Source organism: Microchirus variegatus, assembly GCF_963457635.1.
Source record: "Microchirus variegatus genome assembly, chromosome: 1".
NCBI lineage: Eukaryota > Metazoa > Chordata > Actinopteri > Pleuronectiformes > Soleidae > Microchirus > Microchirus variegatus.
This window is the reverse complement of record NC_139802.1, coordinates 4,707,437-4,819,785: the sequence shown is the minus strand read 5'-3', so window position 1 is coordinate 4,819,785 and position 112,349 is coordinate 4,707,437. Positions and strand designations below refer to the sequence as shown.

Below are 112,349 nucleotides of genomic sequence, written 5' to 3'. Positions count from 1 at the left end.
TGACGTCTACGCACACACACACACAGAGGCGATTCTAGAGTCTGTAGGGGCCCTAAGCAAAAAATTCCCAGGGGGCTCTTCCAACCAGTGTTCATCACCATTATGTTATAAATAATCTGACATCATCGAAAAATGTAAAAATGTTCAGCATATTTTTTTTTTTTTTTTCAAAATGAATGAAATAACATGGAAAAACATTGTAATTAAAAAGTATGTGAAAATATAAATGTAAAGAACAATAAAATACTGTAAATAGCTTTTTTAAAAACTATATAAACTTAGTAAAAATAAATACATTGCACTGTAAAGAACCCACATTATAAAACAATATAAATATAGAACAAATAAAATACTGTAAATAACTGACGATGGGGCCCATTTAGGGAGGTTACCTACTGAGATGTCATTGCAAATCGACCATTGTTGTTTAAGGGGGACGGGGAGGCGGCTGGTCACTGCACATTTAAGTAAAAACAGCCCTCAGGCTCCGAATGTCGGGGGAAATTACTAAAAATGTGCACAATCTTTGGGGGGTATTCAAAATATACTCATGTAATACAAAGATTTGACTTTTATATGTAAAAAAACCCCCACAGCATTAAATAAAATAAACAAATAAATATCAAACAAATACTTTAATAATAATGTAAATCAACAGAGGCACCCGGAACAAGGCAATGGAAATGGTTTATAAATCAAATATAAATCACATCTGACATCTATGTAAAAAAGCTTTGGGGAGAAATATTCAGGCATTTTTAGTTAATTGCTCTTGGGGGCCCTCTAGTGGTCAAGAGGCCCTAAGCAGCGGCTTAGTTCGCTTATGCCTTGGGCCGGCCCTGTGCTCAAGCATGTCTTGAATAAACCTGCCGTAATAGACATTTTTTTTTTACAGCAGATCTTTCTTTAAATAAAATAGTAGGACAAACACAGGATTTACCAGTAACATTAATGAAGGTTCCACTCCAGTATTAACAGAGTTGTGTTATTGTTCAAGTGTAAGGGGAGATCACGCTAAATACTTGACACCTGTAGGATGTTTTTTATTTTTTTCTGAAAAATGCCTTAAAAAATAAATAAATAAATAAATAAATAAAATGCATACATGTTTTCTGGATGTGTTCCAGTAAAGTGAAATATAAATAAATATCCTCTATTGTCTTTATAGCATTGCCTGAGATTTCTGCACAGTACTGTACATCTTGAGACTTTGTATTTTGCTGACATTGTCTTAAAACTCCTGATTTATTCTGGTATTGCCTTCTTAATTACAGTTTCAATTAAATTTATGACCCTCTTTCAAATTGTTTTCCAAAATTGCATCAGCTACTGTTTGATAACCAAGCTTTTTCCTCTGGAGCAAATGTCACACTATACTCTGCTGATTGTGTGTCGTAAACCACCTTCACAGTCTTGGATGTTGTTGAATATATGACGTTCTCAGGCTATGACCAGGATGCCATTCAAACTAGTTTATGGTCACAATAAGTTCAAAGTATTTAAAAATACTCATGCTGTTTTCCTCGGTCTCTCGATTTATATATAATCATACTTTTTTTGTCCCATAAGTTCTGTTGTTAATCTCTCTGAGTTTATTTATTATTTCATTTTCACTTATAATTTTCTTACCTTCACTCATGTTTATGTTCATTTTTCTTCGAGCTTCATGTGTGCAGTTGTCCCTAAATCTGTTTTTTCTATGATGAAAATGAGACTTCATTTAGCTGAAGGTTTGATGAGCGCTGTTCAAAGGTGACTGATAAGTCTGTCAGCATGAGAACGGCACATTTGAAAGGCAGAAAAGGCACGTGTTGCTCTCAAATACATCAACTCTCCCACACTAACACTTTACCACATCCTACAGATGAGTCACACTGAGACTAACCATGGCTTCCTGGAGGGGAGAGGTCATAGACATCTGTCCTGTGACATGATGGATAGATAGATAGATAGATAGATAGATAGATAGATAGATAGATAGATAGATAGATAGATAGATAGATAGATAGATAGATAGATAGATAGATAGATAGATAGATAGATAGATAGATAGATAGATAGATAGATAGATAGATAGATAGATAGATAGATATGGATGGATGGCTGGATAGATAGATAGATAGATAGATAGATAGATAGATAGATAGATAGATAGATAGATAGATAGATAGATAGATAGATAGATAGATAGATGGATGGATGGATGGATGGATGGATGGATGGATGGATGGATGGATGGATGGATAGATAGATAGATAGATAGATAGATAGATAGATAGATAGATAGATAGATAGATAGATAGATAGATAGATAGATAGATAGATAGATAGATAGATAGATAGATAGATAGATAGATAGATAGATAGATAGATAGATAGATAGATAAAGAAAAACTACACATAACATAATAATATAAAAAAATCAATATAAAAACGAGTTTGATTGGTTAACAGAGGGTTTAATAATTGAGTGCAAATAACAACAACTTTAATGGTAAAACAACAGCAGCAAAAAAAAAACACCACAAAAAACAAAACAAACAAACAATGGCAATTGACAAATATATCAATAAAGAAATAAAATGACTTATCACCAAACATTACAACAAATAATAATTAAAAAAAACCCACTATGGAAAATCACGAAATACAACCACAATCGACAAAACATAACAACAAATAAGAAAATACACATCTCAAAGCTGTATTAGCCCACGTTATCTGAATCAAACATCTCTTTGTTTTGCCTGTTAAAATCATGTCAAGGGTCAACACCACCCATGAAACATGATTTTATTAGACTTTGTGTCTGTCTCGACGTGACTTATCTGATTTATGAGGGCAATATTTCACAGATTACAGTCCACGCAGTCATTTTCACCTCTTCAAACTATGGCAATGACCACTGAATTGAGTACATTTGTCACGAGGTAAAATAACGCAGTCATGTGAGTCACTGTTTGAAGATTAAAGTTGCTTCTTCACAGGGCAACAGCCTTCAGACATTGTAGCTGTGTGTTATACAACCTTGTTGGTAGCTTAAAAGGATAGAAGTTGAAGTCACTTTTTTTTATAGTATATGACATTTACTGTACTTGGCAGCTCAGTGGTTAGTGGTAGGGCGTGTTGTCTTTCAACTGGAAGGTTGTGGGTTCAATTCCTGGCTCTGCTGGTCTATGATGTGCCCTTGAGCAAGACACTTAACCCCATGTTGCAGCGTGTGAATGGGTGAATGGAAAAAGTTCATTGAGACGAGAAAAGCCCTAGTAAGTACACAGTTTATTTAGCAAAGTAAAAGTTGCTAGAAATCTAAATAACAAAGGAAAGTACAGATAGATGAATATTGTACTTAAGCACAGTACAACACTGTGTAAATACAGTACATACATAAATGTAACACCACATCTCAGGTGTCTGAGGTGCTCATGTGTTCAGACTGGCCTCCACCTCCATTCAGCTGTGGTGAGGGAAGGAGTGACGAGTAAAGACAGTAAACTGTGCATCAATATCTTTTTTTTTTTTTTTAGTGAACCTGCTGTTTCATTTCAGGCCAGTAGGTGGTGCTCCACTCCTTCAAGATGTTTCATTTTGCGACCAATTGCATGATCAGAGGCTGCACATTCAGGAAAAGATGTATTAAAAAAAAAAATACTTATTCCACCAAACATTAATGTGTCTCAATAATTACAGCTTTAAAGGTTAATCTATAGGCCAGTGTGTAATATTTGGGTGAAATTATTTTCATCTAGCAGAAATTAAAGATAAAAAAAAGTAATTATTTGTGTGAATGACACTTTTACATGTATATATATTTATATATATTTTTTATAAGGAGCCATGTCACTTCTGTGGAGACAACCAATTTGAATCACCACTCTCATCACATCTGGAATAATTGACACTGATTTATAATTATGTGTACATTTTCTTTGAGATGGAGATGATGGACCAGCAGGATGACAGAGACGATTTTTGAATGGGCGTATATTGGGGCCAGACTTATTGGAACCTGCCCCTGGCGGCCATCAGTGGTGATGCACTTAAAGGTTCTTTCCGGTTTTGGCCTCAGAGATTAGATTTGACGTCCATATTCTGGTCATTAAAAACAGAGAATCATTTACTAAATAAGATTCATTTAATAATTCGACATTCAATAATTTGATTTGTTAATAATATTCAAAGAGTCACAGGCAACAACAAGTTAAGGTTGCCATTTATTTTGAAATTTCCAACAGGAAGTTCGTAAAAAAAAACACCTTATCGTGTCTACCTTGACACATGTCGGTGTCTGTGTCCCCCGCCTCAGCTGAGCAGCAGCGTGGGCTCCTCTCTACCTGTGTGTCGGGGACAATATTGCTGCTACTGACCCGGTGTGGAGGCAGCGGAGGAGGCCGACCGCAGCCACCGACACGAGCCGGGAATGGCGTCGCTCAGCGTGGGTCTGCATGTCATCCGAAAGCGGGGAATAGGCAGGAGCGCCGCGGTGGAGAGGAGGAACCTGCTGACGGTGTGCAGGTGGGGTTTCCTCACACTGATGAAACACAGGCTGTATATGAATCACCGAGAGCTCGTTTGATGATGTAGATTTATTTCAGCATTTTGTTGCAGAAGCTGACGATGACTTCATCCTTTATTGTGCGTCATGATGTCACCATGTCGGAGTTCTAGGTTAGAGTGAGATGTGACTTAATAACCGGGATTATCGGAGGAAAATCACAGCATCATGTATATTTAGAATATTACAAATATTACAAACACTCGCATAAACACCTCAAGCCTCCACAGTGAGTCATCAGGGCTGTGTCGAAACATTGTGGGGCCCCGTGGTAAAAAAAAAAAAAAAAGTACCAAAGGGGCCCAGCATCACTGTGAACCAAAGTAAGCTAGTGGCATTGTGTTTATTCAGCAAGTCTATTATTATTTTGACAGGAATTGTGATGGCAATAGATTTGCCGTATCAGAGTAAATGGTGATTTTTGCATTATGATTCTCATTTTCAATAGAAATGATCCCTATGTGATATTTGTGCAGATCTGTGAGAAACAAAGATGTAATCTTCAGTCTGTAGAATAAGATGTGTATAGATCAAGACAATAATTAATCTATTATGATTATGTATATATATATACATATATATATATATATATGTATATATATATGTATATATATATATATATACATATATATATGTATATATATATATATATATGTATATATGTATATATATATGTATATATATATATATATACATATATATATGTATATATATATATATATATGTATATATGTATATATATATGTATATATATATATATATACATATATATATGTATATATATATATATATATGTATATATGTATATATATGTATATATATGTATGTATATATACATACATATATATGTATATATATATATATGTATATATATATATATGTATATATATATATGTATATACATACGCACATATATATCTATATATACGCACACACATATCATATATGTCAAGCCCCCTCTCCTGTCTTGAGTATTGATTTGTGTCCCTGTCAGTGCTGCTTCTGGCAGATGTCACTAATTGTCTGACGGTCCCTGTGGTGCGTGTGCAACAGATCAGTAGCAAAAAAAAGACACAGACGTGTACAGTATTTATTTCTTAGCAGGAACGTGGTGTTAACAGATCATAACACCGACTGATAAAACCTCATGTGCTTAGGCTTTGGGAGGGTCAGGTGTGACTTCGCGTGGCTTGTCCTCCTCAGTTGACATCTCTTAAAACAGAGGTTGTGGGGGAAGTGTTTGGACACAGAAGTCTGACTCTTTCACTGCTCCCCCTGCCTCTGCCTCCTTTCTCACATATTTCAGTGACCTAGTTCAGTATTCACTGTGTTAAAGATTTAAAACCCTCGAAAAATATTAAGGAGGCCTACTATACTCTAATGCAAGGATGAGAACTTTGACTGTTTTCTAATGTGAAATTGTTTCTCACATTTATCTGATGCATTCTTGCAATTGGAATAGAATATAAAACAAAGTTTTCCCCCGTCCCTATAACATTATTGTCTTCCTCTTATCTTTCATTCGCCTCTTCACTTCCTCCTCCTTTTGAGCCGAATAATGAATCTTCACAGTGACATGACAACTGAGGGCCTCACTCATGAAAATAAGTGTAAATTTCACGGGAAGGAACACACACACACACACACACACACACACACACGCGCGCACACAGAGTGGTCATCCTGCTGCTAAGCAACGGGATGGCGGCGAGATATCAAGTCAGATTACGTAGTGGACTGAAAGAGCTGCACACAGTCATGATAGAATTTACAGGGCACGCACACGTGTGTGTGTGTGTGTGTGTGTGTGCAGACGCAGATGGACATCACAGCCTCCTCCATTAACTCTCCTCCTGTCTAATAAGTTGAAACCAGATTAGGCCGAGTAGGTTGATGCACATTATTGCCACACTGAGCCGCTCATCAAGACTGCTTTCATTGCAGGGGAACAATCAGAGGCTCATTAAAATCCATAGAGACCAGGTGTGTTTTGTTTCAGTTTATATCGTCATCGCTGACAGAAAGAAATTGAAAAATGGTGATCGATCTCGTACACATTTGAAACTGATTTATTGATGCACTTCACGTCCGAGGCTACCACATGCTGACATGTATCTGGATATGAAAAGAGAATTCCTTTCCCCCCCAATAATAATTGTATCCCTGTTTCTTATGAAAACCCGGTGACATCATCCACTACATTCTGTGTGTGTAAAATTGGTGCAGTTGCCCTTTAAGCGTAAGATTTTAACACCAGTCTATATGTCATCTTTTGTGTCCAGGTTTTCAGTGAAGACTCTGCTCGACCGCTCCTGTTTTGAGACGATAGATGACTCATTTCCCGAATTCATCAACTTCGTGTCCATCCTTGAGCACATATTCAATCATCGACTCAAAGGTAAAAAAAAAAAAAAAAGTACAGAGGTATATGTTGCTTTTCTGTCTTTATTTGATCATTGATAGGAAATTGACAGGAAGCATGGAGGGGAGAGGTAAAGGGTCAACGAGAGGGAAGGAAAAAAGCAGGGGATGTTATAACAAGAAATGCAGACATCACTTTCAATGAGCTGTCGGTCACACTGAGTCAAGCTTTATCATCTAGTTTCCTCAAAACTGGAACATTCATTACACACACATGCACATGGGAGAACATGCAAACTCCAAAAACACAGATCATGGAACACAGAAAGGCCCGGGCAGGGAAGTGAACCAGCAACCTTCTTGCTGTCAGGCAACCAAACACCCATTGAGGGTGTATGTCCTTAAAATGATAATCAAAGTCCTCCCTTGACAATTTGTATTCAAACTGTCGTCTTCATCACGATGTTAAAACATTGAGATTGTTTGTTGTGGTATTGTCACCACTGTTGTTAGCTATCGTTTGAGATAAATAAATGACCATTGCATCCTTCTACTTAAATGCCCTGCTTTCATGCTAGAATATCACTGAAGCATGAACTTTTCATTGGGATGCTCTTGTCGATTATCCCTACCTGTTTGTGAGAAGTGTATAAGTCCTAATCGAAAGCTATGAAAACCAAACAGTTTTTATTTAAAACAATTATACACTTATCTGAACATATTTGTGTAGTATATGACCTTTTTTCACAATAGACCATGGACCATTAAAAATAGTAATAGTTTGAACCACTGATCATAAGAAACAAATATATTAGTATGATGAAAATAATGCATTCTGTGGGTAACGGGGGCGGGACTAGATAAGCTCTTGCTTCTCCCGATTTCCATTTTGGTGTGTGATGATGATTTGTCTAACAGACATGCCCGAAATAAATAAACAAATAAACAAATTAATAAAAATCTTCCAATTTGAAAAGTGAAGTATGACAGAACTAGCAGTAATCCACCAGGGGGCGACTCTGCTGGTCACAAAAAATAACTTTGACTGGAAGTCTACAGGAAAATGAGTCTGTTTCTCTCTTTGATTTACAACATCACTAAATGTTTTCCTTAGTTTATGGTCTGGTCTCAATCGCTAGTTTCAGGTTTTCATCAATAGCATGTGATGTCAATTTTGTCAAATTATGTTCCCTTTTGAAGAATATAGATGTTAAAGCCATGTCCACACCAGTGTGATTGACAGCTAGTATTCTTCTGACTGTGTGTCTGTGTCACATTGTTTGTTTTGCAACCAGATGTCTATGTGCATTTTATTTTATACATGTGTATGGTATGAACGCACACACACACACACACACACACACACACACACACACACACACACACACACACACACACACACACACACACACACACACACACACACACACACACACATTCTTGTACTTGCTGCATACTGAGGACCAGCATTTCCACTTTATAAATCAACACAATTACACATATCTACTTCATGAATGACATCTACAAAGAACTACTGGTTGCAGTATCATAACATGTCTGCAGGTGGAGCCCCAGAGCAAAAAGGGCTGGAAAACTTTTTCGATTATTTTTTTTTACTATTATTTTTGGTCCTGCTTCTTAAACGTCATACTATATTATGTTGTAGTATGACGTTTGTGTCAAATTTTTGACCAAAGATTTTGGGTCAACTTTTAAAAAAAAAATTTGTCGACATGGTATAAGTATGACGTTTTTTGTAAAATTTTGTGTGTTCTCACTTTGTTTTCATTGAAATCACTTCCTTAGGTTGTAAACATGCTATACTCAATTTGTCAAAAAAAAATAAATAATAATTTTGGATGAAATAGTATAGTATGACGTTTTTGTCAAATTTTGGGTCAAAAATTTTGGCTCAAATTTTTTTTTTCAAATTTTGGACGACATAGTATAGTGTGATGTTTTAGTAAAATTTTGGACCAAACATTTTTGGTCAATTTTTTTTAAATTTTGGTCGACATAGTATACTATGATGTTTTTGTCAAATTTTGGGTCAAAAAATTTTGGTCCAAAATTTTGGTTCAAATTTTTTTTTTATACATGTGTATGGTATGAAATTTTACTAAAACATCACACTATACTATGTCGTCCAAAATTTGAAAAAAAAAATTTGAGCCAAAATTTTTGACCCAAAATTTGACAAAAACGTCATACTATACTATTTCATCCAAACTTATTATTATTTTTTTTTTGACAAATTGAGTATAGCATGTTTACAACCTAAGGAAGTGATTTCAATGAAAACAAAGTGAGAACACACACACACACACACACACACACACACACACACACACACACACACACACACACACACACACACACACACACACACACGTACAGTATATATACATTCTCCTGTCTCCTTCTCTTAGGTCAGACAACTTGGTTTGGCTATGAGAGTCCTCGCAGCTTCTGGGATTACATAAAAGCAGCCTGCAGTAAAGTCCCTCACAATTGCACCCGGAGCATTGAGAGCATGGAAAATGTGCGATCATCAAGAGCAAAGGTGAAGCTAAAGCCTTCACTGGCTGTTTAGATGAAGCCTAAGGTCCCATTTATTTGCCTTGGGCAGCAGGGCGCAAAAGAGACAAGGACCTTGAAAGATTACTCTTGATAAATGCAACTGTATTTGTAAAGTCTTGCAGTCTAGTGTCGCAGATAAACAACATTGGTTTTATACAAGCAGCACTAAATCGTGTGCTTTCAGTCCAGCTTTGATGCTTTAAGTGCCACAACTTAAAAACTAATATGTATTCCATAGTATAATTTTATTCTCCATCGCATCGTATCATATCGTATCACAATGCATTGCATTATGTTAAAATTAAATCGTATCGCACTGTATCGTAATAGGTGGAAGAATTGTATCGTAACGTATCGCTGGTAATTTTCATGAATCATTAATGTATCGAATATTTGCCAGTGTATCGAGATGCGTATCGCATCGCTTTCGATGATGAAGATTCCCAACCCTAATATCCAGGCAAAACTCAAATTGTGATTGAAATGTCCCCAATTGAAGGAAATTGTAAATGGAACCCTTGTGACAAGAACAGATGGAGAGATATCGTCATTTATGCTCTTGAGGACATTTCTAGCCATGTTGGTAATGAATGTATGATTTGTTGGTTGATTGGTATACGTCACAATGTGATGTAGTGGGTTGTTTGTGTTCTGTCTGAAGTATGTTTTCCTCTTGTGTGTGTGCAGGGCAGGGCGTGGATCAGAGTGGTGCTGATGGAGAAAAGACTCTCAGAATACCTCTCATCTGCTCTGAGGGACTTCAAAACCACCAGGTCTTAATGTGGTGCTCAAAAACACACGATTATCTCCTTCACCGCAGTTACACAAGTTGACCTCTCGCCACCATTAGTGTGCGGCAGTTTAAATTAATCCGATACATGTATCTGCCCCTTAGTTAAAGGGGACAAATTATGCAAAATATAGTTTTTAATCATTTAAATCCTTATATTTGGGACTCTGGAGGCCCTATCAGTTGGTTGTGAAAAAAGATGACTCACTCATGTTTTTGTGGTCCTCCTCAGTCTAAGTACAGGAGATAAAACACGCCATGTTGACTTCCGCGCTCATTGGGACGTCACAATGCGCTAAATTCCTGGAATTGTTGTCTTGCGGAGCTCCGCTTTCTCCGTAAAACACGCGAGAGTGCTGGTGAGGGCAACGGTATCCAGAAGTCCGCGAAAAGTTCTATTCTTGGCTCCACAGTGCAGCACAGAGTTCTACACAAACTTCCAGCCTCAGAGGATTTATCTGTCCAGCAGATACATGTTATATATGACGGCAAAGTGCCTGCTAGAGCCTGCAAATGATCACTTTTCCAAATGCTAACTGCTGTTAGCTCCCAGTAGCCTCTGTGGCTGATGTCATTTCCTGTCCCTTAAGTTTAGCGGTGGGCGTTTAAGGTGGACCTAAATAGAAACTACTAAACAGAGCGTTCTGAACAGGGCTGTTTTGGCAGGGTGATTGAACTGCTGTGGTGCTTCATCCTTATGCTATTTTGACTAAAGCATGTCACAGACATGTTCATTAGGACACCAGGAAACTAGTTTAACTTGGAGAAATAGGGTATAATATGGGAACTTTAAATATATGGTTTGACATTAAAGCTTTTACGGTCATGTTCCGTACAAACACTGATGAGTTTTAAACTTGAGTTAGAGCGACATTCACCTGCATCGTATAAAAAACACGACCAAATATATCCAACACCTGATGCATGAAATAAATCACTACACTTCTTGTAAAAGTCACTACGAGTCTCCGTGAAGGACCTGCTCAATGAAGTAGCCGACTGTGGAGGCTCTGTAGTTGGAGTAAAAGGTCAGGGAGAGGTGATTGTTGCCCAATCTGCTCCAATCCAATAGTTGAGATTGTGATGAGGACATCCCTGCTTCTTATGCTTGACCTCAAGCAGTTCACACATCGTACTGAGTGCTGTCATGCAATGTCATGTTGACTCTAGGCGGTGTTACGAGGAAGGCGCAGTCATGCTGGGAGAAGAGGCGGGGCTCTTAGCAGACACGCTAATCGGACTCAACACTGTCGACTTCAGGTACCGATAATGTCCCCCCCCCCCTGTTTCTTGCTTGGTCAGTCCTGTTTCCTCCTCCTGTTTTCAGTGCGTAACTTTTTCTGCATCAAACACATTTTTGGAAAAAAGTGTTGTCAAGCAAAAAGCAATCCGTTTAATCATTTTGAGTGTGGGCTTTCATCCACGTTCATAGAGCCGCAATCACAGTGCCTCAGTGTCTGCCAGCTCACAAGTAGAAATACATCATGGCTTAAATAATAAACTAAACTAAACTAGACTAAAGACGACCTGTGAATTTTCAGTGGAGCCCCTTTGTCCTCTTTTTATTTGCAGGTTTTGACTTCTCCATGTGATATGATTCACATATCAGTCATTCAGGAAATTGACCTTAAGTAAATAACAGATGCAGATGGATAATGTTCTGGTTGTTGCAGAAGTATGTGACAGAGCAAGGTGGAAGTTACTATTTCATCATCATTGAATTTAAACAAATTCCCGTATACAGCAGGACGTTAATCCCATCTTAGGTTAAATGCTGAATTAAAAAAAAATATAAAACATGTTTGCAGTCTTCCTCCTATTCATTCCTTTCTTAAAACATAAACTAAGATGAGAAAAGCGAATATAAAAGTTCTTGGATAAGCCATATGTAAGAATGTGGCCAAAAACGGTTACTACATTCAAATTCAAAATACCAAGGTCTTTTAGGTTTTGTGACTGGCAACCCGTGGTTGCTCGGCAGCTGAGACTCTACTGACTGCAATGATGCCAAAACATGATTTCAAAACATAAACATGATTTGAAGATTTTTTTAATGCAAATATTTTGTCTGTACTGTTGTTGTTGGTGAGTTCAGTTTGTTATATGAACATTATTCCTGAGTCTCTGTGACATATTAGGAGGATTTTATGGCCAGTTGCTTTAGAATTATTACATAATGCACCATTAATTAGTGTATTAATGTTGCCTCATTTGGACACTGACGCACTGATGCAGATCAGGCATATCTGTGAAAAGTCAGGAGATGATGTAAAAACAATCTATCATTTGTGCAGCACAGCAAAGCTTTAAAAACCTTACAGACGCACATTGTTGAAGTGTGCTTTTACTTCCCCCGTTATCTTCTTTTTCAAGCTTCTGTCTGAAAGGTGAAGGTCTGGACAGCAGCAGCCCCACTGTCATCGACTACACGCCGTACCTCAAGTTCACTCAGAGGTATGTCGTATCAAAGAACGGCAACAGTACCTTCACATTTCTATATTTAAACATGACCTTAACTTTGAAACGGTTATATAATAATATGTGAGGTTTATAGATGTATAGAGTGTATTTCTGGTTAATTTAATGTTATATTCATTGAAAAAAGGTGATTTTCCTTCAAAAATAAGGACATTTCTAAGTGACGAGACTAATCCATGTTTCTATTTAAGGTAATGAACCATTTCATTTTGATCACCTTATGTTATCCTCTTTGCTCGTCTCCGCTCTAAATTCTGAGGGAAAATATTTGGTACTACTAGTTAGCCAGTGTGGTAATTGATTGTGTGTATTTGACACTAATGGAACACGACTACTCATTGCCAAGTACTGTGTGTTCTGCCGCCCAGAGCTCTCCCTGTAAAGTGCAGATGCACAGGGGAACCAAACGAGACGACATGAGAGCTATTACCCAGGATCCCCTGCGGCTTTCTCAGTCTTTTGTTATTGTCTGCAGTGGATGTCAAAAACCTTGCTCACATATTGTCTCTGTAAAATTGGTTTAGGGCTCGCATTGCTGGTGACTTAAGACTTATATCTAATTATCAACTCTGTAGCGCCCCCTTTCCACCTACAGTCTGTTACAAATTATGCCAAACGTCTGGGAACAGAATAACCTGTGTTATTGGACACACTTTCACACTGACCTCTGTGCTTTGTGTGGTTCATACGAGATATTTCTGCATCATGTTCATTGTGTTTTACATTGTTTTTATATTACATACATGTATTCTATGTGCGTTAATATGAGTCAAACTGTGGTTCCCCGTGCAGCGCAGACAGCATCAGCAGTGATGAGGAGGAGATGAGGACTCTGGGGAGCAGCGGCAGCGAGAGCAGCTCCCCGGACAAAACAGCCACCGCTGCCTCCATCTTCACTGAGCAGAGCAACCTGGTCAACAAGTGTAAACGATTTGAGCAGAAGTATCGAATGGCGCTGGAGCAGAAGGTATCGTATACGTACACGTGTGGTGTTTCCTGATAATTACATTTGATGCTGTTGTGTGACAGTGTGTCATTTTTCTTCACGTCTGCACATAAATCAGAGGCTTTAATTTGTCAAAGGGTTAGAAGAAGTGCTGGGAATAGTAATACACACACATATACACTACCGTTCAAAAGTTTGGGGTCCTTACTTTTGAAGGAAAAGCACTTTTCTTTTCAATGAATATAACATTAAAGGTGCCATATGTAAGAATGTGGCCAAAAACGGTTACTACATTCAAATTCAAAATACCGAGGTCTTTTAGGTTTCATTTTCTGACGTAACTGGCAACCCGTGGTTGCTCGGCAGCTGAGACTCTACTGACTGCAATGATTGGTAGACAGCGGTAGTTGGCGCCACATGCCAAAACATGATTTCAAAACATAAACATGATTTGCAGTCTGCAAAAGATTTTTTTAAATGCGAATATTTTGTCTGTACTGTTGTTGTTGGTGAGTTCAGTTTGTTATATGAACATTATTCCTGAGTCTCTGTGACATATTAGGAGGATTTTACGATCAGTTGCTTTAGATTTATTACATAATGCACCTTTAAATGAATAATAAATACACTCTATACATTGTTAATGTGGTAAACGACTATTCTAGCTGCAAACGTCTGGTTTTTAATAGAATATGTACATAAGTGTATAGAGGTCCATTTCCAGTGTTCTAGTGGTACATTGTGTTTGCTAATCGCATTAGAAAACCCTTGAAAACCCTTGTGCAATTATGTTTTGCTGGTTCGTTGACGAAAGCAACAATTTGGCAACTCTTTTGATGAATAAAAGTGTGGCTTTTAATGGAAAACACAACAAATTGTATAGGTGACCCCAAACTTTTCGGTTAGACTACATTCTTCGTCTTCTTCCATCTAAAACATGCATGGTGTGCATTTCCTCTCTGGCTTCTTCAGCTGTGTCATTTGCTTTGAGCAAAAACAAATGATTTAGTTCGCAGTGCGCAGTGTGTTTACATCTAAGTAAGTGGCAAATTAGAGTGTATATGTGTTTGTTTTGCCTCAGGGTTACCTGGAAGAGCTGGTGCGTCTACGGGAAGCCCAGCTGTCGGGGGCCATGTCTCATAACAAAGCTCTTCAGCAGAACCTAGCAGACGCACACCTCTCACACAGACTGGAGAAGGAGCAGCTCGAGTACATCATACTGGAACTGCAGGACCAGCTGTGAGTTCATGCTCTTCACTGTGTTTGTTTGTTTGTCAGGGGGCAGTGAGAGGTCACTGAAGTTGAGGCGAAGGGGAATTGACCGACCGAGAATTTGATGTTTCGGACACAGTGAGGTGGCTGGAGGTTATAGGTGGTTAATTGTGTCAATCCATCAAAGGGATAGATCAGTTTTCTTCAGTGTGGTACTGACTCTACACTGACTTCCCAGAGAGCATTGCCATGTTTGTGAAACAGCCCAGGACCCTCACACTCACTGATAACATGACTGCCAGCAGGGACAGAGGAAACAACAGATTTTAGCCTGACCTCGAAATTTTGTTGTGCAATTTCGGTTGTAAAGTTTCCAAAGTCCAAACAGAAAATCAGCAGGTTTGGCTAATGGGGACACAAGAGCTGCTGGTCTGCTGCTGTCGCCTCGTTTTCACAGATTTGATGATGATAAAACTGGTGATTTTCTCGACTTATTACTTATTTATTAGGATAGCCGTTTGTCCTACCCCTGTGGGCAGCCATGTTATCACTTACAGCAATAGTGGTGTGCTTGGTAAATACGCAGTTCAAATAGCACTTCATAAGTCCCTTTAATGTTGTCAGTAGTGTCAGCAAAATCAACTCTTAATCATTTAAATCCTTATATTTGTGACTCTGGAGGCCCTATCAGTTGGCAAAGTGTGAAAAAAGATGACTCACTCATGTTTTTGTGGTCCTCATCAGTCTAAGTACAGGAGATAAAACACGATGTTGACTTCCGCACTCAATTGGAACGTCACAATGCGCTCCACTTTGTCCGTAAAACACGCGAGAGTGCTGGCGAGGGCAACATTATCCGAAAACTGGAAGTCAGAATTCAATAAAACATATGTACTGTCAGACAGAAATAGTAGTGGAGAGCGTCTTTTGAGAGTCAGGTTTACTCACAGTACCAGTGTGCTAAGGGAAACTTCCCGAGTCGAGATAATCTGCTAAGATTATTAAAAGCAGCAATATTTTAGACCAATCAGATAAGCCAGTGTGACTGTTGACCATCTAGTGGTGTTGCATCTTCAGGAAAAGTGTGAATGGAGATTCTTATTTTGTGAATTCAAACTTGAGCGATTCAATAATTCATTCTCCGCCCTCATGTTTTTGAACTGATGAAGGTGGACTTTTGTTTTTAGGACGGTGATGAAGAACAACGATTTGCGCTCCAGACAGGAGTTGACAGCCCATCTGACCAATCAGTGGCCGTCTCCTGATGCCCTGGATGCCAACGCTGTTGCCTTGGACACGCTGCTGTACAGGAAAAGCACCGGACAGTGGGAGGAGTATGTAGACGACATCACATGGCCCAGCTTCTGTGTTTAGTTTTAGGAGCTGATGATTTCAACTCCATTACTAAAATGAATCTGAGATTGTTTTTAGCTTTTGCTTATTAAATGACTCCAATCAATAAATCAATGATAAAAATTACAGTTGATCATTTTGTCTTTGAGCCATAAACATAATTCATCTTCTGCGCAGGAAGAGTTTCCAGAGTCTGGAGCAGATGTCTGCAGACATGAGCCTCTCCCAGAATTCTCTCGAACCATCACACACACTGAGTGTGGAGGCCAGGACCGTCGGCACACAGTGGCGCCGCCGGGGTACGTCGCCGTTTGCAAGCACACACTGATAACTCCGATTTGAGTACTAACAATATGTCACATCTCATTCAGATAAAGAGGAGACTCCGTCTTTAAGAGGCCTGTGTGGGTCACTGACCTCCGTCACCAGCTACAAGTCTCTGGCCAGCCTGAAGTCCAGCGAGTGTTTGGCCAGTCCTGCAACAGAAATCAGTAGCCCAGGAATCACCCCTTCATGAGGAATGAAGAGCTAAAAAAAAACAACAACAACACAGTTTACCAATGGGGCCAGACAACACAGGGACTTTCTAATTGTAGTTGATATTGATATTTCTATTCTGTATGTGGAGGCCAGAGCTTTAGTAGTCGGACGTCAGGTTCTCAAGATGACGATCTGGTGTAACGTGATCTTTGAAGTGAGGTGAAAGCAGCTCCATTACACCAAATAATGTCTTACAAAAGTACCTCTGAGCTTTAACACTGCTCACTTGGTACAGAAGATGTAATAAGTGTCTTCAGACTGTGTGCGTTGATGTGTTTTGTTTTGTTCTGTGTGTGTTTTATCTGTGGAGCATAGTTTGTTTCTTGAATTATACAATTGTACAGTTTGTGTATGGCAGTTTGGCTATTTGCCGTGTCACTTTACAGTATTGAGACGACGTCGATGAGCTTCTGTGTCTTTCCTTCTCTCCAGGGTTTCACTGCATGCTTAAAATACAGACTGCCTCGGATCCGCATTAAGGAGAAAAGATAAAACCGTGCGATCTTGTTTCTCACTACAACACATTTTCCTTTAGTTTCTTATCCTCTGTTCTGTTACTGCTGCTACTTGACTTCTTTTCACTTATGTCATAACGTCATCAAGATTGTTTTATTTATATTATCTAATGTCACATTCAGTTCTTGGGTGTGAATATCATTGTTGTCAAATGTTGAAAGTAATGCAGCATCACATGGTTTGTTCTCAGGAAATGACCATTATGATTTATACCCCCTCTCATTTTTGGGTTTAGCTTTATTTATTATTCCCATTACTTGACTTACTTTACTTGAATTGCAGTATTTTAGTTTAATGTCTAGTTTTCACAGATAAATCATTCCCTAAACTTCAAATCATATAATCCAACAAGTCTCAGAAATAAAAAAAACAAAAAAACAGATACAAGTGTGTACAATATCGGCATAATGTATATATTAATAAAATATTGTCACTGGCTGAGTACCTCAACAGTGACCTCATGACTTTGCATTTAGCTCATTTCAGCAGTCATTTGCACAGACACAGATGTGTAAAGAGAAATGCTCTTTTTAAGTCATCATTTTCAATAAACTCCAATTGCTGAAACAAATAATGTTCTATTGAACACAATAAGCTGTGATGAATGAATGAATGAATGAATGAATGAATGAATGAAAGGAATTTCCTAAGAAACGTTTTTGTTTGGTTTCAGACTTTTATTTCCCTCACAAACACATACTTTAGAAGCCGAGTCGGGGTTTCTGGCACAAATGCACCTTTTGTTCCAGGTGAATTAGAAAGGAGACACAGGTTCGAGGTCAAAACTCCAGCAACACTTGTTTATGAGTTTATGGAAAACGAACCTGGATGAGGCTTGATCTCACCACATTTATCCACATTTGAAAGCAATGTAATCACAGTGTTATAGGCATTTGTAACTCGATACAGTTATTATTATTTGTCTGCTTAAATTAAGGCAATGTGAAGCTAATAATGTAGGAAGGGGAGAAATCTGAATTACTGAATCTGGAAGGAATGCATTATTTTGACATAAAACAAAAAGTGTAATTTAAACAACCACGTTCACATCTAGTTTGGATTTGTAAACAAACAAAAAAGTGCCCATTTTTATGTTCAGCCTTTGAGAAAAAAAAAAGTTTTTTGTTGAAAACCCCAACATATACCACTATACATCAGTTCTAGTGATATTGAGACTTTAATTTCTACCATCTTAATCGAAGTCTTTGTAGATGAAATGATAAAAAGTGTCAGTCCGACAGAAAATGTTGTCCTATGAACTGCAAGTGTTGATGGGAGTTTTGACGTCTACGAACATTCACATTTAAGTTCAAGTATAGAAACATGGAAAAACTTCCTTGCTGGTGGGAGAAATATTGACACTGGCATTCAAAAATCACACTAATTCATCTAATCTGAGGACCTCACAACAGGATGTGGGAATTGGGAAATGACAGATTATTTACAAACTTGTGGCTGCCGTCTCATAAAATGCTGCCTACAATGAGATTAATTGGAAAACGTTTTCAGTTGTGTGCGTACTGCACAGCATAGAGCAGTAATGTATTGTATGATTATAAATACTATGATAAAAAAGCTTTCATATAAAGTTGAATTATATAACAATACTATGTGATGCAGAAATGTGCCAGGCAATTTTTTATTTTCAATTCTGCTTCTTTTTTTTTTTTTCTTCATTTGGCAAATTAGCTTCTTCTAGCAATAGTCATTTGAGTAAGTGAGTGGAAAACCTTCAGGTGTTAGTGGTCTGTAGCAGACTGAGCGTCTTCTCTTGGTTGTGCTTGCGGAAGAAGGCCTTTCCAAACTCATAAGTGCTGATCATAATAGCACAGGCCGGGGCCACTTTGATCAACCTGGGGAAAAAACCTGGCACAGCGACAGCACGTATGAGACGAGGCAAAAACATCGGTCAGTAAAAAATATAGGATTATAACAGTCAACGCATTTAGATTGGGCCGTAATAAATGTGTCACAGAATTCAGGAGTTACCTGCTAACAGTCTGCTAAAGCCTTCCTGTGTCGCAATCCTTCTCATCAAACTGAAGGTGCTGGTTGAGGCCTTACATGACACTGGCAAAAGAAACACACTCATCAGTGATACATTAAGACACAATAGGATTTAGTTTCAGTGATATAGAGCAGTGGTTCTTAAATGTTTATATCTGATTGGTTGGTTAATCGCTGACCACCACGTTGCGCATTATTTGTTTCAAAGTTCACCATGTCGTGCATTCAGAAATGGTCTCCTGCTCCTCTGACCTTTAACACAACAAGGAATTTTCTCCAGGTGAACTGCTGGTCACTGGACCATTCTCTTTAAACCCTAAATATGGTTTTGTATGGAAACACCTGTCTGTCTTAGCCAAGCTTCCCCCAGGAATTGCAGAAGTGCCCATGTGTACACATTACTCTGCTTGAGAATCAGTGATGAAGAACACTTTTAGCTGTCAGAATCATTCAACAATAAAGATTTAATGCCATAGTTACAATTCTTTGCTTGTAGCTCTCCAAGCTCCACCTGCCTTCTTGTTTTCACCACATCAAACGGTAATGTTACGATGGACGCAATCTGCAAGAAATTTTAGAAAGACTTGACAAACAGTAAATGACAGTATTTCTTGACTGTTTACTCATAAACAGACACACTTTCTGTTAATCAGTTTTTGCTGATTAACTGCACTCACTGAGCCAGCCACTGCTCCAGATATGAAGGTGATGGCGACTGTGGGTTCTCTGGCGTTTTGTCGACCACACAGCCACTTCTTGCCCTTTTCGTAGCTGTACCAGTAAATGGCTGAGAAGGGCACGTCTCGGAGCAGCGTGGGTCCCAAACCTCTCCACAGCGACAGCCAGCCCTCGGTCGCCACTGCCGAGCGTATGCAGGCGGTCAGCTCCCTGTACGACTGTTTCTGAGACTGCAGCTTAGTGCGTATCAGCTCCAGAGGGCTGATCATTGTTGCTGCTCCAACTGAAACAAACCGAAGAGACAAAGCACAGATGAAATAGTGTGGACCTATTTTTTCTTTTTTTTAAATTATGGTTTTAGCTTTATACAATTAACACAAAGGCTGCTACAGCAATTACAGTAAAGGTGGTTCCCCTTTAAAAATTAATGATGTGTATCTGACTTTACAGCCAACTTTTCAGTCCATATAGTGTTGTTAAACACAGATTTTTCAGTCTGTGAACATCAATGTGTATTTGTCGTGTCGCCCATTTTGTGCCATAGCTTACATCTCGCAGTAGGTCCTGCCAGGAGAGGAGCCTCGTCAGCATAGGTGCCCATCCTCACCCTGAGTGCTGCACACAGCTGGTCGTAACATGTGAAGTAGATCACTGTAGCTGGGACAGCCATGACACTAGAGACAAGAAACGCAACATGATTTTCAGACACATTGTTACTGTTGGAAAGAATTTAACAAAAAATAAAAAAATAAATAACGGCAACAAACATTATTTATTAAATTCAAAAAATTTCAGTTATAATCAAAAAAACATACATTTTGGTTAATGAACAACACAAAATGCATTAACCTCAAGCTGAATGACAATAGGCAGGATGTCTTTATTGAGTAATTGCCCCATAATTACTTTTCAGCATAACGAAAATAAAACGATCCGAGCCTAATCTACACTTCTGCAACTACAATAGACGGTGTTTACAGCCTCACAACTCGACCTGAGGCATGACAAGTGGCAGTTTAGAGCAGGCACACCTATTCATTATATCTACAATGTCAGGCAACAACTGCCTATGCTGCAAATAAACCTAAAACATTAGTGTAAAAGATCCCATTGTCTTTAAACAAAAAAAACAAACATGATTTATTGTGTTTAATAAACACAATAAAACAAAAAAAAGGCAAACAAAGTGTAAACACAGAGAAAAACAAACATTCAAGACTTAACACTTACAGGGTTGGAGGTAGACCACTCCATAGTGACTTTATTCCTTCGTGGCGTATAATGTTAACGAAAGCATCCTGCACGGATAAAATACAGAGTGAAGAGTCACAGGCACGGGCTCTATCACTCACTAAAGCAAATGTGAAACGTCATAACACATTATCACAAACAGTTGGCTTTATCTTGCTTACCAGGGTGCCACTGAAGTGACCGGGAGCTTTGTACCAGGCCTTTGAGTTTCCATTTACACACACACATATGTGGTCCATCAGTCCGTTGCAGTAGACGAAGCATTTGCCTAAATATTGCACATATAACACATACGGTAAATGACCATTTTGTAGTTAGTAACACTGGATCATATAAATCATAATATTAAGCCAATTTAATGTGTGCCCGTTATACCTTTGGGGAAGGGGTTCTTCTGAGCTTGAAGTCTGATCTTCACAACATCCAAAGGTGTGACTGAAAAATAGAAAAATAAAGTAAACAGAAAATAAACATCAATGAGACTTTCAAGTACATCTGTTAAACTGCAATCTCACCATTTCCATCACAATCCCAAAATACTATCAAAAAATGCCCAAAAAAGTTGAAGTAAAAAAGAACTATTTGAATTAACATGTCTCCACCAGGTATTGTTGCTCCCCTACAATAAGTCATACCATCATCAAGTGGAAATTCAGTGTCACAAATGTGGCCATTATAGTTTGTGCTGCATTCAGAAATAATAATAATAATAATAATAATAAAAAACGCACAAAAGTTTTGATTTATTGTTTGATTAAATTGTGAAAGCCACAATTCCACAACGCCATGCTGCAAAACTAGTCGACACTCGTGTCCTGTTATTTAAAGGATCATCACAATGTCTGACACATTCCTCACCAAACAGTGAAGTGAGGATGGCTCCAGAGCAGGACGACACCATCTGCTGAAGAGGAGCTATGTCATCGCTGGATGCAGGGGCAGATCTCTGGCCATTCATGATGTCTTCATAAAACACACACAATATATACATTAGCTGTCAGGTATGCGAAATGTCACGTTACCCCATCGAGCCAATCAATCGGTTAGGCTAACGTGCGTTAGCCAATTAGCTTAGCCAACGTCCTACCTGCTAAAACTTCTTGTCATCCACGATGTGTTCCATGAAAACATACAGTCATTCTTCTCGAGCTTGTGAGTTAGTGTAGAGTCCAGACGTGAATGAGAGACAACCACGTGTACGTATGTGTGTGCTCTGTAACCCTCGATTTCACCGTTTACACAACAAACACATGATATTGACGTTTGTTGCGTCATATTGGTTTAAGTGAAGCAGATTCTTCCCTTTTTAAAATTTTAGATTAAATACAATACATCTAAAACACATGCGCACACCATGAAATACCTTTGTAAATAATAATAAAAAAAAAACAGATTTTTTTAACGAATTAAATTAAGGTATTTTGTTTTACATTATTGAGGAAACTGCACATTCAAACAAAAAGGGGCGTTTACTTAGTAAGAGTGTTGCCAGGTTTTGTAAGGTTCCGTAAACATGAGACGTCTCGTGTTTTTTCAGAAGATATGTCTGATAACGTCAGTTTAACCGAGGAAAGAAAACGGCTTTTTAATAAGTAAATAAATTAAAAAATATTCTGCTTTTTTCCTCCCAGTTCTCAGATAAGTGGGGTGTTTTTGAAAGTGATAATGATCAGGTGACCGGAAAGTGTCAAACATGGCAACGTACGCTCACTCCACCATTGTATTTAAAGCGGGAACGAGACGTAATGTCGATCGAAAAAAGTTTCCTCCAGCTGCACAAATATAATGAAAAGTAGCTGGTCAACGGACGTTGTGTGATAGCAAACATGCCACGACAACTCGGGAGACTTTCTTGTTGGCTTAAACCTGCGAAATGTTGAGGCGAACTCGAAACAGGAAACCAACGAGCCTGTGGAAACATTGGACCTACTGAAGTTGAATCAGTGTCGGTTACAACAGCCTGTACCTCTTCTCAGCTGTTATTGTTTTGCCAGACGCCTGTTTTTGTTTCACCTTTCAGTGTAAATAATTTTTGTAGTTTGTTACAACAACGGAACAAAACGGAGGACTTCCTGTGACATGTTGACTCAAGACCGAGGGGCGAGAAAAACATTTATCTTTCAATGAAAGAGTAAAATGAAGCCAAAACGCATTCAAAGGCCTCGAGGACCCAATTGGCAAGGTAAAATTATAGTTTATTATTTTATTGTAGTGTCTTTTCAGTCTGTTTCACGTATCGTCGTAGTACAACATCGCTAATTATTTTAAAAGGATTAATACTAATTTATCAGCAAATGGTGTCTAAAATGAATCCATCTTCAATTGAAATCCATCCAAGATAATAACCAAGTACGTTATTACACAGCACTGACTACACAATATCATCAGCTCACACGCGATTTGAATAAAGTAAAGGAAACATATCCAAGTTTATTGAATTACTTTATATTTTTGAACGAAACTGTAACGAAAATAGAATGCTGTACAAATGACATAAACATGATGATGATGATAGAACGATGTGATAGATGCTCAGATGATAAAAGGATGTTACAGGTGGAGTCCAAAATCAATCAAGTGTAATACTGCCACAGTGGAGTTGGAAAACTAGAGATCTGGTTCAATAGTTTCACAATTTTCACTCCCATTTGAAAGAATGAAGCAGACAAATCAGTTATTCAATAGTCCATGCTTATATTTTGACAATTGGTAGGATATTTAACATTTATACACAGAATGATGATGGTCTTCCTTGTTGCAGTATATGAGATAATATCATACAGTATCATATAGTCTACCAGAACTAGCACCAATATTTACATCTTGACTCTTTTTTTTACCCTGGAGGAGCACGTAGTGGGTTCAAATCAAAGCCACACCAATTAATATAATACAATTTTATATTAGGACAGGGCGAGACACAGTGGTGTCTGTCCCAAGTCCAAGAAGTTAAAAGTAGAACATGTGTTGAGCAGCTGACGGTGAAGGTGCTGACAAACAGTGGTCACGATGCGTAAAGTCAAATTGATTCAGTTGTTGGGGATCAGCTGACTGAGTAGTATCTATTGATGCTCTCAGGTGAGATTAAGTTGTGGAACTGATCTTTTTTCCTGCTTTATTCTTTCCATTGTCTTTTAGGAAAGCCTGGGGACACAATTACACTGAGCCAAGCCAAGCCAACATCACATGTTTCCTCTTCCACTCACAACAAACCTTTTGCTGGGAGAGTGTTTTACCTTGACCTGCCATCAAACAGGACCACAGAGATACTGGAGAGTGACATCAAACAACTGGGAGGGGTGAGCGATGATCACATTTACTTCCAGTTTTAATTAGCTTTAAATGTCTCTTTTGGCAGCATTCGATTCTACTTCATTTGTATTGTGCTAGCAAGCATACATTTTACAGGGTAAGAGGGAGACCTTGCAATATTGCTTCTACGTTAGGACTGCAGCTTAATAGAAGCAGGCTTCAGCTATCATTTCATCTCTTGTGCAACAAGCTTCAAATTAAGTTTCAGTGTAAAACCATCTTAATAATCAGTTGTTTTTTTTATTGATGACCGCTGACATGCCAGTGTGTGAAGGATACTTTAAACTTCCTGCTCTCACTTCCCTGTCTTCATGATATATCATAGATCAATCTTAACTTAATTTATTGATGATTGTATAACACACAATGTCCTTTTTTGGCTAATTTACCTCCTTATCTTTGTGCGCCAACTGGCTGCTATTTATTTTTATTGACTGACAAAATCGTTCTTAAACTGTGGTGATGTTTTCATTAGAATTATTCAAGGAAAAGGCATGCTATGTCTTTAATTAATTAATTTAATTTGATGCTATTTTAAAAGGGTAGCATTTTGGTAACAAAACAAAACAACTGAATTTACCTTGCTTTGATAAAACACACTGAAATGATCAAAATGGATGTATGAGGCCCTACCAGTTGCCAAAGTGTGAAAAAAGATGATTCACTCATGTTTTTGTGGTCCTCCTCAGTCTAAGTACAGGAGATAAAACATGCGATGTTGACTTCCGCGCTTTGGGACGTCACAAGATGCTAAATTCCTGGAAATGTTGTCTCGCGGAGCTCCGCTTTGTCCGTAAAACACGCAAGAGTGCTGGCGAGGGCAACTGTATCTGAAAACCGGAAGTCTGCGAAAATTTATATCCTTGGCTCCACAGTGCAGCACAGAGTCCTACACAAACTTCCAGCTTCAGATGATTTATCTTTCCAGTGGATACATGTTACACATGCTAGAGCCTGCAAATGCTAACTGCTGTTAGCTCCCAATACCCTCTGTGAATGATGTCATTTCCTGTCCCTTATGTTTCGTTGTGTTTTTTTAAAGAGAGATACTACTAAACAGGGCTGTTTTGGCAGTGTGATTGAACTGCTGTGTCACAGACGTGTTCATTAGGGCACCAGGGAACTAGTTTAACTTGGAGAAATAGGATATAATATGGGACCTTTAAATCAGAAAAATGTATTGTATTGTGTTTCTCTACTCGCTTAATTGTGGACTCTTATAAGTTGCTATTACCATAGTTGGATTATGCATAGGTGGATACCCAGCCCTGTGATGCTTTCAATATGCTCTGTGAAATGCTGTTGTCAATCTTTAAGAATTCCTCAAAAACATCTGTTTGTATCTTGTCTGTCAGACCGTCGAGAAGTTCTTCAGTAAGGACATTAAATATCTGGTCTCCAACAAGAGGGAAGCCCAGTATGTGCAGTGCCTCAGGCAGGACTCGCCCGTGCCCAGCCCAGACTCTGGACCAAGTTCACCTCACCCTTGCTCAAATCCGCACCGGCCAGGCAGCCATGGGGACAACCTCAAGAGCAGGTCTCAGGGTCAAATAGAGACAGTGAGATCACTTTTATTCACGTTATTTACATGTTTTTTTACTCTTTAACTTAACTTTTTTCCACTTACTTTAAATACATATATAGCATTATATTCTTTCACATTCAACCTCAAAAATTAAAACGTTCTGTTGATATTTCACAGTTTGTCGCGAGTCGAGGGAAATCTTTGGTGGAAAAAGTGGTGAAAGAGCAGGTTTGTTAAGTCAATATTAATAAATCAACAAAAGACCTTTAGTTTTTTGTGCTAATAGACAATCTGATGTGTGATGTGTTTAGGAGAGGGCACAAATCAGCAAGATTCTGTCAAATGCTCTGGAGTGGGGTGTGAAAATCCTCTATATCAAAGGTATGTCCCTAATGTTATTTCAGTTAATGTTACGTTACACTTTATTATATTATGTGAATTGTTGCGGTGCATGAAATTGTAACTAATGTTGCTTTAAAAAAATCACAGATGTAATGGCGTATGTACAGAAGAGGAAAAAGGTTCTTAGCAGCCAGTGTCCTGCGACTTCTGCTGTGAAAACAAATGTAAGTGTATGGGTTTAAACTCACTCGTGCCTTTGCTGTGAACATGGATTACATGAATACTTTCATTTAAAGTTCTTTCTCTGTCTGTCTTCATAGGTCAAACCGGAGTCGACAGCAAAACAAGGATTTCAGAAATGCAAAGGTTTGATTTTCTTTTGCATTGTTTTATATCTTTAGCTCAAAATGCAGTGTCGCTTTTTGATGCTCTGTAAATACATACTCGAATTGAAATGGACTATTTATGATGTTTTTTTCAGCTGGAAGAATCACTAAACCATTCGTTAAGGTTGAGGATTCAAGCAGGTAAAAAAAAACAGGACAGTAAATGAAGCTGACCTCAATCTTCTGTCTTTAACTTGTTTGCACCTGCCAACTATTTAATGTTTCTTTGCTCTACCTTAGACACTACCGTCCAATCTACCTCACAATGCCAAACATGCCAGAGTTCAAACAGAAGTCTCTTCCTCCTTGTAGTCCCTTCTGTGTCGAGGACAAATATTCACCTGGTAACAAACAGGATGGGAAAAGGTTTGGTCATTTCCTTTTCTGCTTTGCTCTTAGCTAATGTATCATTATGTGGACAGTGCAACATGTTACATGTTCAGAAAACTTCTTCTCATTCCCGCTCTCATTTGAATTAATTAAAATAGAAATTACACTGTCATCATGTCATAGATCAGCTTTAAGTTGATTTATCAATGGTTGAATCCTCATTTACCTCATTTATTAACAGACAAAATAGTCTTCAAACTGCTGATGTTTTTATTATTATAATTATTCAAGGAAAAGGCATATGCCTCGTCCTTGCATAATAAAATGTGTAGTGTGTGATGACTTCATCTTTCTATCTCTTTTTAAAGTTGCACTGTTTGTTGATGTCCTGTCCTTGTTTTTTAACCATGCATGGATAAAACAAATTTCCAACAAAGTTACTAACCAGTTATCTGTCTAACCAACTATCTCCAAAATACTGTCCACCGAATAATGTATTTGATGTCTTTTGGGCTCTTACTAAAAAAATTAACATTCTTTAGGTGTCTGTCTGCACGTTTTAATCGGCGTTACTCGATCGCTTGCACAACAAGACTGCATGGACATTAATCATTTAAATTAGTCAAAAATGAACAATTTTATCTTGCTATTATTCTATTTGTTCAACCCCTGGGGTCTTTGGTTACAGAGGTGTGAAAGCCTCAGGCAGTGAGGACAAAGCTCACGGTCGAAAGAAGAACAGAGACAAGAAACGAGGCGGCTACTGCGAGTGCTGTGTGGTCAAATATGAAAAACTCACAACGGTAAGTCTTCACATTTGTTCAGAAATTGCCATTTTATTATTTTTAATTCTTTAAAAATGGGTAGCTTTATAATGTATACTACTAACTTTATAATGTATACTATTAACAATTCATTACAGCTTATCTTGAATTAGTAGTTATTAGGGTTAGAGTGCACAAATTGTGAAGGACTTGTACTTCTAATGATTGGACTTGTTTAAATCGTTGCATTTAAAAAAGAAAAGATAAAAAAAAGGCAACGAGCGCTTCAGTCAGTTGTATCTTCATTTTGTTACGAGCTAGACCTGAAAACTGATCATCACTCCCCACAGTAATTGTTCTCATTTAGTTTAATGTAATCTTCAGGGTCTTCAGGTCTTACCTTTTATTCTGTGTGATTTATTGTGAGGCAGAAGCTTACACCAGATTTTCACTGCAATTGTTTCCGAGTAGCCCCTCAATGGAGAGAGCTGTGTTTATCAATAATTTAACAGCCATCTATTTTGTTCAGCATCTGCAGAGTGAACGTCATAAGGCTTTCTCCAAGAGTGATAAATACTTGGTGGTGGACAGGCAGATTTCATCACTGCACTGCAACTTCATCCACATCAATGCTAAAGCAAAGAGGTAATGCTTCTGTATTCCATTACATATTACATCAACATTAATATTTACAAAAATATGTCTTTATTCTTTACTATTTTCATTAAACTATATTTCTATTCCCTTTAGACCAAAGTGCAGTGTTTCCTCTGTCCTGGTAGCTACTGGATCATGTGGGAAAACGGAGCAAAGGCAAAGGGCAGAGCTCGATACCACACAGACTATTAAACAGGAGCACAATCAGACTTTAAGTGTGGAATCTAATCCAGGATGTGCTGTGAAAATCAGATCACTCCCTGTGTCTGTGCCTCTGATGCACAAGGACAGGATGAGCACATCTCTTGCACGTAAACGGCAGTGCAGACAATATTCCTTGACAACTTGCTCTCGAAATGCTCAGGATGTTGAAAGTCCTCAGCTTACAAAGGAAACTGCCTCCTCTAGAGGTGAATGTCATGTACCGCTTCTTTCCTTAGCTGCTCAGATTGACTCAGTGGACCAAATACTTCACAAAGACACAAACGGCTCGCCCTCACCTCTTCATATCAATGCACAGAATGACTCTTCAAACAGGATAAATGTTATTACAAAGCAACAAGAGGAGCAGGATATGACAAAGGATTTGTTATGGTTTGAGGCTTTGGAGAATGGAAATGCATCACCAGACAACAAGATCGTAACGGACCTTCCAGAAAACGCACAAGTTCTTTCACAAAACTTTTCTCCAGTACGGAAAATACAGAGAAGGATCCGAGTTTATAAACGCAAAAGACGGAAAGCAGACCCACACATTGAACATTCGAAGCCAAGCGAGGTGCCTGACGACTCCATGCTGAAGCTTCGGGAGCTTTTCCAGTCAAGTGATGACATGGATGTAGAGTTTCATGGATTTGAGGATGACGACAATGAATGAGCCGGACCGATTACCTGGACTGTTATTGCTGTTTTCAATTCTATAACCATATCAATTTTTGTGCCATGGATTATCAGTGCAATGATGAAATATCCACAATGTGTCACATTCTTTAAAGCATTCCATAGCAAACTGCCACTTGAAGATTGATGAAAAAAAAAATCATATTTATTTTTAGTAAGTGAATGTATTTCTTAGGACTAAATACTGAAGCGTCAGTATTAATATTTTAATACAATAATCCAGAGAAAGAAAACATGGCTCTTTCCAAATGGAATAGATTGTGTAATAAAATACAAGGTGAATGACCCGTCTGTTGAATGTGTGGTACTTGGAGACAGGTGACATTTAAGGATTTTTTTATAAGTGCACTTTTCATGACTTGCCTTCATGTGGTTTTTCTAATGCATTAGCTCAGCTTCTCTCATTTTCCTGCATTTGCTACATTAGCGTAGTGCCTTTTGTCCTCCATCACTGCTCTTAAATGGATGCTCTGGGTCAAATGGGAGTCGCTTTGCCGCTGACATTAAGAAAAACACATGAGAACAGTGTGTTCTGAGGTATAAGCACAGCATCATTGCAAATAAAGGCGATGTTGAATGCAGACCATGTCATTTTATTAAAACCTGCTCCCAGTGTACTTTTTGATTATAGTGAAATGACAATATGATACATGTTCTGCATCTTTCTTAGACTAAGCATGCACATGGTAATGATTTATCACTGTGAGACTGGAATCTACATCCTGTATTGAACAACTCTTTGCTAAGTGTACACACACATTTGCAGTACAGATAATGTGCTTAAGTTCTTGCATAACTCTTAACAGGTGAAGGATGTAATGCAGATGCACAGACCTCACACATTATTTAAATTCTTCCCAATGGAAGAGAGGCTCCAGGATGTATTAAATTTAACATTGTGTCAGATTGTGTGTTAACTCTCGCCCCAGAACCACAGCAACTCCCTGAGTGAACAGTGACTGAGACTACGCAGACTGGTGTGGCCTTCCAACATTGCTTTCACTGCAACAGGTAATGTGATGACGCCAGCAGTTTCAGTAGTTCATGTACAATATAACGTATTCACTAATGTAAAAAAAATTACAGAATGAGTCCAGAGGTGCACCCAAGCCCTGCCTATAGTCACCTGCATGGGGCTATACACCTCCAGGACAACCCCTTGCCCCTATAAAGAGCCCCTTACTACTTTTCAATAGTTTTGTCTTTATGCACATGTCCTAAGAAGTTGATTTGGCCTGTTTTTACATCCACAAGGAGACCGCCAAGAGATCTGCCACAGGCAAATTCATACACCGAATAAGGCCAGGTCCTCACGGGTCAGCTGAATGGTTGGAACAAGAAGATCCAAGCCATCAATACCGACGCCCTGCTCGAAATCAGATTCCATATATGGCCAAGGGAACACTTCCCAGTCGAGAGAGCTCCTCACCACACATGGAGGGTTTCACCCTAAGTCCAGCACCTGAAGCTGTTCACTAAGCAGGAGGAAGGAGGCCGAGGACAGTATCCAGGATGAAGCAACTAACATCCAAGAGTACATGTGGAAGATGGCCGCCAGTGATGAACTGCGAAGTGAACGCCACAGGCAGCTGAAACCCCAGCAGTGAGTAGGAGTCAGTGGGACAAACCTGGGGGGACAAGCGTCTACATGGCATGTTCCACTTACAAATTTAAGAAGGGTTTGAAATTGAAAAAACCATATCAATGGCTGGAGAAAGCTGGACTGACAGACAGCACCTCATGGGGTCTACAGCACCAGGTGTAGTGAGACAGTGCAGCACATCACAGCAGGAAGATACTGGCTGGGAAGGCTTGAATAATGTACAGGAACATCTGTGCCGTTTATAGGCTGGGTCAAGGATCAAGATGGAGGACGCCTACAAAGGTGGTCAAGAGTAACGCAGTGGTAATTGAAAGCAACAAAACAAAGGGCAGTGTTCATAGATGTGGCAATCCCATGTGATGACCACATCAAGAACAAGGAACACAAGAAGCCTGAGCGTTACCAAGGGCTGAAATAGGTGCTTAAGAAGATGTGGAACGTGAAGGCAACTACGGTCCCAGTATTAGTAGGAGCACTAACTCGGGGCTGTTAACCATCATATTTAAACTTAAATAAGATGACTGTAAAGATGCAGATATTTTCCCACTTTCCCTATTATGGGAATAATGCAAATTTACCACCATCAAATTATCACAAGTGGTTTTTATTAAGATGTGCGCCTGCATATCATCCCAGTTTTTCAAAATATGTTATTGTTGTGGTAAAACGGTGAATACCACAAAAAAAAAGATGACGTTCTTGTGAAACGGCACAAATACTCGGTTGATGGAGTGAATCATGCATGACGGGCAGGTTTGGGCAGGACAAGGACTCCCGCTGAGATTTAAAGGTACAGTGTGTAGACTTTAGCAACCTCTGGTGGTTGCTTAGTTCCATGTTACAGCTGAATATCTCTCACCCCCATCCCTCCATACCAAGCATACCAAGAACCTATGATCAAAACTTAAAATGGTGTTCAGTTTGTCCAAAAACATCGTTGTCAAACATATTTTATTTGGTGATGATGAAAACGATTCATAAATCAAGGTGATTTTTATGCAATTTTGTTCTATATACTGTTTTTGCCTGATGTAAACAACTCGGCTTACATCTCACACACTGGACCTTTATCATGGAGGGCGGTGGATGTGGAGCTGGTGGTGTTTTTTTGGTAACCCTCCCAGTGGGGGAAAGGCCGGGCCCGTAGCTCCTTTCCACCCTGTGTCCGCTCATATTTATGCATTAGGCGTTTCTGCAGTGAGTCGCTGGATATTGATGTGTTGTAAGGAGGTGTTCCCAGTCCTCCCTCCCTCTCCCTCTCCCTCTCCCTCTGCTCCCTCCGTGCTGCTCATCCGCGGGGTCTCTGTGCGCTCAGACGCGTTTGGCGTTCGCACTCGTAAGAACCCCCCAATGGCCCCCCTGCACCGACGGGACTGCGCTAACCAGACGACCAGCCCCGGCTCCGAGTGCTCCTAGCGAAGGCAGGACCCAGAGCCCGGGAGCCTGCTCCTGGAATACCGCATTGTTTTGTCATTTTCCAGCCAGAGAGAGAGAGAGAGAGAAAGGTGAAGATGCTGATGATGAGCCCGCGATGGTGGATTTCCCTTTTGTGCGTCTGTGGACTGATGCACATCGGTCACCAGAGCAGCACAAATGCACGAAATGGTAACTGATATCTCTCCTGTTCTCCTTAGCGCGAAACGATAAATGTCAATATATCAATTATGGCAGATCGACGACTTCACGATCTGCATCTAGAATAACACGCACTGCTTGTTTTGTGTTGAGCGTGATCAAATCATCCAGGGACGCATGAAACACCTCGGATGGCCATGTTTGTGATTGTTATGTCTGTGTTTCCCTCTCCGCGCAGGAGACGCCTTGCTGAACATGAAGGCTCTTCGTGATGCGGGCAGGTTCGTGGGGAAGGAGGACACGGTGCCTCTCCGCCTGCTCTTCAGCAGGCACAACCTCAGCCAGATCACGCAGGATGAGCTCAGCACCAGGGTCAAAGCGAGCCCCGGCTCCACGCAGGTACATGGAGGTGTTTCATTGTACTGTTGTCAGGATGGAGAGAGAGAGAGAGAGAGAGACAGAGAGGAGGCTGTGTGATGATGATGATGATGATGATGCCTTAAGGAGACATCCCTGTCCTCTGTCTCCAGTCTGTTTTCTGTTTGATTCATCTCCTCCTCAGCTCCACTCACAGGTAGCACACATAATAAGTCAATCACTAACAAAGGAAAAAGCTTCAGGAAGTCTGTGGGTGATTTATGGGTCATCACCACTGCCTTCACAAGCAAAATGCAAACATACTATAATATAAAGTGAGTAATTCGACTATTTGAGTGTTATCTTGTGAGTGTAGCTGCGTTGGCATGGTCACAGCAGCTGTTCACTTTTTTAATGAGTAAATGTGTGGATGATGTACATTAGGGATGGAAGGATATTATATATAATTTTACTGTTTATCGGAACAAGAAGAAGCACTCACAGTTAGTTGACCGTGGTGAATTTCCATTATTGGGATGATTGCATTGGGAAAATCGTTAATATTTCACGAGTGACTTGAGATGCTGTCTAGCTCATCAGCATGCAGTCTTAGAGATTTGGTCTGAAGCGCCACCAGGGGGAGCCTGCATCTTTGCAGTCATTCCAACACTGGCCTTAATTAAAATTCTTGTTTTTCACTTTAAAACATTCACTATTCTATGTGTCCTTATGGTACAACTTATGGTTTTTGTATCATTAGTGATATGAATTCATCTGTTTTCTCTGTATCTATAATACAGACAAATGTTTGTATTCAAATCTCTAAGCTTATTTAAGTCCATATTTTTTAAAGCGTGTGCATACAAACTATATGAAGGTAGAATAAGGACATAAATATGCTCGCTATTAAAGAATATTTTCACACTTCATATCACAATATTATTAAGAACTGAAATAATTGTGACAGGAGATTTAATATCATACCTAATATACTGTATGATTTATATGATGTGTACATTAAGCTGACATTGCAGATACTGTATATTCTTATTGTTGGTTGATATGTATGAAAAACAGTTATATAGATTGACTACCAGAGAGCATTGGCAGTCACATTTTTTCTTTTTATAATCTATCATGATCAATCTCGGGACCAATCCTCACAATAATTCATGAATTTAAATTACATTAAAACAAATACAGCTGAATAACACTATTCTGTTGCCAGTGATGTGTCGGCAGAGCCTTAATGTAGCCACTCAAAATCTCTAGACTCGTGGACAAAGTGGGCTCTACATGGGTTTAACTCAATTTTTGCAGTGTGTGTGGTTTGGACATGATTACCAACAATATAAAATCAATCATGATAAAGTTATGCAGAAAGCTGCTGTTAGTCATCTGATCCCCATGGGCCCAACAAGGTTGTTTAGCAAGGGAACTTACCAGAGCCCTTTGGACTTGTCTGTCGTTACATTTACAGTGTAGTAATACTTGTAATCACTGTTACTGTGTTACTTAAAACCACCATGTATTTTTAATTCAAACCCTTCTGGAGCTGATGATAACCATAGGCTGTATAGTGAAGTCACTCAGGAAATAACAATATATTGAATAGCCACCAGGCGGCGACTCCACCGGTTACAAAAGAACTTTGTTTGAATGCAACTATATGGGAAGACGTCTCACTTAATTTACAACATCACTAAACGTTTTTTTCCTGAAGACTGAATGATCTCAAATGATCACAATTTTCAAGTCTTACAATGTCATTTTTTGTAAATTATGTTCCCATAAGATAAAGTATGACACATGTGTGAAGATCTGTGCGATTGACAGCTGGTATTAGCCAATAGGAGCCTGGTTGCAGCCTCTTTGCAGTCTCTCTGCAGAACTTTTGCTTTCAAAACATCAAGATGGCTTAAGCCAAATCAGGAGTTCAGATTCTAATGGGTGACGTCACGACTGGTTGCTGGTCTTGATGCTTAAAGGTGCCATATGTAAGAATGTGGCCAAAAGCGGTTACTACATTCAAATTCAAAATACCGAGGTCTTTTAGGTTTCGTTTTCTGACGTAACTGGCAACCCGTGGTTGCTCGGCAGCTGAGACTATTGACTGCAGTGATTGGTACACTGCGGTAGGTGGCGCCACATGCCAAAACATGATTTCAAAACATAAACATGATTTGCAGTCTGCAAAAGATTTTTTTTAATGCAAATATTTTGTCTGTACTGTTGTTGTTGGTGAGTTCAGTTTGTTATATGAACATTATTCCTGAGTCTCTATTATTATTAGGAGGATTTTATGGTCAGTTGCTTTAGATTTATTACATAATGCACCTTTAAGTTTTATGATGATCTCAGACCTAAATTCTTATATTTGCGTTAGTTTGTTTCAGCACAGGAAAATCATTAACTTTACCATGTCTGAAAAATGTATTCTGTTAACTTATGGTTACAAAAATAACGCTTACTCGATTGCCGTTTAAACATTTTAAATGAAGCTATAAAATATACATTTCAAATGTAAAATAGATTCAGAGAGGAGGAGGTGGATGTTAACATCTTTGTTTTTTTTTTGTGTTATTGTCTGAGTCCCATATTCTCTGGAGAGATAACGTTTGTGATGTCACGTGCGCTAAGTTTGATCAGTTATCGGCTGTTTTTAGCTCAATAGCCTTGAAACAAATCCGTCAGATGGGTCAGAAAATGTGCAACACACAGGAAGTTATTTATAGACTTCTGTTGCTTTGCCTATTTTCAGTCTCTGGCACAAACCTCACTGAATGAGCAGCGGGGACTTCAGCTACGTGTTCATAGCACTCTGTTGTTTTGGTAGAAAATACAATTTTTCAAGTTGAATTAGTCTGAGCACGTGTGTTGTTGGTTTTTACCCTGCCTCTCCTCCTGTGGTGTGTGTGCGTGTGTGTGTGCACGCACACTGCTCTGACAGCACTCACACGCATACTTCAACTGTCATGAGTGGAAAGCCAGTCTCGCTGTAACTGAGAAATCAATGTAAAAAGAGTCAGTTGTAGTCTCCGAATATTGGTCAGGCCCAGTCGAGCCCAGGATATGCTTTCATTCAACACAATTACTGGTACCTTCTCCCATCATGGATCCAATCTGCCAGATTAGATTTCAGAGATGTGCCATGGAAAGGGATTGCCTTTTGCACACACACACACACACACACACACACACACACACACACACACACACACACACACACACACACACACACACACACACACACACACACACACACACACACACACACACACACACGCACACACGCGCTCTTAGCCGCTCATATATGCATTGACCACGCACTGACACTCTGAACAATAGAGTCTGTGGTCACTGGGGACCTCATGGGCTGCGTTTGTTCTTGGGTGAGCACAAGGGTACCCTCTCAAACGGAAACGCACACACACACACACACACACCCCCCTTGATGCCATGCAGCGGCTGGTCTGTACCAAAGGTCACTCGTGGGCTGGGCTGTGGAGGGGGAAGGGGGCAGTGGTGCTGTAGCTGAGCTCTGGGACTCCCCCCTGGACCTGCGCAGGAATGATTGTTGGGAGTTCTCGTTGACCCGAGGGTGTGTAATGAAGGCTGTGCCATATGTGCTCAGCACTGCGGATGATTCAGACTTTCCTCGGGGCCAAATCGATGGACTTGGAAGAAAGGGCGTGCAATTCTGCCTGTATATAAAACGCAATGCATCATCGCTTATGGTCATCTGATTCTCGTGGGCCCAGGGAGGTTGTTTAACACGGCCGTTTGGCCTTGTCTATAGTTACAGTTACAATGCAGTAGTAATCATAATCTTTGTTCAGAATGAGCTCCCGCTACACACCAGGCTGGTTTTTAAATCTCGTTTAAAAACATGTTTATTTTTGTTGGCTTTTAACCCAGAGTGAGTTGTGTCTTATATGTGTTTTAGCTTATTTTCTTTTTTCTTTTGTATTATTGTTTGCATAATGCGTCTTTTTGGTTTTTGTGTGTGTCTTTAAGCCCTCGTATTGTTGATTTTTATTGTAATGTACTATTGTGTTCACAGACTCAGTTCAGTGAAGCATCAGTGGGTTCATTTTGAAGGGATGAGTCAGTTAGCATTGTGCAATCCTATCATGTGTTATTAATGTGTCTCTGTATTGTGTAGATTAGTCTGTTCAGAGTTTGAGAGAGTGGAGAGTCATCCATCAATGTAGATGAGGATCGACTGTTTCCGGTGAGCCGTCAGTCAACGATGCAGAGATGTTCTACAGTCTGTGTGTCTGCAGAAGTTACCAAGAGTGTTTAGCAGATTATAGAATTGAGCAGGGGCTGTGTCACCTCACTGCACGTTTGAACTTCTACACTTCTACACTTCTACTACTAAACTACTGAATCACAATGTGAAAGTTTACAATCTATATGGGACATTTTGCTAACATTGCCTTAAAAAGTCCAAGTTTCCCCATAGTGACAACTGCCTGGAGTTAAAGGAAGTTTGCTTATATTTGAGCAGAAGTTGTTAGTAAAATACTGATCTGTGCATATGATAACGAACTGAACTGTGAATGTAATAATGGCTGCCTTTAGAAACGGTAAGTAACCTGCCCTCTCTACCTTTTTAGGTGAACCATGTGGCCCAGGCGACCTTTAAAGTCGAGGCCTTTGGGAAAGAATTCATCTTGGACGTGGAGCTGAATCAGTGAGTATTACATTATTAAACATCTTAATTCGTCTGTCTGACTGGTTGAGTATGTGTTTGGTTTAGCTCTATTTGGTTATCTCTCTCTCTCTCTCTCTGGCTGCATCTTTGCCGTCTCGGAGTCTAGTTTGTCTCGATCCATCATTCTTATTAACCTTTTTCAAATGATATTCATTATTTTACAAACATGTTTATGGTTTTATGTAGATGAAGATGGCTTCTTCTCATCTTTGTTTGAGCCATTGTATGAATGAATGCACAGTGTGTGTTTACGTGTGTGTTTGCAGAATGTCAGTGATTGTGTGTGTGTGACTTAGAGGTTCCATCATAATGGGAAGTGATTTATGGTAAAGGCTGGAGCACTGCACTGTCAGACCCAGATATTGATCACATCACTGCTGATGGAAAGCAAGCAACTCTCTATCAGTCTCTCCCACTCTTACTTAGTTCCTCTACCTTTTCTCCTCCACCTCCTTTTTATAATCAACCTCTTTCTCATGTTTCATTATAAACCCTTTTTTCTTTTCTGTCTTTTTTGTTCATTCGTCAGACCATGGCAGGTTTGTCTCATTTTGCCCACACGCTGGTCACTTTGTTTAACACAGGCATTCACACTTTAGTAGCTGTTTCTCTCTACAGCTGTAAATCTATAACACAACCAAGAAAAGTATTACATAGTAATAGTAGTATGCACAAGAAGTCAGTCACACAAGAACTAGGTTTATTGGTCATTATTCATCTGTATAAGCAGACAAGCAGACAAACTTTATATTTTTATTCTCCACCATGTGCCAACAAGTTTAACCCTTTAAGTCTGTTTGGACTTTCTTTTTTTGCTTATTTTAACCATAAAAGGGCCAGAAAATGTCCTGCGAGTAAGGGCTTTTGGCCATTTTTCCAGAATAAACTTCAATATCCAGCTGTGATTTTAGTCTCTCCATCCATTATCTACCGCTTTATCCTCCACCAGAGGGTGGCGGGGGGTGCTGTGCCTATCTCAGCTGTCATAGGAGCGATAGGCGGGGTACACCCTGGACAGTTAGCCAGTCCATCGCAGGGCTATTTTGGTTTACTGCATGTTAAAATAGTGTATTGACAATCTCAAATGAAGAAAAAGAGTTTTATTGAGAAAAAAAACACTGTGGCTTTACATGAACACCAGATTTGTGTTTTAAATTTGAAACAGGATAAAACACATTTATTTTGTCTCTATATGGAAACTATGTATAGGCGTTTTTTCAACTCTTTCCTCTCTGGTGACAAAGCCGCTGATTCGCCAGCTTCCTGCAACAGTGAGAGCGAAATGACAGTAATAACCACATGTCGGCTTTGACTTTTGGACAGTTGGAATTTTTTCCGATAGCACAAACCGCTGCGTAACTGCAGTAATGCAAAGTGTGGTTGCGCAAAACGCGTTTTCGGCGATACGCTCTGTGTTAAAGGGTTAAAATGATTTAAATGAATTCAGTGATCGTAAGAATAAAAAATTGCACTGGGACAGTTATGTCTGTTTATGTGTGTATAGTGTCTTGTTTTCATTTGGGATTGCGGTTAGTTTTATTGCTCTTATGTATGTTACATATTGTTGTTTGCCTCTGCCTTCTAAGGCAGCAATAAATAAGATTTACTGTTATTGTTCGTGTACTTTGGTGCCTTAAATGTGTTTGCTTTTTTGTTGATGATCTTGGCTCTGCATAACTTTCTCCCAGTCCCACTTACCTTCCCTCATGAGTGTAGATCTACAGTTTCCCCTCGAGTCTGTATTAGTACACCTCTGCTGTCCTCCTCTCTCCTCCTCACCGTCTTTAACCAAACTCCTCTGTGAACTGATCCCTTGCTTGACAGCAATATCGCTTTTGTTTATAGATAGATTTTATGCCAGACAGAATAAACCCAGTTGACATGTGTGTGGGTGCAGGAGTGGGAGATATTCTAGCTGAATGGGTCAACAATGTTTTTTTTTGACGTCCACTAATCTCATTTTGATCAATGAGTGACTCCGATGCTGTGCGTATACGTTTAATTGCGGCACAAGCATAAAAAGGATGGTGTGTTTTTCAGCTTTAGCTGCCAACTGTGTCTCTAGTGTAGTAGTACAGTAAGCTTCATACAGTATCATGTATTTTATTAAGTCGAGTTGGTGTGTGGCCATGTGCTGTGAATAAGGAGTGTAGGTGGTTTTTTTAGTTTTTTTTTATTATTATTATTATTATTATTATCATTATTTAATTTTAAGTTTCATGTGTTTCTGGGCACATCTTTTTGTCAGGTGCTCTTCTGATGAAGTTGGATTCTGTAATTCCTACAAACCTTTACCAGCTACTGTAGCATGAACTACCACAAAAGTACTCAGTAATAAGTGATAGTACTGTAATAAGTAGTGACAACTTGTTGTTTTTGTCGTAATCTGTTATTGATTGGAATGTCAGCATCCCGATGTGTGTTATTACAGCTGGTGTGTTTCTACTACAACATGGTCTTTAGTCACCCACGTTAGCTGCTCGGCTCAGTGGATGTGTCGGTTGGTCTGGTGATTGATCGACCGCTCTAATCCCTCGTCTGAAACGACATATTTTAGAAAAGACAATGATTTTCCCCCGAGAATTAATTCTTATAACTTTAATGATCTTGGATTTTCATGAAGAGCCAGATGTTTTGCTTTTTGGAATTGAATTTCCTAAATGGTTGACAGATTTTCATAACATCATAACAAAGTCATTTGTGGTCACCAGACCATCTTTGATTCCTGGTACTATTGCGTTAAAAGACCCCATGCCATGGCTCTCGAGGCGCTAGTCCGCTCCAGCATGTTTGTGTATAACGATGACTCACCTTGTACTCGGGGGGGAGTACACTCGTTCCCATCCAATCGAGCGGTTTGATGCTGCCCAATGCGACCCAACATACCATTCAGATGCATCAACTCTATTGCCGGGCTGAGCCTGCATTTCTCCAGTCTCTTCCTCCTGCAGCAACACTGGCATCACTTATTGGTTCAAACATTCGTGGCCTCACTCCAGAAATGTCCCCCTCATCCTCTTCTCCCACAGAAACATCATGCTCAACTTCCTCTATGGTTAACACCGCAGATATAGGCGACACTAGTGGTGTAGAGTAGGCTGTATTCCATGTTTATACATGCTGTCATGCTGTGCTGTAGCTGCAGTGGCAACATTCATTAATTCCTTCATTCATTCATTTCAATCATTGTCTACCACTTTATCCTCCACATGAGGGTCACGTGGTGAACCCTGGACAGGTCACTATTCCATCACAGGGTCAACATATAGAGATGTACAAGTATTCACTCACACCTATGGGCAATTTAGAGTGTTATGTTAACATCTACATGTTTTTGGACATATACATGGACATTTGTAAAAAAAAATATTTTGTAACTGAACACAATTTAGCTTAAGCTTTAGTAAAAAGCAGCAGTTGTCTCTGTTAAATGAATATACTGTCATTATTACTCTCATTACCATTAAGATAAAGTGAATATACTTGATTTTTTCTCAAGTGTACCTGATTTGTATGAGATGTTATATATCAGGACCATGGTCAGCTCTACAGAGGCCATGTTTTTGGACCACCATCTTTTTAACGATAACCCACAAAGGGCTAAACATCATTTGAGTTTTGAAGGCAACAAAGGTTCTCCAACACACTAATATGCTAGATTACTAACATGCTTGACAAACATTGACAATGGTACAGTTTTGTAAGTGTCCTTTCGTCCATCCATCCATCTAGGTTGCTATTCTATCGCAGACCTTATTTGGATAAGAAACTAGCCCAAAATTGAGAGAATAACAGGCTCCATTGATGTGTGTGCTGTAGTAATCAGTGCTTTCGTCATCAGTAATATGCCATGTCGACTGAAGCTGCCTATCTGAAGTGTGGCAGAGGAAGTCAGAGGGGGTTGCTGGGTCACAGGGTCTTAATTCCTCCTCGCCGTCTTTGTCCTCCCCTCACTCCTCCACCTCAGCAGCCGCCTGCAATTTACCATTAATGGGACTGGAAAGTGTGCTCTGGGTTGGGGGTTGCCTGTTTTTTCATCATCCCCAATTCCAACCCTTACAAAAATCACACACACTCGCACTCTCTCTCTCTCTCGCACACTTCCTCACCCATGATTACCCCCCTCCCTTCACACCCTCTCTCCATTCAACCCCTAGTCCCATTTACCCCACCTGCTTTTGCTGAATAATAAATGTTGCTGTGAGATTAAAGGAGTGTACATATATGTGTATGTATATATATATATATTATATGTATATATATATGTATTTATATAATATGTATATATATTATATGTATATGTATGCATTTATATAATATATATATATTATATGTATATGTATGTAAACAAAGTGTGTATATATGTATATATATGTGTGTATATATTATATATGTGTGTATATATATATGTATATGTGTATGTATATATATATGTGTATATATATATGTATATATGTATATATGTATATATATATGTGTATATATATATATGTATATATGTATATATGTATATATATATGTGTATATATGTATATGTATATATGTATATGTTTCTCTACCATGTTCATCATTTGGTAAAAGGGATATAAACACACGTAAGCATGCAGCATCTTACTATCAATTGGTCAAATGAATCACTCAAACTCAAAAGTGTTATTTCAGTTATTTATTATTATTATTTTAGTTATATTCAACATATTTTCAGAGATATTCAACAGAAATGTTGACATGCATTCATGATTTGTGGTCATTTGTGGGTATGGACGGAGGGAAAAACAGGTGCAGATCCAATCCTGGACAGTTTCATAATCTCACTGTTATGGAATAATTTGCTGCGACGGCATAAAGTGAAAAGAGGGCTCCTCTCTCATTTTATGTTGACGTCCACGCTCATGGAAACTCTGTATTATGTTTACTACTGTGTTGTGCCAGCTTTCCTAGCATACAGACACGTTGTTAATGTTAATGCTCAGGGTCAATTACTTTCAACACTAAATGCATTATTCATCTTTCTGAAGGGAACATGTGAGTGGGGAGGGGGATGCTGCAGATAGAGCACTGATGTATCCGTGGAGGCTTCCTGTTTTGGAAAAGAAACTCACCAAACATCCCATGGTTCGGTGGTTTGATGAATGTGTCTGTATGTTTCGGTGTATGGGCGTGTGTGTGATTTTACCATTTCATTTGTTTATATGATGTGAACCCTGAAAATCCACTGCTGTTGGGTGTTCCTGTCATGGGGTTGGGCCCCAGCTGCAGGAGAGACGTGTAAAGTCTTAATTAAAGGTAACAAGAATGGATTGAAGGAAATGAAGCTCAGATGGAAAGCGTGATGATCAATAGTTAGAGGGGGATGAAGCGCGTTGGACAAACGCAGAAAGAGCCTTGTGTCTTTGTTATGCAATATTGGATTTTAAACTCAATTTGCATTCATTTTAATCATTTCAATTTTCCAGCAAATGCTGGAGTAAATGTGGATGTTTCTTTAAAGACACACTGTTAGTATGTAGAGGACAAAGTCCTCAGTGTATACAAATACACAAAAGGAAAAATCCATGAATTGAATCTATGAATAGCCCTAATGCTTTTCTGTGATATAAGCTAAACGGTGAATTGAACCTCTGTAGCCTTCAGTTTGCATCAAAACTCAAAAGATGTTTAGTCCATTGTGGGATATTGTAAAAACATGGTGGTTCAAAATAGAGGCCTCTGTAGAGCTGACCTTGGTCCTGATATAGAACATAAAAGGTATATTATGGAGTAATGAAAAACAACTTGTACAATCGGGGATTGTACACTTATTAAGTATATTTGTTTTATCTTGATAGTAGTTAGGGCAGAACAATTCATTGAAATTATATATGTCAAAATATCATTTTAGATTAGTTATGGTCTTGATCTGAAAACATCTTATTCTACAGACTGAAGAGAACATCTTTGTTTCACACAGATCTGCAGAAATACCACAGTCATCATTTTAAATATGTTTTTTTCGAGTGAAAATGAGTATAATGATATAAAAATGACCATTCCCGCAATTAAATATTTACTCAAAGTCATTCAGCCTTAATAGCACTAATGACAGAATATTCATTTAACACATTGGTTCAACTCAGCATGAGACTGCTCTTGTTTTAGTGTTTTATTATTTTCATTGTTTAAACATTTCTATTGTTTTATAGTTTTATTGTTTTTTATTGTTTACACATTTTTATTATTTTATAGTTTTATTGTTTTAATATATATATATATTTATTGTTTTAATTTTGTCTCCTATGTTTTATGTGCCATGTTTTATTTATTGTATTGTTCAGCACTTTGTCCCAGCTATGGCTGCCTAAAGCGCTCTATAAATAAAGTTGAGTTGAGTTGAGACAACTGCAGCTTTTTACTGCTTAAGCTAATTTGTTTTCAGTTGTAATTTTGAAAAAAAAAAAAGCTACATTACCCCAGAGCCTATCAGTTACAGCTAAATCATAATGCTTTGGTGTTTTATAATTTACAGAAGAACTACCATAATGCTCTACACTGGCTTCAACAAAGACTTTATGTCTGCTGTTTGCTTTGTGAGTGACAGTATTATAAGCTCTGTGATTGGCTGCTTCTAAAAAATGTCTTCCTGGTACAAGTAGGTGATTTTGCCCCTTATTTTTCACTTACACAGCTTCAAAGATTTGGATATTTTCACATTTTCTTGACCGCTGTTTGAAAAAAAAAATGACTCAACGGCGAGACTTTTTGACCCTGGAGAATCTCTGCAGCTGCTCTAAATGCCAGACATCAAACAATGTCTTTGTAAAAAAAAGAAGACATTCTTCACATACACATCCAAAATATCTGGGAGGAGTCGCTGGTGTGCTGGTTTCCTTTTTTACCCAACAATAATCTCTTGTTCACTTTCCAGAAAAGGAAGCGCACAGAATGTTATTCAGTTGATGTCATGCTCGTGTCGACTTCATGACTCATGAACATGGTGACATTTGCTATCAGTTCCCAAAAACGAGTGTCTCGATGACTTTGACTGTGAAAGCTGCTGATGCTGCGCTGCTGCACGAGTGAGCGCGCCTGGATTTATGCATGTGCTGGTTGTAGGTACATGTACATGCAGGCCTAACGTCTTCACATGGACGAACGTTTAACTCTCTCGTGTCCCGTTTCAGGGTCATTTATCATCCCCATCTATCCAACTCCACTCTTCTTCTCCTCCTTTTCCACCTCCACCTCTGTCTCTCCTCCTCTATTCCCTGGTCTGTAATTTATTGCAGAGAGGCGTGATCTGATTTACTGCAGACTTAATGAGAAAAACACAGAGTGGATTGTGTGCGAGTGTGTGTGTGTGCATGAAAGAGGGGAAAAAGAAGATGAAAAGAATGAGAGAAAGAAATAGTTATGTGTGAAGAGTAAGAAGAAGATGGAAAGAGAGATGTGGATGTCCTTCGTGCACCCTTGAGTCCTACTGGGTGGGATGAATAAAGTGTAGGCGATATGAGGGAGATGTGTGTGTGCATACATACATGCTCGGGGAGCTATGTACTTGGAAAAAAAGTACCCTGTCCTCTTCTCTCTTCCTTTGCATCTTGTACTTTTGCTCTGATCTGTGTCTGACCACACACACACACACACACACACACACACACACACACACACACACACACACACACACACACACACACACACACACACACACACACACACACACACACACACACACACACACACAGTCATACTTAAGGCTTTCACATTGGAAAGTGTCTTTTTTTTGTGTGTGTTCTTGTACTTGCAGCATACTGAGGACCAGTAAGGGTTTTTAACCAACAATGTGAGGCCATTTTGGCCTGTCCTCACTTTGTTTTCATTGAAATCACTTAAACATGCTATACTCTGTTTTTAAGAGCGGTCCTCAATTTGGTACAAAAACCCGTATTCCAGCCCTGGTGTTTCACACACTTTTTGCTCTGGGGCTCCACCTGCAGACATTTTATGGAAATGCACCCAGTAGTTCTTTATCGACGTCATCCATGAAGTAGATATTTGTAATTGTGTTGATTTATAAAGTGGAAAGGCTGGTCCTCACTTTGTCAGCGCTTTTACCTGGTCCTCAGTATGCAGCAAGTACAAGAATGCGTGTGTGCGTGCGTGTGTGTGTGTGTACACATAAGAGGGAGAGCTAATGCACTGCTCACTCACTGTATATTACAGATAGTGTTTGCTAAGTGGCTCAGTGTCAGTACAGACAGCACAGTGTTTGTCAGTATAAGACGGTGAGTGCAGATTTGTGTGTATCTGTGTTGTCGGGGGAAGTGGATACAGATGTATTTTTGTAGCTGAGCAGGCTTCATTAAAAACCAACAGTATTACATTAGTACAGATGTGTTACACACTCACACAGAGATGTCGGAAAGAGCCCCTACTACGGGCATTTTTATTTTATTAGTAAAGAAATGTTGGGCTGAGGTGAAATAATATTTTCCCTTTTTTTCCCCAGTCTGTGTTAAAGCAGAACTCACTTGCTGTAGATATATAATTGGCTGTTCTAACAATTACATGTGAGCATGTATTGATGCTGCAGTTCCAGCGTAAGTCAAGTAAAGCCCACAGTCCTTGTCCGGTGCAGACAATTAGTATAGACACTAATTTGAGGCTTTATCATTCAGAACGTCTTAAACCAAATGATATCTTTGTTTTAGTTAATCTGCAAAATCAACTTTTTAATGATTTAAATCCTTATATTTGGGACTCTGGTCTTACAGGTCGCCAAAGCGTGAAAAAAGATGACCCTCATGTTTTTGTGGTCCTCCTCAGTCTAAGAACAGGAGATGAAACACGCGACGTTGACTTCTGCACTCATTGTGATGACACGATGCGCTAATTTCCTCTTATTGTTGTATCGCGGCGCTTTGTCTGTAAAACACGCAAAAGTACTGGTGAGGGCAACGATATCCGAAACCCGGAAGTCCGTGAAAAGTTCTATTCTTGGCTCCTCAGTGCAGCACAGAGTTCTACACAAACTTCCAGCCTCAGAGGATTTATCTGTCCAGTGGATACATGTTATATATGACGGCAATGTGCCTGCTAGAGCCTGTAAATGATCACTTTTCCAAATGCTAACAGCTGTTAGCTACCAGTAGCCTTTTTTTTTAAAGGTGGACCTAAAGAGATACTACTAAACAGAGTGTTCTGAATGGGGCTGTTTTGGCAGGGTGATTGAACTGCTGTGGTGCTTCATCCTTATGGTATTTTGACCAAAGCATGTCACAGACATGTTCATTAGGACACCAGGGAACTAGGTTAACTTGGAGAAATAGGGTATAATATGGGAATTTTAAAGGGCTCTATGGTAAGTGAGTGGTCTAATACACAATGGGTTGTGTCTACATTATTTTTACTAATTCAGCACCGAAAAGAAATGCAAGTATGTCATGTATTTGGTGTGTATCGGAGTTCCATTTACAGTGTCACAGTTTAAGCAGTTTGAAACAACGCAATCAGCTACGGTTGAGGATTTACATGCGTGTTATTCAGCATATCTGACACAGGGTTTAAGCTTCACGTTAATGGTATGTTTAAATCCTCGCCCTTGCATTAGAATATTGTTTTTGATGGGTGTCTCGTTTGGTAATACTCATCACATCTCAAATCAAATTGTAATAAAATTCATAATTAAAGTAAGAAATAAGGCTAAAAAGAAGCACGTATTTCCCTGTTTCAATTTCAAAACCAACTTAGATTGGGAAAGTGCAGAACACAGGTGCTGGGCAGGTGTGTTGATGTGGAACTAACAAAGATAATTGCTCCCAATGTTTGCTTGTTTGTTTTGTTTGTTTCCCAATCATGGCACTCAAACGGACAGTTAAATATCACAAACTTTTAGACATTAACAAACCTCATGGTGATGCCAGTTGAAAAGTCAGACATCGCTGCTTAATTAAGCAGAAAATATAATGTCAATATAAGGTCTGGTGGAACATAAAATGATACCTCACTATCATCCTTCAAGCGTTCTCATTAGCGTGAAGAAGATAGATTTGTTTACATGTGCAAATCTTCTTCAATCTCTGATTGGAAAAAAAAAAACTGCAAAAACTTCCCTGTTTAGATGGGTGAAAATACAAGTAATCAGATTATGACGTCAGTATATGGACATCAGGTGTTTAATCAGACTAATGGCAGACATTTTTGCATGCACACAGTTACTTCTGCCTGTATCATAAATAAACGCAGTTGTTTTCGGCTCATTTTCAGATATTTCACCTCTGCTCGTCTCCTCGTCACACACCACTGATTTCATTTCCCTCCTCTCTCACTTCTCTGACTTTCATTTCTGTTTATATGTCTTGAATTTACATCTTGTTCTTCAGTTCATTCTGCTACCATGGTCGGCCAAAGGGGGGGGGGGGGATATTTACTGTACGTTAATCCAATCATCCAAGCACTTTTCATTTACTGCCCTATGATACAGAGTTAAAATATCCTGTTAAAAAAAACAAAAACTGTGTCAGTTCCACAGCAGCCTTTGCTCCCACTCTCACCTTGTTTCTATCCATTTCCAGAAATATTGTGAGCGGAAGAAAGTATGTCACGTTTGTAGGGCAGACGCATGATAAATGAAACCAGGGAGTCGCCGTTTACATCGCCAATGTGAATACTGCGTCACACGTTTACGTGAACACAGATCTGAATGCTGCGTCACGTTTACATCTATCTTTATTCCCATTATTTGTGACCATGTAAACATAGCCGACTTGTTTTTGTGGTCCATGCATGTTTGACATCGAGGTTTCTACTCATCTTGTTATATTCCTTTACCCCCCCCCCCCCCCCCACCTCCCCATTTACCCTCTCCTTTGTTGAGACATCTTGCTCTGTATGGAGGATTAGTGGAGACAAAGATGGATCCACGATCCAAGCTGTCACTGAAGGCAGGGACAGGAGGAAGACTGTTGTTCTCAGCAGGCAAATATACTAATGCCTCTGTTGTCTCTAAAAAAAAATCACTAGTTTTCCTCCGTCATGCTGAATAAAAATCACTTTGACTGTATGATTTACTGTCGGGAGATGAACTATTTTACCTCAAAAAGTCCGATGATGTCACTGGAAGAGATCAGAGGATGTAAACGGCTGCTTGCTCCCAGGTGTGCAGCGCTCCAAGTGTCTTTCCGTCTCTATTAACCCTGTTAACACGGTGTAGAGTTCACCAAGTGTCCACATGTTTTTTTTTTTACACATACAGATCTACTTGTTCTCCTCATCCCCATCCACTGCATTATTCATAAACCTGGAGGTTTCATGCCGTACAACCCGATTGTATGACGGAACCAGAGTTGTTGGAGGAAACTGGGTCTTGGATTGTTTCCGTTTCTGTTCTCCTTTATTGGTATTTCGGTGTTTGTGAGTGTCAGTATTCCCTGTGTGATAAGAACAGGGGTCCCATTGAGTGTGCTGCTGGAATTGTATGTCTGATAAGTGATTGGGGAGTGAATGAATTATAGCCAGGAGACCTTTAATGAGGCCTCAGTGGGAGGGAGGCTTACGCTAGAAGGGGGTGGTGGGCAGGTGAGAGCAGCTGCTGCTTTTCCCAAAGAGAACCCCCCACCACCACCATCACCACCATCACCACCCATCCTTTCCTCTCTCTCCTCTCCTTCAATCATTTCCACATCCTTATCCCTCATGTCTACCTTTCCTATCTTGCTGCTTCCTCCTCATGCTTTTTTTGTGGTGCACTTATTCTCCGTTCTCTCTCTCCCTCCCTCAGCACCCCCCCCCCCCCCCCCCGCCCCCTCCCCTCCCACCACCTCATTATGGAACCCTGACATTGCACATGTTCAGTCCTTTGTGTGCCACTGCCCTTTTATGACTGGGTTAAATGGCAAATCCATATATGGAGCAGAAGTCCATTTGATGACAGCTGTACTCGTGTGTGCAAACACGTATGAATGTGTGGATGCATTGGATTAATTATCAAGGTTCGTTCTTATATATTCTTATGAGTTTCTGTGTGTTTTTTTGAGTGTATTAAGAGGAGTCTTTCAAAAGACTGTGTGAAAGCAATGAAAGGCCTGCTATCCCATCACTTGTGCCAGTCAACACACACACACACTCACTCACACACATAGGAATAAACAGTAGCCCTGCCATTCTTCTTGTGCTGTTTTTCATTGGTGCTTGGCGACGCAGATCGTGAGAGGAATTTCAGACCTCACAGAAAATTAGTTTATGTTTGCGCGTTCACCCCAGGAGCTCCAGCAACTCAAAACAAAATGCTGTGAAGGGAGGGTGCAATTTGACGTGATCGGACTCTGAGTGAGAACTCAATGTTTCAGGGTTTTTTTTTTTTACCTCCTAAAGAGTGTAAATACATTTGAAAAAGGCTTTTGATTGCAACATTTTCCCAGCTAAAACAGCACCAGTGCTTTGAGGTTTCTTTGTGTGTGTGTGTGTGTGTGGTTTGGCAGATATTTGAGTGAAAAAGAAAAAGTGGGAGATTCATGTGATTCGTCTATGAATCGTTGATTGCTGAAAGTGGAGCGTCTGCATATCCACCTCTGAAATCTCCTCCCGGGTTGATTGACAGCTGCGAGCTAGCGTTTTTTTTAAAAACAGATGTTGCTGCAGCTCCACGGCACCGAAAACTCCAGTAGAGCGTGGGAGAAGCAGAGTATTCAAAAACCCAACGAGCTGAGAGCGTGATGGACGGACACTGAGACGGAGACAATTGCCTGGTCTCTGTTTCAGCCACACATCCGGTCAGCAGAGAAGGTGCCAGATCCCACAGAAATGTGTCTGGCATGAGATAAACCACTTGTGCCATCACAGTGTTACACTGCAAATGCTGGGATAATGTTGGAATTTATTACCATTTTGAATATAAACCCCTCCATGGCCATTTTCTTTATCTTTTTTTTTACTTCTCATTTTTACAAACCGTCTCGCTCCGATCTTCACTTATGCTGAACGTGTGCAGCGTTTAATTCCTCAGAGAGATCAATCACAGGCAAACAGTGCAGGAGTATAAATCGGTGTGTTGATTTATCTTTTCATGAAAGTCATAATGTGTATTAGGGCTGAGCGATTTTCTACAAATATTTAATTGCGATTACTTTGACTGAAATTGTGATTGCAATATGATTTGTGATATCATGCGAGGGAATGGAAATTAGTACATCTTTTTACATCGTTTTAAATGATTACTGTGTGATATCTGTGAGAAACAAAGACGTTTTCTTCCGTCTGTAGACGATGATGTGTAAAGGTCAGGACAATATTTCATCTTAAATGGTGATTTGACACATTTTGGCTTTAAGAAATATTGCGCCTCTTACGATATTTTGATTACATTTTGATTAATTGCTCAGCCCTGATGTGCATGCATGTTGACAGGAAGAGAGGAGGTTCATGTTCACTATGCATCGATGGAGAGATTGTGCTACATTTGAGTGTGCTTGAATGTGTGTGTGTTTGTAGTTATTGCCTCATTAGGACCTCCACGTGGAGACCAAAGCCTGGTTCTAAACTGGTTAAGTTTAGGGCTAAGATTTGAATTGTGTTGAGGTTAGGGTTAGGGATAAGGCTTTGTTTAGGCTGTCCAAATGAATCAAAGTCAATGCAGTGTCCTAAGAAGAATAGCTGTGCAAACCTCTCTGTGTGTGTGTGAGAGAGAGAGAGAGAGAGAGAGAGAGAGAGAGAGTGGGGGTTGGTGTAGAGGCTGAGTTTGCGTCTTTGTCTGTCAAATAAATTATTTAAATCCCGTAACAATTAAAGCTGAAATCTGTTATCGGCGTCCTCCATTAGAAGGCCGTGTGTCTGCCTTGCTGCCTCAGTATGCTCTGCGTCTGCCCCCCCCCCCCCCCCCCCCCAGTCTGAGCTCAGCATGAGGCAGGAGAGAGATCACAAGCTCCGAGTCTTATAAATACACATCCCTGCAGAACAAAGGCTAACGGTGAACATCTTCATTACAGGAGAGCATGAATGCGTTAATGGGGGAAAAATGTCCATGAACGGCTCCGTGTGTGTTGAGAATCATGGTGTTTAATTTTTAACAGTGTTGGCGAGGTGACGTGTGTGATGTGTGAGTTGGGGGATGCTTGTTTTTGTTGTTGTGTAATCATGATTGGGGCGGGGGGTAAGAAAAGAAGAAAGCTTCACTACGGGCTGTGAATGATGTTGATATGTGATGAGCTCTGTTTTCACACCCTCTTCCTCACTAATTTAGCTTTATATTCTTCCTTTCATGGCCATTTTCTTCCTCTTTCCATTCCCTCCTTCTCTATCCCCTTCCCTGTATCATGTTTATTTCCACAGGAAACTGCCTGTTAATCACTGAGCATCCTCTTTCCTCTGTGCACATGCTGATGTTGGTGATCTGTACGTGAATTATGTACCTTTTTCATGTCAGGGAAAAAAATTGATTGCTACCTTTAAACCAGAATCATTTCTTGTCATCTATTTTATCATGAGGAATTACTTTTATTTCTTTTCAACTCCGCAGTTGGTCATTTTGCCAAAGGTATCACTATTTTTGAATTGGTTATAGAAATGGAGCGAATAATACTTAGTCCTAATCCCTGAAAAATAACAGAACTGACTTATTAGTATTAATGTAAAGCAATAAGTCCCATCTGTCACTGCTCCTCAGGATGAATCTTTTATCAGTTTTATTAAAAATGTACCTTGTGATAAAGACATGAATGAATATTAATGCATCTTTGTGAAACCCCCTGATTTGCTTTTCTTGCGATGACTCAACAAATCCAAATTCAGGTTATTCTGATTACAAAAACACCCCCTGTCATGTTGATTGATCTATTCCATTTTTCAGCTGTTCTCTTCTGGTGCAAAGTTAGCTGTGTGTGTGTGTGTGTGTGTGTGTGTGTGTGTGTGTGTGTGTGTGTGTGTGTGTGTGTGTGTGTGTGTGTGTGTGTGTGTGTGTGTGTGTGTGTGTGTGTGTGTGTGTGTGTGTGTGTGTGTGCGTGTGCGTGTGCGTGTGCGCGTGCGCGTGCGTGTGTTCTTGTACTTGCGCCATACTGAGGACCAGTGAGGGTTTTTAACCAACAAAGTGAGGACATTTTTACGGAGTGAGGACATTTTGGTCGGTCCTCACTTTGTCCAATTTTTTTTTTCAAATTTTGGACCAAAAATTTTGCATACATTTTTTAGTCAAATTTTTTTTCATATCACATTTTGGACCAAACATTTTGGGTAAAAATTTTTTTTCAAATTATGGACCAAAAATTTTGCATCAAATTTTTTTTCAAATTGTGGACCAAACATTTTGGGTAAAATTTTTTTTTCAAATTATGGACCAAAAATTTTAGGTAAATTTTTTTTCTCCAAATTTTGGACCAAACATTTTGGGTCAAATTTTTGTAGATGTCATTCATGAAGTAGATATTTGTAATTGTGTTGATTTATAAAGTGGAAATGCTGGTCCTCATTTTGTCAGCTCTTTTACCCGGTCCTCAGTATGCAGCAAGTACAAGAATGTGTGTGTGTGTGTGTGTGTGTGTGTGTGAGAGAGGAGATCTTTGTTGGCTACAACACTGCTGAATGTACAGTACGTACAGTTTAAAGTCAGGGTCCTAAAGTCAAACTGTTTGTACTTCACAGTATACGGACATAAAAGCACACATGTACACTTCCCCCCTCCCGTTCATGTGTGTGTGTGTGTGTCCACATTCAGGTCATCTTTTTTGTGAGATAAAAGGCTAAAATGTTTTAACCGTATTATATTTTTTGGAAATGGACTCAAGGGATGAATCCGCAATCCACTGTGTGTCAGAGTGTGTGTGTGTGTGTGTGTGCGCGCTGTGTTTGTGCTCTCCACCTCGTACATCTCTGTCTCAGATTGGGTCCGCAGTGTGAACCCCATCGGGAGTCTTGTGCCCAGCTCTTGCTGAGAAAGCACACACACACTGATTTGCTTTTATTTATGCCACTGTTTTTCTTCCTTACTCTCAATTTATTTCCTGCCCCCTTCCTCTTCTCCCTGTGTCACTTTCTTTTACTGACCTTAGCTCGTCCTTCATTGCTCTCATACGTAAATGGGTTTGATCGGCTAATCATCTTCAAGACAGAAAAACAATTATTCTTTAAAATACAAGTACACAAATGAGTGACACTTAAAGAACATTTTCTAACTTAAAATTTTTTTTTTTTTTGCTTTGTTTACAGTGATCTGCTGTCTTCTGGATATGTGGAAAGGCATTTGTCGGATAAAGGGAAGGCCATCATCACCAATGTAAGAATCTTGATATTGTCTTTCTTTCTGCTCACCTTAACTATGAGGCTGTTTACATATCAAATAGGAGCTGCTGATTTGATGGTGCCCAGGTCTTGATTCTAAGTAAACGCACATAAAACACATTTCATTGTCTGGGAAAAAAGTCTGGTTTGCATCGTGATCATCTCACAACCGTGTCACAGTCAGTCATGGTTTTGGTTCACATAGATGTGATAAAAAGATAAAGATAATATATGTGGGATGTTATCTGCAATATCAGTGTTGAATGTAGGTGTGTGGATGAATGACATGATGGGTGAGGTGTTGATCCTTCATGAACCAAACAAAAAATTATCTGCGAGCTGAGAGAGAGAGAAAGAGAGAGAAAGACGAGACATTTCTGTATCTGTACACACCTAGTTAAATGTGTCCTGAATGCATGTCCTGCTGCCACTTCTGATCAGATCTCACATCCCAGCTCTATTAACAAGTGAGTGGATCACAAGTGAAGCTGCACTATAATTAATTTCTGTAAATTTATGGCAGAATTTCAACTGTATTGAAATGTTTTATTAACGGTGCTTTACTGTTGATATTACAGAACATCAGTGAAATTACAGCTCATTTACTGTTTTTTTAACAGGACCCTGTGAATTATTTGAAATTTACCCTCATAATAGTCGGCATCGCCCTGAATAAGGATCCGTTGAAAATATTTCCAAACCCCCTAAGGAATAATTTTAATGAATTTTTGAAATTCAGGAAATGATCCATTTGCCCTGATGCACTTTGACAGTGAGCTGTTTCTTCAAAAAAATAAAAAGTATCTCGGAATGACTTGAAATTTACCATCATAATAGTCGGCGTCGCCCTGAACAAGGATCCGTTGAAAATATTTGCAAACCTCTTAAGGAATAATTTTAATGAATTTTTGAAATTCAGGAAATGATCCATTTGCCCTGATGCACTTTGACAGTGAGCTGACTTTCTTCTCGGAAAACAAAAAGTACCTCGGAATGACTTGAAATTTACCATCATAATAGTCAGCATCGCCCTGAACAAGGATCTGTTGAAAATATTTGCAAACCTCTTAAGGAATAATTTTAATGAATTTTTGAAATTCAGGAAATTATCCATTTGCCCTGATGCACTTTGACAGTGAGCTGACTTTCTTCTTGAAAACAAAAAGTATCTCGGAATGATAATAGTCGGCATCGCCCTGAACAAGGATCCATTGAAAATATTTGCAAACCTCTTAAGGAATAATTTTTATGAATATTTGAATTTCAGGAAATTATCCAGTGAAAAATCAGTAGTTTAATTTTTATTTGCCTTCCGTGCTTGTGGCCAGGTTCAAACAGAGATTTTGTGAAACCTAAAGTCAATGATATGTAACATGTTTTTCATAACAAAAGTGCCTTTAACTGTGTGCAATCATATTTTTTAATAGATTATTGAAATGTACAAATAATACAAGCTAAAATAGTCAGTGAAAGTAATTTTAAATATCAGTTTACACTGTAAACAGTAATAAGATGTTAATTTTACAGTAACATAATGGCAACCCAGCTGCCAGTACTGTTGTACTGTGTGTGAGGGCGGTCTGCGTTCACACCCGTGCTTAGCACTGTCCACATGTGATCAATCTCTCAGGGTGGATGTTAATTCCAGGTCTGACCTGGCTTTAAAAGGCCTGTGATAATCCTGTAAAATCTGGGTTTAAATTACATGACACCCGCCGCAGTGTTGTGCTATAATGAGGATTATAATTGTCAGGATTTACTCAGCTAAGCAGCAGATTAGTTAGATATTAGGTACTTTAAAGAGAATGACCCAAACGATTACACCACATTTTGTATGATATGGTCACTCGTAATTATGGAACGTATTATAGAGCAATCTTTCTGTGGTGTAATTAAATCTCTCGATGAATATCCAGAATGTGCTTTGTCTGGTAGAGCTGCTGTGTGTTGTGGTTTCCCTTTTAAACAGTGGAAAGAATAAGAGCTACTTTTAAACGAGGCCCAGGAGAGTGTAAGGAAGGTATCTGCATCACATTGGCCAAAGTGTTGGCAGCCTTTTCTATTTTGTGCTCAGCAAAGTGTGGAAACTTTTCCTTCATGAAGTAAGTTGATGGAAAGTTCTGGTGTCCTGGAAAAAAAAAAGGTCAGGAACATCTGGGGTGTTTGTAGCATCCTTTAACACTTTGTATGTCATTTAACATGATTCTGTTTTATAAAGTAGCCTCACAGAAATGCCTGTTTTTGGCCAATCTGACAAACTAATCTAAATCAACATCGATACACCTGTTTTTTCAGACTTTGTGTACCCAAAGTAGTGTACAGGGGAAAGCTTTTGTGAAAGGGCAACTCCAAACGATATCTGAGAAAAAGGTTACATACGTACAACGTAGAAATCTAGGTTCAAACCAATGTCAAATGAGTTCACACAGTGCTGTTTAATCCAGCTTTCTTTTCTAATGGAAGGAGTTTATTGGCCTGAATATAAAACTCCCCCCATATAAAAATGCCGTGTTGTCACAAAACAGTCCTGAGATTTGCCCACAGTGACCTGATACACCCAGGCATGTTTACAAGAATAGATACAGTATCTCGGCAGGAAAGAAAGACAATCTTGTGTTGATAAATTATATATAATAATAATGCTATAGACCGTAGTGATCTATATCTCTCTCTATATTATTCCTTTGTGACAAGTTGGGAGAATCTGAATAAAATACATATATTAATACTGTTCATGCATTAACTAGGAAAATACATTTTTTTATATTATTATGCATTTCGGTGTGATTTCCTTTTTCTTATTTCTCTTTATAGACATGTAGTAGAGTGTCCTACTACTCACACACACGTACTTGCATTTGGGTTCAGGACAGCAGAAGGAGTGAAGACACTGAGATAGTAGAGCACAGCACAACTTATAAATAGCTCCTCTTTCTACCTCCCCCTCTATATGTCTTCGTTTTACTGTCACTCTACCATTCTTAACCCAGCGTCTCCTTCACCTGTAGATCAATTTGTGCAGTACAAATCCTGTACAACCTGTTTTATTAGCACCTGCACACACAATCACGTGGTTAGTTAACCGTTCTCTCAGTGTTCTCTGTCAGTTTTTGGGTCATCTCGGCCGCGTCTTGTATCATAAATGATTAGTTTGACATAATGGAAATGAGAAATAGTGAAACCCAGGAACATGGGGGGAAAAAACAGCGTCGGCAAGATGGATGCAATTATCCTCCACTGTTTCATTTAAACTGATGACTCCAGGCAGGAGCTTCACAATCAACTGTTGACCACGTAGTTTAATGAAAACAACAAACACAAACACGCTTTCTAATACAAAAACGAATAAGACATGGGTGAAGTCCACTGAGAGAGCTGAGGGTGTAGAAGTGGACGTAGTGGCGTTGCTGCACACGGCATCAGACTGTGGAGCAGAAATTGATCCACTGATAAAAGCCGCGTTTCCTCAGGGAGAGCAGCTTCCTGTCTAATGGCTGTTAGGCAGCGAGAAATGGACCAGGAAGAGGCCTGCAGAGCACTTAGACATCATCCACGTCTACATAGAAAATAAAAGTGTGTTTATGCTCGCTGCGAAGGAGAGCAGACACCAAACTGCACATGCAGGGCATCTGGAGATAAAGAGTGACGACAGGGATTGAGTGGTTGACGGTCAGCGGTGAAAGAGATGGGGGGAAATGGTTTACGTGTGGCTGATGCTGTGGCTTTCTGGTGTTGGGTTGAGAAAAAGAGAAATTACCGAGCAGTTAACACACAGATGGTAGTAAATCGGTTTAAAAATGGTTAAGACGAATGTGCAGAAAACCACACACTTGTTAAAGAAATGATATTATTCCATTTGCTAATGGAATATTGAGCATTTATTGCAGCAGTGTGTGTGTGACAGTATGAGACACATTTGTTTATGATCTAAAGAATGTGATGTGTTGTGCTCATACAGGGAGGAGAGCACTGCTACTACCAGGGGAAGGTCAGAGAAATCCCTCACTCCTTTGTGGCTCTGTCATCTTGTCATGGATTACAGTAAGTACAAAAGTGTTAAGTGACTTTATATGTTTGCTGTACATGCGGATTTCTGTTTGTGTTCGAGGTCCTGGGCCTCGCACTTATCTATTAGGTCAGTGAGTACACTTCGGGCCAACCCTTCTCTGTCTTGTCTGTCTGCATTTCTTATGTACACAGGTTATCATTCTCTCAGACGGGTGCTGCTCAAACTCTTCTCCTCTCCTCTGTTATTTTTAGCTTTTGTGCTCTAAAGCAGCACTCGCCCCGTCAGAGAGAAGAAGGGTTTGTCGCAAGGCTTGTTGGAAAGAATTTATCGACACTACACCGCACTAAGCACATTGAGTTTTGTCTTTATACATATATGAAGAAAAGAGATCCAGTATAGGGCAGCATGTATATTTAACAGTAAATCTTGTGTGTGGACTGTTTACTACTTGCATATATAATAATAAATAACACACTCGTATATAATTCATGTGCAGGCAGATTTTTTTTTGTTGCTAACACACATTTACTAACAGTAAATTGTCTTTTCCATGGTGAACGTAAGAAAGAAAACTCACACTGTCCTGATAATGGTGCTGATGTTTTTTACATAAATTATTTACATGTCGAGTGCAGCACCTGTGCCCATTCTCTTGCATGTCTCATCCAAACACTGTAAAAGTTAGCACTGCACAGTCACATGTTCCTCGCATTTATAGATATATTGCAAAAATGGAAATAGAGATGAATTCATTGCATCAGAAGGGAGATGACATATGTATATGTAGATATACACTACCGGTCAAAAGTTTTAGAACACCCCAATTTTTCCCGTTTTTTATTGAAATTCATGTCTGTATGTATGTATGTATATACATATATATATATATATATACATATATATATATATATATATATATATATATATGTATTTATATGTATATATGTATGTGTATATGTATATGTGTGTATATATATATGTATATGTGTATATATACGTATATATGTATATGTGTATATATACGTATATATGTATATATGTATATGTGTATATATACGTATATATGTATATGTGTATATATACGTATATATGTATATGTGTATGTATATGTGTATATATACGTATATATGTATATGTGTATATATACGTATATGTGTGTATATATACGTATATATGTATATGTGTGTATATATACGTATATGTGTGTATATATACGTATATATGTATATGTGTGTATATATACGTATATATGTATATGTGTGTGTATATATACGTATATATGTATGTGTGTGTGTATATATACGTATATATGTATGTGTATATATATATGTATATATTCGTATATATGTATGTGTATATATGTATATGTACATGTATATATGTATATGTACGTGTATATATATATGTATATATTCGTATATATGTATGTGTATATATGTATATGTACATGTATATATGTATATGTACGTGTATATATGTATATGTACGTGTATATATGTGTATATATGTATGTATATATATGTGTGTATATGTGTGTGTATATATATATATATGTGTATATATGTGTATGTATGTATGTGTATGTATATATATATATATTTAGGCACAGGCATATGTATATACATATATGCTGGAAGGTTGTGGGTTTGATTCCCATCTCCGCAAGTCTGTTTGTTTGCCGATGTGTCCTTGGACTCCTGATGGCACGGTTGGCTTCAAATGTCTTTACAGTCTGTAGAGCAGATGACACTCTTTATCCTTAGACCGTCATCAAGACTAGAGAAACGCTATATAGTGTAAATACAGACCATGTAGTTGTGACGACTGACTGGACATTTTATGTTTAATTAGAGGAAAACTCTCGGAGCACATAAACCATCGCCAAGGCTGTCCAGTTTCCATGTCTGGATCACTACCTAATTATTTCTCCCTTGAACCCTAACCTACAGGGCTAGATATTAAATCAAAATCTAACGAGCAAAAACAGCCTCTATGTCTGAGGTAATAAAAACTATAATTTCTTACTGTGAAGCAGAGAATAGAGATAGTTGTTTGATAGAGTTTTCAAACTGTGTGACTATCGAACAGCTTTGTGGTTTTAAGATTTAAGATGTGATGACGGAGATCTAACAGTGGAGTATATTTATATATATATATATATATATATATATATATATATATATACATCACCATGCTCATCTGCATATCGTTGACCTATACTCTGTTTTGTTGACACTTGAATGATTAACCAAATAATCAGTAAAGACATGCACGTCCAACTAATTGTGGTAAAATTAGATTGAAGTTTGCTGAGTAAACGAAGCTAAGCTCAGGCTTTTAATAACATGTGCATGTTGGATGTGATTGTGGTGCAGTAATGTTCAATATAATCATTTAGTTTTAGGGTTGTATGTATAAAACCAGACATGGTAAATGTTTGGCATGATCCATCTCATATATAGGACTCACTAAGGTCACAGTTTGTCTGACTTAGTTCAGGTTTACTGCAGTTTGTTGTGCAATTGCTATTAATCATTATGAGTAGTTGTAGGAACTTTGATTGGGTACTTTAGTTGCTTGCTTAATGCGGACAAAAAAAAAACAAGTTGACAAGGACGTAGTGATGTGATGTGCCCATGATCCCATGATATATCCAGTAGAAACAGTGTGTGCAGGAGTGGGAGTTAAGAGAGTACATCATGTTGTCCAGGGGTGAGACATTAGGGAGGAGATATTTCCCCGATGCTGAGTCAGGTTTTTACCATGCATAATATACATTCTGCTCTCTCACTCTCAGAGAAACATTACTCTGCAATGCTATACTGCTATTAGCTCTACACAGAGGGATAGTGATCTTGGCTACATCCATCAAACGGGATGTATGCTCAGTAGTTACACAGGTTCCCGTTACGAGCCGTACAAGTTGTACTCATGAAAAACGATGCAAACACTAAAAATAACAATAAAAAAAAATCTATTTTTAATTCAGAACAAAAGTGAGCATCAGCACATAATTTGAATGTTACCGTTAGAGCTAAATGATATCGTGTAGCTACAAAGCTCCCAAAACCTTAGTGAATTATAAGCCTGCAATATATTTTCAGACACTTGGTGGCAGCAGAAACAAATTGTGAGCAGAATTCTAGAAATATATTGTTACCAATTGAGTTAAAATGTCAAACTAATTAGCTGACGCTATTTTTATTTACACACATAGCAATAGCAGTTACATATCAGCATATTCATTCATCTCAATCTGTCTTTTGTTCTCTACCAATCAGAGAAAAGTGGTCAATGTGTGAATAATCCCGTTTGTTTTAACTTTAGCAGTGTGTCATAATCTGATTACCTTTAAATTCAACGGAAGAATTGTGATTGGTTTATTTATCGTCTCACAGCAAATATTTAAAGGTGCATTATGTAATAAATCTAAAGCAACTGGCCATAAAATCCTCCTAATATGTCACAGAGACTCAGCAATAATGTTCATATAACAAACTGAACTCACCAACAACAACAGTACAGACAAAATATTTGCATTAAAAAAATCTTTTGCAGACTGCAAATCATGTTTATGTTTTGAAATCATGTTTTGGCATGTGGCGCCACCTACCGCCGTCTACCAATTATTGCAGTCAGTCGAGTCTCAGCTGCCGAACAACCACGGGTTGCCAGTTACGTCAGAAAACGAAACCTAAAAGACTTCGGTATTTTGATTTCGAATGTAGTAACTGTTTTTGGCCACATTCTTACATATGGCACCTTTAAGACTGATCCATCCCTCAGGATAACTGGCTAAATGGTGCCGTGATGAGTTACATGCAAGGTTCAGCCTCGTTCTTACACAACAACAGACACTGATTGAATGTTCTCCCCATATTTAATCTGCACCGAGTGCCACGTTCACCTGGGACTATGAGTGCGTTGAAGGTGAATTATGTGTTGAAGGCCAGAAAGAGGCAGAAAAATAACCCGAGAGATAGCAGAGAGAAGACAGATCGGGAGTACCTGCAGTGTTTACCCTTCTGACTTCACGAGTCGACCTGCCTAATCTCCTAAAAGCTTCACAGAAAATTAATTAATGGATGGTGTCTGTACATGTGCACATGCATGCAGGACACAGGCAGAAAACACAGCATGACCTTCAACAAAATGATCAATGAAACTCTTTTGAATGTGTGTCGTGGCCTACTTTTCCTCATATTCTTATTATATTGATGTATACAGAGTTATTTTTTTTAAATACTTTTCTTTTCCTTTCAAATGCAGTCTCAGTAATCACAACTCATTGTCATCCTGTCCAGACTTTTAGTAATTCCAGAAATAACAATCTTAAGGTGACCACCTTTAAGTTAACCTATGTGGGGGAAATCTCCACAATGATTTGCAGTGAGGATTTTGTCAAAACTGAAGCTTGTAAGAGTGCATTGCAGTTATTGTTCTGAAAATATATAAACCCTCCCTGGGTAAGCACTGAAGTGGTGAATCTACCACACTAAAAGCTGAGGAGGAGTTCAATTCAGATGCATTATTTAATTCAGCGTTGACTAAAACTGTAGAAAGTGTTGCCGACAGCCGCTCTCATGCCACATCTCCCTCTCCCCTCCCTCTTTCAGTGGGATGTTTTTCGATGGCAATCACACCTACATGATTGAACCTGGAGGACAGGACGGCAGCGCTGTAAGTACTGCTGAGTGACGGGAATGTTTTTCAATAATGTTCTCCATCCATCTTTTCATGTCCACCTGATGAGCTCAAATACAGCTCTTTATTAACACCACTTTCCTTCTTCACTTGTATACATTTAAACCTGCAATGTCAATTAAGAAATGAGTTACAAGTCACTTAAGTTGTGTTAGTCGTGCTTTTAGTTGTTCTTGTACGTACTGGAAAGGGGTCTCTGCTGAAAACACTACACGGAATAGTGTTCACCCATTATCTACACACACAGGAGTGTTTATTATGAGTGATTTATTACACCGAACGTCCCAGTGTTCTTATCAGCGTCTTGTTTTTGCTGCGCCTTCATGACGGAGGCCAAAGACGAACCTCTGGGGTCACGAAAGTTGTCCGCTGTCTCTTTAATATTGAAATAAAAGCAACCCCTTGTTCAGAAATAATATAGTGTATTTCTGAAGGTTAAAGGACATTCAGAGTAGTTTTCCAGTTCATCCAGATATAGACACCAGCTATACGTGTTCTAATGTAGCGGTGCAACGATTAGTTACTTACGTTGTCCACACAAAATGGATGGCAAAATGAGTTGCCGACAAATTGGTTTGTCGATAAATGCCAGTTTCTTTTCAACAACATTGTTTTCTTGTTTTATACTGATCTCTGCTGAGAATTACAGACATGACGACACTGCTTTTTTCTTAGATGCTTTAGAGTTGTGATTGTTGTGATTGTCCACTCAAGAGGACAGTTTACTTTGTGTCTTTCATGGTAAAGGAAAAAAAAACATAACCGATCTTTCTTGTGATGAACAAAGTGGGCACGGATGCAGGCCAATCTGCGCTCACAATGCCCTCTGCTGTACAACAGGCTAATTACTTTAAATTGTTTGATGTGCATCCAAGCCAGGGGTGTCAAACTCATTTTCACATCAGCATAATGGTTACCCTCAAAGGGCCAGATGTAACCGTCATACAGAATAAATGTAACTAAATGTAACCAAATATAATGTAAAATATTGCTAAATAACTTTCTGTATTTATTACTTATTCAATTTCACTCGTCGCATGATGCATATACAATTATACACTGCGATCTGGTGGCGGCGCCGTCACTTTGCGGGTAACACAACCGCCATGCATTATGGGAAATGTAGTTTATTGTCAAGGCACGCCTTAAAGCAGCATAGACCTATTTTAACACAGATTTTTAAGACCAATTAATCACTCTCGGGCCACATAAAATGACGTGGCCGGCCATATCTGGCCCCCGGGCCTTGAGTTTGACATACGTGTTCAAAGCTGTATTTTTAATTTTTTTTTAACTCAAACAGCTGATGTTTGAGGACTTGTCTAACTAGTTGTTAGTTGTGGCCCAATAGTAGAGAAACCCCTGTCCCCCTGGGATGCATGCTGTGATTCACTTTGAAACCACCAGGACCATGTGCTCAGAATAGGATTCATTCACACATGGTTCAGCGATTGTCCTGAAAGGAGTTTGAGACAAAACCAGTATGACTTACAGATCACAAACCAGTTGCAGCAACTGTTCCTAATGAAGAGTGAGGGTGGTGAACAGGTGCCAGGACAGTGGGACTTTTCTGTGTGACAAAGCCAGCAGACGGAAGAAAAACCTACAACCCAGTTAGATGATACCAATTACAGGCATTATGGTCGGGGTAGATCTGAGAAGACGCTGCGAGCATGAGAGAACAGCAGCTGTGTGTGTGTGTCTGTGTGTGTGTGTTTGTGTGTTACTTCCTTGCTGCCCTAATTAAAACGTCCAGAAGAAGTGTGTCTGGTGTTCATCAGTAAAGGATGAAAAAATAGACAGGATAAGAAGAGAAGTCAGGGACACCCGTGTATGTATGCACGCACACTACTTTAGCTACTACTTTAAAGTCATTCGCTTAAGACAGTTTTCACAACATTGGCGCCAAAAGTGGTGGCAGGAAATGAAAATTAAAAACATGGAGGAGGAGGAGACAAAAACGCAACCATGAGTGAAATAAATGTAATTAGACGCTTGTAATTGCATCTTCTGCAGAGAAATTGTAAAACAAGGGGAGCTAATTAGTTTGTAATGCCATTGGCTACAGTACATCTCAGTTATACTTTAACATAACAGTGAAAATTCAATTAAAATTTTAAGCAAATCAAACCAATGCAGTATTCCGACTCCTAAAGTGAGAAAATATGATAGAAGACAGAATTACTGAGCGCTACGCCGCTCTGCTGATGTAGAAACATCTTTTCTGGCCTCTTCATCTCTCCTCTGCACTCCATCATTGCTCTTCTACATTTTCTGGAGAAGCTGAATTATTCAAGAGAGAGAGAGAGGAGATAGTAATATTGATGCAGCACTTTTCTTCTGAGATACAGAAGAAGATGCGTTTTTAGCTCATTCACACAAACACACGTCCACCTGTTTTGTCATCGTCAAGCACAGTGTAAAAAAATAAATCTAGTTTCAGGAACCGTGTTTGTTTAATAGAGCAGCAGTGTAAAATTCAATTTTAGCTTTAGCTTTACTTTTTAGACCCACTGTGGTCTTTTTCTGTTCTATCCTGGTAAACCTGGATGTGTGATTCCCGATTTAAAAAAAAAAAATATAGTGGCACTGAAATACTTTTGAGCTACCTGCAGGTAACTGCAGATTCAACATGCAAAGCATATGGAACATAAAACATCATACTGTCCTGTTATTATTATTTATACCCAATTCAGTAAATTATAATATATTACCAATTTGCCCTGCCTGTATTTGCTTTAATACATTGTTTATAGCAATTTTATGTTATTATAATGTTATAATATGGTATATAATATAAAACCCTCACTGATGCTGATGAAATAGTTTGAATGCAAGACTTATTTGTAGTTTTACACTGTGGTGTGACGATGTGGACTAAAGTCAGGGACATAAACTGCAGGTGAGTTCCTCCATTGGCAGAGCTGGTGTTGGCCCGTGAGGTGGGGAAATCCTGTCTGCATGATAATGCTGGGGACGGCTCTGCCCTGGAGCCGAGGCAGTATCTGCCAGTTTGTCAGCACTGAGCTCTGGATGTCTGCTTCCCCCTGGTGATGCAGTCCTCACCGCGACTGTCTGTCTCTCTCCTGCTGCATCTCTGTCAGTGTATAACCTGGTCCGTGATGGTGATGCCATCACTTTGAGAGTAACGCAATCGCCATGCATTATGGGAAATGTAGTTTATCTGCATAGACCTATTTTAACACAGATTTTTAATCACTCACGGGCCACATAAAATGACGTGGCGGGCCACATCTGGCCCCCGGGCCTTGAGTTTGACATAATGTGATCTAAAGCAACTTATGATAAAGTCAGATATCTTTAGTTCATGACATTATTCCTTCCTCTTGTTTTAATAAAACGGTAACGGTGAAAAGTGGCACGAAGTCACACTTTCTTCTGCATTGCCCTCATTATAATGGATTACGAATATCTGTACTGAATGTTCTGTTTCACTGATAATGACCGAATGAAACGATCAATTAATATAATATAACACATATACATATATGTATGTATATATGTATATATAGATATGCATATATGTATGTCTATATAGACCATCATAAACCATGTTAGATTTGTGCGACTCCTGTGTGAGGCCTGTGTGTGATACAGAAAACCAGTTCTCAATCCCTATTTTTAAAGTCAGATTTGGGTCACTTCAATATACAGTCCTAGATCAGACCCAATACATAACCATGTGACATGAGTGAACAGTCATATTGGAATTTTATGCAGCCTTTTTTTGCCAATGTGCACGTGCTAATCCTTGTTGCTGTCACTAAACTGCAGCAGTACGGTAAAACCCAACAACAGATAGGAGGAGAAAGTGCACGTGTGTCGTTTCAGACGACAGTCCGTGTTCCCATGAAAGTCAGACGCAAGACAAAACACGTGAACCGTTTCGAAACACCGTTGGTTGCGACATGATGCACCACCAGTTCTGGCTGTTATGATCCGGTTGAAAATCATGGTCAGATGTGGGGAGGCTGATGAGAGGGAGAGTCAGCGTGTCCCCTGTTGGCCATATGGGAAATCCATCTGTCCTCCTTCATCCAAGCCAGAAAAAAGTTATGCTGGACATTAGCAAAGTGTGTCCTGAACAAGCACCTCATGTCCACCATATGCGAAAGAAATGACTCCAGAGCGTCTTTATCGCGTAAATAGGCTCGAGTACAGAGTAGAGAACAAAGCGTCAAAATTAAAGTTCATCAGCTCGTGAGACGTGATGTCCTGGGTGTTGAATCTTTCACTTCTGAGCGTGTGTGTGTGTGTGTGTGGACAACATGTAGGGAGGATGTGTGTTGCCAGCTTGCATATCCAGAAAACACCATATGTTTTGCCGTCTTATTTTTCCTGGACACCTTTCCAGCACCGCCTGCACCTCAGGGCCACTGTGGCTACAGCCCAGCAGCTCTTTTTTTTTTTTATTTGCTTTCCACAAGGTTTTAGACAAAGCATAGTGCTGCATACTATAAAACTGCAAAATTCACAAATCGGCTCCAAATCGAGGGTCCTTCACCCTGCTCCATCTCCATGTTTCTAGTCCCTGTTAAGCTTTTTGGAACTTTTTGGAATGTATGATTTTGTCATCAATTCAATAGCTCTTAATTTTTAGTGAGGGATTTACATAAAATGCCAAGATACCAGTCTAAGTGTCTCATCGTCTGCTGTCAATTAGTGGTCTGTGTTTTTATTGTTGCAGGCCTCGGGTCCTTTGAAATGATGTGACCTGCAGGCACACGAAGAGGAGAATCTATGGATAACTGTTTTCATTTACTGGGGGTTGGGAGTTGGAGGGCTGTTAATGGGGAGTGGTGGCAGGTTGTAGGGTGGGGGGTTGTTTGCCAGTGCCAAAGGCAGGATTTTTTAGCACAAGCTGGGAGGGGAGGGGAGGGGCGGGGGGGCTCTCCCTGTGGATTAAAGCCAATTTCATGTTGCTAAACCTGGACCAGTTCGTTCACACATGCACAGACAGAGCGAGAATAAAAGGTGCGTTACCCCTCACTGCTTTATATTCATGAGCCAGCAGTCTGAGTCTGAGGTATCATCTCCCCTGGCAACCCAGGCTCCGCCTCTTTCTCTTTGTATCGCCACATATGAAAGCCATCTGTGTTAAGTCCCTTAATCTTCATCTCTACACACACCCTGCAGTCTATAGGTTGCGTGTGTATATTGGTTTAAGCGAGTGTCTGTGATGATCTGGAGCACAACAATCTGGTCAAGAAAATGTTTCATTACAACAATGAATTAAGCAGTTAATAGAGATGAATTGTGTGAGAGAGAATAATTATGTTCATTTCAATAATCAGTCTGCTAACATAACGGTTTCAGTTGGTTACACCAGCATTTTTTTTTACCTTCCATTTATCCGGGCTTGGGATCGGCACAAGGAGTTCAGTGTCATTGACCAGTGTCCAACTGACAATAAGCAGTGGGGATTGGGCACCTTGCTCAGGAGTACAACAGCCATTGACGTGGGGTCTCAAACTGGCAACCCTTTGGTAACAAGCCAAGTTCTCTTTCCGCTTGGCCCTGGGATCCCCCAAATGACAATTAGTGTTCTGCAGCTGAAACGAGTGCCAGAATTCAAGACAATAACAACAGTACAAAAAAGATCAATCAGACAACAAATAGAACAAGCCACAGGACAAGCAACATAAACAATCATAATATGAAGAAAACCTGAATAAAATAATTAAAAGATCGTTAATCGATAAGACAAAACAGTCACAGCTGGTCTTTTATGGCACTCTCATTACTTTTAATTGGTTGTTGAGAGTTAAATATTTACCTAGACTAGATTGCATTTCTAAGTAGTTTGACCAAAATTGTATTTTTACAATTTGTTGAGGTGAATTTTGATGACATTGTTGATGAAGGTGGTGACCACGTTTAACCCCAAAGCTATAAAATATTGAGTTCCCCATCAAGCAGAGGCAAAGCCATATTTATGTGTTTTGCATTGTCGTATATGACCGATTTTGCCGACACGTCTAAGGTCCACTTAATTTTTCTTAAGTTAGTTTACCAATTCTTCTTTGACTCTATCTTGTTTTATATTGTATAAGAGAAGAAGTCACTTGGAGACACCTCCCTGTGTTCTACAGTTATTGTTTTTGTTTATATGTACATTGTATGCACTGCATGTCAATTATTAGAGAGCTGCATTTATATGGACTAATTATCCTGGTGAAAGGAAGTCCAATCAACTTAAATTTAGATATAAGGTGTTCCTAATCAAAGTAATTTTTACATATGTCAACCATGTTCTCATTGCTTTCTTTAATAATTGATCAGTTATAATGTGGAAACATAATCAGCTATGGATCCATCACTGGAGCAGACTCTCTTTTCCCCTGAAGATTGTAATTCAGTTTGGCAGAAAATGTTTCCATGTGTCATCTTTTGGCACATTTAGTCCGTTAGATACTGACTTGTTTTTATAGCAATCATATAGTCAATTATTTGATTTTACAGTTGTTACACATCAGGCATGGAGATGCATGGTGATTTCTGTTTTAATAAAAACACAATGACAACAGTGTAGAAAGACACGTTCCAGAAACATGAACATCAGAATGGCAAATTAACCTGGATACAGTGTTGATCGATGCTCATTTAGCAAGACGTAGAAAAGGCAACAACTGAACTGAACAGTTACATCTGGCTTAGTCACGAGAACAATGCAAGACTTCACACTTCAAGCTAAGTTGGCAGAGGTTTAAATGTACAATAGGAAAACAATATCATTCCTCAAATGTTCATCTAGTGATCCAGCTGCTTTTTACGCTTCATCAGTTCACCATAATCTGTCACTCTGAGCCACTGAACAGCATTCTCATTCCTGTCATTGTTACTTCATTATGAAAATGCAAATCAAAATCTGCATCCATTTAACACAGCAACTAGATTTAGTGCCATGGTTTTTACATGCTGCAACAAGTGAAAAGCAATATTAAATTAAAGGCTCATACTCAACAAGTAAACAAAGTCAGTGAACTAAGGCAATGGAAAGTGGCACAGTATTAATATACTGTCACATAATTAGTGCATTAAAAAAATAGAGTGAGTTAGTAAGTAAAAACAAGTAATATAAAAGTAACTACAGTCAGTTTGTTAAGTTGTGATAACAGAAAACCTCCATGTCCAAGTGGACACAATGACATGATGTGTTCAAACATAGATTTGTAACAGAAAAATACTATTTTGGCAGCAACCATAAGGGCTTCAATAATACAAAAGCAGAGTGAGGGTAGATAAATATATAAAGCCACTGACTTAATGCCAGTTGTTACTTGTAAGTTGGTCCACTGGTCACCTAAAAGTGGGTGAGGAAATATTATGTAGTGATAAAAATCTAGTTCAGTAGTAGAAAAAAAGTAGCGATTCTGGCTGCAAATTAATTCCTTCCATTTCAAACAATGCTAAGCTTAATACAGTGTTGTTTGCTCCAGTGCTTAAGTTTTCCTTCTTCTATTTCCCTTTTTTTTTAAAGAAATTATCCTTCATGTACGCAGTACCTCCAGGTCACATGTAACATATATTTAAAAAAAAAAATCTTAAACTAACATTTATAGACATGGAGTGAGTACACTCTCAACACTAACATTTTGAGATTGTAAAATGCTTATTAACTTCCATCTAAAAACACTTAGTTTTATTAGTGGTGAGCTAAATGAGGTGAAACGCCTCAACGTGCTGAGGTTTTGTCACCCCACTTATTCTCCCTGTGTCAGCACAGGAATGTCAATCTCAATGGCAGACATCCGCGAGCGGCTGGAGTTGCGATGGCCCACATAGCTGGTTGCATAGCCCTGAGAAGGAGCGTAGCTTTGCGAAGCTGCGTAGCTCTGTGAGGGAGCGTAGCTCTGAGAGGGGGCGTAGCTCTGAGAGGGAGCGTAGCTCTGAGAGGGGGCATAGCTGTAGGCCTGGTGCACCTCTGTGCCATACCCATCTGGGGCAGACATCTGAGACATGTACACCTGTGGCGGTGCAGGGGCAACCATACTTTGTGTATAACCCTGGGCTGGCAAATAAGCCTGCGCATCGATGACTGTGGGAGGGTAAGTCTGCGGAGGGAAGGGCTGAGGGCCGTATACTGGGGAGGGAGGATATCCATTTGCAGTGAGAGGTTGGGTGGATGGAGAGGTCGGCATGGAGGGAAGAGGTAACCAGAAGGGTGAAGGTAACTTCTTACACATACAATACCACATGAACATTAGCAGCGCCGCCAACATTAGTCCTCCAGAGCAGCCGATTGACACGTATACTGCAAACCCGTCCGTAAAAATATTGACATATCTGATGTTGAGCTGCTTAGTGCGGAACAGAAACCACACTGATGGTGCCATGGCGATGGCTCCACCCAGGAACAAGAACATCGCAGCCACCAGGTGACAGCCTGCACTGTTAACCAGGAACCTGATGGTCTTAATGTCTGGTTCAGGTTTGTCTGAGCAGCAGCAGGTCTTACACATCCCAGTCATGCACAGTAGCAAAGCTAGAGAGCCGAAGAACAGGCCAGCAGGCAGACAGAACTGCAGGAGCCGCAGGTCGAGCTGGTCCACTTTAGAGTACCACTGGAAATATGAGAAAACGTAATTCTGTTAGCACGATCTTAAATTTAAGAAGAGAGCAGAAATGAGTAAGTACGAGAATTAATACCTCTGAATCATAGTAGTAGCATCCAGAATAGCCATCTTGTTTTACACATTTAGACCACAGCCCATCATAAACACTGACATTCTTGGCATTGCGATTGAAGGTGACGAGTCTTGTTACACGCCACTGTGGGATTACTGCTGCCACAGCAAGACCTCCCACTGACACGATAGAGAGGATGAAGGCAAAAGCGTTGGTGGCATGGATGTCCCGACACGACATGGTTGTTGGTGCCGTCACGGACCAAGGACACAGAGAGAGTTCCTGTTTGAACAGATTAAGTGAGGAAGCGTCTGGTCAGTGTATTTAGAATTAATCAATGTGGATATAATTTATTCACTTACAAAACTCCTAATCACAGGAAAAAGACACAGGTTTAGTGAATGGCCTGGTTACTACTTAACTGTGTTACAGACTGACCTAGCTATGGGCCGCCCCCCCCCCCCCCCCCCCCCATATTCCTATTCACTACAGTATAGTTGACCCAATATCTGCTGTCCCAGAGAAACAATGCTCTCATTTCATCAGCAAACAAAGTGGGAATGACTTGATGGCTGAGGCAACAGAGCAAGTGTCTATAGATAATGCAGTGCATTGCATGACTGTACAGCTACACAATTAACAATTGAATTACACACTTGAGCTTTCTTTAAGTGACAGCATGCAGCAACAGTGACTGCCAATGGTATTACAGCTTCATTTACAAACTTGCATATTATCCTTATCAAAATGCATAATGCTGGTTCCAGGTTTTATTCACTCAGTTGTAATGCTACCTCTTGGTAGTGTATTTTAATTTACTTTAAGTTCCCAGACTTGATCTAATAATATAATAATCTATAATAGTATGGTTATGCATATCGAATAAATCTGATTTTGATTTCTTCATGAAAGCTATTACTAAAGCTACTTGATCCCTCATATAGAAATAATAGACTAAAATGCATCACAAGATGATTCATTATAATACATAGACCAGAGTGAAGAAGGAACTCTCGACATCTCACCAAGTTCCATTAACTCTAGCCAGCTAGGCTAATTTTATAAACACCAGGTACAATCGGTTGGCTTTGTTAGCCATATAACTATATAATCATCGTTTATATCTGAATATATCTACAAATGTGTTCGCTAAGGTGTATCGCTCGATTATTGTGTCGTTTAAAACTATAATATAGCGTGTTCGTTCGACTAGCCCGCGAGATGTTAGCTAAGCTAAAACGATAGCATCACAGCAACCTGTTACGTCCGGAAATGAATGTGTAAAAAAAGAAATTAAACCACGTACACTACAGAGAACATAGACACAGTACCGTGTACTTACAGTACTTAAGCCGTGTTCACAGTGAAGGCATTTCAGCTTTGTCGTCTTTTAACCCACTTGAGCTGAGACGGGGGCTTTGTCAACCCCGTAAGTACAGAGGATGACGAGCGTAAACAGGATGTGGTTTCACGGAGCAGCAGCACTGTTTCCGCCCTCAGCGCCGTCGTCACACAGGTGGTTAACCCTTAGTGCACTAAGGAAAGACTCATTCATTCATTCATTCATTCATTCATTCATCCATCTGCCGATCTTCTACCGCTTTATCCTCCACATGAGGCTCATGGGGGGCACTGGTGCCAGTCCTAGCTGACATAAGGTGAAAGGCAGGGTACATCCTGGACAGGTCACCAGTCCATCACAGGGACACAGAGACAAACAACCATCCAGGATAATGTGTTCCTATCCAGGATAATGTGTTCCTGTCCAGGTTCTGTTCAACAGTTCAACTTTTAGTAGCTGTGGTCTAATAGAAATGCAACGATGTGTTTGAACCTATGGAAGTTTTCTTAATGTTGTGTTTGTGCGAGGGTTGTATCATTGTGAACTTTGTCTGTCTTCTCTCTGACTCTTTTACCTTCTTTTTGAGTGATTCTAGGAATTTGCAGGAATCATATACTAGGTTGTGTTTTGCCTCACTGATGAAGCTGATTGCCATCCTCTTCTTGTGTGATTCCAGGGAGACGTCCGAATTCACATGATATACAAATCTGCAGAGGAGGAGGGATTTAAAAAATTCCTAAATGGTAAGATGATGGAGGAGGACTTCAGAAAGTAAAGTAATGCAAATTAGGGTTTAATTTAATATTAAAAGATGCGCATTGCTAAAGACAGACAAAAAAGGGTCAGTTGTCTTCTAGTAGTATTTAATGTTTTTGTTTCTTAGGAGATCTGCCAGAGCCACCTTTTCCCAGCCCTCCATTTCCTGAGTCAAAGGATGTTCACAGGAGAAAAAAGAGACAGGTATGTAGCTGCAGCTTTTGTTCTAACATAATCATCCTTTGCAGAGGAATTCAATTTGTGCACATTACTATGTTGTAAATAGAGACATAATAATTATGCTCAGAATGTTTTTTTGTTTTTTGTAAAACTTCATACGGCTTCACTCAAGTGTACATAGATGATACTATACAAAGTTAAAGGTGCATTATGTAATAAATCTAAAGCAACTGGCCATAAAATCCTCCTAATATGTCACAGAGACTCAGGAATAATGTTCATATAACAAACTGAACTCACCAACAACAACAGTACAGACAAAACATTTACATTAAAAAAAATATTTTGCAGACTGCAAATCATGTTTTGGCATGTGGCGTCACCTACCAATCATTGCAATCAGTAGAGTCTCAGCTGCCGAGCAACCACGGGTTGCCAGTTACGTCAGAAAACGAAACCTAAAAGACCTCGGTACTTTGAATTCGAATGTAGTAACTGTTTTTGGCCACATTCTTACATATGGCACCTTTAAAGAGGGAGAGAGCAGTGTTTCCTCACAACAGCTCTCTACTTCTTCCTATTCTCCTCCTCTTCTTCTTTTTCATGAATTATTTACCTCATGAGTGGAGCTTGCTTCCAGGCTAATCTGTTTGTCCCACACAGTCAGATGTGTGCAGCTGTTTGTCTCAGTCCTTTGAGCTGCTGCTCTTTATTTGGAACAAACAGAATGAACACACACCTGCTTTAGATTTAGTCAAATTCCTCCGTATTGATTTATCGTCTACTTTTCTTGGTGACAGGAGACATTAAGTTGATTGTTTTTGTTTACTGTGTGAGCTCTTGATGTGTTAAATGGTGTCTGTTTCCTCTCAGGCTCCACATGTGTCCCACAGTGTAGAGGATGAGACGAAATACATCGAGTTGATGGTGATCAATGACCATTTAATGGTAAGTTTCTCACTATGTCTTGAATGTACGCCTATAATAAGAAAATACTAGTAATTGTGCTATTTGTTTCTTACTGTAAAGCTTATGTGTTCAAATACAGATAAATCATTTTTCAAATGATCAAAGCACCTGATAAAGATGGATTGCTTTCTTTGCAGTTAGCTCTATTGGTATTTTCACTGGATATATTGATGATAAGGAAATACAGATACGCACTATAGACTTTTCTTTCTTCCTATGCTGGCTGTGCCGACACTCAGCACTTTAAAAGTACTTGCACCTTTGAGTCACTCCACAAACTGTGCATACAACAGAAAAAATTTTGATCAAGTGTGCTTTTCTTAGATCTGCTGGGGCTGATTTTGTTTTATCCACAACGACAGTGATGTCTGAAGTACACTATTAGCAGACACTGCTACTTTTACACATTTAAATGCCGTCAAATGAATTTGTTCCAGATCGTGGACACTTTTTTTTACTTGTTCTTTCTTTCTTTCTCCATCCACCCCCCCCCCTCTCTCTCTCTCTCCAGTTTAAGAAGCACCGTCTTTCCGTTGGGCACACAAATAACTATGCTAAGTCGGTGGTCAATATGGCTGACATGGTAAGATTTGTATTGATCCTCTTCTTGGAAAGCTTGCCACAAGCACTCCCATGCATTGAAGCTGAATGTACTGATTTGTCATTTAACCAACCTCAGTCACTCCATTTAAAACCTCTCCTGCAGTGATGCGCACTTTTTTTTTTCCTTTACGGTTTCAGACGAGTGAAGCAACAGCGACATTCCAACAGTGCACATGCAGAAAATGTCAATGTTTTAATATTTGCGGCCACATCTGTGTGCTGTGTTCCTGAAATCTGACCTGCTACAGGGTCACGTCTGTAAGCAGATAGTCCGGTAAAGCTGGAGCAAGGTCACGCTTTTTCTGTTGTGACCTTGTAGACGATCATATGAGGCAGACTCTGTGTAGGAAGTCCACATTGATTTCTATGTGCAAATAGAGTTCTCTTTCTGCTCTCTGTGTGTGCGACACACACAATTACAGCACAATATTAGCTATAACAGGGACATTGTGTATATCATGAATTGTATAGCAATTCCATGTAAACTACAGTGAATGCAAGGACACAGACTTAATAAATAAAGTTGTATAATAATAATCCTTTCCTAATCCAATACCCACCACAGTGTCACAAGCAAGTAAATACCTTTGTTCTTCAGGGATGCTGTGGTCGTGGCTCATTAAACAGAAACACGGGTATTTAATTGTTTCATGTACTTTGGTGAGCAGTTATCACTGTTACAGTCATTTCAAAACAGAGCCTGAATTAGAATGTGACTGTGACATATTGGTGGTATTTATCTCACCATAAGAAGCAGGGTTTGGCAAATGTAGTCCAAGGTTTATGTGACTGACCAACATAATGTTTATATAAAGTAGGGATGGGAATCCTTGGGTGGCTCACGATTCGAGAAGATTCCGATTCTTCGGGTCACGATTCGATTCAAAATGAATAGATTCTCGATCCAAACGATTCTCGATTCAAAAATTGATACAATACATAGTGTAAGGCAAATTATGACATCAAAACAATACAGTTTGTATGAGATAATGTGATCACACAAAGGCAAACGTTAACATTTATTCATTCAAAACAAATTAAAACTTACTTACTGTACAAAAAAATAACTTTCATAAACAAAAGCTTAGACTAGCTGCCTTTTTCTCCCAGAAGTTACAAAAATAAACTGTAAACAAACTGGTGTTTTGTGTGGTTTTTCAAATTGGAACTTAAAAAAAACAAAAACAATAATAATAATAATAATTAAAATTCGATTTTTGAAGTTTATGAATCGATTCAGAATCGTAGATGATTAGAATTGCGATTCATATGTGAATCTATTCCCCCCCCCCCAACACCCCTAATATAAAGGTCGTGTAGAGTCTCAATCTCAGGTGTTTGCTCCACACTTGCTATTTTGGGACAACACAAATGGACAAATACTCATTTTTTGGCATTCAACAAAGAGACATTTTGCTGTTGTCCCTCCTGAAATGGGGACCCGATTTATTTCCAAATTATGAAAGCCAACATTATTATTTGCCATCCAGTTCGCTCCAGCGTTGTCCTTCAGACGCTTACACTAGTGTGTGCCTGAGTGCATGTGCTGTTGTGTAGAGGCAGTATCATACTAATCATTCTGACAGGTGCTGTCACAGTGAACAGCTAAAGATGATAATGAATTTGATTCATGCCTCTCCGTGTCATCACCATCACAGGCTGCACCACTTATCTGTTCCTTCATAGTTTCTTGAACACTTTACACAAAGATCTAACACAAGCGTGTGTTTTTTAAAGCATTATTGTCCTTTAAATTACCCAGATTTTCAGAGAGCAGCTTAATACGCGGATCGTGCTGGTTGCCATGGAAACCTGGTCAGCCGACAACAAGTTCAACATTGACGACGACCCCATGGTGACCCTGAGGGAGTTCATGAAGTACAGGAAAGACTTCGTCAAGGAGAAATGTGACTCTGTTCAACTCTTCTCGTGAGTGTGAACGTCTGAAAAGTTTTGCTTCGCTAACTTGACGCTCGCATGTTATTATTATTATTTTTAATATATTTTTTCTTGTTTCATCAGAGGGAATCGCTTTCATAGCAGCTGGGGCGGAGCTTCCTACATGGGAGGAGTTTGCTCTCTCACTAAAGGAGGTGGAGTGAACGAGGTGATTCACAAGCCACAGATTATTATTTTGTGTTTTTAAGATGTGATGCCTCTGTAATCTCTTTTATAACTGGTGGTGTGTGAAATACTGGAAAACCTCACTTTACACAGTTAAACAATTAGACTTTATTATAATGCAGAATTAGTTATTTTTGCACCAGTAGTGAACGCACATGAGGAGCTTAGGTGGGGGATTGAATGCCTTGCTCAGAGGCACCCCTGTCCTTGACCTGTTCCAGGATTTGAACCCTCCAGTTGCAAGCCCAATTCCTTTCCACTGATTTGCCCATAAGATACTGGTCACTACACTAACTAGGAGCAGTTAAAGTTACTTAATTGAATACTACTACTATACTTACTGTGCTTGAGTTCAAAAGTAATGACTTTTAATGAAAGTAAAAGTACAAGTAAATGTAAGAACTATGGTTTCCTTGTGTTCACCTTCACATGAAGCTGCTGCCAAAATAACATGTGACATGTTTGGGTTTGTGGAGAAACATAATATTCTCAGTCAAGCCTGTTTACACTTGCTCATTGTTAAGTTACAAATAATCATACAGGGAAAATATACTGGCGTGAAACTATGCTCCTTTTTCTGTAAAAGTGACTTGTTTGATAATGTTTGTTTCTTTTCTTACTCTTTGTCTCTCTTTCCATCAGTACGGGAAAACAGATGAGATGGCCATAACCCTCGCTCAGCTGCTCGGACAGAACATCGGCATCTTCTCAGACAAGAAGAGGATCCTCAACGGTACACGTTTGAACCCTCATGAGTCTTTTATTTGTCCATTTTACAACATGATATTATTCTCAGTCTCTTTTTTATGTTTTTTTTTGTTTTCTTCTCTCAGGTGAATGCAAGTGTGATGATCGCTGGTCAGGCTGCATCATGGATGATGTTGGGTAAGTTTGTTTTTAAATTACAATATCCTTCTTGCAGAGTCTTAAAGGCTTCTTTAAGACACGACAGATGCTGGTGCTGCTGGTTTCCTGAACAAATATTACTATAAAACTTCAGCTTGGATGAAGATAAAGTTTGTTAAAAATGGACATGAACGAGATTTGTATTTTAGAGTTGCTATGCAAACGTCACAAAAAATAGTAGTAATGTTGCTTTAATGGTAACATCACACATCACATTTGTCCTAAACCCTGAATTATTGTTTTGCATTCAATTATTATTTAATCCAAATATAAACACACCAAAATTATTGCTAGCAATACTAAATATTTTGCTTTTTTAAAATTATTATTATTACTATTATTATTATTATTATAATTATTATTATTATTATTATCATAATAAGGACTACAGATGAAAAATAGCCTCTTGGCTAATTCTGGCACATTTACAGCAATGTTATTAACGTGCACTGTCCCTGTTGTCAAATAAACATATTATTTATTTATCATGATTCACATTGTAATATCGGATATCTCCATCCACTGTAATATGATTATTGGATGGTAACTTACCACTAGGTGTCAGTCTGTGTCTGTTTATGGATGATATCAGCTTGTTTGTGTACCACGTGTAGTTTGGGCTCGTGTCAGTAGATGTAGAGGTGTATTCTACAACGTTTTTGCTCTAAACTCAGTGTGCAGGTGATACATTAGTCTTTGTGTGTTTTATGTTGTCACTGTTAAACATGCCTGTGTGTCTGCTATATAAACTGTGATAAGGCCTGCTTGTCACTGTGCCACTGATGTGTTGCGTTTGTACGCGGCACTGTCGTGTGTGTGTGTGTGTGTGTGTGTGTGTTCGTGTGTGTGTATATATATATACCCCTCTTCTTAAATACTTCTCACATTCCCCCTCTATCCCGAATGGGACAGCAGGTGAGCAGAAGCTTGACTAGAACATTGCCTGTGCTGTTCTGAACCGACCGGCTGCCGGGGAGGGGTTGTCCGTCATCACAACCCTTTTCCCATTTTCATCCAACAGCACTACAGCCACTGTGGCCCCAGCTTCTCTTTTAAAGTCAAATGATATGAACAAATACAGTTAGATGTCTCTTTATTGTTATTATTATGCACCAGCTGTATTTTTCAATATCATTTTGTACAGTTTCACATGTACTTGATGTGAATTCCTTTTGTTTGTGGCCAATGTCACTGGCTGGCCCACCTAGAAGATTTTGTTGTTAATTTTGGTTATCCTGATTATTAATAGTCTCCTTTTCCCCTCTGCCATTTGAAAGTCTGAAGTTCCATCAGTTCCATCTTTTTTTTGTTTGTTCCCCCATGTCTAACCGATTGAAACAGTCTGCAATGTCATTTTCATCGTAGGCCAATACTTCTCTCTATTCCCTGTAACACACTGCAGCACACTCCTCTGACACACACACACCCCGTCCACATCCTGCTCTATTGGGTTACAGTAATAAAACTACTGTGAGAACATGTGGTCACATGACAGAGGACAGGTCACTCTGCTGTGTCTGTCCTCTGTGAATGGATCTGGCCCAGATCTAAAATGAAGTCAATGGTATTTCAGACACTTGTATTCAATGAGTAACTGCAGTCATGTCCATTGACGGGGGTTTTCCTTTTCCTCTCTCAGCACCTGCATGATCTACTTAACCTGAAAACTACTACTAACTCTTTTTCACATTTTTTTCACAGGGTTTAGTGACTGTGTGTGTCTGTGTGTGTGTGCGTGAGTGAGCATTTGGTATTTTTTTTTTATATATACTGTATATATATATATATTCATTTACATCCGTGTATTCTACAGCAGCTTTATTATGGGCTTCTTAAATCCTAACTATACCTAAAAAAAAAAAAAAGATGGTGCATTCCTTCCAGAAAGGTCAGAAATGTACTCATGACATTTTATCGTTTGAACATTACGGTCAAGTTAGGATTTCGAATTGTTTTGTGTCGTGTCCCCTTATATATTTATTTATTTATTTCCCTGTTTTCTTCCCATCCAAAAGAATGGATGCCATGACAAAATATGTATTTTAAAGAGATAAGTGGTGCAACATTACACAATCAGAATCTCCCAGTGTGCAGTAACACAGTGATGTTATGTGTAAACACTGCTATGTCTTATAGTCGCCACTAAGGGGCGCTAGGCTGATTGTGAGCTGGGAAAGAAGAAACTGAAATGTACTTGCACCAAATAATCAGGAGCATCAATCTTTTGGAATGCATATTTTGTCCTCCTGGGTTTTCATGCACTTTGAAATTAAGCTTTTTTTTTTTTTTTTTTTTAATCAAAGCAGAGAAATGACATTAGTCCAATCATGTTCTGACTCATTTTTATTTCCAGTCAATAATTCACGCACGTTTCATCTTATTGCTATTTAAAGAAAAGACAGACACTACAAGATTTTGACAAGATTCTTGACCTGGGTGATTAATTCAAACCAAACGAAACACAAATCCCTCAGATTAAACCTGATTCTTTGAACAAAAATCTCTCTGAGATATTGTAGTGTACTTCATCCACCACCAAAGCATCATGAGTGCATCGCATTGGTGCGTCACCGACCGTCTGTGTAGGTGGCTTCATTAAGTCACGTCACATATGGAGTAGAATCAACCTCTTACAGTCTCTCAGTGAGTGTCTCTCTTATTGCATTGTTTCCTGTGCCAGTCAGAGCCTCTCAGGTCAGGTCTCAGCAGCCTCATCAGCAGGAGCACATGGTCATTATGCTCAAATGATAAGTGCTTGCAGCTTCAAAGACACTTGATTGTCAGACATTTGGACCAATGCTTCAGATGATAATAATTTTCACTTTAAGAGTTAACGCTGGTCTCGGAAGAGAAACTTCAGCTCATGGTTTGAGGGGCACAGTGTTAAACGATGATGCAATAACAGTTCACAAAGTGAATCATCGAGGACATCATTCACTAATCCATGTTAGATCCATCGGCACAATTTATCTCCATCTATGTTGTTGCAGCTTTAGCCATACTATAATATCCACCTCCGTGTTGTAGTAAGGATCTCTTCTGAACTGTGAGTATGGTGAATCTGCCTTCAAACATTTCCTATAAGAAATTCAGATCTTTCCGTAAATTAAATATGAGGTTTATTTTGTTTGGGTATAAAAGATTTAAAACTTGTTTCAAAGCGTTTTTTTTTTTTGTCCTGCTGTGTGTGTTTTTGAAAGCAAACCTTCTTTCTGTCATATATTTATCTCCTTTTATCCGACGGTCCCATCTGTGCTTTATTAGCGGCAATAATCACATCGTATGGTTGTGTTGAACAGCTTCTTCCTGCCCAAGAGGTTCTCTGACTGCAATGTGGAGGAGTACCACAACTTCCTGAACAGTGGAGGAGGAGCTTGTCTGTTCAACAAACCCCTGAAGGCACGTCACTCTCTCACACACACACACACAAATTATTCATTTAAAGGTGCATTATGTAATAAATCTAAAGCAACTGGCCATAAAATCCTGCTAATATGTCACAGAGACTCAGGAATAATGTTCATATAACAAACTGAACTCACAGACAAATATTTGCATTAAAAAAAAAACAGTTTGCAGACTGCAAATCGTGTTTATGTTTTGAAATCATGTTTTGGCATGTGGCGCCACCTACCGCCGTCTACCAATCATTGCAGTCAGTAGAGTCTCAGCTGCCGAGCAACCACGGGTTGCCAGTTACGTCAGAAAATGAAACCTAAAAGACCTCGGTATTTTGAATTTGAATGTAGTAACTGTTTTTTGGCCACATTCTTACATATAAGGTGTTTTTTTTTTTAGTATTGTGTCACTTACTGTATGCTCTTTGTCCCCCCCCCTCAGCTGTTGGACCCTCCAATCTGTGGTAACGGCTTTCTGGAGCCAGGAGAGGAGTGCGATTGCGGCAGCCCGGCGGTGAGTTACAGCAGGGGGAGCGACAATAAAGGGTTAACATGCAAATCAAAATGATGAGCCACTCTCCACAACAACAACAACAACATCACTGCCTGCTGTGTCATACTTTGTCTGACAGGAGCGCATTTGAATTCATCATCAGTCATTTCACAGGAGGAATCCAACACCTGCCAACACCAGTTAACACACGATGATAAGAGTTTGTCCAAAGATATCTGCGTTTTAAAATGGATCACGTGTCCATGACGAGGTGACGCGTGACATGGATGACTTTGTGTTTGTCTGTTAGGAGTGTGCCAGAGAAGGAGAAAACTGCTGTCAGAAATGTACGCTGACTCAAGGATCAAAGTGTAGCAACGGACTCTGCTGCAACAGCTGCCAGGTAGACGAGAGCTTGTCCTTCTTTATTGTCATTTTCCATGGTTCATATAGTTCACCAGTCTCAACCATTCATCTGTAAATGACAACTGAATTGCACAGTAATACATCCACGACTCCCCCCTGACAATACAGATAGTGATGATTGGTCCTCCCTCAATCACACAAAAGATGAAATTAATACAATACAAAATTAAGAACTTAACTCCTAAAAAACAATGTGCTATACTAAAGAAAAAAACACTGATGCAAAAGGGGTAAAAAAAGGAAAAACATGACAACAAAACAAGACCTAGTACTACATAAACAATGGACGGAGTGACATATCCAATCCAGAGCTTGTCCTTTAACCCTAGAACACCATTGCCAGGTGGTTTTCACCCGAGCAAATGCATTTATGTGATTTTCATGAAAACCAAGTTTTCATCTTCATTATTATAATTTTTTTAGACATTTTTTGTTCCCAAATTCCTAATTTTCCAGTAATTATGGTCCCCTCATGATGCTTTTTCTTTCATTTTGTTAGACATGACACATGTTTAAAATAAAAGAACACTACTCAAATTTGTCATGTTTTGATATATTTTGATGACAAGTACTTTTTATTGGTTGTATTTATTATCTCGGGTAAAAATCACCCGGCGTTAGTGATGGTGTTTTGAATTTGAGCGATAATGTTCTAGGGTTAATGATGTGTCCCATAAACAGTGGGTGAATTAATGCTGACGGGTTTCAGTTTTTGTTTTGGTAGAAACACAGTAAGCGATAATGAAGATGATGGTGTGGTTTTTCCATGAGGAAAAACAAACTATTGCAGAGCTTTAATACAGTAAGAATGATCTAAGAGCCTTTTGTGCACAGATGGAGTTAATGGGGGTCGTGTGTCGAGATGCAGTGAATGACTGTGATATCCCAGAGAACTGCACGGGCAACTCCAGCCAGGTGAGCATGAGCTTCCATCTTTAAGTGGATCTTTAAACTTCATACTCTCACTGTCACGTTTTGTCCATGGCTCACATTGTGTATGATATGTTTTTTTTTGCAGTGTCCACCCAATGTGCATAAGATGGATGGCTACACATGTGAAAAGGATCAGGTGAGATTTGAACTAATCCACTTAGCAAATCGCAAAGGCTGCAATTTCAATGTTCACCCAGTGTTTGCAGTTCACTGTTACAGTTTTCATAACTTGTCATTCATATTTTCATATTCTGTTGTCAGGATGGAACACAGAATAGTTCATATTTTGATGGTTAATGCTCAGTCCATGTTTCCACAGGGTCGCTGCTTCAATGGAAGGTGCAAAACCAAAGACAGACAGTGCAAGTACATCTGGGGAGAGAGTAAGTCCAATATGTCTGTATTAGATTAACTCATAAAGTCACTTGTATGCATCTTCATGTTGATTGTGTCGTTTGTCTCCCTCAGAGGCAACAGCAGCTGATAAGTTCTGCTACGAGAAGCTCAACATTGAGGGGACAGAGAAGGGCAACTGTGGCAAAGACAAGGACACCTGGATCCAGTGTAACAAACAGTACGTCACACCTTTTCCGTGCATGTGAAACGCAGTTCTGGGTTGTTCTCTCCAGGTGATCTTTGGTTTCACTTTGTTTTTTTCCAGGGATGTTCACTGTGGTTACCTGCTGTGCTCCAACATCTCACCTGCGCCGCGACTGGGGGAGCTGCAGGGAGGACTGACTTCTTTCTCTGTAGCACGACACAGCGCTTCTCTTGACTGCAGGTGAACATTAATCAGGAAAAAACTCAAAGCCCAAACCGATGGTGATGTATCCTTGTACTTATGCGCTATTTTTTTGTCTGGTTCAAAATGTCATTTTTTGGAGTGCTAAAGAGGACATATTATGCAAAATTAATCAACTTTTTTATACTTATATTTGGGACTCTGGAGGCCTTATGAGTAGGCAAAGTGAGAAAAAAGATGAATCACTCATGTTTTTGTGGTCCTCCCCAGTGTAAGTACAGGAGATAAAACACACGATGTTGACTTCCGCGCTCATTGGGACGTCACAATGACACATTCTTGGAATTGTTGTCTCACGGAGCTCCGCTTTGTCTGTAAAAATGCAAAGGTGCAGGGGAGGGCAATAGTATCTGGAAGAGCAGAAGTCCGCAAAGTGTTCTATTCTTGGCTCCACAGTGCAGCGCAGAGTTCTACACAAACTTCCAGCCTCAGAGGATTTACGTGTCCAGTGGATACATGTTATATATGACGGCAATGTGCCGGCTGGAGTCGGCAAATGATGGCTTTTCCAAATGCTAACTGCTGTTAGCTCCCGGAGCCTCAGTGACGCTGATGTAGTTTCCTGTGTCTCATTTGCATTTAAATAGACAGACACTCAAAACTGAGCGTTCTGAACAGGGCTGTTTTGGCAGGGTGATTGAACTGCTGTGGTGCTTCATCCTTATGCTATTTTGACCAAAGCATGTCACAGACATGTTCATTAGGACACCAGGGAGCTAGTTTAACTTGGAGAAATAGGGTATAATATGTTTTGGTGTCGGAACAGGTAACACCTTACTCTTGGTTGTCTGAGTTGTACTTGTATAATATAACTCTGGTACAAGGAAACCAGTCATAGGACAATGGGTGAAATAAATGACATTAGATCACATTTACATGAAGTGAACTCTGTCTTTATCATTTTAAATGACCCCTGTCATGCTTGTTATTCAGCGGCGCTCACGTGGTGATCGATGGAGACACTGACCTGGGATACGTGGAGGACGGGACAGCCTGCGGGACGGACCGAATCTGTTTCAGTCGTAAATGTCTCCCAATCCAACAGTTCAACTTCAGCACCTGCCCGGGGACCACCGACAAGATCATCTGCTCTGGACACGGGGTACACACACACACACACATACAGCAGAAAACACACACACACACACACACAACCAATGTGAATCTGAACGTGTAATCAGGCTTGGAGCAGAATTCCCTTGACCAGGAAAACTCAGTAGAAGCTTGTTTGTGAATGGGAGGTTGCATTGATTCTGTTTCCTAGAGCCTCTTGTAGTTTTTTTTTTCTGAAAAACACATCCGTCTTGAAAGTATCACAACTTTTGAACTCCTAATTTATGAGACTTAACATGATACTTTAAGTCATCTGTGTACATTAAAGCCTAATTTTAAAAAAACAACAACAAAAAAAACATTGTTTTAAAGGTCCAGTGTGTAATATTTAGTGACATCTGATGGTTGGACTGCATATTACAACAAACAGAAGTGTGTCAGTGTACTAAGGTCACTGATGTCATTGTTCTCTCGTTTATGTAGAAAACTTCTGCTTCAAAACACATGCTCTGGCTGTTTTATCCACAAAAAAAAGGCCCTTATATAAAAGTCTTATTCTAACTCTACAGAAACTAAAGGAGTATTATTTTAAAGCGATTATACACTTATACAAACATACTTATTGGCAGTATATTACATTTCTGGCAATAGTGCCAACGCGAAATGTTACAAACAGCACCTTTAAATAATACTATATATTGAGTCACACACATTTAATTTAATATAGTAATTATTGATGTATTCCCTTTTTGTTTAATTCTTTACACTGCAGTTTTTTAATTAAACATTTTGAATACCTCCACAAAATGTGTTTTTTTTTTAAACTCAGAATAGATCATGTTCTCTTTTTGTGTACTGTATGATGATGTTGTAGGTGTGCAGCAGTGAGCTGAAGTGTGTGTGTTACCTGGGCTGGGCTGGAGACGACTGTAACTCCACGTCCCCTCTCCGTTATCTCATGGTTGGACCGACCGCCTCCGTTTCAGGTAGCGACGTCGACTCTTTCGCCTCCTGCTGCGTCTCTGCGTTCATCGCTCTCTTCTGTGATTTCATTTATTCTTCTGTGCTGCCTCTTTATTTCGTGCCTTTTCTTGTTTTTTTTATTTTTCAGTCCATTACGTCCATTCCTGTTTAGTTTGGTTCACGTCTGCCGATTAAAACCATGCATGTCATTCTTTTTGTTTGTCATTGTGTTCATACTCATTCTTTGTCAACAGGCTGATGTCTTTGGCGGAGTGACTTGAGGTTAGATTTGAGGTTTTTTTTGTTTTTTTTTTCGTTTTTTGTTCCTTCTTCGATGTCAAATCCTCGTTCACTTCCTCTCGACTGTTTTTATTGTTAACCTGGAAGTACACGTATATGCCTGTTCCCCTCAGAGTGTTCTCCGCTTATCTCCCCTTGTTCTCCTTTTACACTTCCTGCTAATTGTAGTGTGTTTTGGTTTTGTTGCAGTCTTTTGTGGTTTGTCTATTCCCGCGTGTCCACGTGACTCGTGGAACAAGACACTTATCAATTAACACACACACACACACACACCACCACCACTCTCCTCTGTTTCAGGTATCACCAGTACGAACATCGTCGTCGGGGCCATTGTGGGCTCCATCCTCTTCCTGGCGCTCATACTGGCTGTAACAGCGTGGTGCTACAAGTAAGTGTCCCTGTAACCTGAATCTGTGATGTTGTCAGTCAGTGATTTCCAAACCAGTGGTCAGGCCTCAAAGGATCTGAGAGGCCGTGACCTTGTGAGGGTGTGAGAGGATTTTTAGCGCCGTAAAGAAAAACTTATTTTGCTGTTTCGCGCAAATGTTTTCCTTTTTCTGACTCTCGTCCTGTCCTTAATGGCTTCTAAATAAAACAAAAAAAAGAACAATATTTGGTTTAATTGATCCCAATAAGAACATGGGCCTTTCTGCAAGGAGTTTGCATGTTCTCCCCGCGTGTGCGTGGGTTTTCTCCGGGTTCTCCGGCTTCCTCCCACAGTCCAAAAACATGCGATATGGGGATTAGCTGAATTGGTCACTCTAAATTGACCGTAGGTGTGAGAGTGTGAGTGAATGGTTGTTTGTCTCTATATGTGGCCCTGTGATGGACTGGCGAACTGTCCAGGGTGTACCCCGCCTATGTCAGCTAAGATAGGCACAGCAGCCCCCGCGACTCTCTGGTGGAGGATAAAGCGGTAGATAATGGATGGATGGATGATCCCAATAAACATTGGGATCACTGCTAATGATAATGGATTCCTTAGTGAAAATGACTTTGTTTTGAGGCTTGTGAATCATGACTTTACACTTTATTATTATGCACAACTTTGATAAAATTTGATAAAAGCAACATTATAGTTATTGTGTAAAATGTGTACTTCTCTTCACAGGAGCTACAAGCAGAGATGCTACGTTGAGTCTGAGGTTCACCGAAGATTCTGCCGGTTTGCTCACTTTAATGTTTTTTTCTTGTATTCATTCAAAATGTCAGATTTTTTTGTTGTGTTCAAGTGTGCTTTAAGACTTATTAGGTTTTTGTCTCCACACAATTTTGTTTTATTATATTTTGTAATATGTTTTTAATTATTACAAGAGTTTGATTGCAAATTGGCTTTTTATTACTGTGGATAAACAAAATGTGCTCATTGTGCTTCAAAATAACCGTTGATGTAAGAATTACTCCGATCTGTATTTTTTATAAATCAATTTTTTTAATCTATATAGTGATGGAAACGAGTGTATAACAAATCATATTCTACAAGCTAGCCTTATATGCCTTGTATTTTGTAAAGAAAATGTTAAACTGCAAAGAAAAATGTGAATTTCCCTGTCAAGAAAAGTAATATGCAGTGCAGTAAAAGTATAAAGTAAACTGCCAGAAATTTGCGAGACAAAAATACACATTTCATCACAGCGACTCAGTCGGTTTGAATATAATTCATTCATCATTTATCTATTTTTAATTACTTGCTCAGATTAGGAATAGAATTGCTTAAGGAAAAGAAAAATTTGTTGAAACTAGTGACACATTTATTTGTAAAGATATAGTAAGCTGGACATTTTCTTTCTGTCATTTTCTATGTCTACTTCTATCTTAAAGTGTTGTTCTGTATTTATAGGCAAATGCCCCCAGGTGACTATGTCACAAAGCCTGGGGATGCAGATTCCTTTTACAGTGACATGCCTCCGGGTGTCAGCACAAACTCTGGCTGCAGCTCCAAGAAGAGGTCAGCCTGCCTGTCGCACCTGCAGATTTGCACCCTGTCCTTCACTCCCTCCATCCCATCCATTTCTCAGAACATCTCACTGTTTGGCTTCAGGTGTGCCACCTCATCATCACTCTTTCATTCACTGTGTGTGTGTGTGTTGTGTTCATGAGTGTAGACCAGTTCAGTATGTTCTTGTGTGATCGTGGCTTTTGACGGACGTGTATTTCCGTTTTTGGAGCGTAATGTTCTAACAGTGTAATAGAGTTTTGCAGAAAACACCTCAGTACTCACGTCATGCCACTCTCCCCATGTCATGATGCTCTTTCGTGACTCATAACGTTGTCATCTGCTGTAATGGAGTCTTCATTTTCGCCTTCATTTATCTCAGCCTTTCCCTCGTCTCTACATCTGCAACCGGAGCGGGGAAGGCAGCATATAATATTATAATATTATAATAATTAGTCACAGTGATGTTACCAATAATATGTTTTCCTTGCTGTATTTGTGTGTGTGTGTGTGTGTGTGTGTTTAGGTCTAATGGACTGTCACACTCATGGAGTGAGAGAATCCCAGATGCAAAACACGTTTCCGACATTTGTGAAAACGGGCGACCAAGGAGCAACTCATGGCAAGGTAACACACAAAATTCCCAGAGAGGGGAAATGCTTGTACTTAATTTTATTTTGGTGTCTCAAAAAGAACAAATGTCAGTTATTCCTTCCTTCTTTTTTTCTTTTCTTTTTTTTTTAAGTAAATGCAGGAAATAGGCTGCACAAAGGATAGTTATAGATCATCATAGTGCAAGTTCTGTTAGTGAAATGTTGCATGTAGCCTTAGTCGGAGCCAAAGTAATCAATCATTCTATCACAGGGTGTCTGCGCGGTCTTAAAAAGTATTAAAAGTTGATAAATCAATTTTGGAAAAATTAAAGGTGCCATATGTAAGAATGTGGCCAAAAACAGTTACTACATTCAAATTCAAAATACCGAGGTCTTTTAGGTTTCGTTTTCTGACGTAACTGGCAACCCGTGGTTGCTCAGCAGCTGAGACTCTACTGACTGCAATGATTGGTAGACGGCGGTAGGTGGCGCCACATGCCATGTCGAAACATAAACGTGATTTGCAGTCTGCAAAATATTTTTTTTTAATTGCAAATATTTTGTCTGTACTGTTGTTGTTGTTGGTGAGTTCAGTTTGTTATATGAACATTATTCCTGAGTCTCTGTGACATATTAGGAGGATTTTATGGCCAGTTGCTTTAGATTTATTACATAATGCACCTTTAAGGTCCTTAAAAAGCATAAAAAAGTCTTAATCACAATTTCGTGAGGCATTACATTTTGCCCAGGCAACAATGCGCGTGCACATGTGACGTTACGCATCTTGCGACAGTGGGCACGCTCCTCATATCTGAAATCACACGAAATAAACTCCAAAATCATGAATACTTGAGTCAAATTGTCACATGTTGTTTATTTTATTAAACCTTGCCTTTGTTTTCATGCATTATTTTCAGCTTTGTTCCTTTCCAGCTCATGAGTTCCTTTGTATGGTTGTGCTCTATAGACCTAATTGCAAACTAAAACTGTTTTGTAAGGTTAAATACGTGCTGCTGATTACAGCTTGAAGTGGTGATAAGGTCTTAAAATATTTTGAGAAAAAAATCTTAAAAAGGTATTGAAATTAACTTCCATATAACATGTATCAGTACATGAGGCAATTCACTTGCTTTAGAATCGTTTTCTTTTACCGAGCACCTCGACAAAAGACTGTACCAGTATATATAATTTTGTCAAATGTGTGTTTATGTTTTGTTTATCTCCAGGAAATCTTAGTGGGAATCGGAAAAAACTGAAAGGAAAGAAGTTCCGCGCTCGCTCTAACTCCACAGAGTAAGTTCCTAATGATTGTGGATGTTGTCACTGAACACATTAATAAAAGCTCTGCTGGTAAACAGACGTGATTAACCAGTTTGTTGGATTTTCATATCTTCGATTGGTGTTAGTTCTTCGTTTGCATGTCAACAAATCCCATTTAAAGACCAAAAACAATGTAGTTGTCAACATGTTTCCACCTTTTTATGTAGAGCCCACCAACCACCAGGCCTGACTGCTTCCTGCATATGTAAATGATTGGATATGTGTCAAAAATGTAATTCCAGTGTAAAATAGTTAGTTTTCTCTTCTCTCTATAGTATTTTCAGGTCTTTGCCCTGACGCTATACACATAAACTTGTTTTGATTCATTAGTTTTTATGCAAACTGTATTCAGTAGTGCATGTGTTAGGAATTATTGGTGTGTTTAGAGAGGGGTGTGAGGCTGTTCAAGACTTTCTTGACGACTTTCTTGAGGACTTGAGACTTGCTTCACTAACGTTGGTAAAAGACTCGACTCGAATTAAACGAGAGTCAAATGGCTCGAAATGACTTGACTTATGAAATACTGACATTTTCTCAAATACTGAGGAGCTAACGTAACGTTACAGTTTGCGCGTCTGCTTTCGGGGGAGCTTGCGTACAAACCTGGCAACCGAGCGACACCAACACCACTATGTGACGCTTCAAATCCCACAAAGGAAGGGAAGACAGGAAAGTCAGTTGGTTGCTATTTTAACCTAACGCTAGTTTACGTCTTGGCGGATCAAACGCTGGTTATGATTAGTGTGTGAAATTTGCAGTTTTCAAGGCTAATATTTGAAATGATTTGATGCAGGTCTAATGTCAATATTCTTTACATTTAGGCTCTGTAGTTGTATTTATTCTAGTTTTATTGATGTTCATTATTTACACATTTTATAAACAGTTCAGCTGTATGGGATCATGAAGCAGTCCTAATACAGTGTTTCTGTAACAGTTCAAAATTACTTTTTTTTAGCATATTAAATGTGCAATATCTGGAAAATCATCTTCATATTCTATATATTCATACGCCTTGACTTGTAACTTGCTTGATTTAATGCAGGAACTCGACTTGACTTAATTCCTGCAAGAATGACTTGGGACTTGCTTGAGACTTGAAGATTAAGACTTGAGACTTGCTTTGTGATGTGTGACTTACTTACTTTAGCTTTAAAGGTGGATTCATTTACTGTTTTGGTCTTTTTGTTCGAATTGTTGGCAGTTAGAAAAGAGATAATATTAGTTTAAATTACTTTTGACAGCATAGAAACAATTCTGGGAGAAATCCTACTCCTTGTACTCTTTATCTTAACGCCTCTTATGTTTTATGTAAGACACAGACAGAGGTATAAAGAGTATGTTACGCCGAGTCACGCGTCTGTTGCAGTCCGTACATCTTTGAGAACTTCATCCCCTGTGAACTAATGAAGGACTTGCACTCTTGCCTGTTGACTGTGAACGAACAATGTGTGAAAACGGTGTGCATCGACTGCCTCGTGTTTGTAGGTGTGAAGGTCTTGGCATACTGAAGTATAGTCTGCAGTGCACCTGCTCTCACTGCGAGCATGATACCGACTGAGTGGCTACAAGCTAACCGCTTGGAATGATGTGACATGTAGCCTGTTTGCAACCGAGCCTGTATAAACACACGACACAAACGTTGTTTTGCCATTTTACGCGCTCGCTGTTTTCATCCGACACCGCACACAGGTCTGTCTGCCATCTTTCTCGCCATTTTTCTCAAGTGCATCTTGGTGTTTGTGCAGGATGTCTTTGCTCTGCTCTGCTTTCCTAAAATATTTACTCTCCTCTCTCATCCCTCACACTTATTTCTGGAGATTTTCTGTCCTTTTCTTTTTCCTTCCTTCCTTCCTTACTCCCTTCCTTCTTTCCTTTTCTCTCTTCTCCCCCCTCCTTGTGTTGTGTCCTCCTCCCTCCCCCTCCCCCCCCACACTTCCCACAGGTATTTAACCCCTCGCATCAAAACAGAGTGTTATGATGTAACTAAATGGGTAGAAGATGTGAATAGAAACACTCGAGGACCTTACCTTAGGTATTACCTCAGACCATGTCCTCTTCCTCACACGCTTGTCTTAACCTCCCCCCTCCTCACTTTTTCATTTGATTTGTCGTTTGTTCAAAGAAAGTTAGAATTAGAGCCGAACAATAAAAAGTAAGTCAAATGTGGCAGAAAGCTCTCGCCGCAATTTGGAGATTTAAAGGTCTGCTTCCTGCTGAGCATAAATAAATAAATTAAAGTTTTTCTGCTTCACATTATATCATATATGTTGCCCAGTTTTTTTTTAACGGTTTTTTTCTTTTCTTTTTGAACAGCTACATACAAATTATTTTGCAGATTTGTTTATTTTCCTGCTGTAATATGGCTCTTGCCGCCTGTGCTAGTGTTGCAGTTATACTTTCATGGTCTCATCCCGTCCTCTGTTTCTCCCCCTCCGCCTCTCGTCACCTCTGCATGTTCAGTGTTGTCGTGTCACTAAGTGTCTTGGGTCGTCAGCGATGACGTCACCGCGAGGCCAAACGTAATATTTTGTTCGCCGACATCATCGCTGAGCCGCTACGACGAACCCACGTCTGTGATCGTGTCCAAGGTCTATAGATGACGACAAACGCGCACCGTTGGCTCTGCACTGACTGCTCTTTCATTTCAACAAACTAAATATCACCTAACACTCGGTCACTATTGTGATCTATAGACCTTCAGTGTGTCCAGGAGCTCATCCCTGTCCCTTCCCCTGCTCTAACACAGGCTCAGTGATGGAATCAGTGGAACTGAGTGGAGAGGAGATGCGGAGGACTTTGTAGAGTGTGGAGTATAATAATTATCGAGGTCATTTCTCCATCCAACGTCATCATTGATTGATAGATTCCTTCAAGCCCAAGTTTCCTGATTGAATCGTATCGATTAGAAGTCGACTGATTTTTTAGAAATCAGGGCAGCCGCTGGCTGAAAATTGATGCCGATCATTTTTGCCCATACTTGATTTTCTTTATTTCCACCATCTGGTAAAATAAGAAATGAATGAATAAATAAATAAATAATAACATTTAAATTAGCACCAGGTATTGAACAACACTAATGGTCTGTCTCTCCGATCCAATTGTATGTCTTTGCGCAGTATTTCCAACAAAAGTAATGTATACACAAATTATTAGATTCAAAGAACAGGTCATCAAAAAATACATTGCTTCTCAAAGCAAAAATGTATTATCTGTAACTATTGGCCGATTAATAAATAACAAATGGTAAACATTAGAGTCCAACTACAAAATTATAAGACCAAATGTGATGGGAACATGCAAAATATTTGCATATATTTTAATATATATTTTTCTTCTAATGAATAACTGTAGTATTTATTTAGTTTACATTTAACAGTGGACTTGAGGAAAGAGCCATACTGTAGATCTGATAACCTAGTCCAATAATGTGTTAAGGCAATGATCATTTTTTATAATAACAGTCGGGCATTAAGTCTTTGTTCCTGAGTGCAGCAACATGGCTGCATTTTATGACATGGTGGAATTGTCTCAATACTACTTATGGGTCAGTGGCAAGTTAACATATTGTGTGAATGAGACAACTGTAATCAGGTTGGAGTTTGACTGATAGTTTTGCTTGACAGAGCTTGTTTTCAGATGAAGTGCAGCATACAAATAATGTCATATACTTTGTGTTCATAAAGACCAAACAGAGGCAGAAAAATAACATTACTGACAACAAAAATCACTGTAAAAGCTCAATTTCATCTAAAGTTATGGGCCCAACATAACTTACAGAATGACTTCATATTTAGAGCTTTTATTAAAAGCACTTCTGGAACAGGTCCTTCAGCCAAACCTCTCCACTCTCTCCACTGCTTTGTCCAGCCCAGGTATTTTTGACCGTCACACAGTGGCGGTGGCTTTCTGTAAAACCTCCCCCCCCCCTGAATCTCACGGGTGTTCTCACCCAGCTGTGGTCTGGTCTGCTGTTGCCTCATCATACTCACTGCTGCCAGCATTCATCGTTTACTCACTGATCCAACGTTCTGTGGTGGAATAAGAAACGTCTACCTTTAAAGCTGGAGACACACTACACAACTGTCACATTAGTCGTTTGTAGTCGAGCGACAACAAACATCACCGTCGTCGTTTTTGATGTTCGCGCCACTTCCTGTCGTCTTTGTCTTCTCAAGCTACTTCCTGTATGTCCCACATACTCTTTTTCATTGGCTGTTGTGTTGCAACATGTGTTTGCAGTCGGCTCAGTAATCAGTTCACACTACCTGAGTGTGTCGAGTCGGCTCAAAATGTTAAAAACATGTTTGATTGACTGCGATTAAGGTCAGGTCGGGTCTTTAATCCTCACCAACGAGGCCTGGCGACTTTTCCCCAACTACTGCCCAACTGTGAATCGTGGGCAGAAATCCTTGTAGTGTGTCTCCAGCTAGCAGCATGTTTTATTTCATAGAGGCCTGAGGTGTATTTCTGCTAATGCTGGCCTCTTGTGTGTCAGTGCAGGGTGATGCTGTTGCATAGTGAAGCATGTGAGATTGCAGGAAACCATGACTATGTCCACTCCTCTGCTGGGTTGTACTGTGTACTGCTGGAAAACAGAAGTTCATGCTGTGTACAGAGGTTGCCCATAAAGGCTGAGTTATGGTCTTCTATTTCAGCAGATTACATGATCTGTCTGTCTGTGCTTTTAAGAGCAACCTCTCTCCGCAGGAAGGAGAACAGTGAATAATTAGAGCAGCTCAAGGACGATGTTGGCCAACGTCACAGACCTAACACGAGGTTACCTTCCTCGCTCTGCCCTCGTTTATCAGTCTGTGTCTTTGGCCAACTCAATAGGACACCGTCGAGAAATGAACGGGGCAATACTCTAATAATTTCTCTTTCTCTTTTCCTCAGGACCCTATCCCCTGCCAAGTCTCCCACTTCCTCTACAGGATCTATTGCGTCCAGCAGGAAGTACCCGTACCCCATGCCCCCTCTCCCCGACGACCAGAGAAAAGCCAACAGGCAGAGTGCCCGGGCAAGTATCCTGATTCTGCATTATTAGGCACACAATAGGGCAAATCATTATACATGAATGTGAGGAACTTAAAATCTAATCATTTATGTTACATTATGTTGTAAAACCTGTGTTTTTGTTTTGTCCTACTATTTCAAATGATGTGCTGTAAAAAAAAAAGCTCTATTACGCCAGGTTTATCCAAGATATACTTGAGCTTTACATACACGTTGTACGATCTAAACACGTTAACAGTTTGCTTAAACACACCAACAGACATATATATACACGTATACATATATATATGTGTGTGTATGTATGTATGTATATATATATATGTATGTATGTATATATGTATGTATATAATTATGTATACATCTATGTATGTATATATATGTGTATATATATGTGTATGTATATATATGTGTATATATATATGTGTATGTGTATATATATGTGTGTATATATATGTGTGTGTATATATATGTATATGTGTATGTATATACAGTACAGACCAAAAGTTTGGACACACCTTTCCATTTACTTGAATGAGGAAGTGTGTCCAAACTTTTGGTCTGTACTGTATATGTATATGTGTATATATGTATATGTGTATATATGTATATGTATATATGTTTATATGTATATATACACTTGTGTATATATGTCTAATCTATCTGAGTAGAAAGATAAGTCTGTGGTTAAAAATGTGGAGCCAGGTACTCGATTAATCTTCTGTTTGCGTATAATTTCACTCAGACAAACACAGAGGAGCTCAGAATACTTGCTGATACAGCTCATAAGTCCAACACAGCTCTCTAAGTATAAAAGACTTGAACCTGTATAAATGTCTTTTCTTTCTCTTTTCTGTGCCTTCTCTTGTCTCTGCAGCTGTGGGAGACTTCAATATAACAGCCGTGTAACCCATTCAGCAAAAGACCTTAAGGAACTACACTTGTCTCTCCTTGTCTGTGAATGAAAAACACACAAAAAACGAAAACACAATTGACTCTTAAGCGACTAATGAGGAAGAGATAGATAGAGAGAGCCCCCAACCCGGAGTGGAACTAGGCAGCGGTGTGTGTGCGAGTTGGTGCGTAGAAACCATCTCTGAGGCCGTCGAGCCTTCACATTCAGTGGATCACCACTCGATGATGGCAGAGTGATGGCAGAGAAACCAGCTCCATATCCACTCCAGACCAGCTGAAGCTGAGACTGAGCTGTTCAGTCTGCTCAGCCTTCACCAACGGGCCTCCAAACCCACGCCACTCTGAGCCCCCACACCCACCAAACCCCACCCCCCCCTCCCCCCGTCCCTGAAAACCTTAAACCACAACACATCCTCCTTAACTCAACTCTAATCACACTCACTCGCTCACTCACTTTCGGCGCCCACTGTTTCCTGAGACTTCACCAGGAGCGGGTCATCGTATCACACGGCATCGCTGGATCATTTTTGACGCACGCGAATCACTGTAGAAAACACTGTATGCATGAGATAAACCTGTTTATCAGCAAACTCCTCCCACTGACGAGACGAGGAGAGCGGCGATCTGATCGGAGGGGAAAAGCATGTGGGGGAGGACAGTGATTTTATACCTTCTGTAGGCTTTGATGCTTTCTCTCCATTATAGGAAAACTCATATTATATCAACAATTATAACCCATAAGCCAAGACATGGACGCGACCCTCACCCCTCCTCCTCCTTATCCCATTGCCTTGTGTGTGTGTGTAAATATGTACAGTAAAAAAAACAAACACATTTTTGCTTTTATTTTGAAGGAGGAAAAAGTTCCTCTTCCTTGTGTATTGTGTTGTAGACAGAAGTGAGTCTCTGTAGATGACACCTGTCTGTGATTCTACTTTCTGTCCTAATTTGTTTCCCTCCCCTTCTCAACATTTTCCGTATGTGTGACCGTGACCTCGAAAAGGTTTTCTCTCCGTCCATCCATAGCAGAATGTGTTCATATTAGCTCTGGTTTCCATCCATCTTTGGGAGAAATGCACAGACATGAAGGAACAACAACCAGAGGAAGATATTGATTGTGACGCAGTCGAGAATGTCACCGCGACGGTATTAATTTAGACAAATAGTTTTACGTGCCATTTCCCGTGTGAAACGAATGGACTGAGATGTGTCTGACGTAGTTATAGATTTACCACGTTTCACTCGTGTGGTTTTTGCAAGTTTCCCCCCCCTTTGATGCCGTTAAGAGAAGGGTCAGGTCGCACACGACGTCACGGCGAGCGTCGCGACACTTTGCGAGAACCTTGAGATGTGCATTTTGGATTTAGCTGTGATGATTGAGATATTTAGCTTGTAAATGATTACCTATGCTGTACAGTGTTTTGAGCTTGTGAAGACCAACAGCATGACAGTTCTATATCAAATTGCATTATTTCTCTGGTAGGCTGTTTCTAGGAACACGGAGCAGAGAGCATGTCACTGAACGACTGTTTCCCTTCGTGGCCTACTGCACAGAATACACTGTCTTTAGGGCAATTCAGAGCAGGAAATCCCTGGGTTTAAACATGATCGATAAAGAAGGGTTTGTCATGTAGCTATTTAAGGTGGAATTCCCTGGAAACTATCACTTCTTTGTACAGTTACAACTCATTGCTCTACCTTGTGTAGACACTGTTGTCTTAAGGCCTCATGTTTGTCATTTATTGTCGTTTAGTTTTAGTTCCGGCGTGGACACCCGTTCATTTGTAATTCATGTATGCATTAGGACTGTATAGGTAATATGATTGTCACAATATTGGACTAATATTGCTATTAGTATCTTTTTATTAAGTACCTTTGTAATGTTCACCTTTTTCTCAGCATTATGTACAGCAAGTGTCCAAACCTGTTATTTAGTGCATTACTTGTAATTCTGTGTGTTTAATGAGTTTGATCGGACACATGATGATGAAACATTATTTCTCCCCTCTGGCATGTGCTGATCTGTATTGTTTAAAGATTTGGACACAGGTGTTACTACGCCGCTCTGAATGGGCTCATGATTTGCCTTCGTCCAGAGAACGCTTTCTCACCCTGGTTCTCTTGTGGTCCAGGCTGTGGAGCATGATTTGTCTCAGAGCTCCAGTAATATTTCTGACATCGTGATACTGTATGTTTATCCTGGTGTCATTGACGCGCCACTTTAGACGGGTCATTCCACACCTGGCAAAATCTGCTGCAAGTCCCTGTTCACACACGAGTGGACGCGCCAATCCTTACTGGGCGACTTTGACAAATGCCTCCACAAATGAGTCGTCTGTCTCTGTATGGCCACAGACTTGAATGTATCTTATGTACTGGAGCACAGCCACGATTACACCCAAACATAACCACGTAGTCTGCCAGAACACATCGACACACTGCTGCTCCAGGAACCTTACAAGCGCCCACATGTATTAGTTCAAATCTTAATACTGAAGTTGCTGACGTTTTCTTTTTTTTAATTAATGCCTGTATGTTGTACAGACTAATGATGCAAAAATCAATCCCCATATTTTTCCTCCCTCTTAATCGGTCAGTATTGTAATATATTTAATATAAAATAAAACTTTCATCAACACAACTGCGTGTTCCGCCATTTCCAGTAGCTTTCAGACATTTGTGTACCGCGCAGAGGAAGAAGGAAGAAGCAGAGCAGGAAAACTGACTCGGTTGAATGAAAAACAACAGTTGTGAGTATATTCTCATTCATCCAGGCCATAGATATCCAAAGCATCAGTAACAACTGGTCTTGTAGATCTTTAAATCTACAAGACAGGTTGCTACCGATTCAGTGGCTTTTAGATTGAATATTTGTTTTGTTTTACAAACAGCACTAGCCTTTTGTTATGGCTCGATTAAATACCTTTTGGTGTTAACACTTTATAATAAGTACACACTATTAGCATTAGATAAGCATTAATAAATAATGAATTCATCATTTATAACACATGAATATGCATTAGTATGTAGTTTATAAAGCACATGAGTAAAACATTTAGAACTGCGTTTATAAACTACATCCTAATGCATATTCATGAGTTATAAATGATGAATTCAATATTTATTAATGCTTAACTAATGCTAATAGTGTGTACTTATTATAAAGTACCCTATACCCTACTACCCTATTTGGGTAGTTGATTTAATTATAAAATATTTATGGTGTTGGATCAGACTTCCTGTGTTGAGGTGTCAGAGTAAGTATTGTGGGAGAAAACGTCAAGAATACCAAGTACATTTATCTGGTGCTAAAGCCGTTGCTGCAGTTACATTAGCTTGACCACAACCTTTTCACTAAAGGTATATAAATACATTACATCAGTCTTTTTTACAATCTCTGCATAAAGGAGGACTGTTGTTGTTATTAACACTGACAACAAGAGACAGCCAGTGCAGTGGTGTTTTCACTCTGAAGGTCAAAAAAGTCTGACTTCGCATTGTTCCTGTTGTCGCAGACTCTGGATGATATTTACCCGCACAGCGACATAACCTCTACCAGATGCTGCCAGCTACTATGTTCACTGTGGACCAGAGGGAAATCTGCGAGGCGTTGTCCATGTTTTTCCACAAATGCTCATGCGAGGCTTAGCCTGAGCGCTTGCAGTCTTTCTTGATGGACGGCTTTAGTTGCCATGGCGGCATCTTCATCGAGCGACTCCCGGATGCAGCTCCTTAAAAGGTCAACACCGAACCCAGTGGTGGCAGAGACGGGAAGCACGTGTGTGAAGGTAATGTACTTCTTCGGTATCATGTCGGCAGGCAACAGATCAGAAAACTCTGCGGGAGGCAAAGACAGTAAATGGTGAAAAGTGAACAAACGGCCACTTTTAGTCACATTGTCCTGATGATATGTTACAAAAAAAGAGTTATAATTAAGCTTTTCTTTATGTTTTTTAAAGGCTGTTTTATGTAAAAATCAGCCTTTCTGTGTGATTCTATCTGTAAAGTTTGTTCTCCACACTAGTTTTGCTTTTATATTTAAAGGTCAATTTACATTACTTTCTCCTGGACGCCTAAAATGAGTTTAAAGAATCCATTGATTAGGTTTTGAAGCTGTTAACGGTAGATTAAGTGGATTCACAAGGTTAAGACGTGCTTTAAGTAACAAAAAAAAGATTATTTACTTAAGAAAGCACTTGCCTCCACCAATGCACTCAGTTTCTTGCTCTTAAGGGTAACAGTTGTTTTTAAAAATCCCAAATCCAGATCCACCAAGCTCCGCAAACTACATCCGCATTTTCATCAAAATCTGTCCTATACTTTTGAGTTATACATAGACAAATTCTTACCCTCTGGGTTTTGTAGCTGCTCCTTCAGCTCCTCTAGTTTGTCGTCGGCGTCGGGCAGGTCCATCTTATTCACCACCAGCAGCGCAGGCTTCAACACAAGCTCCGCTTTATACAACTCCAGCTCCTTAAGTCAGTGAGAACGACAAAGAAGAAGAGGAGGATGAAGGACAATACAGAGCAGGTGAATAAATAATACGCAGAGGTGTCTTGAGATGCTTCGCGTGTAGTGTCAGTGTAACCTTGGTGAGGAGCTGCACAGCTTCAAAGGCCGACCTAAATGGTGTCGTACTAGCCAGCTGGAAACCATGAACATCCACCTTTAGTGCGATAAAACACAATCAAATCATCATCACAATCACCAGCATAATACTTGGTTACCTCCACCAAGGGGGTTGTGTTTTTTGGTTTTTTTGAGCAGCATGACTTAAATAGTAAAGGATGGATTTGGAGTAAATAGAGTAAAAGTTGAGTAAAACACTGAAAATATATTCTAAAGCCGAAACGATTCTGAATCCAGATCCAGGATTTGTTTTAAAAAAACTGTTCACCTTGTGAGATAGGGGACCTTTTTGACACTTGTGAAATGTGAGTGGCCTTGGTGGAGCTGTGCTTTGTCTGAGTGATTTCTCTGCTTATTTGTTGATAATGCTAAAGTACGTCTTTGTCTCCACTCACAACAAACAGCAGCTGTTTGGTCCTCTCCACGTGTTTGAGGAACTTATGGCCCATGCCTTTATTTATGTGAGCTCCCTCGATCAGGCCGGGGAGGTCTGCAACAGAGATCTACAGAGAAGAACCAAAACGGAAACCAATTAACATACAGTAGAGTTGAAAGTTAAAGGTGCCATATGTAAGAATGTGGCCAAAAACGGTTACTACACTCAAATTCAAAATACCAAGGTCTTTTTAGGTTTTGTTTTCTCCGTCATTGTAGCTCAGATATAACCCGTGGTTTCGCTGCAGCTGAGAATCTACTGACTGCAATGATTGGTAGACGGCGGTAGGTGGCGCCACATTCCAAAACATGATTTCAAAACATAAACATGATTTGCAGTCTGCAAAATATTTTTTTTAATGCAAATATTTTGTCCGTACTGTTGTTGTTGGTGAGTTCAGTTTGTTATATGAACATTATTCCTGAGTCTCTGTGACATATTAGGAGGATTTTATGGCCAGTTGCTTTAGATTTATTACATAATGCACCTTTAATAACAATCACTATGGTAAATAATACTTATACGCATTAATATAAATTCCCATACCTGTTTGTAATCGTCATACATCAGTTTGCCAATCTCCGGCTTCACAGTTGTAACTGTAAAGGGACAAGGATGTTAGAAATGACGATAAAAGAGTAACTACAATGGCTGAGTAAAAGTAGAATTATTGACATACATGCGTAGTTGGCAATCTGAGGTGTGGCGTTAGACATGGCTGTGAGGAGAGACGATTTTCCTGCATTTGGGAATCTATTTCAACACAAGATAATCCCACAATCAGAAACACTTTAAGCCGATTGGATCTTGAGCACAAAAGACCTGATATGTTCACACGCATCGCTGCTCTCACCCAACGAGACCCATGTCTGCGATAAGTTTGAGGTCAAGCCGAATGTGTTTGACGTGGCCCTTCTGAGGTTCAAATCTGGAGTGGTAGGTCCCTCCAGCTCCTCCTTTCGCCACCTTCACACGATCACCTACTGCGTTCAGTTCACCTTGAAGAAGAATGAGGAACTTTTACTCTCCACATTCCCCAACCGTTGCCTCTTCACGTTTTCTGAACAAAGATTTATCTCCAAACTGAAATCTTTCATGTACATTATTAGTCACTTTAAAGTTATTCCACAAATGCTTGACCCGTAGTGTATGATGTTAAAAGTTACCAAGTATTCTGCCGTCATCAGTGGTGACAGTGATGCCCACAGGAGCACAGATCTCCTTGTCCTGCCCCCTCTCTCCTTTAAGTGCTCGCACACTGTCATTAAAATAAAACACACACAAATTCACAAAACAGACTCGACTGACGAGAATTTGCACCTTTTTAACAACATGTCTGACCAAGAACACAACTGCTGTAAGCTTAAAACTGAAGTGCGTAACTTTTAAAAAGCAAAAAAGGACCATGACATTCAAACCATTGCTAAATGAGTTAACACAATGCTGATCAAACTTAAGTTTCTCTAACGCCCCGCCCGTTCCTGCGCTGCTGTTGTATACGCGCAAGCGCTTCCTCAGTTTTCAGCTGAAGGACGCAGCATAAAAATAACGTTACACTGTTTTTGTTCACGAGGACCAAACACTGTGGTTTCAAAATAAAACTCAAGGTTAGATTGAGGGAAAACAACCTGCTGTTCTCTCCTGCTCCGGCAAGGAAACGTTTCTGAGGATATTTTTCCTTGATCCTCTTCAAGGTCATATTCTTTGACCCCACCACCCAAACATCTCCTCCGTTCCCTCCCCGTCCTCCAAGACGGGGTAAACCCATGCCACCGCCTCCCCCGCGCACGTACAGCCGGAGGTTGTCCACAAAGTTCCCAAACTGCAAAGAGGCAAAAGAGAGACATTAGAGCGACTTCTCCAGGAGGATTTGAGTCAAAACCACACATAAGAATGATGTGAATCAAAGTTGGAGACTGATTAAGATAAAGATAACTTTATTCATCTTGTAGGGGGAAACTGCAGTGTAGACAAGGCAGTGGAAATTAAATATGCAAAGGAGGACTAAGAAGAATATTTTAACTGTACAAGTTAGTCTTACAATAAGACAATACTAGAACACAATTATAAAAACACAATGTAAAGTAATGAGAGAAAGAGACCATGTCTTTTTCTGTTTATTCCTCCAGAAAAAGAAATCTAGATTAGTATGTTTTGTTTGTGTTTAACAATAGTTCCTAAGAACGTGGATTTTGGACTGAAGTCATGTTACCAGAGTTACCTTTTAATGTCAGCACTGTTTTTTAGTTTTTACTATTTCAAATTCAAAGCACTTCTTTTTATCCTATTTATATAGGACAAACAGCAGGTGGCTATTTGTGGAAGAATAATAACATAGAGATATAAGGACCACTCACTGTTTTACATAGGTGTATGTTGCAATATGAAGTAAATGGAGACGATATGTAAGCGGCGAATACAATAGATAAATAAAAATCTAATCTAATCAGGTGCAGAGTCGCAATGACTGCGATGTTACTGTTGATATTGCAGTATTCTCTTTAATAATTTACACCATTGAGACATTAGATCTTATATTATATTAGCATTTCATGCTCAGTCACCATACATACTGACTAGCTGAGCTACTAATTACAGTCCAATCAGTAACAGCCACGTCTCCATGACAACCAGCCGACTATCAACCATGCAATAGACTTACAAATACAAATACAAATTAAATATAGTGGACTCTAAATTAAGCTAGGCTACTGAGCTTGTTCAATAAGAATTGTATTCCACAGTTGGTTATTCTAGGTTATGTTAACTTACTTAACAGCAGGTCTGATACTAACCGGTCACTATCACTATGACAACATTAAACCATGATGTGAGGCTAAACACTTGCACAGACGTCACAGTGTTGATGTTTTTGAAGGTAGTGCTACGTTAGCCAGTTAGCTTCACAGCCAATGTCACTACTTCGGTGAAACCGTCGCTGTTGGTGGAACAGTTTTCATGTCATTATGATGATGTCTGCAGTAGAACTGACCTTCCGGAGGCAGATTCTGCTCAGCTGGACCATCTTTAGTGGCGTTTATTGCCACTTTTCCTGCTGCTCTGTTGACTGACTGAGCTAACACACCGCTAACATGTGACAGTGTGGAGAACAGGAAGTGGAGAGCGGGTTCTCTCACCTCATTGGACAATGACACAGATGGAAGGCGGGGCTTAACGGAGACGCGCTGATAAAGCAGTACTGGATTTAAAGCAGCTGTACTGCAAAAATAAGGAACTCTTGGATCACAGTTATAACATATATGATCTGAAGGTGCTGTACACAGGGAGACAGAAACCTTAGAATATTATAGAGAGAATAGAAACACAACAGTTTACACCAGACAATCTCTGACTGAACCAGACTCAGACATGTGCAGCATCTAGAGGAAACTAGAGGACAGAAGAGAGAGGAGTAACAATGAGCAGTGGCGTCCACGGACATTTGGAAGTGCAGGGGTGAAAATCAAAAGGGCACCTAGTGTGCAGCAGGTGCCACTACTACGCTAAAGGCAGGCATGTCTGCATGAAATGAGTTTTAAAGGTGCATTATGTAATAAATTTAAAGCAACGGGCCATAAAATCCTCCTAATATGTCACAGAGACTCAGGAATAATGTTCATATAACAAACTGAACTCACCAACAACAACAGTACAGACAAAATATTTGCATAAAAAATAAATATTTTTGCAGACTGCAAATCATGTTTATGGTTTGAAATCATGTTTTGGCATGTGGCGCCACCTACCGCCGTCTACCAATCATTGCAGTCAGTAGAGTCTCAGCTGCCGAGCAACCACGGGTTGCCAGTTACGTCAGAAAACGAAACCTAAAAGACCTCGGTATTTTGAATTTGAATGTAGTAACTGTTTTTGGCCACATTCTTACACATGGCACCTTTAAATCAAAAAGGCATCTGTACAGAACCATGACCCACATTCTCACACAGTGTATACAGGGACATCCTAGGACACTTCCTCATGTTTTTACCCCTCTAGAACTAGGGAACTGTAGCATGCAGCATTTTTGTTCATTAGGGCACCAGAGGCAGAGGCACCGTTTGTGAACAGGCAAGGCAGGCAACTGCTTGGGGCCCCAAGCTGATAGGGGGCCCCCTGACACTTGGAGCCCGAGGGCTGTTTTTACTGAAATGTGCAGTGACCAGCCGCCTCCCCGTCCCCCTTGAAAAACAATGGGCGATTTGCAATGACATCTCAGTAGGAAACCTCCCTAAAGGGGCCCCACCTCACTTTAACCTGAGGATTATTTACAGTGTAATGAATATCTTTTGAACTCAGTTTATATATGTTTTTATAGTTTAAAAAAAAAAGCTATTTACAGTATTTTATTGTTCTTTACACTTATACTATTTTCACTTGCTTTTTAATTACAAGGTTATTCCATGTTATTTCATTGATTTTGAAAAATAATAATGGTGATGAACACTGATCGAAAGGGCCCCCTCGGAATTTTTTGCTTAGGGCCCCTACAGACTCTAGAATCGCCTCTGGTCAGTCCAGACCACAGCAGAGAGATAGAGATAGAGAGAGAGCTGTGAGTGAGGATGGTCCCGCCTCTGTCTGCGCATTGTGTGCGGCGTGAGAGGAGCACGTGACGGCGAAGGCAAAACGCAGAGCCGGTGTCTCTCTACAGAGAGAGAGAGAGAGAGAGAGAGAGAGAGAGAGATGTCCAGGCTGATCACACTTGAATATTCCAGTGAGCTCAGGTTTAACAGCACGGAGGTAAGTGTGTGTGTGTGTGTGTGTGCGCGAGCGTGCGCGTGTGATGACGACAGAGAGGCTTCTCATCAGCTCCGTGAAGTTGGCCCCCCACCCCCAATAAAACCATTTCAAAATACTTGTAATCGATTGTGCTTCGTTTGTGCAGGTTTGTGCAGCAAAAATTTTCGTTTGTGCTGCTTTAGTTTTTGAGTTATTAACATGTTTATATCCAGCCCCCCATATCGTCCAAATGAGCTGAAAATGGTCTCGTTTGTTTCGGCTTCGTTTGTGCTGCAAAAATTTTCGTTTGTGCTGCTTTAGTTTTTGAGATATTAAACATTATTTCAAAATGGGGCGCGCGCGCGCGTGCCCGCGCCGCACAGAGCGAGCCTCTTCAGCACTCGGTAGGTGAGGAAGAGGAGGATGAAGCAGAACCAGCCAGATTTGTCCAAATGAGCTGAAAATGGTCTCATTTGTTTGGGCTTCGTTTGTGCTGCTTAGTGCTGCAAAAAGTTTTGTTTGTGCTGCTTTAGTTTTTGAGATATTAATAAATCTATATTGTCACGCAGCCCCCCATATCCTCCAAATCAGCTGAAAATGGGCTCATTTGTTTGGGCTTCGTTTGTGCTGGTTTGTGCTGCAAAAAGTTTTGTTTGTGCTGCTTTAGTTTATGAAATATTAATATATCTATATTGTCACACAGCCCCCCATATCCTCCAAATCAGCTGAAAATGGTCTCATTTGTTCGTGCTTCGTTTGTGCTGCTTTACTTTACAGTACTGGGGTTAATATTAACCGTTTTCCGGGGTTTTAATTTTTTTGGACCTCCAGGCTCCACACCGGGACTTCCCCGGAGGTCTACCCGGCCCAGGGGGCCCCTGTCCCGGCCACAGCCACCGCCACACACCGCCCCTAAATCCTGGAAGTCAACACTTTGACATTTTTTCACTAACTCCTGGAGCTCCACACCCAGGCTTTCACAGACGCTTACCCGCCCCAGGGGGCCCCCAGACCGGCCACAGACACTGCCACACACCGCTCCTAAACCCTGGAAGTCAACACTTTGTCACACAAGTTTGGTCTTTGATGGTAAGTGACGTTTCGGTCAACGTCACACCTGACAGAAGACCCCAGGGTCCAAAAGACGGCACAAAAACGAAGCACAAACAGGTGTGACGTTGACCGAAACGTCACTTGAAAAAATGTCAAAGTGTTGACTTCCAGGATTTGGGGGCGGTGTGTGGCGGTGGCTGTGGCCGGGACAGGGGCCCCCTGGGCCGGGTAGACCTCCGGGGAAGTCCCGGTGTGGAGCCTGGAGGTCCAAAAAAATTAAAACCCCGGAAAACGGTTAATATTAACCCCAGTACTGTAAAGTAAAGCAGCACAAACGAAGCACGAACAAATGAGACCATTTTCAGCTGATTTGGACGATATGGCTGCGTGACAATATAGATTTATTAATATTTCATAAACTAAAGCAGCACAAACGAAACTTTTTGCAGCACTAAACAGCACAAACGAAGCCCAATCAAATGAGACCATTTTCAGCTGATTTGGACGATATGGGGGGCTGTGTGACAATATAGATATATTAATATTTCATAAACTAAAGCAGCACAAACAAAACTTTTTGCAGCACAAACCAGCACAAACGAAGCCCAAACAAATGAGCCCATTTTCAGCTGATTTGGAGGATATGGGGGGCTGCGTGACAATATAGATTTATTAATATCTCAAAAACTAAAGCAGCACAAACGAAACTTTTTGCAGCACTAAGCAGCACAAACGAAGCCCAAACAAATGAGCCCATTTTCAGCTCATTTGGAGGATATGGGGGGCTGCGTGACAATATAGATTTATTAATATTTCATAAACAACAGCAGCACAAACGAAACTTTTTGCAGCACTAAACAGCACAAACGAAGCCCAAACAAATGAGACCATTTTCAGCTCATTTGGACAAATCTGGCTGGTTCTGCTTCATCCTCCTCTTCCTCACCTACCGAGTGCTGAAGAGGCTCGCTCTGTGCGGCGCGGGCACGCGCGCGCGCGCCCCATTTTGAAATAATGTTTAATATCTCAAAAACTAAAGCAGCACAAACGAAAAATTTTGCAGCACAAACCAGCACAAACGAAGCCGAAACAAACGAGACCATTTTCAGCTCATTTGGACGATATGGGGGGCTGGATATAAACATGTTAATAACTCAAAAACTAAAGCAGCACAAACGAAAATTTTTGCTGCACAAACCTGCACAAACGAAGCACAATCGATTACAAGTATTTTGAAATGGTTTTATTGGGGGTGGGGGGCCAACTTCACGGAGCTCTTCTCATCTCATGCAACATCCCGGTCAGTTGCAGGATATGGATCCTCCCACCGGTGTTTGTGTGTGTGTGTGCAGGTTATTTATACGCGTGGAGATGCAGCTGTAGGTCGTGATAACAGGACGACACTGGGGCACGCGCACGCGCACGCACACACACAGTCACACAGTCACACAGTCATAGGTTACACTAGCGAGGTAAGAGCTTTGATTCTTCGCATAACTGTTGTTGAATGTTCGTGAGCGTGCGTTTGACCTGATTCATTCGTGCGGTTGAATGGGACACTGTCGCATGCGTCCAGTCCGTGTGACTCAGTGTGGACACAAGGCTGCAGTCACTCACACTCAGAGTGCGAGGTTGTTGGTCCATGAGGATGAGGATGATGGTGATGTGGTCACACGCACACACACACACACACACAGACACGCACACACACACACGCACATGCACACGCACACACACAAACGCACGCACGCACAACTACAGCATGCAGTCCCATCAGTGTTGACTGTACTGGAGCAACACACACACACACACACACACACACACACACACACACACACACACACACACACACACACACAGCTACAGCATGCAGTCCCATCAGTGTTGACTGTACTGGAGTAACACACACACACACACACACACACACACACACAGACACACACACTCAGACTGTATATAGACCAGATACCACTTACTAATACCACTTAAATGGCTGCAGTTGAAAACTAAAGGCACATTTCAGAAGATATGAAATATATTTCATACTGTTATATAATTGAATGCATGTTTTGTACATATAGACACGCCTGCACTCATCACAAGAGGCATACTACATACAATTCACACACTTTTTTTTCTTTGTTCACGTACAGTCTCAGTGTACCAGTGTTCTGGAAAAGTGCACATGCTTCCACACATGCTGCAAAAAGCGCCCAGATTGGCTGACGGTTGGTGCATGAAAGAGCAGGAAGACGGTGGCTGCAATGATAGAAAATGAAGCCTACTATAGTCTTTGGCTTTGCACGTTTCTGTCGCCGTGTAGTTCTCATGCAGTTAAAAAAGTAAACCTACTCAGGTCAACGCTGCTTGGATGATCTGCTGTGGTTGGTGTTTACTCAAGAAGAGTGAAGTGAAAATGAAAGCGGTTTTGATGATAAAGCACTCACAGTATTTATTCACATTAATCAGTCTTGTGATACCCACCAACAGTGGTAATAATGCGTTACATAATCATTTTACTCTGCAATACACCATACATTGTTGTATCACCCCAATTCTTTGGATCAGTCCACAACAGTCGGAGTAATGATAACTATGAAGAACAGTTAAAGAAAAAGCTTTATTCTGTCTATCACAGGCAATGGTATTCAGCGCTGGTCTGCTCTGACGTTGCTCCTGCAAGAGCTCAGTCAGAACAACAACAAAGTTCGATTTACACAGACATTTATACAATGTGCATGACCTCATTCGACTGTCATTCTAACAGTGGTAAACAATATTAATCAAGGAAGTATGCAACAAAACAGAAGAAGTGACTGTGTCAGCATTTAGATAAAGAAACAACAATCATTGTGTGAATTCATCAGGCAAAGGTTCAGATGAGACTATGGCCGTGTTTACATGAGAGCTTTAAAGGTGCCATATGTAAGAATGTGGCCAAAAACGGTTACTACATTCAAATTTAAAATACCGAGGTCTTTTAGGTTTCGTTTTCTGACGTAACTGGCAACCCGTGGTTGCTCGGCAGCTGAGACTCTACTGACTGCAATGATTGGTAGACGGCGGTAAGTGGCGCCACATGCCAAAACATGATTTTAAAACATAAACATGATTTGCAGTCTGCAAAATATTTTTTTTTAATGCAAATATTTTGTCTGTACTGTTGTTGTTGGTGAGTTCAGTTTGTTATATGAACATTATTCCTGAGTCTCTGTGACATATTAGGAGGATTTTATGGCCAGTTGCTTTAGATTTATTACATAATGCACCTTTAATTCCCAATAAAAAGAAATTAATTCCGCTTTAAAAAGATCACATAAACGTGGCCTATATCTAATACATTGTATAACCCCTAACCCTAAGGAACTGGATAACAACCTACCTGTCCCAAACACACACATTCCAAATTGAAAAAAATACTACAGTCTTTAATTATTATGCATTTATTACATCCAAGTCCCAACTTACAGGACAATAAACACTGTGTGTGGGGGTGGAAATATCAATATCGGTCCAATACTGTGTTCTACAGAGTCTGTGCTGCATGGTTTTAGTTGTAATGTTGTCGTGTTGAGCTACGCTAAAGATGGTACGATGGACAGTCATGTTTTCTGATTGTGAAAACGAGGCACGGTGTCCTTCGAACAGGGCAGACGATGTGTGGAATCCCAGTCCAGTTCACTGAGAACAGTAAACAGGCCGATGACCAAAGAAAAGCGTTTGGCTTTCAGACACAGGTCAGACGGGGGGGGGGGGGGGGGGAGGGCTACGTGAGACATGAGGCCGATCACGCTGGCAGCCGGGGACACGTGGCAGTTTCAGGGAAGTGGGCCAAAGTTTGGTATAAATGATAAAAGAGGTGTGGGCTGTGTTTCAGATAGTATGAAACTGGGCTGAGTGGGCACTGGCTGATAGTGGGTTGTTTTTGGCAGGAGTGTGTGTATTGGTGGCGGTGACTCGTGTGAAAGGGAGGAGGAGCTCTGATGGTTTTGGTGTGTTGACATGCCAGGGCCACATTCTCGTCCCGCTGCCATTGAAAAGGGCGGCAAAGACATAAACAAGCCCGGTGGGATTAGGGCCCACTCAGAGGAGCGATCAGCGGGGGATTTGCTGCCCGACGGGCAAACAACTCCCTTTTGTTTTGGGCAGCAGCACCAGGGTTTACAGAGGGTCGTCACCTGAGGGTCGTGTTGTGTTGTGGTGGCATGTTTCCACGTTTTGTGAAGCCCCAGAGATTTGAAAGGTGATGTGTGTGTGTGTGTGTGTGTGTGTGTGTGTGTGTGTGTGTGTGTGTGTGTGTGTGTGTGTGTGTGTGTGTGTGTGTGTGTGTGTGTGTGTGTGTGTGGATGGATGCACAGCAGCAGAATGAATGGATTAGAGCTGCAACTAACGATTATTTTCTCGATTAATCGATGAATGGTTTGGTCCATAAAATGTCATAAAATGTTAAAAAACGTTGATCAGTGTTTGTCAAACCTGGAATTGACGATGCTCTCGAATTACTTGTTTTGTCCACAAACCAAAATGATTCAGTTTGAATGATTTCTGTCTTATGTGGAGCAAAGAAGCCAAGAAAATATTCACATTTAAGAGGCTGAAACAATCAGAAATCTTGTTTTAATCATGAAAAAAGCTTCAAACCGATTATCGATTATCAAAAATATTTGGCGATTAATTTAGTAATCGATTAATCGTTTCAGCTCTAGAATGGATAAAGGCCCCTCTCCTCAGTGCTTGGGTTTCTGATTCAGCTGATGACGGTTAATGGAGACAGAATCTAAGACACCAACGTTGGCAGAGACAAAGACAGCGAGCCGATTTGATCAAATGATCTGACTCAGAAATATGCTGCTCTGTTTTAGTTTCAGAAAAGTCTTCATCGTTTTCTCCTTTGGTTTCTTCACAGTGGCTGTAGCCATGCCTCTCCTGGAAGAGACCACTCTGCCACAAGAGCACCCACCCATTGTCCCCGTTGTCATCATAGGTAAACCTTTTTTTGCTCTTTTTGTTGGTTTTCAGCTTCAAGATCTTCCATATTCTCTTTGGTGCCACGTAGACATGTGCTCTGTGTTGATGCTAATCCAACCATCTCCGAAAGTAAAAAGTGCATGTAAAACTGGCTTGTTTTTTCAGGCAATGGACCATCAG

The 112,349-nt window shown here is 39.8% G+C and overlaps 7 protein-coding genes across 7 annotated transcripts in view; 4 read left to right on the top strand and 3 right to left on the bottom strand.

Annotated features, from left to right (window-relative positions):
• Positions 1-4,414: 4,414 nt before the first annotated feature.
• rundc3b (RUN domain containing 3b) lies at positions 4,415-16,792 on the top strand (the record flags this gene model as incomplete). The annotated part of the gene is made up of 11 exons (XM_083886684.1): positions 4,415-4,515; positions 6,838-6,953; positions 9,346-9,479; positions 10,184-10,269; positions 11,457-11,546; positions 12,660-12,740; positions 13,557-13,731; positions 14,792-14,949; positions 16,110-16,256; positions 16,453-16,574; positions 16,647-16,792. The coding sequence occupies exons 1-11, from the start codon at positions 4,421-4,423 to the stop codon at positions 16,790-16,792; spliced, it is 1,350 nt and encodes a 449-aa protein (XP_083742810.1). The 5' UTR covers positions 4,415-4,420.
• A 1,260-nt stretch (positions 16,793-18,052) lies between these two features.
• Positions 18,053-22,495, bottom strand: slc25a40 (solute carrier family 25 member 40). Its single transcript, XM_083910823.1, has 10 exons — positions 22,355-22,495; positions 22,126-22,230; positions 21,643-21,702; positions 21,429-21,535; positions 21,247-21,314; positions 20,566-20,690; positions 20,016-20,299; positions 19,819-19,900; positions 19,321-19,401; positions 18,053-19,197 (listed from the first exon to the last, which is right to left on the bottom strand). The coding sequence occupies exons 2-10, from the start codon at positions 22,223-22,225 to the stop codon at positions 19,064-19,066; spliced, it is 1,041 nt and encodes a 346-aa protein (XP_083766949.1). The 5' UTR covers positions 22,226-22,230; positions 22,355-22,495; the 3' UTR covers positions 18,053-19,063.
• An 851-nt stretch (positions 22,496-23,346) lies between these two features.
• Positions 23,347-29,460, top strand: dbf4 (DBF4-CDC7 kinase regulatory subunit; the record flags this gene model as incomplete). Its single annotated transcript, XM_083895717.1, is given in 14 exon segments — positions 23,347-23,391; positions 23,395-23,449; positions 24,406-24,566; positions 25,935-26,138; positions 26,282-26,332; positions 26,416-26,485; positions 26,594-26,670; positions 26,767-26,812; positions 26,928-26,973; positions 27,073-27,198; positions 27,851-27,965; positions 28,456-28,571; positions 28,677-28,894; positions 29,024-29,460. Coding segments are annotated over 14 exon segments (1,767 nt in total).
• A 3,137-nt stretch (positions 29,461-32,597) lies between these two features.
• Positions 32,598-96,358, top strand: adam22 (ADAM metallopeptidase domain 22; the record flags this gene model as incomplete). The annotated part of the gene is made up of 31 exons (XM_083895629.1): positions 32,598-32,691; positions 32,900-33,060; positions 37,641-37,717; positions 53,909-53,975; positions 57,939-58,021; positions 62,606-62,669; positions 73,361-73,427; positions 73,568-73,644; positions 74,494-74,568; positions 75,101-75,172; positions 76,955-77,121; positions 77,215-77,299; positions 77,959-78,049; positions 78,150-78,201; positions 81,522-81,621; positions 82,063-82,134; positions 82,424-82,516; positions 83,374-83,454; positions 83,558-83,608; positions 83,792-83,855; positions 83,941-84,046; positions 84,134-84,253; positions 85,208-85,376; positions 86,202-86,313; positions 86,888-86,978; positions 87,702-87,755; positions 88,431-88,631; positions 89,053-89,153; positions 90,346-90,412; positions 95,333-95,460; positions 96,327-96,358. The coding sequence occupies 31 exons, from the start codon at positions 32,598-32,600 to the stop codon at positions 96,356-96,358; spliced, it is 2,874 nt and encodes a 957-aa protein (XP_083751755.1).
• On the bottom strand, positions 70,418-72,793 carry cldn12 (claudin 12; the record flags this gene model as incomplete). The annotated part of the gene is made up of 3 exons (XM_083895464.1): positions 72,685-72,793; positions 71,364-71,624; positions 70,418-71,278 (listed from the first exon to the last, which is right to left on the bottom strand). Exons 2-3 carry the CDS (start codon positions 71,580-71,582, stop codon positions 70,418-70,420), a joined length of 1,080 nt encoding a protein of 359 aa, XP_083751590.1. The 5' UTR covers positions 71,583-71,624; positions 72,685-72,793.
• Positions 96,359-99,643: 3,285 nt separating the features above from the next.
• On the bottom strand, positions 99,644-104,522 carry gtpbp10 (GTP-binding protein 10 (putative)). The gene is made up of 10 exons (XM_083887111.1): positions 104,422-104,522; positions 103,058-103,251; positions 102,596-102,687; positions 102,283-102,427; positions 102,109-102,182; positions 101,976-102,028; positions 101,389-101,496; positions 100,953-101,030; positions 100,714-100,837; positions 99,644-100,201 (listed from the first exon to the last, which is right to left on the bottom strand). The coding sequence occupies exons 1-10, from the start codon at positions 104,452-104,454 to the stop codon at positions 99,999-100,001; spliced, it is 1,104 nt and encodes a 367-aa protein (XP_083743237.1). The 5' UTR covers positions 104,455-104,522; the 3' UTR covers positions 99,644-99,998.
• Positions 104,523-112,115: 7,593 nt separating this feature from the next.
• osgin2 (oxidative stress induced growth inhibitor family member 2) overlaps positions 112,116-112,349 on the top strand; it is a gene marked incomplete at its 3' end in the record, with an annotated part of 2,865 nt that continues 2,631 nt past the window's right edge. The window contains exons 1-2 of the mRNA XM_083896020.1: positions 112,116-112,185; positions 112,335-112,349. The exon at positions 112,335-112,349 is cut by the window's right edge and continues 122 nt beyond it. Coding sequence (XP_083752146.1) covers positions 112,119-112,185; positions 112,335-112,349 — 82 coding nt within the window. The 5' untranslated portion in view covers positions 112,116-112,118. The remainder of the gene's footprint in view (positions 112,186-112,334) is intronic.

Bases quoted from the DNA above. Each gene is read 5' to 3' on its own strand.
- slc25a40 (XM_083910823.1), bottom strand. From the start codon at position 22,225: ATGAATGGCCAGAGATCTGCCCCTGCATCCAGCGATGACATAGCTCCT. The intron at 20,691-21,246 runs GTAAGTGTTAAG...TCTTGTCTCTAG, and splicing joins AGTGGTCTACCTCCAACCCT to TGTCATGGCTGTCCCAGCTA. The intron at 19,901-20,015 runs GTGAGTGCAGTT...AATTTCTTGCAG, and splicing joins CTGGAGCAGTGGCTGGCTCA to ATTGCGTCCATCGTAACATT.
- gtpbp10 (XM_083887111.1), bottom strand. From the start codon at position 104,454: ATGGTCCAGCTGAGCAGAATCTGCCTCCGGAAG. The intron at 101,031-101,388 runs GTGAGTGGAGAC...ATCGCACTAAAG, and splicing joins CCAAACAGCTGCTGTTTGTT to GTGGATGTTCATGGTTTCCA. The intron at 100,838-100,952 runs GTTACACTGACA...CACTGACTTAAG, and splicing joins CTGTGCAGCTCCTCACCAAG to GAGCTGGAGTTGTATAAAGC.